The sequence below is a fragment of the Rattus norvegicus genome, chromosome 1 (genome assembly GCF_036323735.1).
Source record: "Rattus norvegicus strain BN/NHsdMcwi chromosome 1, GRCr8, whole genome shotgun sequence".
Lineage (NCBI taxonomy): Eukaryota > Metazoa > Chordata > Mammalia > Rodentia > Muridae > Rattus > Rattus norvegicus.
Genome location: NC_086019.1, coordinates 94282503 through 94394146, shown reverse-complemented (window position 1 = coordinate 94394146; position 111644 = coordinate 94282503). Strand labels below are relative to the sequence as shown.

Below are 111644 nucleotides of genomic sequence, written 5' to 3'. Positions count from 1 at the left end.
TAAAATGAGGGCATGATCGCTCCAAGATATGGTTGAGGAGGTTTTTATTGTAGATGCGAGGGAGAGCACAGCCAGAGGCATCTGGAAGAGTCCAGAGCAGAGAGAGAAAGTACACTGTGCATGGGCAGTAGACTGATCCGGGCCGTGAGAGGAGAGAAAAGAGAGGAGGTCAATCAGACCAAGAGAGAAGACCAAAATGGCCAAAATGTTGGGGTTCCATAAACCTGAGTGCACGGAGCCATATTGGATTTGGGCCTAGCCGCTTTATGACTGCATGGCTCAAAGTGACTAGGTGACTCTGGGCTGTTTGGCCACAGATACTCACCCCTAAGATGACTGCCTTAAGTCTTAAGATTGTTGGACAAAGCCTCTCCCATGAATTTACGGCACAGGAAGATAACATTCAAGTGATGCCTCAGCTCGAGCAGATACCGGTTATCTCCTCAGTCAACACCCAGTGTCTCTACCACCTGACCTCATCGCCTGACTTCTTTGCCTCCAGCTATCATTGCCTATACCCTCATCTCCCCCTCCTTCACGTTTCACAAAGGTCACTCCCCCTACCTGAAAGCCTTAAAAGCTGTAATGTTCATCCCAATAAAGGAGACCTTGACAACAGAATCTTGCTTGGTCTCCTTCTTCTCTTCACCCCCATTTTGGCCCACAGGTAGAAAGCCTCCTCGGGACCCTGAATAACTGGGTCCCCGCTGGCGGGGACACCTGAGAAGCTGGGAGGGGCAGCCCATGAGCTGAGATGTTTAGGGTAGGCTTCGGGTGAGTAGAGGAGTCAGGGTACAGCATGGACTTTGTAATAGACTTGCCATGCTGAGAGCCCAGAGGACAGCATGCACTTTGGTACGCCAATAGACACCACAGGCAGCCCAGTTTCTTTTGGACCTGACATCTCAGCCTCTTCTTGAAGATAAGGATGACATAATCTCTTCTGTATCTGCTTCCTGGCTGAAATGAGGGTGTCCTGTGAGGGCCCAGGGAGGCTGGTCACCCAGAGGCTGGGAAGGGAGAAAGGCATGCAGGCTGGGGACATGTGCTGTGTTCACTGCCCAGGTTTTATGGGACTGCCTGACACGCCTGAACTGCAGGCCGCTTTGACGCAGTCTGGGATGCAGGTTGTGAAGGAATTACCTGGGTCTGGTGAGTTCTCAGTAGTTCTGGAGCAGCTTGCAGTCTTGGATTGATTGGAAATCTGCTGGGACAGACGCAGATAGACTGAGGACAGAAGGTGGAGTTAAGGACCTCAGGGGAAATCTATCTTGAGTTTACACTTGAGACTTCCAGGCCTGTAGTTCTGGTGGTTGGGGGAGACCAGAGGAAGGAGAACTACCCTTATGGGGAAGCTAAGTTAGGGACAAGCAGTTGTTTGACTGGAGCACTTACCTGGAATCCCTTTGCAATGTGAGAGGTGGATCCAAGTCACAACTCCCTGAGGTTTATATGAACTTTTAAAAAAGATTATGTATTTATTTATTTATGTATTTATGTATTTATTTATTTATTTAATGTATGTGGGTACACTGTTTCAGACACACCAGAAGAGGGCATCAGATCTCATTACAGATGGTTGTGAGCCACCATGTGGTTGTTAGGAATTGAACTCAGGACCTCTGGAGGAGGAGTCAATGCTCTTAACCACTGAGCCATCTCTCCAGCTCTATACGAACTTTTTAAGTTTACAAAAGAGATAAAAGTTTAGATGTATTAGCATTGACATTGTTTCTTATGTGCACTGAAGTCCCCATCATGAGTGTCTATAACAGCAGGAGAAGCTCGCATCTTCAAGTCATAGTAAAAGCTAGTTTGGGGGTTTGAAGCATGAGCACTCTTTCCTCTGTCTGAAGGGCAGAGACTGGATGAGAAGCGTTTTATTTAAAGTCTTAGAGAACAACCAAAAGAAATTTGAAATGTTGAGCTGTGACTATGATGATAACAGGCAGTGCCTACCAGGGCTAGATTGCTGGCTTATTAGATCTCCACTGATTAATGTTAAAACTCTGAACTTGTGAAGTCTTAGTACAACAGTTGCACACCTTAAATCTCATCCTTTACAACTTGCATTTGCCCATCTTAACTTACTTTTGTAAGCCCTCACAACTTAGGTAAACTTTAAACCTTTGCTTTTCCTTCACTCACCATGAGACCCAAGTGGTTGGTTGGTAACTGAGAACAATCATCCCCAAAAAAGATCCTTTAAATGAAGGAATAGTCAAACGTTACATTGAAACAGACTTTATGAGTTCATCCCTTTCACTGTGAAGTTGGCCAGCAAGGTAACTACCTTTCTTGGCAGGAGACCTAGGAGGTCTAGAAAAGTGAGGTCAGGTTTTACTTGGAAATGAACTGACCAGGCAGCCGCAGCCTTGGGGAAGGAGCTTGCCACTCCCTGCTCTTCAACTGATAAAGCTCCAGTTAGCCCTCTACAGCATACGATGTCTGTCTGATAAGGATAAACTAGGGCAGGAAGCATATTTCAAGATTATTAATTAAAATGACAGACTTATCTGCCACCTGGATGGCTACCTGGCTGGGAGCTGGCATTTCTATCTACCATGGGAGGCTTTTTTAAATTAGGACTTTGAGGACCATGGATTAAGTATACCTGATTTCAAATGTTTTATTTTAGCGCATGCTTCAGGCTTAACCTTGAAAACATATACAGAAAACTAAAGTTTGCCCCTACAAATGAATTATATTTGTACTTAGCATGATTTGTTGGGTAGTTTTATGTTAATTTGATGCAAACTAAAGTCATCTGAGAGGAAGGAACCTCAATTAAGAAAATGTCTTCTTAAGAACAGGCTGTAGGGTCTGGAGAGATGGCTCAGTGGTTAGGAACACTGACTGCTCTTCCAGAGGTCCTGAGTTCAAATCCCAGCAACCACATGGTGGCTCACAACCATCTGTAATGGGATCTAATGCCCTCTTCTGGTGTATCTGAAGACAGCAACAGTGTACTTATTTATAATAAATAAATACATCTTTTTAAAAAAAAATCAGACTGTAGGTAAGGCTGTGGGTATTTTCTTAATTAGTGACTGATGAAGGAGGGCCCATCCCTGGGCTGGCAGTCTTGGTTCTACACGTAAGCCTAGCAAGCTGTGAGGAGCAAGTCAGTGAGCAGCGTCCATCCATGGTCTCTGCATCGGCTCCCGCCTCCAGGTTCCCGCTCTGAGTTCCTGTCCTGATTTCCTTCAATGCTGAAGCAATACAGAAGTGTGAGCCAAACTAAGCTTTCCCTCCCCAGTTGCCTTTGACCATCCTGTTTCATCACAGCAAGAATAATCCTGAGTAAGGCAGATGGCCATGCGCATGGTTCTTTACATATTAAAGAATTCGATCATTCATAATGGGACTGACCATTAACTTGTCAATTCACACTTGTCTTTCACACTTTACATGTCAGTAGCTTATATAAAGTTAGGGGTTTATAATTTTATCCCTGTTAGGGTTTAGCCTTCAAAATTTGAATAGAAAATCCTTTAGCATTAAAATCAAACTTTAAACGATAAATACAGTTGAAAAGGCAAAGAGGCTGGACATATATCTTCAATTTCTGCTAGTGTGAATAGATATGAGGCATTTATAAACTTTACTTATCAGAGATACTTGTGGTTAGACATTCTTCTCTGAGCCAGCTGTTATTAATCTGAGTAGGCCTTTATAATTTTAGGAATTTATAAATCTTATTTATTAACTATTTCTTATATAGCAAACATATGTTGCTTCCTATCTAAGATTTTTCCGAATCCTGGTTTTAAGTTCAGCTAGCAAAGACATAAGTGGACAGACGCACATCTCTAAGTCCGTTTTTATTAATCTGAGAAGATTGTTATAATTTTTTATAATTATACTAAAGTCAATCCTAATTAAAAACATCTGGATACCTACTGAAGCCTCCTTATTCTAAAAAAGAGATAACACTGATACTGTAGGATTTATTTAATTCTCTTTACAGCACCATAGCTGGGCAGTCTGGATCTATTCTAGTCCTCTGAGGTAAACTGGCTACCTCCCGGCCGAAATCCACGAGATACTTACATTTTAGTATTGGTCTGGGTCTCTGGACTTCAGGTGTGTTCTCTCGTGATGTCTCCAGACCCCACCCCCACCTCACCCCCACCCCACCCCCGACCTTCCAATCCCCCCCCCCCACCGGCTGGCAGAAATTCTGTCCTATTCACTTTTCTGCCCAGCCATCTGCTGATCAGTTTTCATTGACAAATCTGAGAATAAATGGGGAGCAAGGTTTACACAGACTTGGAATAAGCATTACGAGGCTGGGTCTGGACAGCAACAAGGCACGGGGCAGACAAAAGAGCACTTGAATAACACAAGGGTGACCTTTATACAAAGCACCACACCTGCGGAGACTTTTAAACCATCCACCTTTGTTAGACGTTCTAAGCTGACTTTTGTTATAGATTTTTTTTAAAGATTTATTTTATGTGAGGACACTGTCACTCTCTTCAGACACACCAGAAGAGGGCATCAGATCCCATTACAGATGGTTGTGAGCCACCATGTGGTTGCTGGGATTTGAACTCAAGACCTCTGGAAGAGCAGACAGTGCTCTTAACCGCTGAGCCATCTCTCCAGCCCTAATCTTAAAGATTTTTAAAATATATGAGCTGACAAAGTGAGCATGATTTTAGAGATTTTTAAATTATACCCAATAAACTTACGAATCCTGAAATAGTTAAACAATGGTGTTAAGAGATTTTGGTTTTGGGGTTGGGGATTTAGCTCAGTGGTAGAGCACTTGCCTAGCACACGCAAGGCCCTGAGTTCGGTCCCCAGCTCCGAAAAAAAAAAAAAAAGAAAAGAAAAGAGATTTTGGTTTTGAAAGCAGAGAGCAAAGAAATCACAGAGATGAAAGAATTAAAAGTGGAAAATAGAAGGAGCTTAGAGATAAGAGACTTTTGGGAATTACAGTAGAGAAAGTTTAGATATGAGACATGGGTGTCATTTGTTTGTGCAGTGGTAAAAATTGTTATTATATAAGAGAATGTGAAAATCGAGTGTGCCGACTGTCGGCCATGGATGGAGCTGTACTGAGGCCAATTCATTTGCAGTAGGTCAGGGAGGCTTTAGTGAAATCTGAGCTAAGGAGGACAGGAGTAAAGGTCACTAGAAATCTGCCAGAGGGAGAGCTCCAGTAAGCTCAACAGGGAGCTGAGAGACAGAGAACAGGGTGGCCAGGAAGGAAATGATCACTCTTGGGAAGTCCATGAGAGGGAGTGTTCAAGTATCCCAGGGAGAACTGAGGAAACTCCTGGTGTGTCGGGGACGGCTAGACTAGGCAAAGCTAGAGCCTCTTTGTCTAAGGAGGATATCTTGCAGTTTAATGATTCACCTTATGTCCTTGGGCACTTCCCAGTACCCCCCCCCCAAGCTTCAGTTCCTGCTTCAATTCCTGCTTCAGAGCTTTAAATGCTTACATTCCTCTCAATAAACAGACCTTGACAAGGACACTGCTTGGTCTCGCTCCTCTTTCTCGCCCGTTCTCCCGCAGATATGGGTCCCCCTCGACCCCCACGAATAACTGGGTCCCCGCTGGCGGGGGCACTGGTGGAGCTTAGAAACTGTGGGGAGGGAGGGGAGAATGGGGGAGGGAAGGGTAAGTGTCCTGGTAAAATGATTAGCAATCGGTTCATCCCTAAGAGGACTCAGAGACCGTCAGGGGCAAATGTCCCCAGTCACAGAGGAGAGGTATCCTTTTCCACATGATGACCCAGGAGGGCTGGAGCTTTCTGGCACACCAGTGTGGCTTTATAGAATTAGACAAAGCAGCTGCTCCAGGGTGACACCCAGGAGAGGAAGAGAGACATGGCTGAAGAGATGGGAGATGCTTTTGGGCAAAGGGAGAGTTCTGTTGGAGGGAGAGGGGTACGTGTCTTAGCAGAGAGGTGCCCACGTGACGGGCATAACAGACACCAGGGGCTAGAGAGACAGAGTAGGTGAGGTGGAGGGCAGGTCAGAGCAGGTAGAAGAAGCAGTTGAAGAGCGGGCCTATAGAATTTGTTGTCCAATATGGTGAGTGACAGAAGCCAAGGGAGACAAATAATCCATACATATCTTAGGAGCTCTGTCTTAGTCAGGGTCTCCACTGCTGTGACAGACACCATGACCAAGGCAACTCTTATAAAGGAAGCCATTTAATGGGGCTGCTCTACAGCTTCAGAGATTCAGTCTGTTTTCATCAAGGCAGAAAGCAAGGCAGGCATGAAGCCGGAGGAGCTAAGAGTTCTACATCTTGATGCAAAGACAGCCAGGAGAAGTCTTCCAGGAAGCTAGGAGGAAGGTCTCAAAGCCCACACCCACAGAGGTACACTTCCTTCAACAAGGCCACTGCCTGGGCTAAGGATATTCAACCACCACACACCATTCCCTGGCCCCATAGGCTTGTTCAAACACTTGAGTTGATGGGGGCCATACCTAGCCATAGCGTAATGCAAAATATATTTAGTCCAAGTTCAAAAGTCCCCTGTCTATCACAGTTCCCGCCATGTTTAAAAGTCCAAAGTGTCTTCTAAGATTTATGCAATCTCTAAACTGTGATTTCTAAAAAAATTAAAAAGCAGATCACAGACTTGCAACATATTATTTTTCTTATGTGAAGGCGTGTTCTGGCTATATGTCCACCACTTGCATGTCTGGTGCCCACAGAGGCCAGAGCTGAATGCTGTATCCCTGGGCCTGGAGTTATGGATGGATTCTGAACCACTCTGGGGGTGCTGGAATTGAACCCAAGTCCTTTGGAAGAACAGCCTTAACCAGTGAAGCTACCTCTCCAACCCCTCTTTCTACTCTTTTTTTTTTTTTTTCTTTTTTTCGGAGCTGGGGACCGAACCCAGGGCCTTGAGCTTGCTAGGCAAGCGCTCTACCACTGAGCCAAATCCCCAACCCCCTTTCCACTCTTAAAAAAAAATGACCTTTACTGAGTTACCCCATTCCTTTACCCTCTATCTATCTATCTATCTATCTATCTATCTATCTATCTATCTATCTATCTATCTATCTATCTATCTATCTATCTGCTGTTTCCCACCTGCCCACTCTTGTTGCTAAGGCTTTCCATTGGACCTTTAATTTGGCTTACCGTTTTTTTCATTTCCAGAACGATTTCAGTTTGCCTTTTTTTTTTTTTTAAACCTTATATGCATTGGTGTTTCGACTGCATGTATGTGAGGGCATCGGATCCCCTGGGACTGGAGTTACAGACGGTTGACAGCTGCCACGCAGATGCTGGGAATTGAACCCAGGTCCTCTGGAATAGGAACCAGTGCTCTTATCTACCAACCTCTCTTCTGCCCTAGGTTGGTTTATCTTAATTCTATTTTATTGAATTCTATTCTATTTCGGATTGATTTACTCATTTTCTTTATTTGCTCTTAGAGCACATATGTCTTCCTTAAGTTGCTTAAAAGAGTAATTTAGAATTGTCAAGTTCTTCCAAATCATTTTCACTGGGAACCTGTTGTGTGTAACAATGAAAAAACCAACCCACACTATTGCCATTTACTCACTGACCTCATCACTAACACCATGCAGCATATACCCAACTTCTCAGGGTTCACTTGCTCAGGAACCCCCTTACATTCCCAGTCATCTGCCCCCTGCGGCTAGCTGTCACAGATCCCTGTAATCCAGTGAAGTCAAAACTCTAGAGGCTTGTAATCTATCAGTCAGATTTATATCAGTAAATTCTCAACCCACAAAACTCCCACATAATGAACTCAGAGCCAACCGATATTGATACAAGCTGCCCGCCTAGACTGGACAAATTGTCCTGTGTTATTCTATCCCTTCTATGTTATTCATAGCTACCTGTGGCTATTTCAAGCCATGTTGATCTGATTCATCCTCTTCCTCCATCTTCTCTGTCCTTTTTTCTGTCTGTCCCCTGTCCTCTCTCTGAAACTCTTGGCCCCGCCTTCCTTTTTCATTGCCCAATCACCATCAGTATGGGCTTGGTAAGACATGTTAGCTTGTTTTCTGTTTCTGCTATGGGACTTATACATCTGGAGTTCCTTTTTTGGTTTTCCAGTGGAGTGTACAACATACGGACTTGAGTCATGGGGCTCAGGTGGTCTCCTCTGAGCAACTGGTATTTAGGGCCTAGTTTCCCCTGAGGTCTCATTTTTTTTTTAAGGTTTATTTATTTTATGCATACACTGTAGCTGTCTTCAGAAACACCAGAAGAAAGCATCAGATCTCATTAGAGATGGTTGTGAGCCACCATGTGGTTGCTGGGATTTGAACTCAGGACCTCTGGAAGAGCAGTCAGTGCTCTTAACCGCTGAGCCATCTCTCCAGCCCTGAGGTCACATTTCTGTCCTTGGTCATCTTTGGTCTTGTCTGTAGCCAGACAGACCCCACCATGACTTGTGCTGGGGCCATGGAACTCCCTCTGCCTGTGCAACTCACTCCAGGCCACCTCAGGCTTCCTTTCTGAATATGCAACTTCCATAGAAATTTTTGGAACACCCTGTAGGTTCTACTTGGGTCCTAACAGTCACCTTCTGTTGGGACTTCACTGGTTTTGGCAGACATGTGCCTCCTGAGGTGGCCCTGTGGGTCTCGAGGCTCTCACTTGTCAGCCTTGGTAATGACGGCAGTGTGGTACTTCCGACCATGCCGCAGTGCACCAGGCCTGTGGCTTTTAGACTAACTAGCTTGACCAGCTTGTAAGAGCAGCTCCTTGGTTCTGCTGACTGGTCTTTAAATGAAGTCTTTATTACATCCCTCGGTGCTGACATGTAGATGCTATCCCGCTTCTGTTGTTCTCTCATGAATCTAACAATTGCGTCTGTCCTTGGCAATCCCACACGTCTGAGAGAGTGAGCTGTAAGAGGATGCAAAGACTTTACATCGCCCACGTGTGATCTGAGTTTGGTTTTACAGACACCATTGTCCTCAGCTATGCTCTCCGTAGACAAGAAATGGCTTCACAAAGACTTCACCATACTTTTCTGAAATGATTTATTTTATTTTATAAAATCTCAACCCAAACCAAGCAAACACAAACCCACGCTTCAGAAATACTGGGCTAACATTACACATAGGCAACCCATTCTCTGCGGTTTTAGGCAGGAAGATTAAAGCCATAAAATATAAAAAACTATTTGAGGTAAAAGAGATTTCAAAAACAAAACTAATAATACAGATAAACACTACTTAAAACGGATGGGAAGGCACACCTTACAGGCTTGATGTGGCCAGTTTGTTTCTGTGAATGTTTTATTGATACACAGTGGTATCCAGTTCTCTCCTGACCAGAACATACTGACGTTTTGGAGTCTGACATCATTTGTTTTGGGGGCTGTGTAGTGCACCACAGGACACTGAAAAGGATCTCTGGCCTCTGCCCACTAGACATAAGCAGCAGTCATCTTTAAAGTGACAAAAATACCCCTGGACGTTGGTGAATGTCTCCTGGGGACGTGGGAGAAGTGGCTGAGAACCGTTGGCTTGTGCAGGATGCTCTACGTGGCAAAGGCTGCAGAAACACAGGCCCCGCCTGAAATACTCACTGTCTGGCCCTTCATAACAACGTCTGGTAACCATGACAGAAACAGGGCCAAATGACAGACACTAGACTAGACAACAAATTGCCCATGTGTGATATGATCTCTTAGGCCTGTTACAAAGTGAGACAGATAGCAATGTGCAATTCACAGAAACAAAGCTCAAATGACCTGCAGGCCAGGGAGACGCTCCACCTCCCCAGCCGGCAAGGAAGTGCAAACGGAAGGCACACTGGTTCCCCTGAGCTCCACACGGAAACAATAAGGCACCAAGCACATTTTAAGTCTGCTTCGCTAAGGCAGTTTAGCTGCTCTCTAGAGACAGAGGCAGCCACATGAGGTAAAGCGTGGCTTCTCTCACACTGCTGATGGCCAGGCTAATGTTTGCCAGGAAAGAACAGGCTGCATGCACAGGGCCTGTCTGTGCTATGAGATAGGTTGTGAGTAGTGACTAGAACCAACCCTTAGGACACCAGTGTGTGAGAAAAGGAGCCTGTATTCCTGTGTGCACAATCCCACTCTCTACACTCTTCCCCGCCCAGAACCTGCGATCAAGACAAGTCTAGGCTTGCGTGCGTCTCCACAGAGAATGGCAGTGTGGCACCCGCTATTAGCACTCAGGAAACAGTGCACGCATGCCGCTTTCTAAGTAACTCACTGCAGGATATTTTTTGTTTCAGGGGCATCATGATACATAAACTTGGGAGAGGACATTCAAGTCTTGGAAAAATACCGTATATAGGAGCAGAAAATTAAAAAGCTATCTTCCCAACTCTAAAATCAGTACTAAAAGCACCCTTTTAAAACTTTTATTAATTCAATTCCTATAAAATGTGCAAGTTCTCCTCTTAGAAGAAGTTAAAATTTTCAGATAGATCTATTAAGTTAATACACCAGTGCAGATTAACACTCAGTTATTTCTCCCTTTTAAAAATTACTTTATGGCTTGGGAGCTGGCTCAGTCAGTAAAGTGCTTGCTGCGTGCGCAAGCCTGAGGCCCTGACCTCCAAATCTCCCCAGAGCCCACGTGAAAAGGCCAGGCGATGTGTGCACCTGTGTTGCGTTCCAATGCTAGGGAGACAGAGCTGAGTGAGTGGACCCCTGGGGTTCACTGGTCAGTCAGCTGAGCCTAATGGGCAAGTCCCAGCTCCTCCTGAGACCCCGAATTAGAAAACCAAAGCAGACGGCTGAGGCAGGACCCTAGCCTGACCGCTGGCCTCACGCGTGTGCACCCATGCCCACATGCTGCCTCAACTGTCATGACTGCTCTGCAGAAGCTGTCAAGTCATTAGCAGCTTTCACTAACACAGGAGGTGATGCTCTGCAGGGAGACGGCAGACTGCTCTCTCCATGGCCGCTTACAGACCAGGAAGGACAAGGAGGGGACTTCACAGCTGACTGTACAGTCCTCACTTGCCCAAAGCACCTTGCTGCTCATTTCCTGGGCTGCTGGGTACCATACACTGATATGGGCTGGTAAATATCCGACTGGATTCCCAATGCTGCTGCCCTCCCCACATCTGGTGAGGTTTGCTGCCTTCCCACCTGAGCGCCTCACGTCCTGAAGAGGTAGAAGGTGTCTGAGCTGTCGGGTGACTGTTTTAGAGGAATGAGTGTAGCTCCTTAAGCAGCTTCTCCTTGGCTCTAACTTCAGTCAGGAAAACAATACTTTTCCAGGATTTAAGATATACTATAAAAAGCAGGATATAAAAACACACTATCAAATGCTCTAAGTAAATATACTACATCTTATTAAATTTAAGTTGAATATATATTTCAATAATATGGCTAAGAAAATACTTCGGAGAATAATGCTTCTTCATGTCAGATATACTATAAAAGGCTGGATATAAACGTCCTACGTTACTGAAACTGAGTATATCTGGGTAGAAATATTCTTACATGCTGCATTTCCAAGCATTATATATACGGTAAAGAGCTGAGTACTAATGTCAGTGTCTGCATTTCTATTCTGTAGGTCCAGGAAATGGAGAGCTCGTGGTTCCACAAGGCCACAAGGCCAATGACAACGTGTGTCCTATGGCAGTCTCAGCCCCAGACAACAGGCACCACCTGGTGGCATGATGTGCTCCCTGCAGCTGGGAAGACCATGTCCCTGATCTCTTTACTATGCCCATGGTGGTCTCCTGCCCAGTCAGCCACACCTGAGACCATGGCACAGCCAGGAGAGCAGGCAGGAGACCGGTTAACCTGTGTGGATGGGCAGAGCCTACACTGTCTGCTCATTTGAGCCGTATTTCATACGCGCTTCATGTCCTGCACAACACTGTGTTTGTCTCATCTACTCCAAGCTTTAGCTTTGCCAAGTTTAATGTTGTTAGTTTGTCAGCTGGAGTTTTTATTTGCTCTTCTGTTCCTTAGAATAGTTACTGAGAACTCCCGGGACGAGGAACTGTAACAGGTAATAATACAGAATCCTAGACCTTACAATTCCCATTTTTTTACACTATGATGGGAAATTCATTTTCCTCAGACAGTAGTTTCAGTCAGTGTACAAATTTCAATATATAGTGTAATTTATTCCTAACGGACCTTCAGATATAAATGTATTTATATCGGCATCTTTGACATTTCCTATGGAGGATTGAATCTTGGCTAAAGCTTTACTATTTTCCAGTCCTCTTGTGTATAGTTGACGGCCTGGCTTTTGTTTATGAAAGTTCTGAGACTTCAGGCTACCCACAGACTCACCAGTAGACCAGGATGGACCTGAATTCCTGTCCTGTTCCTAGCTCCCAAATGCCTGGATTACAGGACATAGGTAGCACCACAGGGAGGCCTTAGTAAATTATCCCAGTCCCTTCTCAGTGACCTCACCACATTCCAATTATGAGGCTTCTGACCAGCAGAAGGGTAAACTATAAAAGAAAGCTGTAAGTCTTTCTTCCTAAGAATTCTCTAACAGTCAAAGAGACAAGGCAAGATGTCCCTCCAGTTACTGGACATGTAAGGCATTCCTCTTATAAGACTGTTATATAAATTTCACAGTTATGATAATAACAAAGAAAGCAGCTATATTTGGCATAATTTTTTGTTTGTTTTTTCACTCTAGAGTCTCCAAGCTAGCCTCAAATTATCTTCCTACCTTCGGTTTCCAGGTGCGTACACTATCACAGGCATGTAACAGCATGGCCGGTGCATCATCACAGGCGTGTAGCAGCATGCCTGCTGCTCGTGGCACTCTTTAGACACTAGCTGGACGCTATTTCACAAACTGTACGCACCCTTAGAGCATAACTAGAAACACGGGGCTGACACTGCTACTTTACAGAAGAACTGAGTAGTCAGTAAATCATTTGCCCTGAAGACATGTAAAAAGTCAACATGGCCGAATCCTTCCCACACTCCAAAGTTCAAATTAACTGTATAAACTAGCAACCATTCCATGAACGTAGAGTGGGTGAACGGCAAGTGTACTGCATGGTAGCATTAGTGTGGCCTGAGGTGTGACAGAGGATTGCACTTGGATACTGAGTTCTCTCACGGAGGGCTGGCCCAGGGCGGGAGCGGAAAGGATCCAACCGCTAATCTCTCCGACATGCCCACTGCCCTCCTGAGGTCACAGATATCAATCCCCAGGCCTGTTTCTTTGGCTCTAGCTACGGAGAGGCATTCCTCCTCTCTGTACATTCGTGGAACTTTCCAGTTTTTCATCAACTAAAGCTTTATGATAAATTCTGAAGCAAGTCCCGATTTCTGTGATTATAAGGTTTCTTTCTGGTGACATGTGACCAATCACTTCTGGACATAACTGGTGTTTGAGTATGAATTCTAGTGCCGATGAGAAACCCTGAAACTTTGTCAGCCACCACAGGGTTTTTAAACTGTATGGATTTTCCGAAGGCAACTCACTCACTCCTCTGTCCCGTGTGAGTCCTCTGATGCTGGGTAAGGTGAGATCCTCGAATGAAGGCTTTCCCACACTGCTTACACTTGTAGGGCTTCTCCCCGGTGTGGATTTTCTGGTGTCGACTGAGCTCTGAGCCACGGCCGAAGGTCTTCCCACACTCCTTACACTCGTAGGGTTTCTCACCACTGTGGCTTCTTTCATGGTGGGTTAGCTCTGACCTGCGAATGAAGGCCTTCCCGCACTCCTTGCACTTGTGGGGTCTATCACCAGTGTGGACTTTCTGGTGTCTAAGGAGCTCGGTGGTACAAGTAAAGGACTTCCCGCATTCCTTGCACTTGTAGGGTTTATCACCAGAATGGGCTCTCTGATGTCGGGCAAGCTCTGAACCACGACGGAAGCCTTTGCCACATTCCTTACACTTATAGGGCTTCTCACCAGTGTGAACACTCTGATGGCGAAGAAGGTGTGAGTCGGAGATGAAGCCCTTCCCGCACTCCTTACACTTGTGGGGCTTCTCTCCGGTGTGTGTCATCTGGTGGAGGGCGAGCTGGGAGGCACAGCTGTACACCTTGTCACAGTCCTTGCACTCGAAGCGCCTGGCCCCAGCGTGAGTGAGCAGGTGGAGGCTGAGCTGCGTGTCGTAGCGGAAGGCCTTGCCACACTCCTTACACTTGTGAGGCTTCTCCCCGGTGTGGATGCGCTGGTGCCGGACCAGGTGCGAGGGGCGCATGAAGGCCTTCCCGCACTCCTTGCACTCAAAGCACTTCTCGTCAGTGTGAACTCTCTGGTGGAGACTGAGCTGGGCGTTCGAGGGGAAGGCCTTCCCACACTCCTTACACTTGAAGGGCTTCTCACCTACATGCAGCTTTTGATGGTGACTGAGCTGGGAGGGCGTCTGGAAGGCCTTCCCACACTCCTTACACTTGTGCGGCCTCTCACTGCCCTGAGCACCTGGAGGTTTCGGGGTGTCAGAACCACAAGGGATGGCGTTTTTCTTACTCTCACTGCCTTTTCGGCTTTCTTGAGGTCTTTGGTGCACTGCCATGTCTGACGTGCAGTTAAAGACCTTCCCACTTTGTGTGTACTCACTGCCCTTTTCCTTACTGTGACTTTGCTCACGTTCACTGGGAGGTGCCTTGCGCACGAGCATTTTCTGACATTTCTCACACCTGCAGGGTTTTCCTCCAGGGTGAGCCTCCCTATGGGCTGTGCACTGGATGGAACCAGGCCTCTCGACAGAGGGTACCACAGCTTGTCTCAAGTGTCGCTCCTCATGGACCTGCTGACTCTCCAACTCGCATGTGACCTCTCTGTTACCTCTGGCCCTGCTGTCCTCAAGGCTGGAGCGTGTACAGTTTTTTGCCATCTTTTGTTGTGATGTTTTAATTTTGGAACTGTCCTTTGGAAGGAAGTTCTTGGTTTCTGTCTTAGACTCCCAATCTGTAAGACAGTAAGAAGTGGAAGGTTATTTTCACACAAATAATACAATGATAATTTAAACAACTTGTAACCCATCATTGGAATTAGGAGGAGGGAGCTGAGAGATCGTGATGACAGCCCCTTTAGGGGACTGTGAAGTCTGGCATTCCTTTAGAATATTCTGGCAGATACCTTCCCTAAGATCTCAATATGGCTCACGGGGTTACTCTGCTCTGGCCCCTAATCCCAGCTACACATGACCCTTCACAGACTAGGGAGCTCGTCACTACCTGCTGTTGTTATAGAGCACATTTATTACACATCATCTCATATTTTCCAGTACTATGAACCATTTCAAACGTATACAGGAAAAGCAAACTTAATCCCATCACCCAGACTGTTCTGTGCACTGTGCTCCATTTGCCTTCCTCTGCATTCGGCATGACACTAGGTAACTTTCATGCTTGTTGGAAGCGGCTAAAGATGGCACTGACATCTAGTGGTTGTTTATGGTATTACAACCATTATAGCCGTGTCCCTGGCCTTCTTCTGGCATTTACAAGGCCAGAGTGATAAGCATGTTAATAAGGTATCTCACACTCCATCAATCCCCAGAGGACAAGTTTACAGCCACTGTCTGTTTTGTACTTAAGGCGAGTGCCTTTGTTCTCTGGGGTCCCCCGTATCAAGAATGAGGTGTTCCTGCAATAAAGGCTGTTGAGAAGAATCCAACGGTGTTGCGTCTTCCTTGCTGGTCGAGGTGGGCGCTTCACATGCTGTCCCATTTTTCGTGGTTTCTCCTCTTAAAAAAAAAATCTCTCCAATACACTTTTTTATTGCCACCCCACTGTAACTGGCTTTTATTGCCTTACGTAACTTTGATGTAGCCAAATTCCAATAGTTAATCCTCTCAGCTCCTCTCTTAGCTACCAGTTGCCCCCATGCCCACCAGATAGGGTTTCTCTGTGTAGCCCTGGCTGTTCTGGAACTCACTCTGTAGATCAGGCTAGCTCTGAACTCAAGAGATCCACCTGCCTCTGCCTCCTGAGTGCGGGGACTGAAGTTGTGAGCCAGCAATACCACATCTTTTATCTAATGCCAGTGTTCAAAGTAAAGAGTTTGTCATGGCATTTCCTCACAGGTGTGCTACTATGGTCTGTCCATCCCCTCCTTCCCCACCTGACCTCCTGTGTTAGTCCTTGTTTCACATCACATGCATCCAGTTCTCTGTCCCTTCCTTCTTAAGCTAAGGCTGCTCTCAGGGCTCTGTGAACCCCTCAGATTTTCCTCTGAGCAATCTACCCCCCCTGCCTGGCTCTCTGGCTCCATGCCCAGGGCTGAGTCTTGTAACATTTCCGCTTTCTCCTCTTAGAATGATACGAGATTTACAGCTTGGCAACAGTGATATAGACAAACACTACATTTCCCAGACAGCCTTGCAATTCAGCCTGACCACACCTGTGCTTGAACGGCAACCGAGTGGCAAACCCATACACCATCCATCCTCATGGCATAAGTGCTGGGGTAAAGCTGGGCTCTGCAGCTCTGCTACAAACTGCTGCGGGACAGAGGCATCAGTGACCTGTGCCTGTAGCACCTGATGGTCCTAGACCCTCCATTAGCTTCTTGCCGATACTCATTAAGCTCACATCCTCCACACACTGCTCTTACCTCCTTCAGACTCCCTCTCTCCTTTGGTCCGCTTTGCCCCACCCATGTCCTTCCTTAGACAACCATCCCAATATAATATAATATAATATAATATAATATAATATAATATAATATAATATATAATAGAGCTTATGACTCTCTGACTTAAAACACAACAACTTCAATATTTTATTGCCTCTTAAAGAGCACATATGCAATCATTTTCCTCCCACTAGAACATGCAGTCAATCTGACTGCATGGGCCTTCCCTTGTTCATTGTTCAGTCTGCACTAAGACAAGGCTGTAGAGCGCTCAGTCCAAGCCTAGTGCACATAAATAACAACAAATGTAAAAGGTTTTCCCGCTGTTAGGTCCAGAGAAAGTCAGACAAATGGTTAACTGAAGTGACTGACACATCAAACAGACGCTGGCAGCCAGGTTCTCCCAGTATGGCTGAGTTCTGCACGCACCTGTGACGGAGCCATCTTGGCTGGCATGTCCCCTACTCATGTCCTCTCCTCTAGTCCTCTCCAAGCGAGGCTTGCTGTCCTGCCCAGCTTCTCCTCTTCTATTCAGTCTAGCCATTTCTGCCCTCGGTCTCATGGCCTCTTCCTACGCTCCCCTCCCCCTTCTTCTCCCTGGCTCCCTCCTTTCATGGCCTGGGGTTCAGCGTGGTCTCTTCCAGCTGCTTCTCTCTGGCTGTGCTATCCTGAATATCCACAACACAAACCTCCTCACCCACACATAGAGCCCTTGTGTCCTCATTCGTCATTTGCCTATGAAAAGCTTAAACCTAAAAGGTTTCATTGTTGAAATCTACCACTGAAGACATTTAGCATAAATTCTTTTTCTGTGCGTGTGTTCATGCCTGTGTGCATGCATGCGTGCGTGCATGTGTGTGTGTGGGGGGCTATACCTGTGCATACAGAAGGCAGCTCATCCGTTACCCTGGGCTGGCTGACTAGTGAGCCGAGGGAGGCCTCCTGTCTGTCTCCTGAGACCAGGACTACGCCTGGCATAGATGTGAGCTCTGGACTGAACTCAGCTTCTCATGCTTGTGAGGAGTGTGCTCTACTGGCTGGAGCTATCTCTCAGCCTTTAACACAAATTCTTAAAAAAGAAAAAGTTCTCAAAAGTCAGAAAAAGGAGACTTTCCCAGCTAGTTCAGTATTACCCATAGTTCTCTTTGGATGTGTGCTTTTTTTTTTTTTTGGTTCTTTTTTTCGGAGCTGGGGACCGAACCCAGGGCCTTGCACTTCCTAGGTAAGCGCTCTACCACTGAGCTAAATCCCCAGCCCCTGGATGTGTGCTTTTACACAAGAATTCTAAAACCTTTTAATGACAATGATCCTAAGTGACAAAAGGGATAGCATCATGCCACTGTATCATCGTGAAAGTGAGCAATGTCCTGCCTGACATCACTAATGGGAAATGCTGCATCAGGGCAGGCACAGGCTCTACCAAGAATGGCTGCGATGGATACGCCAAGTCAACAAATACTAAAGCTATCCCGCCACGTACTTTACACGGATGAGTTTTATGATCCGTGAGGCATATCTCAATGAAGGTGTTTAAAAAAGCCAAGGGAGGGCTGGAGGTGGCTGGAGATGGGTTCAGGATGGCTTAGATGGTAATGACTGCTCTTCCAGAGGTCCTGAGTTCAATTCCCAGCAACCACATGGTGACTCAAAACCATCTGTAATGGGATCTGATGCCCTCTTCTGGTGTGTCTGAAGACAGTGATAGTGCACTCATATACATTAAATAAATAAATCTCAAAAAAATAAAAGCCACGAGAGCTGGACAGAGCGCACGACTTTGGTCCCAGCACTCAGGAGGCAGAGGAAGGCAGATCACTGTGAATTGGAGGTCAGCCTGGTCTACAGAGCAAGTTCTAGGGCAGCCAGGGATGCACAGCGAGACCTTGTCTCAAAAATTAAAAAGCCAAGAAAATTAGATTCAAAATACAGGTAAAATGCTCGTCATGGGTTCTTTCTGGGGGAATGGCAGGAAGTGTGAGGAATACCAGTGTGAGAGTGGGGAGTAAGAGTTCCTGGCCTTGTGCTAGGACACCCTTCCCCCGGCCTCAGTCAGGCCTTGCCTGCAGGGAGTTTTCCCAGAGTGCCTGGGTGACATCTGCCCTGCCCCCAGCCCCACAGCCCATCACTCACCAGCACACCACACTTTTGTCCCATTCCTCATAACCATCCAGGGCTCCTTCCCCTGCTCTAGAAGGGAGACCACACGTGGCTTCATATTGGCAAGACCTGTCCAAAGACAAAGGGGAGTTTATTGTGCACTCAGAGTGGCTGCAGTCCTAGTGTTAGCCTGCACTGCCATCACCTGCCTCAGATATAAGAGGACTTTGCCTCACCGGTTCTCTCTCTGGTCCCAGGTACAATTCCTGGCCAGTATCTCTCCCTCCCTTCCTCCCCGTCCTTCTCTGTGCCCCCACTCTCCCTTCTTTAAACTCATGGCTCTGCTCTGTTCTATTTGTCTGTATACATGTTCACTCCTCTGCCTCTATCCCTTCTCCATGTCCTTACTCCCCTCCCTTCCCCTAAATAAACCCCCTTATACCAGATATGCTGCATGGCAAAATTACTCAGGCATCCTGGCCTCGTTACATTTCATTACACCTAGCAATCTAGAGGCAGAGGCAGGTGGATCTCTGTGGGTTCAAGGCAAGCCTGGGCTACATAGTAGAAATTAAGTCCATGTTTACCAAGAGAGAAAAACAGGTCTCAGCCATGAGAGGGGAAGTGACCAGAAGCCCCACTCCTAACCGGAAGCTATTCTCTGGAACTGACAACTCCCACATGGGAAAAGTTAAATTTTCTCCAAAGGACTCTCACTGAGCATAGAAACCGCACTTCCTGACAGGCCCCATGCTCATCCCAAACCAACTCAAGGGTATAGCTGGAGGTTCTGCCTCTTGACCTTGTGTCTGAGCCTTTCCCCCCCTTTAAACATTAACAGATCTTTTGCTTATACATTATGGTTTCCAAAGGCCTTTTATGTGTGTAAATGTGTGTTCCCAGGCTCTTACCCCCGGCCCCGCCTCCATTTGTTCAGTCCTTTTGTGGTTTGTTTTCTAATGACAGAAAGACTGAATTTGGGGAGGGGGAATGTAATCAGCATATTGTATGTAAAAAGCTCTGTTCAACAAAAGACAGAGAGATAGGGGACAGTGTGTGTGTGTGTGTGTGTGTGTGTGTGTGTGTAGAGGTGGGAGGACAAAACTGGCCCAGTAGGATGGCTCAATGGGTAAAGGCCTGGCAAACTAAATTCTGTCCTTGGAACACATGTGAAGGTGCATGGCGAGGACTCATGCCACAGAGTTGTCCTCTGACCTCTATGTGCATGTCACCCCACACTCATAACAATAAAGAAAAATAAAATTTTAAGGATCAAAACAAAGGAACGGAGATCACATGCTTGCATGCACTTGTGTGTGTGCACAGATGTGTAACATCATTAATTTAATCCAGAGCTTAAAAAGTGTTCATGAAAAACTTGACAAAAGCTATTGGTGGTGGTGCATGCCTATTTCCCCAGCACCTATAAAGCTGAGGCAGGAGGACTGTCAGTTTAAGATTATCCTGGGCTACATGGCAGACTCTGTCTCAAACAAAACAAATCAATAGGAAGTGGAGAGGTGGCTCAGCAGTTAAGAGCACTTGCTGCTCCTGAAGAGGATTGGAGTTCAATTCTCAGCACCCACATGGTGACTCACACCTATCTGTAATTCAAATTCTAGGGGATCTAATGCCCTCTTCTGGTTTCCATGGGTATCAGGCACGCACAGATATAAATGTAGGCAAAACACCCACACACATAATAAAAAGAAAAAGCCAACATTCTCCATAAAGGACATGAAGATCACACATGGCACTTCTGAAGTCTGTGGGTGGGCGAGCTTACTCAGTGAAAGCAGGTTGCTGTAATTATCCAACATCACAGCACGGTACAGATTCCTGTGGGAATGGTGCAAGCACTCCCACTCTTCCAGAGAGAAGTAAATGACCACATCCTCGAACTTCAGGTCCTGAAACCACATACAGACATGCTGTTTGTACAATTAAGACAACAGACAGCAGAGAAGACAGTCCCTGGAATACCTGCTGCACCCTTCCACACGGGCAGGTCAGTGTGGGAACAAAGAACCCACCTGCTCCTTGGCACTGCAAATAAAGTCCATGTAACGTGGTGTTTCTCAACGGAATGGAATTGTACAATTGGACAGCACCCTCTAGTCACTGACTCCATGTTCTAAAGCGCACGCGCACACACACACAGTGCTCCATGTCTCTCTTCTCTGCACCTATAAAAATCTGTCCTACATTTTTACATCTAAATAGTCTCACTATGAGCTCTCACATCCATGACCAACCTGAATACCTCCTGTCTCATGCTGCACTTATTCGCTCCAAAAAAACCTATGTCACACCTCCAACCAGTGCCCCACACTCAGTCTCTATGTACAGAAACTCAAGAGTGTATAAAAGGGTCTTCTACAGTGAGCAACGATGTAACTGGAGATCAACTATTGGGCTGAGCACTCTGATCTGCCCTAATAACTGCAGGAAATGTATTTCCCACTGAGGACAACCTTTTTAAAAAAATAAAAAGATTTATTTATTATATATAAGTATACTGTAGTTGTCTTCAGACACACCAGAAGAGGGCATCAGATCCCATTACAGATGGTTGTGAGCCACCATGTGGTTGCTGGGATTTGAACTCAGGACCTCTGGGAGAGCAGCCAGTGCTCTAACCGCTGAGCCATCTCTCCAGCCCAGAAATCTTCTTTACTAATGTGCATACAGAACGCAATCAGGGTTTCCCATCTTGTGGGAAAATGAGTTGAAGAGGCCAGGCAGGCACCCTAGGCTGTTAGAACTTTTAACCAAGAATGTCGTCACTGCAGTGACAGCAAAGAGGCAGCATTCCTCAATTTTCAGCAGCATTTAGAAACCAAGAAGCTTTTCCATGAACAAAGTGGCAAACTCTGCTTACCTTGGCCATGTCCTTAGAGAGAAAACTCTTCATTCCTCCTCTTGCAGCTTCTTAGAAAGAGAAAGAGGTAGGAAATGGTTAGGATACTGTGCTCAGAGAGATCCTCCTGCACCTACCCCCACGAGGACAAAGAGGCCAGCCCTCACTGCCTTCTCCCACTTAATAGAGGTGACCTTATGACCGAGATTGGGATCCTGGGGCAGAGTCCCAAATAGAGATCTATTAAGAGAGAGCCGTCTGCAGCCACCATCTATAACAAGTTAGATCTCATCCACCGCTGACTTAGGTAAGCAGGGCTTGTCTGGTTAGTACGTGGATGAGTGAGAATCTTACTCCACGGTCTTCAGACCCAGCATTTTACAGTGAGCCCAAGTCTGGCTCTAAGACACTGCTGTCCGACAGTCAGTGGCAGCTAGGCTGAGCAAGCAGCATTCACAGCACCGAGATGTACCGGGAGGTGTGGAGAGTGGCGGTAGCTGTGGTCCTTGCTGTTGAGCACAAAACCATACCAGGAGTTCAAAGGTTTCCTACACAGTAGGAGCACATGCTAGTCCATCTCCAGCCAGTGTAGACCCAGCTCCCGAAGGCAAACGTCCACTGTGCTCACAGAAGGAAAAGACTGTGTGCCCTGGGGCATGGCTGGTACTGGGCATCACGGAGTGTCCCATATACTCATCTACTAATGTCCCTAAGATAGGAGCAAGGAAGAGGAAAATGCAGCAACCAGACCCAGGAGGAGCTCTCTTCCTTCGGTGTCCCTTTTGTGCCCTCTACTAAGTCTGACATCTGACCGGCTGTTAAGAGACCAATCACAGTTCATGCCACTTCAGTCAGGTCATCAACTGTAGTTGGCAGCCTTTCCTGACCGACGGCTCCTCAGTTCCTCTGGACCAGACGCACACTTAAGCGACTCTTTAGTCCTTCATAGCAATCTGCAGCTAAGCAAATGAGAAGATGCACAATCCTAGTAGCTGACTGTCAGCACTAACTGGCTAGTTAGTGGCTATATTGATCACTTTTCAAATTTAGGTGCATCACACAAAACAGTCTTTACCTAAATAGTAAGTTATGGCTGGCTGTGTGGTGCACGCCATTAGTCCCAACACTCCCGAGGCAAAGGCAGGTGGCCTGAGGTCAGCCTGGTCTACAGGGTGAGTTCCAGGACAGACAGAACAACATAAAAATAAAAAACATAGATAATATCTAAACACATGTAACAAGAGAAAACGGACAGTTACTAGCAGCCTTTACACTGCAATTGGGTACGTGTTATGCTTGAGGGCAGGAGCTTCCTTTTCAAGAATGCACTCTGTGCCACTGTCCTTGGACATTTTTGTGCCACTGTCCTTGGACATGCGTGTACAGGGCCGCTCGTGTCCAGAAGTCTTACAAGCAGGGCGGCCTAAGCCTTCACTCCTGAGGTCGGGCTCCTCAGTCACACCCCCCCACCCCCCACTGCTGCCATGCCCCAAGTCACACAGACAGAGCAGAGAGAGCCAGTACCTCCTGGGCTCTATCATCCCCACTGTCTCCTGCAGCCACAACCCAGTTTTTCATGAAATCAATCATTCCAACCAGTAAGGTGCATTTCTTCCTACTAATTCTCTTTCTTAATCTCCCCCCGCCTAGTGTGAGTCCTGCGAGCTACCTGACAAAGTTGCTGAGTCTGAGGAGCTATGTGACCTCAACACATAGCCCTCATAGCCAGTTGACCAAAAGTTAAAAATCACGGGAGCTTCTGAGTAGGGACAGTGTCAGAACTCACTTTTATTAGAGAACACCCAGATTAGTCTGCTGCACCAGGTGTATGGGCACAGACAAATGAGAAGTCACCTTTATTAGTGACAGCAGTCATCCCATAGGACATGCCTTACGGTTACTGTATCACCTCCTGTCAACCATCTCTCGGGTGGACTTCAAGTCTGTCATTTTAATATAAAGATCAGACAGGCTCAGGGCTCCTCATGGTACAGTTAACACGGTTTACTTCATCTTCAGTACTGGTTTCTTTCCTTCTCTTCCCCTCCTGCATCCCTCTGACCCCCTATCTCAGGTTTCCTGTCCTGGAACTCTTTCTGTAAACTAGGCTGGCCTGGAACTCAGAGACCCACCTCCCTCAGCCTCCTGAGTGCGGGGACTACACGTGTGTGCTGCCACAGCCCAGCCTTCTGGAAGGTAAGCTGAGAGTGGATTTTTCTGGAAAATCCCAGTACCGGGTAAGAGTGTCCTCCAGGCTTGGAGCAGAACCTACTGCCTTTCTAAGGACACCTATTCTTCCTTGGTTTATCATCTGTGACATCTGTCATGCTAGGAACGGGGTTAAAGATTCATGAAGATTGTTTCTTATCCCTCTCAAGTGGATAAAAATCTCATAATGGGTCTCAAACACTTTACACACTCAAGACACCTTCACATAGTTAAGACAGCAAAGGGACATGGTTCCTAGGTCACAGCCTTTTCTGCCTTGGAAGCTGCTGTCCTCTCTGCCATTGTTACAAAAGCCGGACCTGCAGTGTAGTGGTCTTGGGAGGCTGATCTCAGAGTTCCAGGACAGCCAGGGGTACACAGGGAAACCCCATCTTGAAAAACAAAATAAAACAAAAACCAAACAGGAAAAAAAAAGCCCCTCTTTCTAAAAAACCCCAAATCCCTCTACTGGGGATGGCCAATGGCTACAAGCCTTCTTCCCTTTGTGAAGCAAGCAGCCTTGCACAGCTTTTGTCCCTGCTCTGATCGGGGCCAGCTGCTCGGGTTAACACCCAGGTTCTCTGCTCACTTCCCAAGCTGGTGGGAGTGAATACTTGCTGTGCAGCCAGTGCCTGCCTCCAGAAAGAGACACTGAGGAACCTACCACCATGACCTGGTGTAAAAACCCCACCACACCTACACTTGCAGCTCCCTTGGCCAGACAAGTACCAAGTTCTCTCAATCCCTCAAAATGTCCACCCTCTCTTATACAGTCCTTGACAACCTAACTCCCTTCCCTCTGTCTGCATCTCCTTAGTTGCCCTGCAGTGCCCATTAGCAAGAGTGGAAAGCCCAAATGGGTCTATGTCTCATTTTTCAAAAAAGATTTATTTTTATGTATATAAGTACGCTGTAGCTGTCTTCAGACTCACCAGAAGAGGGCATCAGATCCCATTACAGATGGTTGTGAGCCACCATGTGGTTGCTGGGAATTGAACTCAGGACCTGTGGAAGAGCAGTCAGTGCTCTTAACCACTGGACCATCTCTCCAGCCCCCATATGTCCCATTTTTAGCTGGAAGTGACAGCTACTTCAGCAGCTGCTTTAGGAGTATAACTGACACCTGCGCCCATGTAACTGTCTAGGGTGACTCACTATCCATTGACACAATTCCTAAGACTTCCATGATAAGTCTTTATCCACCCATGCCCAGCAGAAAAGAACGACTCAATTCACAAGTGTCGCCCTTCATCTGTCTAATTAAAAAAAAAATAACAAAAACCAAAAACAACCAACCAACCAACCAACCAAACAAACAAAAAAACCAAAACCCTCAAGAATGTTAGCTAGAGGCACACCAGTGTCTGACTGTCCTCTACTAACTTGCTTTTCTGGATTCCCGCTCTTCCCCACTTCCAGGCAAAGCCTGCCTCCAGGTCATAGAAAGCCTCACTCAAGCTACTGGTTACCCATCCTTCAGACGTGTGTAGACATGAGTCCTAGAACCTCCCCCTTCTAGGACAGACAGAAGGGACAGACAGCCACTCTGAGGCACAGGGCTGCATTCCTGAGAGCCCCCATGTGTCTGTCTGTCTGTCCTCTGTGACGTTAATGACTTTTAATAAGCCTCATACATAAAAAGAAGAGAACAAGGCATTGAGAATCATGCGCAACAGATCTAAAATGGGGAACCAGTGAGCTTCTGCCAGGCTCACTAACAGACTATATATTAGGAATACCTGGTGAATGCAAATGGCTTTTTGTGTTGTTAAATTTAGTTGGAGCAGAAGCAGCGCCCGAGGTTAGTTACGAGGGACAAGCAGGAACAGGTGTCAGTCGGCTCCTGAGGCAGCTGCTAAAGTTTCCCACCCGCCCTCGGGCCTGTTTTGTGCAGCTGACACCCGTTTGTTACTCACTGGTGTCAAAATTACCACTGTGACCGAATTCCCATGGCTCGTTGAGCTAAGAAAACAAACTATGCGGATGGAATCCACAGCACTCAAGATGACGAGTTTTCATAAACACACGCCTCACGCTTCCCAGGCACCCTCACCTCACTGTTCATCTAGTCAGGAGAGACGAAATGCTTCTCTGTGTGACACCTCGTGCACACGCTATGGTTGCTTTTTCTGACAGCCCAAACTGTAAGCTGTTCAGCTGGTCACCGACAGGTGATTAAGTTAGTTGTAGGAACATTACTAATGGAGAGAAGCCACTGAGACATCAGTGTGGGAAAGCTCCCAGGATCTGAGCAAATAAATGAAGGCAGCTGACACTGATACCGACAGTGCAGGATTCCACGTACATGACGCCATAGAATGCGTGAACTAATCCACCAAGACGGAAGCTAGAATTGCTGGTTTTAGATTGGAGTCTTGGAGGGATGGGGCAGAGGACACTGTCGGAAAGTGGACTAAATATTCTATTTTTTCTTCTAGGAGTAGAAACATGTCTCTCTGGGTAAATTTATCAAGATGCAGACTCTTTTAAATGCTTCCACTTTTTTTTTTTTTTTTGGTTCTTTCTTTCGGAGCTGGGGACCAAACCCAGGGTCTTGCGCTTCCTAGGTAAGCGCTCTACCACTGAGCTAAATTAAATCCCCAGCCCCGCTTCCACTTTTTAAAAGGAAAAATTTTAGTCTTTAAAGAAGTAAATACAGTTTCTGGAGTCCAGGCTTGGTAAGGAACAGAGAGAAGGAATGACAGGTTACGCAGACTATTTTGGAGCAAAAGTAGGGAGCAGCTAATACGCTGGCTTCTCATTTTGAGTTTATGAAGCTTGGGAACCTTTTTTAAACTCTAACAAAACGATTTTAAAAACCGACATCTTCTTGGACCCACCTAAACACTGCAACCCAGGGGAAACTATTCCTCCCAGTTCTGAGACACAGGCAGATGTGAAACCACAGAAAACAAGTCATGGGGTAGAAACCCCACACTCCAGCTGATGGATTCCCAGCCGGCTTTACTGAGCAACTCTAAGTCCCAATCTCAGGAGAGCACCCAGACAGTTTGATGAGTTTCATAAAAATAAAGTGGATTTTATTTAAAACATAAGGGGGCAGTATCCATTTTGGTTAATCAAGTTGGCCTGTAGCATTCTAATAGGATTCTAATGCCATCACACAGATGTCAAGGGCACTTTGAATGCTAAATACAAGAGTGAAGAGACTGACTAGTTTGGGTGGCTGAAACATTACACCCACCCAGCAATTTCCCTCCCTTTTTCTACAAATCCTCAGGCAATGCCATACTTGATCTGGCAGCTCAAGTTTCAACATTTCAAAGCAGAAGGGTTGAGAAGCTGGCAAAATGAAAAAAAAAAAAAAGCAAGGAAGAAAGGAAGAGAGAGTAAACTGAGAAGTGTAACTGACAGAGGCAGCTGCCACTGTGGCAGACCAGAGACCAGTCTCAGGTCAGTTTTTTCTTCGCAGTTGCTCTGACATCTTCCCAAGCAGACTGTGCTCACTACGCTCTTAAGCAAATGTGCCCAAGACTCAGGACAGAGAAGCCTGGAGAGCAAGCAGACGGGGTATGCTTTGATCCTGCTCCTAAGGGGTCCAGGTGACCATGGAGAGCCACAAACTGGGGCAGGACTGAACCTCGAGCAGTGCGGTTTCCTTCTCCTGTCCCACACAGCCTCAGCAGCTACAGCACCTGTCACGCTCCCCGGCAATAAAGCCCAGCAAACACATGCCAAGCCCGGCTTCCATTGCTCCTCAGTGTGTCTGAGCTGCCCACTGTCTACTGAGCAGCATACGCAAGACAGAAATAGGTAGCACCAAGAAATAACTGTAGTTGTCAAGGGTCTGTTCTCTCTCTCCAAAATTTCTGCCCCACTCCTAGAGTTCCAACCTAAGCCTGTCTAGCATCGGGAATGGCGAGTGGTGGAAACAAGCACTCAGTCAGGCAGCAGGCCTTTCCTGGCGGGGAAGAGCCTCAGTCTGAACTCTAGCTGACTCACCAGGTTCTTAGTTGAGACCACAGAAACTCTCCACTGTGCCTCTGACAGGAGGGTGGGAAAGCCACCTTCTGAAAAGCACCCAGACTTTCTGTTCCTCACAAGGCCAGCCCTAGGAGCCTTACGCAAGAACCTAACCTTGTGGGGTTTCATTGACACTAGCCTGAAAAAGGGGGTTCACTGCGGCCACCCGCTTTACCTACAGGGTAAACCTGAAAAAGGGGGTTCACTGCGGCCACCCGCTTTACCTACAGGGTAAAGCTCAGAGGCACTGTAAAGGTCACAGTTTACTGGACAACGGAGATCAGCTAATCCCTTCACATCAGGTAAGAGAGCAGGGGCGACTCACTGGAAAGGGAAAAAGTGACTTCAGAATGGAGATGCTCACAAGATTCCGAGTTTCCTTCCTCTGCCCACACCTGACCACCATATCACTATAGGTCTGTTTCCTGGAGTTACTTTTGTCAAGAAAAGTCTAGTTTTCAATAAAAAACAAATTGCAAGGCACAGTAAAAACAAAACACCAGAGTTAGTACAAGAACCCAATTCAGGTATGACAAGACCATTGTAGTTGAGCAGATGGGATTTAAATAGAGGGGCATGCTAACGGCTTGCGGGGGGGGGGGGGGGTGCGTGGCAGATAAAAATTCCAAAAAACATAAAACAGAACCAATGCCACAGGTCAGAAATACTGCAAAAGAAACAAAGACTGCCTTTGTGGGCATACAGCTACAACTCACGTTTACAGAGAAAATCTCTGAGCTCCTGCATGTTTTGGTAGAAACTCAAAAGCTAATAATAAAACAGGGAAAGGGAGAGAATATCTAACTCCAGAAAAATTATAAAAGGGTTAAAATATGAGATACAGGGCTGGGGATTTAGCTCAGTGGCAGAGCGCTTGCCTAGGAAGCGCAAGGCCCTGGGTTCGGTCCCCAGCTCCGAAAAAAAAAAAAAAAAAGAAAAAAAAATATGAGATACAGACTCAATACACAAGTAACTTTGAAAACAGCAAAAGGTCCAGAAATGTTCACTGGTAAACTTTACCAGACAAGAAAGAAACCACATCAATTCTGAGGAATTGCTTCCTAACTCATCCTGGATAGGCCATTCCTAACAACAAAAAGACAGTTACTGTAAGACAACAACCAACGCAGACTAATACTTCTCTGAACGCAGACGCAAAAATCCTGAAAAAAACATCGATCAAAGTCCAACCAGATACAAACAGAACCACGTACGACAACCGAGAGCTGCAAGTGTTTAATACACGGAGGTCTGTCAACGTGACCCATCGCACCGATAGGCTTAAGAAGCAAATCACAAGGTCGTGTCAAAAGATACCCAGACAACCATGAGATTCAGTGCACGGGCACCATCTCTCTCTGAGTGTGGGATGCATGTGTGTGTGAGGCACACCTGTGTGTCACACATGGAGGGCCCAGGCTAATTCTGGGCATCTCCCCCCCCGCTCTCCTCCACCTCAGCTCTCAATCAGGAGCTTCCTCAGCCTGGGGCTCACCTCAGCCACACTGGCAGACTGAAGAGTCAAGAAACTTCCTGGTCAGGGGGGTTGGGGATTTAGCTCAGTGGTAGAGCACTTGCCTAGGAAGCTCAAGGCCCTGGGTTCGGTCCCCAGCTCTGAAAAAAAGAACCAAAAAAAAAAAAAAAAAAGAACCAAAAAAAAAAAGAAAAGAAACTTCCTGGTCTGCTCTCCGACAAGGGCTGGGGCTACAGGCACACGCCACCTCACACGGCTTTTGTATGTTAGGGCTTGGAATCTGAGCTCAGGTCTTCAGGCTTGCACATCAAACACTTTACCCATTCCATAAACACAGCAACACGACAACAAGAACCACCCCCAAACTCTCAAGGGGCCAGCAAGATGGCTTACTGGGTATAAGACACCTGCCACCAAGCCCAACAACATGAGTTCAACCCTGGGATGAGCTATCTCTCCAGTCCCCTTAATGAAGGTTTTGTTTTGTTTTGTTTTGGTGCCCAGACATCTTTCCAGTCACTTCACTGAGGCCTGATTCCCACTCGGGTCTTGGTGACTCAGTACTGCTCACATGGGAACCTAAGGGAGTTCATCTTTTCTTAGAAGACGCTCCCTCCAGTCACCCTGGAGGGACCCTGTCTTAGTTCCATGGCTCTGCTTTCTTGTCTGTGCTGCTTCTGTTCATTTCTGTGTTCAAACGCTGAAGCTCCCCAAAGCATCAGAACATCAGAACATAGCTCCCTCCTATCCAGTCTCACAGCTTGAAAAATCAGTCAAGAGGACCAGGAGTTCTAAGACCAGCCTTGGCTATATAGGAAGTTGGAGGCCAGCCTGGGCTACATGAGACCTTATCTTAACAACAACAACAGCAACAACAAGTTAAGAAAGGAAAACATCATTGGACATTGTTTCTTTAGATTCAAGACCTACATATACAATCTGGACAAATCTTTGGTGGGTGGAGGAATGGAATATGCATGGAGTTCAGAAAGCAACTTGTGAGATCAGCAACCTGTGATTCAGATCTCTCCTCCAACCATATGACCCCAGGGATAAAACGCTTGCTGGCCTGCTTGGCACAAGGGCCTTTACTGGCTGAGCCATCTCAAGTCTTTGAGAGAAGCTGACCCTTCCATACTTAGAGGACTCCAAAGTGGCCAGGGAAATTAACAGCTAGGGGACTAAAGAAGGGAAAAATCATTTCTGCTATCGCCTACTTTAGGAAAGACAGACTGGGTTTTATGTTTAGTCAAGTCCCGCTTTTGAGATCAAAAGTCAACATGCTTCCAACAAGTGTAACAAAATGGGGCATCTTTCTGTCTCCCTTCATAATAACCTCTGGGTCCTGGGAGTCCCCTCTCGAGCTCCTGACCCGCTCCACTGTGATCCCGACACTTTTCTGGTTTCTGAAGTCACCATGTCATATATCACACCTGAGGACTTGAAGCTAGAACTAAAGATGAGAGACAAAGTCTTTCTGGGTCTGGGTTACTTCTTTTGAAAGTCCATCCACTTACCTGAAAGCCCAGAATTTACACTGTTTACAGCTGAACAGTACTCAGTGTGTAAATGTAACCCGTTCTCATCATCCACTCATCTGCTGACGGACATTTGGATTGTCCCTGTTTCCTGGCTATAATAGATAGGGTGGCCACCGACACTGCTAGAGGAGGGGCAAGGGACCAATAATACCAAGCTGGTTGATAAAGCCTCAAGGAATAATCCTCCCTCCCTCCCTCCCTCCTTCCTTGCACTTTTAGCATGATAAAACAGATAGTTTCCATATTTAATCTGTTTGGCGTTCTTTCACACCTATTGGATCGGTGGTCTGCCATCTTTAATATTGGAAAGTCTTAGCCATTAGTTGTCAACATTTTTGTCCCTTTATCTTTTCCTTCTTCTGACAGTCTAGTGACAATTATGTCATCAGTTTGAAGAATTTCAGCTGATACATTTCCAGCGGAGTGTGTCTTTCTGTGGCTGTGCTCAGTAGGCTGAAGATTCTTTTGAGCCTCGGGGGTCTTCCCAATCCTTTGCTTACTACTCATCTGCTTGACACTTCCCACAGCAGCCCCGAACACTTCAATCACACTTACCTTAGTCTATGTCACAACCATGTCATTCCTGCAGTGTGTATCCTCCTGCTGCGGAGGGAGGGGAAGCACTCTAATTTTACACCTCAGCCTCACACTGGACTGCCATGAACATGTGGCCCTCCCTTTAGCCTCTTTAGCAAGACAAGACAAAGGGTGTTTAGTGGCCAGATGCGCTTTCCTGAAGTAGGTCAGGTCTGCAATATCCTTTGCCTAGGAGAGCAGAGCTCTGTGATAGGCAACGCTGCCCACTGTGTTCCAAATGAGTCGAGCCACACGCTCACCACACACCCCCACACGCTCACCATATACCCCCACACGCTCACCACACACCCCCACACGCTCACCACACACCCCCACACGCTCACCACACACCCCCACACGCTCACCACACACCCCCACACGCTCACCATATACCCCCACATGCTCACCACACACCCCCACACGCTTACCACACACCCCCACACGCTCACCATATACCCCCACATGCTCACCACACACCCCCACACGCTCACCACACACCCCCACACGCTCACCATAAAAGCGCAAGAGCTTAGTGTTCATGTTTAGCTCGTCTTTCACATGAGCAAATCCTGTTGAGTTCACGACTACTGCTGTCTCTCCAGTCCTACCATCTAAGGCAGGGGAAGGGGTGTGAGCACACGGAGGACTGATGGTTCCCTGGTGAACAGTTGTAATCTGCAAACACTCAGACTCCATGGTCAGTTGATAACCAGGCACTTCATCTCCCCGAGAGTTAGCCAGGCTTGCTGGGGACAGGGACGGCCCAAAGAGGACCCTAAGGAGACCCTTCCAATCTGCAGTGAAAAGTTAATTCTCTGTTGTCTTCAAAAACATGTTGAGGAACAGGATGCAGAGGCAGCATTTCATACACTTCACACGACTTTGTATGTTACATGAAGCACAGGCCCAAGGTAAAAAAAAAAACAGAGAAGAAGAAAAAACAGAGGAAAAAAAGACGGTCTAACCAAAACCCCAGAACCTCACATATTACAACTGAGAATATTTACATAAGGGTCTTATGTGGACAAAGCATGAAATTTGAAAATTATTTTTACATCTATAAATATTAAGTATGCTTATAAAACTAGACTTAGAATGAAGCCTGTCAGAGAACAAAGTATACAAAATGACAATTCTTTATTAGTACTTTGGTAAAACACTGTTTCCATTAAAATGATGCCTGCTATTTACGACAAGCTGCTGACCACCACCCTGAACTCCATATAACAGTCCAAACTGAAACAGTCATAGTCATACTGCATAATTTTTATCTGAAAGAGATTTACCTATGTAAAGTCAACTCAAACACATAAAACTAATGCTAAAAACCCCTCTGACCAACACCCTTAATTCTTGATTTTAAAGATACATTAGTGCCTTTTTGCTCATCAAATAATACTGTAAGGAAGACAACACTAACCATTATGTAAAGACTGGCTCGTGCATTGAGAGAATGAGGCCCTGTGGAGAACATTACTGCTCAGAATTTGGGACACTCACTGCTTCCAACCAAAACCAGATACTAACTCGACAGTCATGAAAGGATTAACATGGGCTGTAGGTTAAGACTGAACAATGAAATTGCATATAGCTACCAAAGGGAATAAAAAGGGCTTTTCATTCCAAAATGTATTAATTAATGTACTAATGTATTAATGAAATTAATTAATGTATTAATGAAATTAATGCCTATGTTAACCATATGCAAACATCACAGGGTAAAGAACAATAATATCATAATGTTAATTCCCTAGAACATCTTAATTCTGCATGATGCAAACACATTAGTCTAGTTGGCCAACAGCCTAACAAGTCTACTGTGGATGGCAGACACTAAACGAGTAGCGAAACAGGCAGAGACGACTTCCCTAAAGCAGTAAGGAGAACACATCTCCAGCTGGGCATAGCAGCAGTGCCTCGGATCAAAACACTTTTGGAAGCTGAGGAGGAAGCATCAGGAGTTCAATGCCAGCCTGGGCTACACATGGAGACCTGTCTCAGAAAACCAAAGGGGGGACACGCTGAAGTAGGAGAGTGCCTGACAGACATGTGCAAAGCCCTGGGTTCCATTCCTAGCACCACACACACCCAAAACCCAAAACCCACACACAAAGAACAAGAAGCATATGTCACGTTGTGCTAACTTCAGATAACTCGGACTGAGGATGAGGCTCAGTCACAGCCCTGGGTTTAAGAACCAACACTGGAAGTCAGGCAGAGCCGTCCAGTTCTCAGCATCGGAGGAGCAGCAGCTCAGGCTCATTCTCGGCTACACAGCAAGTTGAAAACACAGACAGAAACAAGACCTGGCCTAAGACGTCACTGCTTCAAAGATGATTTAAATTAAGGGGTTGGATATGTAAGCTCAGTGGTAGCGTAGCTGTCTAACGTAAGCAAGGCCCCGGCATTAACCCTCAGTACTTCATCAAACCTCCCACGAGAAAACAACTGCGGTACATCTGCTCATGTGAGCTCTGCTCATGTGAGCGCATACGTCCATCTTCATTCTGAAGTCACCTGAACTTCATACGTCATTAGTTGAAAGATGAGGCTAAATATCAAAGATATCACATGTGAAATAAACCATAGAAGAAAGCACACTGACTCTGTACCATTCCAAATACTGTATGGGCATGCGTGTTAATGTGGATTCATTGCGCATGCACGTGTGTGTGCAAGTCTGAAAGGTTTTAGAGAACACCTTGGGTATCCTCGGGAGCTATTCATGTTTGGGGGGGAAAGCAAGGAATTTCTAACTGGCCTAGGGCTGCAGAACAGGCTGGGCTAGTAACCCATATGGATGTCATACACAGTATGCTCCACTGCCATCGTGGTTTTAACTGCTACATGCTGTTATTCACTCATTAGCCCACTGCTAGGTCTCCAGGTTTTCAATGTGTGTGTGTGTGTGTGTGTGTGTGTTTTTCCTCTTCATTATTTATAAGTTTCTAGAGACTCTAATTGAAATGAAATATCTGAACCAGAACTGTAGGATCACTTTGCACTTTCGAAACTGATTTTTTTTTTCCTTTTCTTTTTTTCAGAGCTGGGGACCGAACCCAGGGCCTAGCAAGCGCTCTACCACTGAGCTAAATCCCCAACCCCGAAACTAATTCTTTTTAATTCTTCCAGTTAAATAATGTGCGTTCTCTCTCTCCTGTATTTTCTTAAGACAGGGTCTCATGTAGCCCAGGCTGGCCCTAAACTTTACTATGTAGTCAAAGCTGACCTTTAACTCCTTCTCGGCTCCCTGCTTTTATCTCCCAGGCACAAGGATTGTATGCAAGCACCATCAACCATTACCCAATGGTTTCAAGGTTTGAGTTTTTCATAATTCAATGCTCATGCCCTTTGGAATATTGTTTATTACGCTGTGGCACTGTTTATACCTAAATTTTCTTGAAGAGTCAGATATTCCAGAAACAAATGACCAGACCGTTGCTCTGCCAATTCACGGTTATCACATCTGACAAGCAGCAAGCTCCGGATCCACAGCTCTCTATCTGGGCTCTCTACAGCTTACTCATCCACCTAACTATGCTGTCAAATCCGTTTAAGTGGCTATAAATTTACATTATAAACAGTGCTACTTTAAGGACTAATTGGGTACTTAGAATATACTTATTAGAATATACTTAGGTTTTTTGTTTTGTTCTAAGAGAGGGTCGCACTAAGTAGCCCAGGCTGACCTCAAACTGTAGATCCTCTGGCCTGAACTCCAGCCGCAGGGATTACTCTAAGTATGATTGTACTATTCTTTTTCTAAAATTATTTGGGCAATCCTTGGCCTTTTTTATTTACTGAGACAGTCTCGCCATGTAGTCCAGGCTGGCCTCAATCTTGTGGTAGTCCTCCTACTTCCCACCCAATGCTGGGATTATAGGTAGGCATCCCGAGGCACAGTTTTCTCTTCTATTTCATGTGGATTTTACAATAATTTTATAAATACTATAGAAAAATTGTATGAGATTATTTGAAACTGTATTGTCTACAGATTTTCAGAACTGAAAATTTTACACTGGTGCATTTCTCTACATACACACTTTTCTGCACGTACTCAGGACCGCCAACTTTTCCAGAGCTCAGTTTGGCATCTCCACCAGATTTACTTCAAGTAAATCAGGCATAGGTAAATGAGAGGCACCCCTCGCTTAGCACATGGGGCGTTTCTCGCCTGTATGGCCTCTTTTATGTATAGAAAGAGATGCTCTTTGAGAAAATGCCTTCCCACACTCATTACATTCAAAGGGCTTCTCACCAGTGTGACTTCTCATGTGTATAACTAGTAATGAACACTGAGAGAAGGCTTTGTCACATTCGCTGCACTCATAAGGTTTCTCCCCATGAAGAGTAAGCGACGAGACTCGAGAAAAGGCTTTCTCACATTCATGGCATTTAAATGGTCTCTCTCCAATGTAGATTTTTTCATGTTCGAGGAGATTTTGCCTCTGACTAAGGGCTTTTTTCCACCCTGACTGCAATGATAAGGTTTCTCTCCAGTATGAACTTTCTTGTGCTCAGTCAGATTTGATTTCTGGCTGAAGGCCTTCCTACACACTGTACACGCATAGGGTTTCTCACTGGTATGAGTTCTCTGATGTCTGATGAGGTTTGACAACTGAATAAAGGCCTTCCCGCACTCAGTACACTCATAAGGTTTCTCTCCAGTATGTATTTTCTGATGGGTAATAAGGTTTTCTTTCCGGCTGAAGGTTTTCCCACACTCGTTACACTTATAGGGTTTCTTGGCCATGTGATTCCGCATATGCACAGTAAGGGAAGAACTCTGTGAGAGGGCTTTCCCACACTCGCTGCATACGTAAGGTTTCTCACCTGTGTGACTTCTCATATGTATGATAAACACTGAGCACTGAGAGAAAGCCTTTCCACACCTATAACATTTATAGGGCTTTCCCCCTATGTGGCTTCTCACATGCAGAGTGACAGATGACAATCGAGAGAAAGCTCTACCACACTCATCACATGCATAAGTTTTCTCCCCAGTGTGAATTTTCTCATGCTCAATAAGATTCTGCTTCTGGCTGAAAGATTTCCCACACTCCTTACATTCATAGGGTTTCTCTCCAGTGTGGACCCTCTCATGTTCAATGAGATTGGATTTTTGACTGAAAGCTTTCCAACAATCCTTTGCATACGGTTTCTCCCCAGTATGGATTCTTTGATGTCTAATGAGGTTAGACATTTGAATGAAAGCTCTCCCACATTCCTTACACAAATACGGCTTTTCCCCAGTGTGAATTTTTTGATGTGTAATGAGATTTTCCTTCCTGCTAAAGGATTTTCCACATTCTTTGCAGCCATAAGGTTTTCCCAGAGCATGATTTTTCTCCTGTGTGAGGTGGTCACATTTACGAGGGAAGCCTTGTCCACACTGATTACGTATAAAGGGTGAGCAACGGTCAGACAGTGTTCCACACTTATCACATTCAAAGTTCTCGCCTCCTACACAGGCTCTCTTATAACTAGGTATGTCTAAATTTCCGTCCAAACCCTTAGTAAGTGAATCGCAATCACAGAGGTTTTGTCTTAAAGGAACAACATCTAAGCTCAAAGGAGAGACTTTTGCAGCCCTTTTATAATCAGTGACACTTTCCTTAATCAGAGATTTCCTGGGTGTGGGTGTGCCTTTCCTCACCAGGGTTTCCTGTTGTTTCTCCATCTGTTCATCAACTTCCCAAACTTCTAAAACGGAGGACCAAAAATCATTACTTGTGAAATTCTCTATCACTATACTATTCAACAATTTAGAAATCTGAATCCTTATGGTGGGCCTTAGTCAGTCAATAAGAAACTAAAATGCAAATGCCCTCGTTCTTAAAGACTGAGAGGTTAACTCCTACCCGTAACATTATAGGGGGAAAGCCCAAAGCAACCCCAAAACCTGGCACTTGTAGGTCTAAGTAGCACTGACAGGGTTTTTTTAAAAACAGCATCCTTGATTATAAGAAAGAAATCAGCAAAGTGAATGGAATGAAAATGAGGGGTAAATGCTTAATAGACTAGGGTAAGGGGTAAAGTATCAGCAAGATAAAGTTTGTATTTGTGGTTAAGCATGGTGGGCCAGACTGAATGTGTATGCTTACTCCCTCCTTTTCCCAAAAGAATAAAGGGCCAAACGTTAAAGGCATAAGAAATACAAAGCAATATATAACAGACCAGATTTCAACAAGACAGTAGGAGATGAAGGACCGCTAGTGACAAGACAAGAATCCCAAAAACTCAGAGACAGCAGGCAGGTGCTCCTTTTGACCACTGCTTTCCTACATCACACCGAATGCTGGGCTAGTACATAAGAGAAGGAAACAGAAAAATGTACAGTTTGGAAAGGGGGGAACCACATTAATACCGTTTGCTCACAGACAGCAAGTTCATCTGTGCAGAAATATCTAAACAACAACAACAACAACAATGAAACCTGTTGGTGGCCATCATTGCAGGATGGCAGACACAGGGTGGCATGCAGGAATGAACTGCTCATCAGGGAGGAACAAGCAGGATTTGAAGTTCACACATGACTATTTTTATCAGTACTCCTCACAACAAAATAAATACAAATCTAATAACATATACAGAACCTGCAATGGGAAAAACATAAAAATCTTGACTTCTAAATTGAAGAATAAATGGATACTGTATGCTGATGGATAGGAAGACCCAAACTCCGAATGCTAGCTCTTAGACCATCGGACCTCAGACTTGTGAGTAAGCTCTAGCAGCCATACTGAGTGGAAGAGACGAAGGGAACAAGGAACAGAATAAAGACCCCAGAATCAGACTCAAATAACTACAGTCAGTTGGCCTTTGACAAAGGAGCATGGGTAACACAACAGGGCAGAGATGGTCTTCTCAACAACGTGTTGCAACAACTGGACATCTGCACCAAACCAACTGTGTCTAGACACAGACCTTACACTCGTCACAAAGCCAACAAACCACAGCACTAAGGATAAGCACAACGCTGTGAACAGGACAAGGCCAGGGCCATGGTGGGGGGGCTGGAGAGAGGGTGATAAGGGCAAGGGCCTGATCAATGAAAAAAAGCAAGCTGAGCGCCATTAGGACATCAAAACTTGAAGCTGGAGAGATGGCTCAGTGGTTAAGAGCACCCGACTGCTCTTCCAGAGGTCATGAGTTCAATTCCCAGCGACCACATGGTGGCTCACAACCATCTGTAATGAAGTCTGATGCCCTCTTCTAGTGTGTCTGAAGACAGCTACAGTGTACTTATATATAATAAATGAATAAATCTTTAAAAAAAAAAAAGACATCAAAACTTCTGCTCCGCAGAAGACTCAGGCGAGACGACAAGCACAGCCAGAGAGGACGCACAGCAGATACGGGAGAAGGATCATCATATGGCATACTCAAACAACACAGAAAACAAGCCAGGCAGTGGTGGCACACTCCCTTAATCCCAGCCCTTAGGAGGCAGAGGCAGGTGCACCTCTGAGTTCAAGCCAGCCTGGTCTATGGAGCTAATTCCAGGAAAGCCAGAGCAATGCAGAGAAACCCAGTCTTGAAAAAAATAAAGCAAAACAACCCCCAAACTCCAAACAAACAAACAAAAACCTTACGAGGGGAGGTGTGGCTGAACATGCCTGTGGTTCCAGGTGGCTCAGAACCATCTGTAAAGAGATCTGATGCCCTCTTCTGGTGTGTCTGAAGACAGCGACAGTGTACTCATATACATGAAATAAATAAATAAATCCTTAACAAAAACAAAGGATGAGACAGTTCAAACTATCCTTCCTAAACACAACCTCGTAAGTTGGCATGTGACTGGTGGAACTGCCCTCTGCCTGTCTGAGCATCAGACTCAGAACTAAAGAGGAACCATGCATGTTTCTTCGGAGACTAAAACAGGCAGCGAGCACCCACAGCTGGAAAGCATTTCTTGTTCAACCACAGGTACTTTCTTGATCATTTTTCGAGAAAGAACTCCCTCAAGAGCTCACTCCTTTAGGACTAACTTCTGGAAGCTTAAAAGGCAGAGTTTCTTTAGTCCTTCTCCGAATTTGATGAACCATTTACTTTCCTCACATAAACTCCTGACATAGCCGCTAGTCGCTTTCCTTGCTATAACTGGACCTTACTATACACCACTGTGTAAGAAAATGGCTGGGTCTCTAACCGAGGCAGGAGAAAGGTTTATTTCTGGAGAAAATGAACCAAAGAGGCTCTAGACTTAGAAGCAAGCAGATGCAGAAGGACTCAGGTTAACAAAAAGAGTAGGAGTGATTTAATGTTTATATACTGAATGCTGAGACCTCCAATCCTTTTCATTAGTGTCCTGCAGGGTGCTTGGCATGTGCCTCCAGGTACACGGAAGTTTAAAGAAAAGAACCCTAGGTGGTGGTATTTGGTTCTTTTAGGTTCTGATTTAACCAGTACAGTCAACTACTCAAAACAAACATGAAAATTTGTATTACCTTTTTTTGATCAATAGATAGATAGTTTTCCTAAAAGCAGGGAAGATAAAGTGAGATTAGCCACTGTAGGATCTGCAATTTCTGTTGATTCTGGAGAAAACTAAACATGCATAGAAAAACACAAAGAAATTGGGCTAAGGAGATGGCTCAGTTGGTAAAGTGCTAGTCTTGCAAGCAGGCGGACCCGAGTTCAATCCTCAACACTCATGAAGAAACAGAAGGTTTTCTCTCTCTCTCTCTCTCTCTCTCTCTCTCTCTCTCTCTCTCTTTTTTCTTTTTTTCAGAGCTGGGGACCGAACCCAGGGCTTTGCACTTGCTAGGCAAGCGCTCTACCACTGAGCTAAATCCCCAACCCCGAAGGATCTCTTTATAGCTCAAAGGTCAGCCAATTTAGCCCAACTGGTGAGTTTCTGGCAAAGAGAGGCTCAGCCTTAAAGGAAATAGGTGGCATTTCTGAGGATATTTGTCCTCTGTCCTCCACACACCATACAGAAATAAAAATAAACTGTACAAAAGGAAAACAACAGCTCCATGAGAGTAAGAGACACAAACCACAAGTTCTTTTTCCCCTCCATGAACTATCATAGAATCCTGGTAAATCTGTGCATTCTATATCAAAGCTCATTAATTTTCATAAGGTAATAATTATAAAAGCATTTGAAGATTAGATTGTCCCAATTAATTCCAATCCAAAACTGTTAGTAAGTATGGAGAGAATGTCAACTATCTAGTTATAACTTATTTTTATATATGCTTAATGAATGAGCCATATTTCCAATAAAAAGTATACAGTGACCCAGAGTCAAGCCCCCTCTAATGACTGTCATTCTCAGACAGCAAGTGCTGTCATCTTGTCCTGTGGGTTTCCACACCTGTGAGTGTCATCAACTGTGAGGCACAGACTACGTTACACTTGCTCCGTTAGGTCTCCCAGGGATCTTTGTAACTTTGCTGCCTCTACATACAAGCCAAACGACACACACAATGAAAGAAAGAACCTTTCAAAGTCCTGCAACCAACTCAGGAACCGATTAGGAAAACAAGACACAGGTTTCCTCTTGGAGGGGAGCGGGGCTTCACAGTTAAGTACTGGATACCAAAGTGTGAAAGCGGCTTCAGACTCCAATCCCTCTGGGGGAAGAAGAGTGGCAGGACAGGGACACTTACTGGGAACTGAGCTCAACATTAATTAATTGTTGAGCCCCCAGGTGAAAGGAAAAGATGCAAGAGAGTTCTACAGTTCTGGAGGCATTGAAGATAACATTCCAACACTGTTGTTTCTAGAGCTAAGCGTCAGATTAAGGAGATGAGCACAGATATATCAGGTAGGCACATAAAAGGAAAGTGTCCATATGTAACTTACAATGACCTGAACCTGAAGGAATGAGGGTTCTGAACTGCGAGGTGTCACGGGGGAGGGCCAGGGACGATAACATAAAGAAGACACAAAGTTGGAGTGAGGACTGTGAAAGCTATGGACCATGCCAGCATCGTTATTAGGCATCTTATACACTGCTTGCAGAGAAGCGGACAAAGCCAGCAGCAGACAGCTGTCACACAATGTGATGGAGTCAGCAGGAAGCTTCTCAAGGAATGTTGTACAGAGGAACACAGGCTATCTTGAGTGTGCACACAGAGTGTGCACAGTGTGGCCTTGGGAATGATAACCACAGCCCTTCCTGGGGAAAGAGTCTGTTTCCAGGAACTGAAATCTTGACTCCCTTGAGACCCTGGGCCCTACCTCAGCTCTTGTCAAGTTTACCCATGGGCAAGAACACAGATGTTACTGTTTCCTTGTCCTTCCAACAGAGTCTCTGAAGTTTTCAAGTAGCCTGGTTCCTAACAGTCCAAGGGAAGTTGAGAAAAGGAGTCATGCAAAACGCATTTTATAAAACAAGAAGAAATAAACAGTGAGTGAGACCTTAAGAAAAATCCAAGGAAAGAGAGAGGAGAGAGGAAAGAGGAAAGCTATTTCCAAGAAGGGTGCTTTATTAGATAAATAGAGCAGAGGTCTCCCTGATTCAGTATGGTGCATCAAACACATCTCACTCTATAGAAAGAAAGAACAGAATAGTACATCCTCATTGAAACTTTTAACTCCAGAATAGGGCTAGAGAGGTGGCTCAGTGGTTAAGAGCAGCTCTTCCAGAGGTCCTGAGTTCAATTTCCAGCAACCTTATGGTGGCTCACAACCATCTGTAATGAGATCTGATGCCCTCTTCTGGTGTGTCTGAAGACAGTGACAGTGTACCCACATACATAAAATAAATAAATCTAAAACAAAAACAAACTCCAGAATATAAGCAAAGAACAGAAAATGGGTTAAGGTAGAGAAGAAGTCCAGAGGTCAAGACTTACTTCTCTCAGATAAGATATCTAGGAAACTGAGTTCTGCCAAACATAGACATATTTTCCAACTCTGAGACCCAGGTGTGTTGACACAGTGGAAGGAGGCACCTAGCTGACTTCACATGGTCCTGACAAATGGCAGAGGAGGAACAACTGAGTAAGCAGACGCAAACAAACCTTACTCTGGAAAAACACGCTGTTGGCACAGGAGGGTGGGAGGGACCAGAAGATAAAGGAATCATAAAGATGATAGTCCCTTCTGCTTGGGACAATGGGTAACCCAACTTTGAACCTGATGGCATGGTCAGTGTGAAACACAAAGACTTTCTATCGGCTCAGAACATTTTTTTTTCTTTGTAGTAGATGCAGGAGAAAATACCCGGACAATGAGGCCCTGACAAACAATGAGAATCAGAAAACCACGCCATCAGATCTGTATAAGGACAGTACAGAAGCAAAACCCCAAAACAATCTCTGGGCTGACGGAGGTGGCTGCAGGTAGAACACTGGCGTAGAATCACATGTTGGGGAGAGTGTGTGTGATTCCTAGCACTGGAAACAACACTAACAAATGTGGGGAAGGAAGAAAAACAATCCACAAGTCTGAAGGACACTGAGCACACTTGGCTGCGTTTCTAAAGCCTTAAAGAAAGCACAACAAAGCAACTCCCCAGACATGAATCCCTGACTACTTGTGTGGATGATCAGGCCAAGTGATCTGAGGAGAAACGACTGGGCTTCTTTCCCAGCAACATTTAAAAGTAGAAAAACAACACAGAACTGACAAAGGCTCACAAGACACTACCCACAGTAATACATTGGGAAAGAAAATAAGGCTTAAGAATCTGTTACAGCCAACCTTGTCAAATGCAGTAATTCAGAAAGGTATTCTGCTGGAACTGGATTTACAGTGGTTACGAGCTGCCCATTGTGGTGCTGGGGACTAAACCCAGGTCCTCTGCAAGGCACACGCTGTTACCTGCTGAGCCATTCTTCTAGTACTCAAAGGTATTTTCCTACACACAAAATAAATTATAGGCTGGGATGTGGCTCAGTTGGCAGAGGATGTGCCCAGCATGTAAGGCCCTGGGTTTAATCTCCAGCGTCACATAAACCCAACACTTGAGGTAGAGAGGCAGAGGGATCAGAAGTTCAAGAGATTTCAAGGACATCATGGTCTCTCTAAAATCCAACAAGAAAGAAACGAAAGACCCATCCGAACACACACATGCTAACTTCTAAGATCCACACATAGACTTTGTTTTGTACGTTGTTAACAGGCCCAGCTTCAAACAGCATTTTATTTTCACTGCTATTACTATAAATGGACATTCTTTTTTTTATGTCCTCTTAGTTGTGAGGTATTCGTGAAAGGCATTAGTTTTTGTGTTACCTTCCTAGTACCTCACTGGATTCTTACACAACCTGACACACCTTCTCAATTGATCCTAGCATTTTCTAGGGATACAATCCCAACATCTGTAAATTCAAATGGTTTTATAATTTCATTTCTAGTTCTTTCAAAACTGTTTTTAAATTTTCATTTTGTATTATTTACTTCCCAAGGAGGCCAGAGAAGGTATCAGATCCCCTGAAAGTGGAGGTACAGACAGCTGTAAGCTGCCATGAGGGTGCTGGGAACCAAACTCAGGTCCTCTGAAGAACAGCCAGTGCTCTTAAGTGGTGGCCATATCTCCAGCCCCCTTTCAATTCTTAAAGAACTTGTGTTTTTTGTTTTTTTGTCTAATACAAAATAACAAAATAATAAATAACATACAGAATGTTAAAAAAGAGAACTTAGAAAGCTCCACTTCTCAAAGTAGACAGAAGACAGACAGATAGCTTGGCAAACTCATATATCCAGTATAGTCCTAAGAAAAAAATCAGCATGGTTTTTCCAAAGAAGACAGTTAAATCTAAAATACATATGGCAAAATAACCAGGAGAGCTCTGGAAACAAGGGAGTGAATGCGGCTGAGAGAGAGAGGACAAAGTGTAAAGGACGAAGGACACTGTAACGTGTATTTTTGGATGGTTTGCATTTTTTAAGCTAGTAGGCATTTGAGGAAGATGTGGATAAGTGGAAGGAGAAGCCACATTACTGTCTAAGGCAGGAACGTAACCTTCAAAACCATGGGACTAGTGAGGCCTGCGCAGTACAATGGAAGGCGCCACTCACTTCAGAACACAAGGTGAAGCCTTCCAGAGTGCAGTGAAGCCAAGGACTAAGACTGTGTAAGCAGATGAGCTGTGAACATGAAAGAGGTGGGGTGCAAGGATCACAGGAAGGTACAATGATCACAAGGTAAGCGGAGACACACTGGAAGGCGGGCACGCTGAACTCATAGGGATTCTGCCCTTCTGAAAGAACACAACTCCATAGGGCAGTCATCCCTAGAGTAGAAATGTCATACAATCTGACAAGTGGCATGTCACGCACACATCTCTCATTTAGAAGACTAGGGCTGTTCGGTCCCCAGCTCCGAAAAAAGGAAAAAAGAAAAAAAAAAAAGAAGACTAGGGCTGTTAGCGCAGTCTTGGGAAAGGGGAACGGGGCCCTCACTGAACTCTGTCACACGGCTTTGTCATTAAGAGCCATTCCTCACTCCCTCACCTGGAGAGCGTCTCCAAAACATCTCCTCCTCCAGCACCCACGGCTCATCTTCTTGCTCCAACTTGAAGATCACATCTGGTTTGGTGACATGACAACCTGGTACAGAAAACAGGAGAGAACTTGCATGTTAATGCTGGTGACATCTACAGATATGGGGCTGGATCCTGTGTTGAGGACTTAGGAAGGAGAATCAAGGAACTTGCACACTGACACAAGTATCTACCCTCAGGGCTGGAGCACACACAACCATGAGGGGAGGCTCCTCCAGCAACTCGGGAGGGAAAAGCAATGTCAGTGACTGGAAAGCTCTCCTTACCCACGGTCACTAGGTTGCTGTAGGTCTCCAGCATCACATCTCGGTACAAATCCCTCTGAGCAGGCTTCATTTGCTGCCATTCCTCCTGGGTAAGGTCCACAGCCACATCCTTGAATGTCACTGTTTTCTAGGAAAAAATTTCCCAATTAATCTGAAGCCATCAAAATTAGGGCTTGTGATCAAAGTAAGTAAGAATTCATTTGGCTGGTAACCAAGGGCCAGTCCTCATATCTGCCAAGCTTCACGTATACAGAGGGGCACTACATGGTAGTGAAATATCCTCTAAGGCCACTGAACCCGAGTCAGCAAGCATTCGCTCATGCTGTCACTAGCGACTGAGCTCTACTGTGAGAGGGACGAAATAGCAGAGCATGACTCACAAGGAAGGAGCGCAGACCTGACAGGCACTGAGATACTCCACTTAGCGGGAAGGGAACGGGGCAGAGCAACAGGGAAGAGAAAGAGGCAAGAAGAAAGGCATGAAGGGGGCTGGGGATTTAGCTCAGTGGTAGAGCACTTACCTAGGAAGCGCAAGGCCCTGGGTTCAGTCCCCAGCTCCGGAAAAAAAAAAAAAAGATTGTGCAAAAGAAGATAAACCCATGACAGTAGGCATGAATGGTTGACGAGAACATGTTTCTCAAACTTAGGGTCAAATATCTCAGTAGTTTTATGTTGACTGGCCTCTTTCCTTTACATTGATAATAGAAAGCATGCCCCATCACTAGCTGTAGATGTCAGTTTCTTCGTGTGAGAGAGAGAGGTTATGCAAGTACACTCCTTGATATGGGTATGGAGAACAGGACAACTCGAGGAGTCGGTTCTTCACCTCTCCTCTGTGTGTCTCAGGGACAGAACTCGGGCTGTCCGCCTTGCACACGCTAGGTGAGATGCCCTCACTGAGCTCCAAGCCCAGCTCAAGAACCACAGCCAGCATTTCTCCTGCTGAGCCACTGTGTCAGCCCTTTTAACTTACGAGTTTTCATTGGTGCTGTTGTGTTTAATGTATGGCCCACAGCCATTCTTGATTCACTGCAGCCTAGAGAAACCAAGAGGTTGGTCTAGGCAATGTTTTCCTGGACACAATATGGGCCCCGGGCATGCCCATATCCCTCTATCCACCCACCCCCACTCCCACACCCATAGTAAACTAAAGAATATCAAATTATAAAAAAAACAAACTAGGCCAAGGAGACAGCTCAGTGGATATGGGCACTTGCAACCAAGATTAACAACCTTGTTAAAAGCCCAGGACCCACAAGGTGGAAGGAAAGAACTGACTCCAGCCAGCTTCCCTCTGACTTCCATATCTAAGTCCTGGCACATGCCTTCTTCAAACACCAACTAGCACATGAAATGTTTTTGTTGTCTGGAGACTGGGTTCCACCACGTAACATAGTGGATCAAGCTGGGCTTGAACTCACAGAGAAGCGGGGGCCTCAGCCTCCTGAATACTGGGATTTAAAAGGGGACTAACACCTGCCCAGAAAGTAAATGCAATTAAAAGAAAAACCAAGGCCAGGGTGGAGGCACATGCCTTTAACCCCAGCACTTGAGGCTGAGGCAGGTGGTTCTCTGATTTCAAGGTCAGTCTGGTCTACAGAGCATGCTCCAGACAGCCAGGGCTGTAAAATAGAGAATTTGGTGTCTACAGAGCATGCTCCAGACATCCAGGGCTGTAAAATAGAGAATTTGGTGTCTACAGAGCATGCTCCAGACATCCAGGGCTGTAAAATAGAGAATTTGGTGTCTACAGAGCATGCTCCAGACAGCCAGGGTTGTAAAATAGAGAATTTGGTGCAACCCCCCCCCCCCCAACGACAAATCAATCTAAATGGGCAATGGCTCTCAATACATATTTCTTTGAAAACAGACACAATAAGCCACATGCAATGTTAAATATTGCCAGGTATTATACATATGCAAATCAAAATCACACTGGGGCAGACTTCATATACAGCAGGATGGCTACAGTCAAAAGAACAAATGACAGGGCTGATGAGGACACAGAGAAATTACATCCCTCATGTACTGCAGGGAGAGGTAAAATGATTCAAGTATTTTAATAATAGTTTTTAATATTAAAGGGGTGATTCCTTAAAAGTTTAAATTAAACATGAGACTCACCAATTCTGTACCTAGATGCACACACATGAGAAAACTGAAAATGTCATGGCTCAGTGGTTAAGAGCACTGGCTGTTCTTCAAGAGGACCCGAGTTCAATTCCCAACATCCACATGGCAGCTCAAAACTGTCTGTAACTCACCCTCATACACACACATGTGCAGGCAAGACACCAATGCACATGAAATAAAAATAATTTAAAAAACTTGTACTCGGGGATTGGGGATTTAGCTCAGTGGTAGAGCGCTTGCCTAGCAAACACAAGGCCCTGGGTTCGGTCCTCAGCTCCAAAAAAAAAACAAAACAAAAAAAAACTTGTACTCGAGTGTTCTAAGCAGGATTATGCATAATCGCCAAAATGTGAAAGCAGCCAAAAGTAGGCACGTGCCTACAATCCAGCACTTTTGAGGCTCAGCAGGAGAGGGCAGATAAATTCAGGCCAGTCTGGGCCACACAGGGAGAGCTCATCTCTAAAACAAAGATGGAAATGACTCAAATGTCTATTAGTCAACAGACTACATGTGGTATACACACAATAAAGTACTAGAAACTTTCATTAGGGATGAGGGTTTATGTGTGTGGTATATATACGTGCGTGCGTGTGTGCATGTGTGTGTGTATGTAGGCCAACAGTCAGTCATGTCTGCTGTCTTTGTCCTGAATACAGAGCTCACTGATTTCAGCTGGACCAGAGTTGGAATTACAGGCGGCCACCATTCCCATCTGGCTTTTACGTGACTGCTCCATCTACCCAGCTGTCTCCTACAACCTACTATTTAGAAGTTGAAAAAGAGTACTAAAGACCCAAAGATGACTCAGTTAGCAAGCATGGGGAACTGAATTTGGATCCCCAGCACCCATGGAAAAAATCCAAAGACAGCCTAAACCACTAATCCCAGATTTAGGGAAATGGATGAAGGAAGCCCCAGGCTTGCTGACCAGGCAGTCTAGTTGATTTGGACTTCCCGGGCGAATGAGGGAACCTGTCTCAAAAATAAGGTGGGGGGCTGGAGAGATGGCTCAGCAGTTAAGAGCACCCGACTGCTCTTCCAGAGGTCATGAGTTCAATTCCCAGCAACCACATGGTGGCTCACAACCATCTGTAAAGAGATCTGATGCCCTCTTCTGGTGTATCTGAAGACAGCTACAGTGTACTTATATATAATAAATAAAATAAATCTTTAAAAAAAAAAATAATAAGGTGGGACGCTTTAATCCCAGCACTTGAAAGAGGCAGGTGGGTCCTGTGAGTTTAAGGCCAGCCTGGCTTACACGGTGTTTCAGGCCAGCCACAAATATATGAGACACTGTCTAAAAAAGGGGGGGGAGGGGGGAGGGAGGGAGGGAGGGAGGGAGGGAGGGAGAGAGAGAGAGAGAGAGAGAGAGAGAGAGAGAAAGAGAATATAAAGAAAAATGGTGGAGAGCAACTGAGGAAGACTTCTGGTGTCCCCTCTGACCTCTGTAGATGCACACACGTGCAAGCACACCTCCATGACTACGTTTACACAGTGAAACCCAAGGTGAGTACGGATAGGAGCTGCAACACAAATGAACCCTGAGTTGTGTTAGATGACTCTATTTAAAGGAGAAGTTGTAACAGGCACACAGTTCGCACAAAGACTTATGCTGGCCAACTTTGGAGCCCTGGGAGGAACTTGGAAGTGAGAGTCAATAAACCCAGGGTTTCTTTTTAGGGTACTGAATATGTTCTAACAATATGACTGTGGCCATGAACTCAATTGAAAAACAGTGACTACCTGAGTTAACTTATGCCATGTAACTTACAGTTCAAAGTTCTTTTGAAGTTGTAAAGTTCCAGTCTCTACCATTAGGATGCTTTAAATCAGCATGAAACAGTCCCCCGAGCTGGGCTGCAGCTCAGTGGACAGCCCTTCCCAGCATGCACGACAACCTGAGCTGATTCTCAGGATTGCAAAAGCTAACTTCCTGTGCTACTGTGATGAACTGACCATTAAACATACTTCACACGCTGCTTGTTTCTCACGTGCCATCTGCTGAGGAATCTTAGTGCATGGGTGACAAATGCTCAGACACTCCTGCTCCTTAACCTCTGTACTCTAGCCATGTGACCCAGGGAGCTGCAGCCCTCACAAGCTCCAGGCAGAACAGAGCTGAGCTCCCTGCACAGCACGCATCAGCCCCAAAGCAGAGCTACCTGAGCAGTTACCTAAGGGGCCCCAGGAAGGACAATAAGCTCTGTTATGTTACTCAAAAAAAACAAAGCACGGCTGGAGAGGTGGCTCAGCGGTTAAGAGCACTGACTGCTCTTCCAGAGGTCCTGAGTTCAAGTCCCAGCAACCACATGGTGGCTCACAACCATCTGTAATGGGATCTGATGCCCTCTTCTGGTGTGTCTGAAGATAGCTACAGTGTACTTATATATAATAAGTCTTTAAAAAAAAACAAAAACAAAAACAAAGGACGTTAGGGTAACTGACACATTCTGGGCTGGAAACCCAGTTTCATGATAGGAAGATATTCAAATAAAGCTGGATTTAGATGTTCTCACTGGTAATGATGCCATGGATTCTGACAGGGAAAGCCCAAAGCCTGGCTACAAATTCACTGTGCAACCCTGACCAATACGAAAATTGAGCCTCCCAATGTTCTCTGTAAACCTCAATGAAGGTTCTAGAAATGGATCACCCCTGGAATATAAACTATAAAAAGTGCTAAACAGAGCCAAGCCACTCTTTCCCAGTCAATAAGTCCCATACAAAAACAAGATAAAAATTGCAACTGACAAAAAAGAAAAGTCAAACGACAGGAAAACATAAAACAAAAAACGGTCAGGTGGCCTCTGGCTTGCGCTACAGTCAACGATGGCCTTGAGTTCCTGCTCCTTCCTCCTGCCTCTGCTTTCCAGATGCTGGGAAACAAATGAATGCCTCCACACACATGCAGTTCACGCCGCACTGCTGGGTCCTGTGCATGCTAGGAGAGCACTCTGTCAACCCAGCCACACCCAGCCTCAGTACTGTACAGTTTAGTCCATATTCTTGATGTGGTAACCCTCTGTACATACTCACATTCACAGCAAGTAGCAGGAGTCTTAACTAATAAAGCACAGACCCATTAAAGCAAAAGTACAACCAACAGAGATAGGCCTTTGGCAAAAACGTGCATTTCTTTACTCTTGGGTACCCGATCAGAGTGGGAGCACTGGAGTAAAATGAGTCATTGGACAGACTCATAGCTAATTAAGTCATTAAGTTTTATTCTTCCTTCCTTTTAAGAAAACCAGACTCTGGCAATAAGTGTTAAGATCTCTAGAGTTCTCGGTGTTTCCACAGCGCCATCCTCTCCATTTGAATAACAGATCAAATCTCGAAAGATAACAAGGTTTATACTGCCAGCATAAAGGTGGTCAAGAGTCAGTCCTGTGGCATTATGATGGCTGACAGCATTTTATACAAGTTCTTTCATTAAAATCGCGTAAGTATTAAATCAAAGTCTTTAAAAAATCCACACATTAGTCCCCATTTCCAGCCATTCTGAATGTTTTGTTTTCAAAAATATTCTAGTCTTGGTTTGAGTACATATCTAAGAATAATACTTCTTTTTTTTTTTTTTTTTTGGTTCTTTTTTTCGGAGCTGGGGACCGAACCCAGGGCCTTGCACTTCCTAGGTAAGCGCTCTACCACTGAGCTAAATCCCCAGCCCCAGAATAATACTTCTTAATTGACAGAAATATCTGTAGATTATGGTTTTAAAAGTATTTGCATTGTCTTGGGTTCCAGAACTATTATATAATTTTTTTCTTCCACATCACACCAGGCCCAGCTGCTCCGCTTCCTGCAGGCTGGGATGAAGGCCGTGCCCAGCCTGCTCCGTGTCAGCTGAGTGTCCTGTCTCTGTACCCTCCCTCCAGTGTCCACCTTTGTCCTCCTTATTCATGTGCCTGGGTATCCAGAACTGAGAGCAAACAAATGCAGTAGCCTGAGCAGCCTGGCTGCGCCTCTGACCTCGGTGGGATGATCTGGTTTTCACCAATAGAGGAGGTATTGGCTTTTAGTTTATTGTGGATGAAAAGGTATGTATGTACATGTGTGAACAATTTCTTTTTCCTTTTCTGAGACAGGGTTTCTGTATAACAGCCCTTGCTGTTCTGGAACTCATTCTGTACACCAGGCTGGCCTTGAACTCACAGACACAGAGATCATCCTGCTTCTGCCTCCAAAATACTGGGATTAAAGGCCACCATGCTTGGCTGTGAACAGTTTCTTAACACTTGAAGGTCTAGGCATTCCTTTTTTTAAAGTTTTAATTAATTGATTAATTATTATTTATTTATACAGCGTGTGCCTGCAGGTCAGAAGACGGCATCAGATCCCATTACAGATGGTTGTGAGCCACCATGTGGTTGCTGGGAATTGAACTCAGGACCTCTGGAAGAGCAGTCAGTACACTAAACCACTGAGCCCAGGTCTTGGCATTCTTAACTTTTCTAACTTAAAGTAGTAAAGGACTGACAAGATGGACAAGCATCAGGCATGGTGGTGGTCACCATTGATCTCAGTGCCTGGGAGGCACAGGTAGGTGGACCTGTGCGAGCTTGAGGCCAGACTGAACTACACAGTAAGACCCTGCTTGAGACAAAAAAAAAAAAAAAAAAAGGACAAACAATGGGGAGAGGCCATTGGCAGAAATGATTGTTTCTTTACTCATGGTACACCATTAGGATGTAGACACTAGTGTTGGTTGGAATCCTAAGTTGACTACACACTGGTACTTGATTATATAAGCTTCTTAACCTCCATTTTCCACTTTCTTTAGCTGTAAAAATTAATGTAGGGGTTGGGGATTTAGCTCAGTGGTAGAGTGCTTGCCTAGCAAGCACAAGGCCCTGGGTTCGGTCCTCAGTTCCGAAAAAAAAAAAAAAGTAACGCCTATGGCACAGACTTCTGACAATGGTTATGTATTAACACACAGAGTTTATAGAAGAATAATTTGTCACAAAGCTATGTTACACAGCGCCACAGAGGGTTCTGAGTGGCATGTAATGTATTCATACACAGTTAAGAGCTGCCATGGGCAACATCTACATCCCAATTCTATAACAAGTTTAAAACTGGTCATTGCTCATTAATTGGAAATATACCTAAAAACTGTTAAGTGTCTTTTTTTTTTTTTTTCTCTTTTCTTTTTTTTGGAGCTGGGGACCGAACCCAGGGCCTTGTGCTTGCTAGGCAAGCGCTCTACCACTGAGCTAAATCCCCAACCCCTAAGTGTCTTTTTATAACATAATTTTAAGTATTTGTTGGCCATCTGTATTCTAACTCTTCGTATTCCTTATTCATTTTTTTATTTTGTTAATTATTGTTTTTGAGAACTACTAGTTTACCTGACATTTGTGTGTAATGTGTGTGCGTATATATAAAAACATTTAAAAAATACTCCTTGCTGCTTCTCATAGCAAGAGTGGGCTTTACTGAAGAAGTACATTTACTGAAGAAGCCAGGAAGTCTCCTCCTAACTTCTAGGCTACCCTGAAGCACTAGACAGCATCTGGGCATCCAGAGAGCAGCTCAGGAGGAGAGGCGACAGCTGAGGAGAGCACACGAGGCCAGCCAACTGTGGAGCACTCACTGGGTGCCCCTGGCGCCCTACATTCCTTTGGAAGTGACCCATGATAATCCCCATTTAGATGATAAAATTGAGGCACAAAGAAAGTGAGAGACTTCTCCTAACATGGTCGTGCACTTTAGTCACCAGACAAATGTGAACTGAAGTCTGTTAGGGCCAGAGAAACACTGACGGCAGCAGGGAAAAGTCTTATGACAAGAGCCTTTAGGTCAGGGGTTCTCAACCTGGGTCAGACCCCTCTGGGGGTTGCCCAAGACCATCAGAGAACAGATTTCACATTATGATCAGAACAGAAGCAAACTTAGTTATGAAAGAACAACGAAAATAACATTGTGGGAGGTGGGGTCACCACAAGGAACTGTATTAAATGTCACTGTCACAGCATTAGGGAGGTTGACAATCACTGACTTAGGTTATCTGGAAAAAAGAGCATGTCTACTCTGTGACAATAAGAGCTGAAGAAAAAAGCAGCCAAGAGAAAAATGCTCAAAATACAGGAATGAGCAACTTCAAACACAGAAACAGAAAGAATCAAGAGTGGAGGTAAACAGAGAACATTAAGACAAGAACACTGCACTGAGCCAGTGAGATGGTGGCTCAGTGGATAAAAGCACCTGCCACCAACCCTGATGACCTAAGTTTGATCCCTGGGACCCACAGGGTGGAAGGAGAGAAGCACCTCTAACAAGGTGTCCTCTGACCTCCACAGTTAGCACAGTGGCGTGCCTACTGCCAGCTCTACAAATAAATAGGAAGTGTAATAAAAATTGTTTAAAAAGAGAATACTGACAAGATATGGTGGCACATGCTTTTCATCCTAGCCCTGGAGGAGCTCTGTAAGTTCAAGGCCAGCCTGGTCTACAAAGCAAGGTCCAGATAAACCAAAGCTACATAGTGAGACCTTATCTCAAAAAACCAACAAACAAAAAATAAATAAATAAACAAACTAGACTGCATCTTCTAAGACAAAAAAAATGAATGAATGAATGACAGAAGGCCATAAATATCAGAACTACAAGGGTGCCACAGAATATTCATATAATGTAGTTCAACTTCCCATCAAAAGCTTAAACTGGAAAAAAAAAAAAAAGACCAAACAAGCAAACAGAAAACTGGAAGATTATTCCAAAGCAATATAAATATTCCACTTACTCCTCTATTTAATTTTTCTTTGGTCAAGACTGATTTGTAAAAATTGAGCTTAAAATAACAAAAATCAAACTATTTTAGAATTTCTTTTCTGGTTTCAGGAACAATGAAAAGCTTTTGCTTCCCTTAAATCGTGTTTTCCTTAGGAAGTACTGGCCACAGAAAGGACTTCAGCGCTGTCCGCTTGACTCTACTTCACACCGGACTTTGAGCCCACCCCACCCCACCCGAGAAGCTCTGCTCATACCTATTCCTTCCGGCTGTGCCCCCTCCCCTGCTCTCACGTTTATCTGCATTTTCTTCACTTAATTCCATTCATGTCCCTTCCCCCAGCTTAGTGACAGATTACAGCAGCCCACAGCAGCTGCACTGTGAACAAACCCTGCAGAGCGAAAATGGTGTTTAGAACGTACAGAAGGCCTGCTCATGTCCTCTTCTTCCTGGCCAAGTGCAGAGTCCTCGGAACACCAAGCTGAGGAAAGAGAAGCACAACAGATTTGCTCAGAGTTCCCGACAAAGGAATGTGGAGATCTTTCTGACCAGATGGTCTAAGATCCCCTAGAAACTTGATCCTCAATGGTTAAGTACCACATCAACCTCCAGAGACTCTGAAGTGCACGCTGTGTGATGAGACCCCTGGGAGGTTAAGAGCCTACTGGCTACACAGCAACACAGTATATTTCTTTAAGAAAGAGAAGAGCCCTGATGTGAATTATAGAAAGTAAAAACTTAATAAATCAAAACTTAGCGATATATAGGTGTTATTAAGAAAAGCAGTGATGAGCATCCAGATAAAAATGTTCTAAGTGGCTGAGAACAGAGGCAGGGATAAGGAGTGATGAAACAAGAGACATTACTTCTGGTTTATAACGCCACTTTTACAGTACACTGAAGTTTCTCTAGGAAAAGGATGGCACCAGCAAGACGGCTCAGCAGACGAAGGTGCTCACCTCCAAGCCTGACAACCTGAGTTCTATCCCTAGGAGAGCATCAACACCTGCATGTTGTCCTCTGACCTATACACACGCTCTGTGGTACGTGTGAGCCTACACACATGTGCATACACAGACACGGACACACAAAATAAGTAGATGCAAAATTCTGTCACATTAACGAAGTGAAACTGGTCTATCCCGTACACTCAGTAATGCCCTGTAAACTTCTGGGACAGGAGCACCAGGCCTCCTCGCTGCTCCCTGAATACAGCTCTCCCACAAGCCCATGAGTCCTTCCCTGCGCCACCTCACCTCTTCTTCCGGCCATCTGGGACAGGCGCTCCATGCCCCGCAGCTGTTGCTGGTATTTCAAGGTTGAGACGGTCATTTAGTGCTTGTCAAGACGCCTGCAGGTCCAGAGTCCACCCTTTCCCAGGACCCTGCAGCTTGTGCTGTGGGTCTCAGGTCAGAAGTTCTCCACCCATGACAGACATCTGTTCCCAGCCATCTTCAGGCTCACAGCACATATCAGCCTTAGAGTTGGGAGGCAGGACCTGTGGGTTTAGACCAGAGATAAAATCGGCCTCATGTGTACTCATAGGCTCTTTGTCATAATGAGCCTCAGAGACAGCCCCCAGCAGTCACTATCTTCTGGTATTTTGCGGTTGTCTAAAACATCACATTTTTGGACATTGTGATGCACACCAAGACATAATCAACACAGCCCCCAACACTTATTTCCTTGTTTGTTAACACTCTCTCTGCAGCCAGAGCTACTAGATGTAAAAACCGGTCAGGGTAAATGAAACACTCAACAGAGACACAGAGTCTAGAAACAAGATGGTGCTTGACCATCTCTGGAGTCATTAGTGTGGCCTCCATGCAGAGACAGATCCATGGCCACGTAACAAAACACACTGCTTCAGCTTGATGACCTGAGCCTACGCCTGGAACCCTCCACATTAACAGAGAACTGACTCTAAACTTGTCCTCTGACCTCCACCTGCATGCTGCGACTGACACGCGAGCACCTCACAAGCACACATGATAATAAAGGTTTTGGGAAATACTTAGACACAGAAATCCCCAGTTGAAGTAAATGGAGGTGCATCAAAAGGCCAGCTAGGGTGGGATTGGGAGGGAGGGATGGGGACCAGGAACAGTGTCTGGGATGTGGGGGAGGGGGAGCCAGATATTACAATAGTACTATTCCCTGTGGAAATAAAAAAAAGCCGGATATTACGATAGTACCATTCCCTACATGGCTGCCTTGGTAATGATTTCATTTGAAATAAAAATTATAACCATGTCACATGAGACTAGACATCAATAATAAGTAAAATGGTTATTAAAATACACTATTTACCACCTATGAGTCTTTATTGCTAGAGGAAGAGAAAAAAGTGAATTAATTTTGCTCTGCATGAAAAATTAGTAAAGCAGAAAGAACTATTTTAATAAATCTTGGTGTTATGCTTGATACATTCACGGTTACTTCTGTCTTTAAAATCAAGCGCTCTCTCTAATCCAGACTGGTCTTGAACTTGTTATCCTGCTTCTTCTGCCTCCTGGGTACCAGGATTATGCATGAGCCAAAGACCCACTCGTCTTTACTTTTTATTCCTCAATTCTCAAATTCTAAGCGGCATAATTTCTATTACAGTATCCATCCACCGCCTTCATGAAACCAGGAATTCTTTCTAATTCTGCCAATGATGGTTAAGTGTTCAGTGAATCAGATACACAGCCCTTATAGAGCAGTCAAAAAGCTAATAGAGTAACTAATAAAATCGAGCAGCTCTTCTCCTGGGGACATTACCCAAACTGACTGACAGCAGGGCTCAGACTCTGTGTCCTTTGTTTAGAGCAGTGCTCTGTGCAGGAGCCAAGTGGTAGCTCGCAACATACTGTTTAGGGTTTGAGAATTCTGCCACTATGAACCCAGGAGTTACAAAAGGACAGCTACACCGGACAGGTCCTCTTACATTAAATACTTAGAATTCTTAAATTCAGACCTAGAAAGCAGACTGGTAGTTGCAGGAACTGGGAGTGAGGAAGAAACAGGGAATCGTGTTTTGTTTTCTAGTATGAAAACAGGACTTACTATGGGTAGCAACAGAACATTTGTAAACGCACTGTCACTGAACCACATGATTAAATACTAGTATAGTGAATTGTATACTTGCCACCATTTTAAAAACATGCATATTCATGGAGAACGGATGGGATGCACCAGCTCATCTGGGATTGACTTCTCACCCCCACACCCTATTCTTTGTTTCTGTTTTTTCTTTCACTGTACCTTGGATTCGCCCCAAGCAGCCTTGAATGTGAACCCCTGCATTAGCATCCTGGATGCTAGGATTACATGCACGTGTCACCACACACAGCTTAAGAATTTTAAAGTATCTGAAAGTAATGTCATATATTACACAAGAGTAACAGAAAGAGATGGCTACCTAGTTTGGTGTACAAGCATGTGAATGTCTTGTTTAAGTTTGGGCTTTTGTTAAGTAAACACAGACACGAATAGAAACCAAGCCAGTGGGTGGGGGGGTTGGGGGGCTCAGGGACAGGGTAAATATAAACAATAAAACATTTTTTTTCAGTAATATGACAATATAGCAGAATTAAACTCACCTATTAATAGTAAGGCCAGTTGTTATGCTGCTCATGAGAAACCTGAAACATAAAAACAAAGGGTTTAGAATATAAAATCTGTGACAAATGCAATTTGAGAGATCTAGAGCTCGCAGGAGAGCAAACTGTCATCAAAGAACACTTGTAATAAATGGTAAACCCCCAGCATAAAAGTATTTCTGGGGGGCTGGAGAGATGGCTCAGCAGTTAAGAGCACTGGACTGCTCTTCCCAGAGTTCAAATCCCAGCAACCACATGGTGGCTTATAAACATCTATAATGGGTTCTGATGCCCTCTTCTGGTGTGTCTGAAGATAGCTACAGTGTACTTATATATAATAAATAATTTTTAAAAAAAAGTATTTCTGGGGCTTTCTTAATGTGGCAAACGGTTATTTTGGTAACAATGCCTTGTCTTCAAATGGAATAGATTACAAGCTCACCCACACAACGTTTCTTTGGCTAAATATGGACACATTCAGAAGCAGAAGTTTTTAAGAGTCTTTGCATGATCTCCCTTGTGCTCCTGTAATCCACCTTTAAAAGAAAATATCTTTGGAATCAGTTCTTTTTCACTTGAGCCCCAGAAAAAAACAAACGAGAGCAGATCCAAATTCATCCGATCGATTCAACCAAATGCAGACTGGATCTGCTAAATGCAATGAATCTGCTAACTACGTGAACTGGAGAATGAATTTGAGTTTCATTGAGTTTCAATGGTTTGCTACTGAGCTTGGGGATTTCTTTTTTAGCCATTATTAAACTAATTTCAGGGCTGGCAATGTAGTTCAATTGGCAGAGTTTTTGCCTGGCGTGATAGAAGCGTTAGGTTTAATCTCAACCGCGAAGATGAGAGGAGGGGGTGGGGGAGATTGATTTAAAAAATTAAATCAGAGGGTTGGGGATTTAGCTCAGTGGTAGAGCGCTTGCCTAGGAAGCGCAAGGCCCTGGGTTCGGTCCCCAGCTCCGAAAAAAAAGAACCAAAAAAAAAAAAAAAATTAAATCAGGGGTTGGGGATTTAGCTCAGTGGTAGAGCGCTTGCCTAGGAAGCGCAAGGCCCTGGGTTCGGTCCCCAGCTCCGAAAAAAAAAGAAAAAGAAAAAAAATTAAATCAGCTAAGCAAGTCATTAGGTAAGAATGAACTTAGAAAGTTATAAAAAAAGAACTGAAAAGTTAGAGAAGAGTGTTCGAAGAGGGTCAATGAGGGGAAAAAATCATTAGAAAGTACAGATTTCCCCCCCCCCCCGTAGTTACGAGTTACTCCAAGTGCTACAAACCTAAGAACTCCGCGACACACATGCTACGCCACCCCCACACTCACCACACCCTTACTCAATCACATACCACCGAACACGGCCACGACACGACACCCGCACCCACACAACCACACCCCCTCAAAATCTCCAGAGTTACACACAAACTCTTACCAGTTTTTTGGGTGCAGCTCCAAACAGTCGCGAGTACCGCCTTCTAGCGGAGAGCACTCCGCAAAGCTACTCCGAGCTACTCCGAGCCCCCCGAGAGCCCGCGCCCAGTCTGAAGCCCACGGCCGGAGCAAACCGGACCACTCGGGCCTCTCCCGCGGAGGGGTCCCGGCAGCGCCAGCAGCCAAAACCCCCCGAAACCCAATCTCAGAGACACTACATGCAGGCAACCCGCAGCCAAGTCCACAGACTCAGAGGGCAGCGCGTGCCCGTTATGTCCCAGAGCACAGGTGCTCCCAGAAGGACCCGCGGCCCGGCCCAACTTCCGGTCAGAGCTTGGCTTGAGTTTCCTGTGCTGGGGATAGGAGTGATAGCCCAAGGCGCCTAGGTGGCTGAGCCTATTAGCGCCGCGAGACAGTGACGCCGGCTGCGAAGCAGCGCTGGACGTGAGCAGCTGCAGGACCCGTCTTTTCGGGAATAGCCGGAGGAGGAGCTGGGAATGCGAGGTGGCTGTCCCTTTGTAAACTACATTTCCCAAAAAGCCTAGTGGCCTGTCCAGCCTCTCACAGGAATGCCAGCGTTTCCTTGGCGGGACCTTTAGGAGTGAAGGTAGAAATCCTAGAAAGTGCAATGCTGTTGCTCTTCGGGGCTACAGGTTCGGACCTGTAAATAAATAATTAAAGGGCTCCAAGTGAGGACACGAGAGACCCGTGGGAGCTGGCGCCTTGGGGCTGTGCGGACATAGTGCTCTTGAAAGGTTTGTGTGGGTTACTCGGAATACATTGTGATAGCTTTTCTGTGAGGACATGAAATGTCTGGTTGTCGTGGAGTTGTGGCTTAAGTGTAAGACCGTGCCTACGGGTTGGGGATTTAGCTCAGTGGTAGAGCGCTTGCCTGGGAATCGCAAGGCCCTGGGTTCGGTCCCCAGCTCCGAAAAAAAAGAACCAAAAAAAAAAAAAAAAAAAAAAGATGGAGATAAAATCACTGCCTGAGAATAGCCTTGAGCCTGTACCAACATCCTGCTACCTGCCACACCCTGGACTGGAGAACTAACCCTCAATTTACAAATTCCTTCTTTATTATCCCCGGAACTTCTGCTCCAGTGTTTATGCTTCAAAGACTGCTCACGCCCTTTCAAAGGTCAGAACTGTCAGCACCAGGAGTCTGACCCCTGACCTTAACCAGTTAGAAGTATTTTCCCACAGGGAATAAAGTTTGCTTTTGGTTTAATTCTGACTTTTGTGGTCCTTTCCTCATTATTGGCATACTCTGTGACCCCATCATCTGTATGCCTTGCTGGAAATACTTGCTTAATGACGTTTGTCATTTGAATGTAGGTTCCTATATTGTCTTCATTGGAGAAAAGAATAGCTGTAGCTACTGTTAAGTCAGAGGTATAGAGCTAGCCATGTTGCAAGTCTGATTGCAAAGTAGAATCATTGGCTTAGATTTAAACGGGAGCTGGGAGACGAATCAGGAGGCAGAGCAGGGAGATCTCTGTGAGTTTCAGGCTTGCCTGGTCTACAGAGTGAGCTCCAAGCCAGCCAGTGTTACAGTGCAAGATCCTGTCTCCAAAAACAAACAACAACAATTTGTGTACACTGATATCATTTGATGGTTTTCACGCATATGATCAACTTTACTAATTACAACTTCCAGTTCTATATAATCTTCTTCAGTCTTAAGACCTCTTTGATCTCAAGCTGGCTTCGTGTTTTAGAAACCAAAGTGTGTGCTGTGGAAGGAAGACGTTCAACATGGTTTCACTACCAACTTCTCTCCCTCCTACCCACTGAACCTTTTTCTCCACTGAAGACATAAGCCAGTTCAGCTGGATTAAAAGTGAAAAAGGAAAATTTGGAAATGGGCTCCTGGGTGAATGTACCTGTTACAGGGGACAAAACTGGAAGAAGTCACAGGCAGACTATGGTGTAGGAGCTTCTTATAAATTGGTGGGGGGCTGGGGGTCCTGGAGTAGGGGCTTGTAGGGGATACCTGCCAGGAATGTCAGGAATGTAGGACTGGGTGCATGCATGTGTGCTTGTGTGTGTGTGTGTGTGTGTGTGTGTGTGTGTGTGTGTGTGTGTGTGTGCCTGCGTGCATGTGTGTAGGAGTCAGTGGGTTCGGAGGGAGAGGGAGGAAGTGGGATTTGCTGGACTATGTCAGGGAGAGGGCAAGCCTGGGATGGGACTCCAGCTGAGCACCCAACCGGCAGTCTCTGTAGAGACTGTTCAATAAGAACACTGTTCGATTAGAGCAGCGATGGTGAGGAAGAGAGATCCTGATTTTCTTGAAAGATTTGTTGGTCTGCCTTTAAAGCCATTCAGCAACTCCCCCTCTCTGTGGGATGCTTTCACGAATTTCTCAGAGAAGTTCTCATTGGAATCCTCTTAGTGCAGGGAACAGCATGTCTCCTTGAAGTCATAGTTACTTACAATTCCTGGCATGCAGCTTGGCATTTTGTCAAACACTCTGTCCCATGATGGGTCCAAGAGATAGAATAGTACCCGTCTTTATGCCCTCTAAACTCTAGAGAATATAGGAAAAAAATTAAAGCTTCTTACAAAGTATTTCATATCCTATGATATAAATGGATTCCTCCTTTCCCACCTACGCTAAAGGAGAATTTCATTTCCCCTGTGAGCTGGGACTGTGTGCCCTCTTCAAAAACAATTCTTCATCACCATCTAAATATCCAACAGTTCAATCTTATCCTGAGTTACTGCAGACCCAGAGGTTAAGAACCTCTGTCCCAGAAGACTGCTCCAACTTCAGACAGCAGCCCTGTGTCTTGGGTCAGACAGCAAACACAGTTTGGTGTCTCCAAACTACTACACTTCTCAGCTGAAGGGCCCCAACTTGACAAGACAGACGCCATCTTGTAACCAGGCCTCCATTTTATACACTGGGCTCTGTCCTCAGGTTAAACTCTGATTACTGGAAAAACCACACACTATTCCAGGAAGGCACTACCCAGACACAGGCCACCAGCAGGAAAATACCTAACATTCCAGAGGCTGCAGTTAGATATAAATAGATTGCTTAAGCCAACTGAAATCCTTGTTAGCCAATCATGTAACTGCCAAGCTGATAAGCCCCTCACCCTGCTGAAACCACAAGAAAAAGGCTGAACCTTAAGTTCTCAGGGTCGGAGGAGCCTGAGGGTCTGCGCTTCCGCATATGATTTTAACATCTGGTGGTCTTTGGGGACCCTCGGATCTGGGCATAACACAGCCAGCCACAAACTGAAGGCTTCCCATCCCTAGATTCAGTAACTGACTAGAGCAACCCACATAGGAGCCCTAGGCGGTAGTGCACCACGTGACAGCGTTATGGCCAATGACTGACCTCAGGGACAAAGTTGGTCCCATAGAATTAACTCCCCCCACCCCCCCCACCCCCCCGCACCCCCCGGAGCTGGGGACCGAACCCAGGGCCTTGCGCTCACTAGGCAAGCGCTCTACCGCTGAGCTAAATCCCCAACCCCGTCCCATAGAATTAAAATGGAGCTGGAAATTCCGCCCGCCTCGTGTTTTTCCTGTATGGTTTCCACGTTTACCAACAGAGAGTATTGTGTTGAAGTTGCCTATAGTTTTCAGTATAGTAGCATACATTATACCGTTTGTAGTTTAGGGACAATAAGCTATACAGTACAGTGTACAATAGGTTTGTGGAAGCACGCTCAATGGTGGCGTATGAGGACCACCCAGAAACGTTTCTCAGAACACGTCCTTGGCTGGAGAGATGGCTCATGATTTTACGGTGGCAGAAATCCATACAATATCCACATTAATGACTAACCCATTCATTTTAGGCATTTTATTAGGCAGAATCGTCAATGACCTTTTCGGATACCCTTCCCCACTTCAGATACTTTGACTACTTCATCTCTTCCATTTTGCTGTCCTGTTGTCATAGCTGTCACAATAAAACCACAGTCTTCAGTAGAGTCACTCATTGTCTGGCAACAAGGATGTGGTTTTTTTTTTTTTTTAAAGATGTATTATATATGAGTACACTGTAGCTGTCTTCAGACTCACTAGAAGAAGGCATCAGATCGGGCTGGGGATTTGGCTCAGCGGTAGAGCGCTTACCTAGGAAGCGCAAGGCCCTGGGTTCGGTCCCCAGCTCCGAAAAAAGAGAACCAAAAAAAAAAAAAAAAAAAAAAAAAAAAAAAAAAAGAAGGCATCAGATCTCATTACAGATGGTTGTGAGCCACCATGTGGTTGCTGGGAATTGAACTCAGGACCTCTGGAAGAGCAGTCAATGTTCTTAACCCCTGAGCCATCTCTCCAGTCCATGGTAATGGTTCTAAAACAGTTGGCTATAGCATTATTTTCCACACCATTAAATATACCGAAAGACAGCGCTCATGTTTAGAGTAGAAACTTTAGTGGAAGGTATCCCAGGTGATAATATGGATTGGTAGTCTCCATTTATGCTCAACTCATATTTACAATTCTAAAACCAATTCTTAGAACATATTGCAATATCCTTGTAAATCTCTTCACATATTGTTGGTATTCTGTTGTCTGCTTACTTAATAAAATGTAAGGCTTTTATGTCAGTAAAACCATGTTTATATTCTACAGAGCATATTCTGTAATCCTTCCTCTTGAAATCTGTATCACAATGATGAGACTAGGAATTCCCTGCTACTGAAACCCTGTAAGTTCAGTAAACGTATGAGACGGGACTCTTGCTCAAGGCTCCCCCACAACGATTAGGTTCTCATACCCATAAGCATTCTTCCTAGCCTGGATTTTCCGATGTCTGCTGGGGTTTGCCTTCTGATAGAAGACTTTCCCGCACTCCATACGCCATAGAGTTTTTCTCCCGACAAGTCCTCCAGTCTGTCTTGAGACATGGCTTCTGGCTGAAGTGCTTTTCACATTCTCTGCAACGATAAGGTCTTTCTCGCACGTGCACCTGACTGTGTACATGAGGGTGTGACTTTTCACCAGTGCCTCCCACACTCACTGGACAGAAAGGGTCCTTGCCTTCTATGTCTTCACCTCAGGGAGATGAATAGGCTGGCTCCCCTGCAGGAAATCTATGCCGAAGAAAGAACGGAAACAAAACTGAGCTTTTAAGAATGATTTTTATCAGGGTTGGGGATTTAGCTCAGTGGTAGAGCGCTTGCCTAGGAAGCGCAAGGCCCTGGGTTCAGTCCCCAGCTCCGAAAAAAGAACCAAAAAAAAAAAAAAAAAAAGAATGATTTTTATCTTTTGTAAGTATGTGTCTGCGTCTCATGTGGGTAGGTGGATATGAGTATACACGCCCGTGGAAGCCCGGGGCATCACATTCCTCGAGAGCGGGGGTTGCAGGCAGGTTTGAACCATCCAGCATAAGTACGGAGGACAAAACTTGGCCTCTACAAATGTAGTATATGCTTTTAGCCCTAGAGTCATTTCTCCAGCCCCCAAAACTGTGATTTCAAAGGCCACAAGTTACTCAGTAACAGCAGGAGAGTAAGTATATAGAGGCTGTGAGCCATGGCATGACCCAGCAATGCACGGGTGAGGTGGTTGCAGGCAGACCTGTGTGCACCAAGGATGTTCTGGAAGATCTCGATGACAGTCCTTGTTTAAAGATTTTATTTTATGGATGAGACACAGCAGAAGAGGGCATCAGATCCCATTGCAGATGGTTGTGAACCATGTGGTTGCTGGGAATTGAACTCAGGACCTCTGGAAGAGCAGTCAGTGCTCTTAACCACTGAGCCACCTCTCCAGTCCCCTGTTGTTGTTGTTGTTGTTGTTTTAAGAAAAAAAGTTTAGGGGCCGGGGAGATGGCTCAGTGGTTAAGAGTTCAAATCCTAGCAGCCACATGGTAACTCACAACCATCTGTAAAGAGATCTGATGCCCTCTTCTGGTGTATCTGAAGACAGCTACAGTGTACTTATATATAATAAATAAATAAATAAATCTCTAAAAAACAGAAAAAAGTTTAGTACACTTTAAATAAATAGAGCAGCTGACACAGAGTAACAGAAGATCTCTCCATCTTGTGAATGACTTTTTTGCATCCTATATAAAGTGGAATGATGTAATTAATTCTAAGTAGACTGGAAAGAATTGAAGATATGTGGCTGCACCGATGAAGAGAATGACTCCCGGGATTAGTCAGGGTTCTCTAGAGTCATAGAACTCATGGAATGTCTCTCTGTATTGGGGGAATTATTGTGATGACTTACAGCCTGTTGCCCAACTAACCCACTAAGAGTCAGCTGCGAATGGGAAACCTGAGCATCCAGTAGCTGCTCACTCCCAGGAGGCTGGTTGTTTCCGCTGCTCTTCTGTAGAAGGAGGTTCTCACAGGGGCCATGGAAAGGGAACCTGGGCTCTCTGCAAGAGCCATGAGTGCTCTTACCGCGGAGACATTGCTCCAGTTCCTGGTTCAACTTTAATTTAAATGAAAAAAAAAAAAAAAACGTTTCTATGAGTTGCTTTCAGTTTTTCTATTTGCGCTCATTATGGTAATTGTTTTATTGGAACTTCAGAAGAAACGGATTCATGAAGGTCCAACTTGCCACATATTAAACACATAAGACAGAATGATTCCTTTTTTTTTTTTTTTTTTTTTCTCCTGGAGCTGGGGACTGAACCCAGGGCCTTGCGCTTCCTAGGCAAGTCCTCTACCACTGAGCTAAATCTCCTAACGCACTATAAAGCCCAGATGTAGTTTTTTTCCCCGCTTGATAATTTTTTTTTTACATAGGATAAGTATTTAAAAGTATTTTCCAAACTCGGTTTGCTCTTCCAAAATTTCAGTCTAGATCCTTACTCAGTAAACGTACTGGGTTGCAAGCACTGGCAACATCGTATGCGTCCTGGTTGCTATGGAATGACGACGCTCGGTGTTGGGATGCCGTCAGTGATTGGCAGGTCAGAGAACCTTAAAGGAAACATTAGAGAAATGCACTAAGTTCCCACCAAGGTATTGTAATGCTAAGTTCTGTCCCCCAAAACCTGGTTCTTCCAGAGATGAGAGAATCTGCATTTGACCCTATGCGACCTTCCTCAAAGTTATTTTTGATTGGTAAATAAAAATGCCAACAGCCAATAGCTGGGCAGAAGAGACATAAGCAGGGTTTAGGGTTTGGGGTGGGGGTTTGGGGTCAGAGTAGAATCACAAGGGAGAGAAAAAGAAGATGAACGGAGGAGAAAGTTACCATGGGTTAGGTGAGTCATACAATAATGGCCACATGGGTTGGCTTGTTGGAGTTAAGAGCAGCCCAGACAAAACATAGAAAATCATATAATGGGGTTATTGACTGGAAAATAAACATAATAGCATAGAGGGCAGATACCTGCCCAGCTCTGTGCTAATTGCGACTTATTATAAATATAAAGGTTGTATGTGTCTTTTATCCAGAACTAAAAGGTCAAAGGTGGGGTCAAAACCCCTGATTGGGATTAAACTATTCAACAACAAACCATGGTGACCCCTATAATATTTTTTAGTCACACATATGCAATCTCTGATATCTAGATGTTCTTTCAGTCACTGTCATGCTCATGTATCCACCGACCCATGGAGGATTACTGGCTGCCACTACAAAGCTCACTGATACAATTTGATTGTCAAATAGCCAGTGACACCCAATCACAACTTCACTTTAACCACCAGTTGGTACCCAGTGATGGACCAGCCTCGACCTGCACACTGATGCCTTATTCCTGTTCTGATGTCCAGAAGTTCAGTTAATACCCAAAGTCCTAGCGAAGGATCTGAAGGGAATGGACTCCTCAATTATTAGAGGCAATGCATGCAAAGATGTTATGCAATTATTAAACCCTGTTTACAAAGAAAGAGAATGTTTTGCTTAACATCACCAAGGAGGACAAAGACAAGTATGAATCTAAAAATATATGGGGACATTAGAGCTTTTTTTTTTTAAGATTTATTTTATTTATGAGTTCACTGAGCTGTGTTCAGACACACCAGAAGAGGGCATCAGACCTCATTAAGATGGTTGTGAGCCACCATGCAGTTGCTGGGAATTGAACTCAGGACCTCTGGAGAAAGAGCAATCAATAATCAGTGAGTGCTCTTAACCTCTGAGCCATCTCTCCAGCTCTTTCTTGGGTTTTGAGTTTTTTGAGACAAGGTTTCTCTGTATAGTCCTGGCTATCCTGGAACTCACTCTGTAGACCAGGCTAGCGTCAAACTCAGAGGCCTGTCTCTACCTCCCCAGTGCAGGAATTAAAGTCCCAGGCCCAGATCACCGTCACATATTCTTTTTTTTTTTTTTTTTTTTTTTTTTTTGGTTCTTTTTTTCGGAGCTGGGGACCGAACCCAGGGCCTTGTGCTTCCTAGGCAAGGGCTCTACCACTGAGCTAAATCCCCAAACCCCAACCGTCACATATTCTTGAGATGAGAATGTCTACTATATAAATCACCTGCTTCCTCAGTGTGTTAAGGGCCAGAGTGCTCTGGTGGCAGGATGTGTTTCTTTCTTGGAAGAGGGGCTTGACAATCGTTTTCATTATTGAAACCAAGCCTTGCACTGCTGGTCCTCTTGCTCCTCCTTCCAGCTGATGGCATCATAAGCATGTCCCACAACATCAGGCTGATTCACGCTGGAGAACACAGGGCGATCCTGCACACCAAGGGACCATTTTACCGGCTGAGTGCAACCCCCAGACAAATCACCACTGTCCGCAGATCGACCTTAGTGAACTACCAAGAAGCACCAATCACTGACTTTCCCATGCTGCCCAACTCCATGCCTTTGAAAAACCATACATGGTCCAGACCCATGAAGACCATTGTAACCAATTATCTTACACTGCCGGTTATGACATTTCACAGAGCCTGGTTTATTAATTCCCACATGTTGGGGAGACCTTTCTTAGGGAGACCTTTCTTCCTATTGTATGAATGTGTGTCTCTGAATTTTTTCAATTATTAATTCTATATCCACAGAGAGCTAAGTGCTGGCAGGATTTGGGTATTATCATTTCTTTTTTTTTCTTTTTTTTAAATTATTTTTATTGGGGTTGGGGATTTAGCTCAGTGGTAGAGCGCTTGCCTAGCAAGTGCAAGGCCCTGGGTTCGGTCCCCAGCTCTGAAAAAAAGAAAAAAAATTATTTTTATATTATGTGTATTAGTGTTTGAAGGCGTCTGATTCCCTGGAACTAGAGTTGCAGACAGTTGTGAGCCGCCATGTGGGTGCTGGGAATTGAACTCGGAACCTCTGAAAGAGCAACCAGTGCTCCCAACCACTAGGCCATCTCTCCAGTCCCAGGGAATTATCACTTCTATGCCCATCATTAGGTCTTCTATCTGTAAATGCTTGTCCTTCCACACCTGCCCAAAACATGAAGGTCAGACAGCTCTTAATGCGTTAGGCAACCAAAGAGAAGGCCCAGGTATTGTCTACTGCTGATTGGCTATAATACAGACAGCTGCAGCAGGAAATAAGAGTCAGATGCTCCAGGCAGGCAGAGGGACAGGAAGGTCATAAGGAGAGGCAGACCTGGGAGGGAACAGAAGAGAGACCGGACTGGAACAGAGAGGTAAAGAGCTGAGAAGTCAGGTTAAGTTAGTAGCTAGCTGAGAGACTGCCCCATCAAAAGGTCTAACGCTTTAAACTTTATAGAAGTCTCATTTCTGGGGTTGGGGATTTAGCTCAGTGGTAGAGCACTTGCCTAGCAAGCGCAAGGCCCTGGGTTCGGTCCCCAGCTCCGAAAAAAAAAAAAAAAAAAAGAAAAAAAAAGTCTCATTTCTTATTTATTCTGCAAGTGGAACTGAAAAAGGCCTCCTCTACCTACACACTCCCAGCTTACAGAGCATCTGCCACTAATCCATACAAATGTGTGCCCACCGAAATGGACCCTGCACCCAGATAAGACGCCCGCCCAGTCACACCATTGCTGCTCTCCCCAACACTGGCATTTTGTGTACCCATAACTGACCCATGTGGGCCACCATAGTCCTAGGTCAGCATTCAACACAGGTCCTAAGTTTTGACTGCTTCCATTCACTAAACATTCCTATTTACCCTGAATGGGCATCTTTAACCCCAAATCAATTGGCTTGAGGATCAGCTTCGCCCTGGTGTGTATGTTCTTCCCATCCTGAGGTCGGTATGCACACTCAGTCTCGACTTTGAGGTTGTCAGCCAGTACTCTGAAGCTTTCCAGTGGATGGGATTCTGGGCATTCCATGCTTCTTTTATTTTTATGCAGGCATGATGGCTGTGCCCGCTTGGTGGCCATTTGATGGGAGTTCAAAATTGTGATGTACAACAAATTCTTTGCTGGGCCAGGGAATTTGGCTATTGTAGGGCAAGAAAAGTAGTTACCCCTGAAACTCCAAGCACAGCTACTTTTAAATGTAGGAATCCAACTATTCTTTCTCCAGGAACAACACAGTGGTCCAGCAGCCAAGAGGGTGAGGTTGGCCATCATATGTTTTTAGTTGTTGTTGTTTAAAAAGATTTATTTATTATATATGAGTACACTATCGCTGTCTTCAGACACACCAGAAGAGGGCATCAGATCCCATTACAGATGGCTGTGAGCCACCATGTGGTTGCTGGGAATTGAACTCAGGACCTCTGGAAGAGCAGTCAGTGCTCCTAACCACTGAGCCATCGCTCCAGCCCAAATTGTTTGTTTGTTTTTTTTTTTTTTTTTTTTTTTGGTTCTTTTTTTCGGAGCTGGGGACCGAACCCAGGGCCTTGCGCTTCCTAGGTAAGCGCTCTAGTTTGTTTGTTTTAATGCATTTGTTTTTGTTCATTTTAGGCAGGATATAGTATAACCCAAGCTGGCCTCGAACCCTTGATCTCTATGCTTCCACTTCCAAAGAGCTAGGATTACAGGTGTATGCCCCCATATCTGTAATCCTAGTCCCAGTACATCAAGCTGGCACAATAGTTTTAACTGCAAACTACATGAGACTCAGTGAAACCACCCAGTTTAAGCCCCAGGAAGAGTGACTGACTGCACACATTAAGGATACCCACTGGATACATCATCTCAGAGGACTGGACACAGAAGCCAAGAAGTTACCATGTGCAAAGAAAGTGTGGAAACCTATCACCCCCATAGCTACTGTTGCTTAGCTATGAGGAAATGCAAAGAAGGGTAGCATCGATGGAACTGATCAAAAAGAGGTTCTTCCCTTCATAGGTTAAAAAATATCAAGGCGGGCAGGAGAGATGGCTCAGTGGTTAAGAGCACTGACTGCTCTCCCAGAGGTCCTGAGTTCAAATCCCAGCAACCACATGGTGGCTCATAACCATCTGCAATGGGGTCTGATGCCCTCTTCTGGTGTGTCTGAGGACAGAGACAGTGTACTTATATATAATAAATAAAACAAATCTTTAAAAAATAATATATCAAGGCAGATCAAGTTCATGAGTGACAAAGCCAGGGACAGTTAAGGCTGGAGACCGGCACGAGCACCCACTCCCAATTGCAACATCGATCCTGGACATTGTGCAAAGCTGGTGAACTTGGCCTGAGTGCACCAGGGTCAGCTCCCAAGACTGCCCTCGTGTTACTTCTTTCCTCCGTTGTTGTCCAGGTCTCCTGTCTGGTTAGATGGTGTCCCGAGGGGAAGCAGAGACGAGGATAATGAACACCCCATCCTTCTCTTTCTTTCCTTGAAGCGGAGGACCAGGCTTGCTATACAGCCCTGGCTCGCCTGCTAGGTCACCCAGACGACTCTCAAACTTGTGGCAATCCTTCTGCTTTAGCCTCTGAAGCGCAGGGATTACAGAGCTGAGCCAACCTTGAATATAGACTCTCGGAACACTCAAATACGAGAGAGTCGTCTTTTTTGTGGGGATCTGGTGGGAGCGGGCAGCGAGGGGTGAGATGTAGGGGCGGCTGTTACTCGGGCTTGGCTTATTTACAGCTGTCAACAGTGGTAGCCCCTGGAGGCAGCTGTCAACAGTGGTAGCCCCTGGAGGCTGGTGTGAGCCTCTTTTCTGAAGGACATGGTATGAGGAGAGCAACGACACAGCTGGAGCAAGGAAGCAAACACCACAGAGATACCGTTTTTTCTTTATTATGAACAGTTTAGATAGACGGAGAAGCACTGGCTATGTTTGCTTTTTTTGTTTTTTGTTTTTTGTTTTTTTTTTTTGGTTCTTTTTTTCGGAGCTGGGGACCGAACCCAGGGCCTTGCGCTTCCTAGGCAAGCGCTCTACCACTGAGCTAAATCCCCAACCCCATGTTTGCTTATTTTTAAATGCCCCCCCTTCCATCTGTTGGGGTGACCTTCCTCCAACTGTATAAAGGTGTGTCTCTCTGTATTTTTTTTAAAGATATTTATTATATATAAGTACACTGTAGCTGTCCTCAGACACACCAGAAGAGGGCATCAGACCTCATTACAGATGGTTGTGAGCCACCATGTGGTTGCTGGGAATTGAACTCAGGACCTCTGGAAGAGCAGTCGGTGCTCTTAACTGCTGAGCTATCTCTCCAGCTCCGTCTGTATTTTCAACTGTTAATTCTCTACCAGCAGAGAGCTAAGTGCTGGTGGGATTTTGGTATTTTCATTTCTATGGCCCAACACTGGGTTTTCTATTTTGTAAATGTGAGTCTGAGCCCAGCTTATACTACACAAGATCCCACTTCAAAGTAAAATAATGTTGTGCCTATTATAGGAAATAGATTTGAAGACAGTAATAATGGACACTAGAAAAGCCATGAAAACTGTACAGTAATAATTAACATTAAAGATGGAGAAAGGAACATAAATTCCAGAAATATCTAGGAGATGAGTTTACAGGACTTGGTGATTGCCTGGATTGGGTGGTAAGAGTTCCCCGATGTGAATTCTCTGGTGATGAGCGAGATGTGCATGTTGCCTGAAGGTTTTCTTGCATTCTTTACATTCGTAGGGTCTCTCTCCTGTGTGAATTCTCTGATGTTGGACAAGGGATCCACAGTAACTGAAGGCCTTCCCACAAACATTGCATTCATAGGGCTTCTCCCCAGCGTGAACCCTCTGGTGCTGAGTGAGGTAGGCAATCTGGCTGAAGGCCTTCCTACATTCCTGGCACTTATACGGTTTCTCTCCAGTATGAATTCTCTGATGTTGAGCAAGGTGGGAATTTTGGCTGAAGGTCTTCCCGCATTCCTTACATTCATAGGATCTCTCCTCTGTATGGATTCTCTGATGCACAGTAAGGTATGCACGAAGGCTAAATGCTTTCCCACAGACCCTGCACTCATAAGGTCTCTCTCCGCTTTGAACCTTCTGGTGTTGAGTAATGGATGACCTATTGCTAAAGGCCTTCCCATACTCCACACACTCTAGGGCTTCTCCCCGGTGTGAACTCTCTGATGCTGAGCCAGGTAGGCGAACTGGCTGAAGGCCTTCCTGCACACCTTACACCCATAAGGCTTTTCTCCAGTGTGAACTCGCAGGTGCTGAACTAGATGTGCGTTCTGGCTGAAGGCCTTCCCACATCCTGACACTCGTAGGGTTTCTCTCCCGTGTGAATCCTGTGGTGCTGGACAAGGTTGGATCTCTGGCTGAAGGCTTTCCCACATTCTATACACGATAGGGCTTCTCTCCAGTGTGGATTCTCTGATGGAGAGCAAGGGATGAGCTCTGGCTAAAAACCTTCTCACAACCGTTGCATTTAAGCTGTTTCTTCTCTGTGCAGATGCTCTTGGGCTTGAGAAACTTCGAGCCGTTTTTCAAGCTTTTCTGGAATGTGCCTTCATGTGCCGTGTTCTCTGCTGGGCTTGTCGGTCGTGTATGAAGCAATGTGTTCTGGTGGAAACTTCCCCAAGATCTCTTATTAATGAACGCTTCAACAGCAATGGTCTCTTCCTCGAGACAAACCTTTATTTTTTTTTTATTTTTTTAAAAAGATTTATTTATTTATCATATACAAGTACACTGTAGCTGTCTTCAGATACACCAGAAGAGGGCATCAGATCCCATTACGGATGGTTGTGAGCCACCATGTGGTTGCTGGGAATTGAACTCATGACCTCTGGAAGAGCAGTCGGTGCTCTTAACCGCTGAGCCATCTCTCCAGCCCCGAGACAAACCTTTAAATTCCCGTATTGCCTCTTGAAATGATGACCCTGGCTCCATTCTCCCACCAAACTGGGATACTCCAGGCCAAGACTTCTAAGTTCTTCTATTATCTTTCTGGATGACTCTTCTTCATAGAGTTCCTGCTTTGGGATTAACTCTTCAGTCTCATACACAGGCTCCCAGCCTAAAAGTAATAATAAAAAGTGTCTTCTTCATTATGTATCCAGAGAACATGGCCATGACAGTCTGTCTGCGAACTTAGTACCAAACAAAACCCAATGGAACATTGACTTTCAAAGCCCTGAAGAGTATAACAAACTGAATGTCGGTCATGAGGTCACGTGAGGAGTGATTAGAACTTTATGGAAACCAGTAAGGGGTGTCACCGGCGAGAGGAACTGTGGCTATGACCGGACTTGGCTGTGAGTATAACTGAATAGTCTGTATTCCCATAACCGCTTCATTCAAGAACATTCACTGAAAAATAACTATCTAATATCGGATGTTCTTGTGGATGCTTTTAGTATCAGGAGACAATGACCGCCTGCCTTCATTGATCTTATTTTCTTAGACGAGACAAAAGCGAGTAAGAAAGTGCTATTGCATGTCAGAAGGTACTAATGCTGTAGAAAAGGGAATGGACGGGCAGTCATGTATCTGAACACAGAGGTCCTCAAGGTCCTAACACAGCACTGGTGATTTATTTATTTATTTTACATTTTGTTTTGTTATAAATTGTATTTCTACAGAATGATCAAGAGATTTAAACTTCATATACTGAATGGAGAGATGGCTCAAGTGATTAAGAGAATTTACGGTTCTTTCAGAGAATCCAAGACTGGTTCCAAGTATCCAGGATTACTACTGGTCCACTTCCGGGGGATGCAGTATCTCTGACCTCCTCCAGCACTTGAACACATGTAACACACACACACACACACACACACACACACACACACACACACACACACTCCATTGTGGTGGTTTGGATGAGAAGGCTCCCACAGGCTCATTTATTTGAATGCTTGGTTCCTAGTTTGTGGAACTGTTTGGGAAGGATTAGGAGGTGTGGTCTTGTTTGAAGAGGTATATCACTAGGGGTGAACTTTAATGTTTCAAAAACCCATACTACTATCCCCAGTTAGTTCTCTCTCTCTCTCTCTCTCTCTCTCTCTCTCTCTCTCTCTCTCTCTCTCTCTCTCTCTCTCTCTCCTCTCTTTCTGTGCCCGTTTGTGGATCAGATGTAAGTTTTTAGATATTGCTCCAGCATCGATGCCTGTCTGTCTGCTGCCTTTATCCCTGTCAAAATGGTGATGGACTTCCCCTTTGAAACTGTAAGCCTCAATAAACTGTTTCTTCCCTCTATAAGTTGTCATGGTGTCTCTTCACAGCAATAGAAAAGTGACTAAGACACACACACACACACACACACACACACACACACACACACACACACACACAAAGTTCAAAAATAAAATAATTTCTTCCAAACTCCATATATGTGACAACGGTTGTTTACGTGAGTGATCTGTTTAATAGCAGCACACTAAGTTTAATTCAGCATCGTTTACTACAACAGTTGCCCATGAAAATTTCCTCTCAGAAAACTGAATGTGAACCTAACCCTGGCTAAGGCAGTTTGGGATATGGGGTTGGGAAAGGTATTTACAACAACAAAGCAGTCCTTCGTTCCTCCTCAGGGTTTCCGAGGTCACCACACCGGAAGCTTTACTCCTTTGTTCCTCCGTTGTTCGTTAGCTGCTCACCTTTGCTTTCCTTAAAAACCGTCCATCTTCCCACTACCCAGAATTCTGTCTGTTTCTGGGTTTCCAGCACGGCACACTTTCGCTTCATACATGCTGTCTGTAGCTGTCTCTGCTGCTAGCCTACCAACAGTGTGGTTTTCTGTACACACATGTAACACATGTATGGTACCTTGGGGTGAGGAGACAGGAAGGAGTGGTGTGGGAGGTGCTAGTTAGTAACGCTGGTATTGATTGGAGGAGCAGAAGAGGATGGACTGACTGACAGAAAGACCAGGCATTTGTGGATACACTGCCAACACTAACCGGAGCGAACAGCACTGAGTTCACAGCATACAAGGTTCAAGGTACTTCAGGAGAATTATTCTAGGTATGACAAAATGGAGATTAGGCAACTTTTCTAGGATTTCACTACATGAGTCAGGATTTGAGCCTGGATTCTGTTGACTCTCGGTGTGGGCCTGGAGTTCATCAAATCAGGGAAAGAGTATTTCCAAACTGGAAGGGAACTGCGGACCTGAGAAAGAGCAGGAGTCAGACAATGGTGAAGTGAGTTATGGGACCAACAGGCAGAGCATGGCGACAGAGGAGTCAGGTGATCGTGGGGATTGTGACCTCGAAGGCCCAGTTTCTTTCAGGCCCACGCATTTGGGAACACGCCACACAAAAGAACAGAGAGACATTGTCTTGAGTCAGGTTGAGCAGTCACATCAGAGGTGGCTGCCTGTCCATTTCCTCTGCACTCACCCGTGGACAAACTGCCCGTCAGCTCTGTCCGCACTCTCCATGGCTCTTTCTCTTGTTCCAACAGGAATATTACACTTGGCTTAGAAAAGCAAAGGCCGGGAGGGGGATGTTTGCCCGGAAACCGGGAAAGGGAATAACACTCGAAATGTATATAAGAAATACTCAAGTTAATAAAAAAAAAAAAAAAAAAGAAAAGCAAAGGCCTGTAAATGTGAAAAGAAATGACATAGTTACACTGAGGGCAGCCCACATCTTGCATCTGGTATCAACGACACAGCAGGGCAGGCCCCACACCCAGGGGTAGTTGACCAGCATGAAAAACATGAAATAATGCAATTTATACTACAAAATGTAGTTTTGTTTCATTTTGGTTTTTTTTTTTGTCTTATTGAGTTTTTTTTAAAGTATTATTTATTTATTTTATGTATGTGAGTATGCTGTAACAGTCTTCAGACACACCAGAAGAGGACATCAGATCCCATGACAGATGGTTGTGAGCCACCATGTGGTTGCTGGGATTTGAACTCAGGACCTCTGGGAGAGCAGTCCTTGCTCTTAACTGCTAAGCCATCTCTCCAGCCCATCTTATTGATCTTTTGGCTGTTTGGTTTGGTTTTTGTTTTTGTGACTCTTTTGTTGTTGTTCTTAGTTTCTTGATTTTTTTGTTTTTTGAAAGAGAGAAAAAGTATAAAGTTGATTGGGTATTGAAGAGGGAAGAGTCTGGTAGGAACTGAGGGAGAGGAAAACATGATCAAAATATATTATATGGAAAAAATAATAATAAAATAATATCTGGGGCTGAAGAAATGGCTCAGCCAGAAAGGCACCCATGCAAAAAGCTGTCATCACAGTTATGAGAGACAGAGACAAGCAGACCCTTGGAACTCACTGCCCAGCCAGCCTAGAAAACCAGTGAGGTCCAGGTTCAGTGAGACATCCTGTCTCAAAAAACACAGGACTGGGGCTGAAGAGATGGCACAGTGGTTAAGAGCACTGACTTCTCATCAGAGGTCCTGAGTTCAATTCCCAGCAACCACATGGTGGCTCACAATCATCTGTAATGAGATCTTATGCCCTCTTCTGGTGTGTCTGAAGACAGCTACAGTGTACTCACATACATGAAATAAATAAACCTTTTAAAAAACCTCAAAAAACAACAAAAAGGTAGGGCTGGTGAGATGGGCCACAAGATAGGCACTTGCTGACAAAGGAGGATGCTGAGTTTGATCACCAGGACACATGTGGTAGAGAGATCTGACTCTGAAGGACTGTCTTCTGACTGCCACAAGCCTCTGCCAACACACAGTAAATAAATGTGTAGAAACTGCTCCTATCCAAAACCAATGAAACACAACACCAGGGATTATGAAACATTTGGCCAAGGCCAACGATAGGCCCACTACCACCAACTCCATGATTTAGCATCACGGCAAACACTCACCCAAACTATGCCTATGCTACCAAAATATTCACAGTGACAGTCACAAAGTCCCTTATGAATAAAGTCCCACTTGGCAAGGGGAAGACATCTTCAGTCTTACTTGTGGATACTGTTGCTGTAAGGAAGCACCGTGACCCAAGCAACTTGGGGAGTGTGGTGGTTTGAATAAGAATGCCCCCCCCCCGGGCTGGAGAGATGGCTCAACGGTTAAGAGCACCCGACTGCTCTTCCAGAGGTCCTGAGTTCAATTCCCAGCAACCACATGGTGGCTCACAACCATCTGTAAAGAGATCTGATGCCTTCTTCTGGTGTATCTGAAGACAGCTACAGTGTACTTATATAATAAATGAATAAATCTTTAAAAAAAAAAAAGCTTATAAAAAAAAAAAAAAGAATGCCCCCCCCCCCCGGCTCATATATTGAATACTTGGTCATCTGGGAGTGGCACTTCTTGAGGGGGATTAGAAAGTGTGGCCTTGTAGGAGGAAGTGTATCACCTGGGGATGGGCTTTGGGGTTTCAAAAGCTCAAGCCAGGCCCAGTGTGTCTGTTCTTTCCTACCACCTATGGGTTCAGATATAGAACACTCGACTTCTCCAGCACCATGTCTGCCTGTGTGCCTTGTGATGGCAATGGACTGAATCTGTGGAACTGTAAGGCCAGGCCCAATTAAATGCTTTCCTTTATAAGTGTTCCAGGGGTCCTGGGGTCTCTTCACAGCAGTAGGATATTGGCTAAGACAGGGAGAAAAGGTGTTTTTTTTTTTGGCTTATGCTTCAACAGTGTCATCCATCCTGAAGGAAGTCAGGACAGGAGTTCAAACAGGGTGAGAACCTGGAGGCAGGAGCTGATGCAGAGGCCATGGACGGGTGCTGCTTACTGGCTTGCTCCCCATGGCTTCCTCAGTCTGCTTTCTTATAGAACCTAAAACCATCCATAATGGGCTGGGTCCTCCCCCATCAGTCAATAATTAAGAAAATACCCTATAGGCTTGCCTGCTGCCCAATCGTATTCTTCGTTGAGGTTCCCTCCTCTCAGATGACTTTAGCTTGCGTCCAGTTGACATAAAACTAGCCAGCATACTCACCCAGAGACACCAAGATTCTATAGCTCTCCAACATCACATGACTGTACAAATGCCTTTGAGAAGGATTCAGGCAATCCCGTTCCTCTTGGGAGAAGTCTATTGCCACATCTCTGAAGGTCACCATCTCCTGAAGTAAGAGAAAGGAAAGGAACTAACCTCCGCACCCACCATGTTCACCCCATCTACTCAGCACCAGGCACGAGATACTTCACTCCTCAAGCATCAGCCTTAACAATCATTCTTCTATCCTATTAGGAATATGAAGGCGCTCCCTGATACCACAGCCCCAAATAGGTCAGCCATTTTCCTTCTCATGGCCTCTGTATTTCTCAGATCATTCTGAATAGCACTCCTACCTCAATTCCCTACTGGTCTAGCTATCCTTGCTGTATGTATGCATGTATGTGTGCACGTATGTATGCACGTATGTATGTTCAAGTGCACTGAGTACCCAGTGATACAAAAGTACTGGCACTCATGAGGCATTCAGATACTCACTGGACAATCTGAATGAATGAATGAATGAATGAATGAATGAATGAATAAATGAATGAATGCACGAAGGGTTGAACATTTCAAGAAGGTCAAGGGGATGAAAATGGCCCATTTTCACTTGGCACAGCTCTGGAAATTGTGCTAAACTGGACAGAACCAATTGTCTTTGTGTACAGAAACGGAAGCTTCATTCCTAGGGGCAATTCATTTGTAGGGGGCAGGGCAGAGTTCTTAATGATCTGGAGCTAAGCTACGATTCAGTTGTGCTCCAGGAGCAAAAACCCAAAACAACAACAACAACAGCAACAACAACAACAACAACAACAACAACAACAACAACAACAACAACAGGCCATACATACTTTTCCATTCTTTTTTCGTGATTTATTTTTAACTGTGCCTGTGTGGACATGAGTGCAGGTTCCTGTGGAGGCCAGAAGGGGGTCCCAGAAATCCCCTAGAGCTGGAGTACTGGCAGTTGTGAGCGCCTGACATAGCAACGGGAAATCTCTGCAAGAGCAATCCCCTCTAGCCCTCACCCTCTCGTTAGTCTGTACGATCAACAGAAAATAACCACAAGGTTGGCTGCAGGCAGCTCGGTGGTGAGAGCGTTTGCCCCTCATGCCCAAGGCCCTGGGTTTGATTGCTAGTATTGTATTTCATTTTAAACGGCTTAAATCCCAAATTCACAGTCCATTTGTCCCCTAACACATGATGATAATGTGCTTAGCCTCTCCGGACGTAGAGTCAACCAACTGTGATGACATGGTTGGGGATGACATGGATGATGATGGTATAGGGCAGGAGAATTTAAGAAGCCTAACGCTGTCGGAGAGGGGATGAAGCAGGCTGAAAGCCAGGAGAATGGAAGCAGACAGCCAAGTCAGGAGACTATACCCACAATGCACATGGGAGATGACAGTTCAAAACCGAAAAGAGGGGGCTGGAGAGATGGCTCAGCAGTTAAGAGCACTGACTGCACTTCCAGAGGTCCTGAGTTCAAATCCCAGCAACCACATGGTGGCTCACAACCATCTGTAATGGGATCTGATGCCCTCTTCTGGTCTGTCTGAAGACAGCTACAGTGTACTTGTATATAATAAACAAATCTTTAAAACAACCCCACAAATGTATATGAGGTTGGGGAGGTGGGTCATAGTTGCTATGCTCTTGCAGAGAATCCAAATTCAGTTTCCAGTTTTCAGGTCAGGTGGCTCACAAGTGCCTGTAACTTCAGCACTGGAGGAACTGACCTGTGTGGGCAGTGGCACACAGGTGGCATACACTCACACAGATAAACACACATATACTTAAAAAAAAAAACCTTTTGATAAAGACAAAAATTTACAAATTGTATTTAAAAAAATTTAAGGTAGTGAGCTGACTGAATGACTTTCACACAGAGCAAGAGAACTTAAGATAAAGTCAATCGAGACAGCCAGGAATGTATGTAAACCATTGGATTATCCTGAGTGAATTAGGAATCCCAGCAGAGGGCTTTTGGAAGCCACATGCTGGATTCCCAAAATCATTTCAGCAGTAGGGAAGTTGATGTCAGCTCACTTTGAAAGGTGGGAAGGCAATTAAAGGAGAGAGAATACACCAGCTCACCTGGTACACGGTTTTTAAGAAGTCCGGCCGCCATTTTTCCTCTCAACTCTTCCTAAGTAAGGCAATCCCGGCTAACTGAGATGGGAAAAGAACACGACAAACTAGGCGTTCTCTCAGCATCCACATCACTTACCATTCTATGTTTCTTCCTCCGGCCCCAACCTTCCCTTCAGTAGACAGAGCAAGACGGAGACGTAGCGATTTGTTTGCACACGATATAATCCATGCCTAAGTTCATTTCCAATTTATTACTTGGGCAGCAAATTTACACAGCTTACAGATAAAGAGATGCGTGGTGTTTAGATAAAGATACACCTTGAATAAATAAGTCACTAAGATTAAATAAGCGTTAATCATCCTCTCCATCAGAAGAGTGATTCAGAAACTCGTAGCATACTGTCACCACTTAGCCTGAAAAGATACTGGGTGACAAGTTTCAGGACCCTCACAGTCTCAAACATATTGCCAGCCACTGTCGCACACGTGCCACAGTTAAAGGCCGTGGGTGTACACGGTATCAGATGTTTAGCCCTCTCCTATACCTCCAAGTCTCAGACGCTCTGGTGCCATAGGCTGGCATCCCTAACAACGGTCTCACATCTTGGTCACAAAGAGGCTCCACGACCGTAAACAAGTGGGAAAGAGAAAGGGACCAGGCATAGTTCACATCTGGTGACAGTCTCAAACTGTACCAACTACTCTCTTACTCCCAGGGACGCCCAGAGGACCTAAAGACCAGAGTCTCGGAGACACGCTGACCACTCCCTACAGGCAGAAGGAACTGCAGAAAGATCTCGCCTCTTCCCTGAAGCCTCTGGAATCTCCTCCACTCAGGCTGCCACACCCGCTGCCCTTAAATTGGAATCTAGCCTCGGGGTAGGAAGGGGTGGGGGCGGGAAAGAAGCTCCTCTGTTGCCAGGGTTCTCGGAGGACACAAAGGGGCGACGGCCCAGCTCTCGCTGGTGCCATTGGGAAATGTAGTCCAGACAGAAGGGACCATAATACCGTGGAGTTCAGCTGGACTGACAAGTCTCTGTCCCAAAGTCTCTTCTCACCTCCAAGCCACATATATGTAGATACACACACACGCACACCCGCACGCACGCACTCACGCGTGTGCGCAGAACACCCATACACATAAAATAAACTGAAAATATATTTATTTTTACTTTTGCCTGCATCTATGTATGTGTAGATAGCATGAGTATGCCTGATTACCAGGAAAGGCCAGAGGAGGTTCCCAGAGTGCTCTTAATTGCTGAGCTTTTTCTCTAGTCCCTCCATAGATCTTTATGCAGGATGGAACCCAGGTCATCAAGCGTGCCAGGCAATCACTCTGCCACCCAGCCAAGTCCTCCGTATCGTCTTCACCTGACTCTATACTTCATTCAAGCACATAGCATTTTTCTTCAGGAAAAATTTCTCGACTTGAGAATAATACTTAACTCTCTTTGTCTTTTGGTGTGTCTGTGAGTGTATCTGGAAAACGTGATGTGATGGGTTAGGCAAACATTTCTGGAGTCACGTGTGAGTGATTGTGTTTACAGTATGTATGATATTCATGATGTTTAAATGTGCTGTGGTAGGAACGGATTTGTGGAGAATTATTGAGTCGGACAGATGTTGAAAGATTAGGATAACGGATACGTGTTTGTGTATGGAATTCTTCTCTGTGGTGGCTGATTAGGAGCCAACACTGTATGGGAGAAGCTATCTGTGGTGCTGGGACAGACAGAAAATAAAAGTTAAGGTGGGATGGTGGTGTGTGCTGGACCTGTGGAACAGAAGCGGGCTGATTTCTCTGAGCTTGCGGCCGGTCTGGTCTACACGTCGATCGATGGCAAATTCAAGAAGTTTGTTTGACAGCAACAATACTAGGCAAGGAAAAGAGAAACTATTGCTTTCAGTTCTATATTCTATGTGAAATAAAATAATGTCGCTTAAATTCTATGATAAAGGAACTATGTGCACTATATTATCTAAAGCAGGGCCTGGAGAGATGGCTTAGGAGTCAGGAGTACTTGTTGCTCTTGAAGAGGACCTGTGTCTCTCAGGGAGTGGCTCGCAAGCACACATGCCACTCCAGTTTCGGGGAATCGGATGCTCTCTTCTGGTCTCCCTGTGTACTGTATGCAGGTACTGCAGGCAAAATACTCAAAATACATGAAGCAGAAATAAACCTTAAAAAAAAAAACCTTCTGGTAGAGCGCTTGCCTAGCAAGCGCAAGGCCCTGGGTTTGGTCCCCAGCTCCGGAAAAAAAAAACCAAAAAAACCCCCAAAAAACCTTCTTCGCTAAACAGTATTATCAAGAAAATAAAAAGACAGATTACTCCTACAGCATGTGTGGACACTATTCGTAAAATATATATCAAATAAAGTTCCCCTTCCCGGTGGTGATTAAGTTTTTCTTTCGTGGATCCTAGGTCTTATGCATACAAAGCAAGCACTCTGCTGCTACATTGGCTACATCCCCAATGCCCACTAAGGACTGAAATATATGAAAAACTCCAGCTAATAAGACAATCAAAAGCGAATTTAAAAAACGAGCCAAGATTTTGTATAGACGTTTCTCCAAAGACGTGCAATGTCTAGCAAGCAGCTGCAAAGTCTCCCAATATCATTTGTAATTAGATTATTAGATAATGAACGATGCGAGGAGCAAAGGGAAGGACGGAGGGAGAACGGCTAACTGGTACAAGGGTCTAGCTGACTAGTAAATGGTTCCGTTTCCTTGGGATCTAGTTAGTATGCAGACATTGCCCAGGAATCGTGTTTACAATCCTAGGTCATCAGTAACACCAACGGTCAGAACAAGGAGGCTACGAAGTACAGACAAAGGCATGTTTCTGACAAAACTGGATAGTAATGAAACGCTGTTGAGAACATATAGCCATGGTCACAAACGTGGTTGCAAATTCAGTCTTAAACGTCGCTGACTCTCGAGGTCTCTAAACTTCATAAACTCCACACCCTGACCCCATAGTCTCGTTCTCTTATACACATGTATTCGTGTTAACTCCTCTTTCTGTCTGCTACCAAGAGTTTGTGATTTCGGAGGACCATCCCCACCATAAATAGGTAAACAATCGCCTGGAACAGCCCCGATCCAAGGGAACTAAGCAAACTCAGCCATGCTTCCCTCCCATATCAGACTTCTTAACCCTGAGATTCTCAGAGCCAAGAGCCAGTTTTTCCTTAGGGCGAGCACAGGTCTCGGGCTGCGAAGGATTCTGGGAAATGTAGTCCAGAGCAAGAAAGCAGCGGATCCTTTCGGATTCTTCTCAGTTGCAAGTTGCACCCCTAGGCTGTGATTGCCAGGCCGCGGGGAAGCCGCTGCTACAGAACCCGCCCAAGCCCAAGCTGATCCCCGTGCCGCAGCGCCGCACCCCTACCCGAGCTGTGGCCACTCTCCCGGCTCGCACACAGAAGGCCAGACCTGCCCGGCGAGCCGCGGGGCCCTCTGGGAAGTGCTACCCTGCGTCTAACGGACCCAGGTTTGTGCAGCTTCTCCCCCAGCCTAGTAGTGCTGGGCGGTAGCCTGGGGGCTGTGCGCCTTGGGCGGCGTTGGGTTGTGGGATCGCGGCCGGTGGCCCGGCTCCGCGGTGAGTCCCCGGAAGCCGTGAGCCCGGAGGCCAGAACTCTTTGTGCTGGGTGGGAGCCCGGGCCCTGTAGAGCCAGCACGGGTGTGGATGGAGGACGGGATGCCGGGGCTTTGCAGCGGCCGTGATGCGACTGTAATTTGCTCGTCATCCTTTATGTCCCTTTACGAACATGGGTACACAAGTGATGACTGAGATAATGAATGGATGAATTAATGAAAAACTCTGTGAGTGGAAGTTAAGCGGGTAGGATTGTGCGTGGAGATATGTGAAGATCGCGTTTGAACGAGTGCTACTTTTAGCCGTTTATAATAATTGAAAATATTTTTATATGAAACATCAGTATCCCCAGCACTTGACTATTTTCGTATTGACAAGCTGTCTTGTGTACCTGACAGGCGAAGTTCCTTTGCCTTGCTGTCCCAATTCCTTTCCCCAAAAAGCAAGATACAGAAAAGCACAAAAACGAAAAATTATTCAGTTCTCCTGACAAATTTACTTCTTTACACTTGTTTGAGTGTGAACACATGCATTTATGTGCTCATATAAAGAACGTGGTTGCTTAAAAGAGCAGTAACATTTATTCTGTTCTGAAACTTACGGCTCCTATTTAACAATTGATATTAACATATCGACATTAATAATTGCATATACGTTCTAAACTGGCGCGCGTGCACACACACACACATGCACATATATATGTCTCCTGAATAATTTCTGTCTTCAACCTCTTGAAGCTGTAAACTAAGTACATGAAGAGCGATTTGACCCGGTTTCCCCCTCCCACCTTTCCTCGTTTCCCCACTCCCTGCAGGTAGGCTTTTAGAAGTGGAATTGATGTGGTAACAAGCATATCCCTATTAAAACCTCCCAAAATCTGAACTCTTGTTCCCCATGTGAAGTTCTAGCATCCTACAATATTACTGAAATAATCAATGCGTCTCCGTTAATATTTCAGTAATATTGGAATAGAGATACACCCTAGATAGCAAGGGATACTGTAACAGTAATCTTTACCTTCATAGTTATAAAATAAAATTTAAGTTTGCAGTGAGAGACCAAATCTTTTGGGTTCAGACTCCGTCTTAGAGAACCTGACCTGAGGTTGAACTTCAAGTTCACTAACAGGCCAGTACCTGGCACCAGTTTCCAGGTTACCCCCTAACAAGACCTAATTCTAGCACCAGTTTCCAGGTTGTTCCCCAACAAATCTGCACTCCCAGGTTACAAGCCTGCCCCTGACTTGTCACTTCTTATCAACCACCAGTTTGTTGGGGCCTGGAGAGATGGCTCAGTGCCACCTTAAGAGCCATAATCAGATGTGTACCAGGCTAGATACCCCCTTTTTGCCTCTATAAATGTTTGCCTGAAACTAGGCTCGGGGCTCCACCTTCCTGCTGTGTCAGGGGTGGCAGGGAACTCAAGCTGGTGACCCTAGTGTGATTGCATTGGATTCAGCTCCTTGGTGGTCTTTTGTGGGGGTTCACAAAGGTCTCATGGCACAACAGCAGTACTTGTTACCAAAATCAAGCATTTCAGTAAAGATCTCTTTGGTGATTTGTTTTCTAAGGGAGTGTTCTGTTTTCAGCTTTCGTTGTCAGAATTCTTCCTGCGCTGAGGAACCTTTTAGAAGCTCAATATTTACTGAAGGTTGGACATATATCAGTCAGTTGTTGGTGCGCTGGATCCTGCAGTGAACAGAGGAATCGGCCCCCTCTCCCTCGGCTAATCAGGATGCCGACGTTGCTGTGGAGTAGATAATAAAGTGAGTGAACATGAGCCATATCAAATGTTGAAAGATACTAAGACAAAAAGGCAAAAGAGGAGGCTGTTTAGAATTAGAGATGGGTGGGGCTGGGGATTTAGCTCAGTGGTAGAGCGCTTACCTAGGAAGCGCAAGGCCCTGGGTTCGGTCCCCAGCTCCGAAAAAAAGAACCAAAAAAAAAAAAAAAAAGAATTAGAGATGGGAAGTAGAGTCTGGACGGAGGTCCAGGGAAGACAGAAAAGGGTCAATAAGGTGACAGGAGGAACAGAGTGAGGGACGCATATGACCGAGGAAGGGTTATTCCATAGAGGAAGGATGCAGCTCTTAAGGTTCCGACGTCTTCATGCCTGCTCTGATGAGAACACTGGCAGTGACTAAAACAGCAAGGAAGGAAGGAAAGATCAGTAGAGGGGGAGAGCAGAGGAAGTGGGACTTTATAGACCACGGTACCTTGAATGAGAAGGGAGGTATTTTGAACATGTGAATAATAATATATCCGCTTAGTGGCAACTGGCAACTTTCGCTGCTCTCTGGTGACACCTGGAAAAGGAATGAAGAAGGGGCAGGGGCAGAATGAGGGAGGGAGCAGGAAGACCAATTAGGAGAGCCTTGGAATAGGGGAAACATGTTGGAGATCCAGACCAGCAGTAACGACTGACGGGTGGTACACTGGACACAGAGTAAAACAGAGCTGCGGTGGGTGACTGCAAGAACGGAGCCAGCACGGGACCGTGACAAGCTGGCACAGAGTTTGTTTATATACTGCACATTTGATTCTGTTTTGGTTGTTATTTGAGACAGGCTTTTCCTGTGTAGTCTTGGTTGTCCTGGAACTCGCTCTGTATACCAGGCTGGCCTCAAACTCAGAGATCTGCCTGCCTGGGATTAAAGGCATGCGACACCACTGCCTGGCTAAGAACTCAATTATTGAGAATGGAGGAGAATCTTCCTCGAGGAGAAAATGAGGTTCGGTTTGGGATCCAGTATGTGACATTCAGGAGACCTGGGGTGGGGAATTACCATCAAAAATGATACTGAAGGGTTGGGGATTTAGCTCAGTGGTAGAGCACTTGCCTAGCAAGCGCAAGACCCTGGATTCAGTCCTCAGCTCCAAAAAAAAAAAAAAAAAAAAAGATACTGAAAACCACAAGAATGAGTGAGTGAGATACTTAAGACAGAAAAGGTAGCAGTGAAAGACCCACTGGGGGTCACTCAAACATGATGTCTGGAGAATCAGTAAAATTGATCAACAGAGACTAGCTAGAACAGTCAGAGGAAACTAGGTCAATGTGTTACCCTTGACAGACACAAGGAATGAATCTATTTTAATGAAAACTGTGTCAACATACAGAGGGGGTACGGAAGACTGAGAAAGATGGTGCATTGAATTTAGTAACATAAAATTCACTGGTGTCTCGGAAGACAATTTCCTTGGTTTATGGAACCAAGGAGAATGAGAGAAGGAAGACGGAAGAGATCAAATGCAGACGTCTCTTTTTTAAAAATAATTATTTATTTATGTATATGAGTACACTGTAGCTGTCTTCGGACACACCAGAAGAGGGTGCCAAATCCCAATCTAGATGGTTGTGAGCCACCATGTGGCTTCCAGAGGTTGCTGGACCTCTGGAAAAACAGTCAGTGCTCCTAACCATTGAGCCATCTCTCCAGTCCTGCAGACAGCTCTTAATAAATCCACCCCCACAATACACATGCACAAAAAAAGGTAAATATGAGCAAAATATACTGGATGAAACTCGCAGAGAACTAAGCAGACATGAGAGAGATAAATGAATGTTCTTTTTTTTTTTTTTCTTTTCTTTTCTTTTTTTTTCGGAGCTGGGGACCGAACCCAGGGCCTTGCGCTTGCTAGGCAAGCACTCTACCACTGAGCCAATCCCCAACCCCTAAATGTATGTTCTTATGTAGTCAGAGTCTGTAGGATCAGGGGTCAGAGTGTCCTTAGCTTGGGAGATGATCATGTTAGTAGAGGGGAGGAGGAGGAGAAAGAAGAGGAGGAAGAGAGACAGGAGGAGGAAGAAGGAGAGGAGGGGAAGGGGAGGGGAGGAAGGAAAGAGGGGAAGGGGAGGGGGAGAAGGAGAAAGAGGAGGAGGAGAAACTAACAGGGCAAGAGACAAGCAGCAGAGCAGCTGTGCTGGTGAGAGCTTGTAATTCTGTCCACACTTCATAGTGACTAGAGTGAGGGAAGCCCCAGCCTGTCTCAGCCAAGAGACTGGTTAGAAAAACTGGGTCAAAGCCTTGTATTCATGAATGAGTTGTATAGGCACAATGCCCATCTTAGAGTAACAATATTAACTTCAAATTTTGTATCAATATAAGAAATTTATACCAATGAAAACCTTAAATTTGCATCAGTATATGAATTCTGTACCAATGTAAGAAATTATTACTTCAATTTTCACCAATTGCAAAGATTTCTACCAATGTAAAATTGTAGCTACACGGTGTTTTGTTCAAGAATAAAATTAGTAATCCATCCTATCACCCCTGTTCACAATTATGACCATTTCCAAATTATCCCTTAAAATGGCAACCTATCTATAATTTATACAATAACCATAACCAGACACCCAAACCCAAGGGATCAAGAGGATGACTTCACAACTTCTTCCTGCTGTATAGGGGTGACAAAAAAATTCTTTAAAGGGGTGGGGAGGTGTTGTTGTAAAAATATAAAAAATAAAATGCTGTCTTTTATCCCCCGCTAGGTCTGTCACCACAGTACCCCAAGGTATCTGCTGGATATCTTGCCAGAAGCACACATTCCAATTCCGTGGCGGCCCAGACTAGCCGCCCCACACTCCATTACACTTAAATCTGCACATGAGAGAACACACCACACAATAACCTTTGATCCAATTGATAAGATATAGTTGCCCACTTAAACATACAAAGCCCTGTACACATCCACCCCTTAAGAACATTCATAACAACCTGTAAATACACAGAGTGGAATCTTAACATCACCCGCCATGTTGTCCTGCCACAGCTTCTCTCTCTGTCCCTCCAGTCTCTTCCCCCTTTCCGTTCCAGTCTCCTCCTCTTCCTTCAAACTTCTCTCCCACCCATCCTTCCTTCTCATCCAGTGACAGGCCTCCTTCTATCCTGTACCTGCCTCACCTGTATTTTACAAATTCAATGGGGAGAAGGTTCTTGTGAAGTCACCTGAGTCCTGAGTATGCAGCCAGCCTTGGGGCAGTGGAATTAGCATCAAAATACAGAAAACTCCAGGGCAAATCACCTTAGGGAGGAGTAGGAAAATTAGAAAAATTGGTTAGACTTGAGAAAGCTAGCTTTAGCATCTGTTGTCCAGTCTCTGTCTGCTTAGAAAGCTCAGGGCTTGACTGAAGCTCTGACTGGATCTGTCTGAAAGGTTGCATGCACCAAGGTCATCAGGAATGGCCAGCTATTCCTGAAGCTGTTCTGGGAACAAGTCTCTGCAAACAGCTTCAGGAGGCAGGGAGCTGGAAGAGCAGGTCATTTCAGCCTCCCTGAGGATGAACCTTGTCAGCTGCACATTCTGCAACATAAGAGTCTTAACAAACAACATTTTAGTACTATTAAGATATTCGTGGGGCTGGGGATTTAGCTCAGTGGTAGAGCGCTTACCTAGGAAGCACAAGGCCCTGGGTTTGGTCCCCAGCTCCGAAAAAAAGAACCAAAAAAAAAAAAAAAAGATATTTGTATGGGGGACTGGAGAGATGGCTCAGTGGTTAAGAGCACTGACTGCTCTACCAGAGGTCCTGAGTTCAATTCCCAGCAACCACATGGTGGCTCACAGCCATCTGTAATGGGATCTGATGCCCTCTTCTGGTGTGTCTGAGACAGCTACAGTGTACTCATATACATAAAACAAATAAATACATCTTTAAAAAAAAAAGATATTCGTATGGATTGCGCAAGGTGCACAGATGAGTTTTATTTCTTGTTTGGGCAGGGGAAAGGCAACCATCCTTTTATCAATTGTTTATTTATCAATAAACAATTGTAATAACTCTTCATACCATGTGAAGGAAGGCACGATGAATCTTAAAGATTCCACATCCAACAAGATTTATGGTGTAATTTTAGCTGAAGTTTTGTCTAGAGTCTTTTTTTTTTTCTTTTCTTTTTTTTTTTTTTAAAGATTTATTTATTTATTATATATAAGTACACTGTAGCTGTCTTCAGATACACCAGAAGAGGGCATCAGATCTCATTCCAGATGGTTGTGAGCCACCATGTGGGTGCTGGGATTTGAACTCAGGACCTCTGGAAGAGCAGTCACCACTGAGCTATCTCTCCAGCCTGTCTAGAGACATTTTTATGTCTAAGCCAGTTACAGGGCTGATCCCACGTGGAGGAATCAAGGTACCTGTCCTGTTTAATTTTAGAATCTTTTGTTTCTGTAGCCAAGGTCTACAGGGGGTCTTCCCTTGTTATATCTGATCCATGTCACTCTGGAAGGGGTCCAAAGCTGCCTTTCCTTTCCTGTTAACACAGATACAGAGTCTCTTTCCCAAAATAGCACGTCCTTAGTCCAGTAACCAGAAATCACTAAGGGCATAGATTTAATTAATTCAGTAGCTTGTCCTCTCTCCCAGAGGAATTTTAGTATAGCTACTAAACTCACAACCATACACGTTTTGATAATTAAAACAATTCAAAGCAATTAAAACAATCTAAACAAGTATTATTATCTGTTGAGATAGTGCTCCTCCACCATCTCCTGCCCCGACCTACCTGAGATCAAGGCCTAAGTTAGTTATTCATTTATATACTCAAACTCTCCCTTCTATGGAGATTAACATCTCCATGGTACATATGTCTCTTTTCTCTTTATATAATTTGAATTAACATAAGCTTCTAGTATCTGAGGTACGTTTTTTCTTCTTACCCTCTATTCTTGACCTATAATTTAAGATCAAAATCCTTAAAATATTTATTCATCTATGCATTTAACTTTAATTAAATTCCCTTCTACTTACTGTAAAAGCCTGTTTCCAGGCTCTAAATTTGTCATACCAGGCTAAACGATCCCAGAAACCCCATGTACACCATATTCAGAGATCCTGAGAGCTACCCTGGCATAGACTTTTAATGCATTTTTCTCATCCATTCTCCCTTCTATCTCTGTGTGCCTTTGTTTCCTTACATTTGAGATCAAAGGCCTGGATCTCTTTGTTCCATGTATATTTAAAAAAAACATTTAAACAATTACCATTATACTCCCTTCTATCCTTGAAAAACAATTACATCAAATTTTCATCCATCTCTATTCTTCATTTATCTGGTTGTGAGAGGCAGGCAGCGTCTACCGTTTGTCTCCGCTGGACTTTGCAGCAGCCTGTCTCTTTGCACAGCAGGGGCTCCCAGCGCCTCTGAGCCCAAACTCTTTGTATAGTTCTGAACTGTGGGAAGAAATCCCCATGTTGCTCTGGAAAAATCTGTAGCCTGGTAAGAAGCCAGTTCTCCCCAACTCCTGATCTGACATCATGGCATGTGTGTATTACATCTGAGAATCTCTAAATAATGTTTAAATGTGGGTTCTTGCCTACCACATTGTGTGCCATGTATAGCAGTGAATTGTTAATCTGCTTTGAGCTCCTGGGAGGTTGCATATGCTGTGCACCCACCCAAGAGCTCTGGATTCACGAATGGAAGACACATGTTCAACTTTTATGTTTTGATATGCCTGGACTAGCTCAGTGGCTGGACAGTTCCTGAAGCTCCCCCAGGCTAGCACACACTCCCCTCCGGTATTCCTGAGCTAACACTTTTTAAATCTAGATTTCATCTCTGCTGCCCTGTTTCCTTCTGGGCAGCCCTCCCATGGGGCCACTTTCCCTTTGCATCTTCCTTTCAGTCGTCTCAACCTCCTCTCTTTCACAGCGTGGTCAGTTCTGCACCCTCTCGTGGCAGAATTCTTTCTTTCTCTCCCCTGTATATCTTGCCAAGGAATCCTAAAAGTCCTTCCTCTTTCACTCTGCCCAGCCATTGGCTGTTGCCTCTTTATTGATTAATCAAAAACCAGTTGGGGTCAGGGACCCCCAGCTCCTGGACATGCAGATTCTCGTGTGATTTTGGGGGCTGAATTAAGACAAAGCACTAGAACCAATCCCCAACACAGCAAAACATTGTGCCTGCGTTCCCCTGTCCGCACCCCAACGTTCTGTTCTCTGAACTTGTTAGAATTGTGACCAAGTCTGTCATCAGTCTGTAACATTCCTGTGCAGTTTTACATAAAACACTTCTCCTTTGGGCATTCCCTTTGTAAGCATAGTACTTGTGCGTCATGTGTTTGCTATTACCTCAGAGGTTGTTTTCCACTGTTTTGCATTTGTGTTTAGAAAGTGTCTATTGACACTTGGCTCACTGATGTTTCCTCTTGATTTGTGGATTCTACTGAGCAGCACAAAGACGGTCCCTGTTGCTGTTCAAATGGTTGTTGTTGTTGTTTACGGCACCCATTTCTTTCCTGGTTTCCATTTCTTTGTTTTCCCTAAGCCTCTAGTTTTCCATTAGAGATCTCAACATACTAATCATGGTGTTATAAAACTCATTTCACAAACTTTACTGTCCCCTTTCATGAGAATTACTGTGCTAGGTGATGAAACATCGAGTCCTACAGCAGTCCACTCCATAAATGCTTCTGCACTAGAAAGCCTGACACACCTACAGATAATACTGGTGCAGAGTGGTGAATGCCACAGTTTGGGAGTTTAAGGGATACAGGAGTGTAAGTACAGAGAGGAGCATCCCAGCCAAGAAATGAAGTAGTTTTAACTTAAAAACAGGTTTTGGTAAGGGAGAGGCAGGGTTAGTTGGAAATCAGGAGATGGCTTCTGGGCTTGGGAGCAGGATGTGTGGTGACTTTTTGGGGTAAGTGCTATATGGTTTTTTTTGTTTTTTTTTTTCTGTTTTTTTTTTTTCTTTTCTTTTTTTTTTTTTGGAGCTGGGGACCGAACCCAGGGCCTTGTGCTTGCTAGGCAAGCGCTCTACCACTGAGCTAAATCCCCAACCCCAGTGCTATATGTTTTAAGAAGGCATATCATTATGGGTGATGTTCAACTTCAGGAGTGAAAGACAAGGCCAGTGAGGCATTCAGAAATAAACCTATAGAATGAGCTACTGAACAAACAAGCAGCAGAGTGTTTTATAAATATAATTTAGAAGCATTTATACTATTTTATATGTATGTGTGCCGGCTTGTATGTATATATATGTCCCGTGTGTGTGACTGATGGCCTTGGAGGGTATTTCTAGCCCCTGGGGCTGGAGCTGCAGGCAATGATGAATGCCCAGTGTGGGTGTTGGGGGCTGAACCTGGGTCTTCTGCAAGAAAAGCGAGTGCTTTTAACCACTAAGCAATTTCTCCAGCCTCAGTATAAAATTCTTAATTAAATCATGGTTTTAAAAAATTAACTGGGGTTGGGGATTTAGCTCAGCTGTAGAGCGCTTGCCTAGCAAGCGCAAGGCCCTGGGTTCGGTCCCCAGCTCCGAAAAAAAAGAAAAAAGAAAAAGAAAAAATTAACTTTGAGAAGGGTATTGTTAAATTAGGGATGTTTGAATATACATATTTAAAAAATATGAGTATATGTATCTTAGTTGGGATTTCATTGCTGGAAAGAGACACCATGACCACAGAAACTCTTATACAGGAAAACATTTACTGGGGCTGGGTTACAGTTCAGAGGTTCAGTCCATTGTCATCATGGCAGAAAGCATGGCAGCGTCCAGGCAAGCATGGCGAGGGCAGGCCGGGTGCTGGAGTGGGCCAAGAGTTCTACATCTTCATCTGACAGCAGCAGAAGGAGACTGTCTGCTGTAGGCAGTCAGTAAGAGGTTCTGTGGATCCCACTGACCATGCATGATCATGTATATGAGACCTCAAAGCCGTGCTTCCGCGATGTCACCCTTCCTCCAATAAGGCCACACCTCCTAATGGTGCCGGTTCCCACGGGGCAAGCACATTCAGACCACACAGTGGGTATATGCATGTCATAGAGGCTGCTCACAGAGGTCAGAAGAGGGCATCAGATTCCTAGGAGCTGGAGTTACAGGCAGTTGTGAACCACCTGAGACAGAAGAGCAGCCAGTTCTCTTCACCACTGCGCCGTCTCTCCAGCCCCATGAACGTACAGATTTAATTACTGTACCAATGTTCAATGTTTTTGGTGTAATAGTGCCATTGTGTTCACAGAATTTCTTAGTTTTAACAGACACAAGCTAGGAATAAGAGCGAAGTTCACCTGGGCGATGGCTGTGCACGCTTTTAATCCCAGCACTCAGGAGGCAGACGCAGGCGACTCTCTAAGTTCGAGGCCAGCCTGGTCTGCAGAGCAAGTTTCAGGACAGCCAGGGCTACACAGAGAAAACCCATCTTGAAAAAGAAAAGTAAAAATGAGTACAAATTGAGGGGAATTTCAGTAAAATACATACAAGTTCCTAAGATATCCTAGAGGGAAGGAAGGAACTGGTAAGCTATTTTAGGAAACACATCCCTCCCTTTTAACATCCTCTGCAGAGGGATCATTGTCCAGTCTGGCTAATGTGTTCTCTTTCCTAATGCTCAGCAAATGTAGCTCTGAATAAAGACGGATTTATATTCATTATGAATGCTTAAGGCCTACACTCAGCCTTATTTCCTACTAGCTCTTATATCTTAAATTAGCCCGTGTATATTAATCTATATGGCTCATTCCTTACTTCTCCTTCAGTTCTTCCTTGTCTGACTGGTGAATCCTCTCACAATGGAGACTTTCCCAGAGTTCCTATCTCTGCCCGGAAGCCCCGCCTATTCTCTCCTCCTTTGCTACAGGCCATCAGCCTTTTATTAAACCAATAACAACACCAAAGTCCACTGCATTCAACTCTCTGAGGGCACAGAAATCAGCATTTGAATAATACAAAGACAACCTTTATACAGTGCACAAAGAATCACCCCTACTGATTGTCTTAGCTTTAACTGTGACCGGAACAAGCCCTCTCGTCCTTGAGTTGCTTTTGTTTTATCACAGTCATAGTTAAAATAGACAGTGTTAAAGTCTGGGGCTGAAGAGAATGGAGGTGGTGTGAAACCTGAACCGAGCATCGAAGAATGAAAAAAAAAAAGTATCTAATACATGTAATTGGAATCTCCGAGAAAAGGAGAATGCAGAAGAAAAAAAATGTTTGAAGACATAATGGTTGAGGTTTTTCCAAAATTAGTAAATCATAGATTGAAGCTCGGTGAACAGCAGGCAGTCTGTATACCCAGCATACATCATGAATATCATATCAAGACCTGCCAGAAACAGGCAAAGGGGAAAATCTTGGAGGCAACAAGAGAAGAAAACTTCCCTACTTCCAAACAAGGAAAAGAATTACATTAATAAGATCCTATGATCCCTGCACCAATGGCCCAGAGGCAGAGGTTGGAGGGCAGGGAGGTCACAGGGTCGGGGAGTAGACGAGGGAGGACTGGGAAGTGATGGTGGAGTACATGATGTGAAATTCCCAAATAATGAAAATATTATGTTGGAAAAAAAGACATTATGTAAACAAGATGAGAAGAAACCTTTCTAGGATCACAGAATGAAAAACAAAATTCAGTAGATAGCAAGCAAAACTCCCTCAAAAATGAAGGAGGACCTGGTGGGGATCCTGTCAGTGATTTGATCAACCCTCATCAGAGAAGCATCTTGCCGTTGATGGACGTTGCTACAGAGGCCAGCAACTGGACAGCGTGCACAGGGTGTGAGGCTCAGCCCCTACCGGGATGCCTTTCCCACTCCCTCCACTTAAGGGCTGGCCGACGAGAAGGCAGAAAGCCTGGAGGTGATGGAAAAGCACTTCCAGACACATCTGGGCTGATGCACACAGGAGCACACAGTGCGGGTGACAGCACGCAGAAGAGCTGCACAAAATGTTGTCAAGCCAGAAAAATCTCATCACGGAGAAGCAGAAGTGAACAGGGAGTCCCACCCTACCCAAGAAGCTGTTTGCAGTTGATACCTGCTGGGAGAGGGAAGATCAGTGTTGTGCAGTGGATGGCACCAGATGCATTAACCACACTTGAGGGCAGGCCTGATGCTCGCAAGGAGTTGAATGACAAAATGCACTGTGGGGTATTAGTTTCTGGTTTGGTTTGGTTTGGGTTTTTGTTTGTTTTTTAAAAGATTTATTTATTTATTTATTTATTTATTTATTTATTTATTTATTATAAGTACACTGTAGCTGTCTTCAGATACACTAGAAGAGGGCATTAGATCCCATTACAGACAGTTGTGAGCCACCATGGAGTTGCTGGGATTTGAACTTAGGACCTCTGGAAGAGCAGTTAGTGCTCTTAACCGCTGAGCCATCTCTCCAGCCCGGGTTTTTGTTTTTTAAGACAATAAGTGAAAATAAAGTTGGGTAGGTAAGCAGGGAGAATCTGAGGAGACTTGGGGAAGGGGGAAAATATGATCACAATGTATTATATGAAAAACATTTAATTTTTATATTTTATTTTTTGTGTTTTTTTTTTTTTTTTTAAACAAGGCCTCACTATGTAGCAACTCTGGATGACCTGGAACTCACTGTGTACACCAGGGTGGCCTTGAACTCACAGCGATCCACCTGTCTCTGCCTCCCAAGTGCTGGGTTCAAAGTTGTGTGTCAATACACCTGCTGATTTAAAAAAAAAATCACAAAAGTGAAAGAGGGGCCCAAGCATAGTGGCACGTGCCTTTAATTCTGGTACTTAGGAGGTAGAAGCAGTTGGATCCTAAGTTAGAGGCCAGCTTGGTCTACAGAGAATATTCCAGGCTAGTCAGGGATAGATACACAGTGAGATCCTATGTAACATTTAATACCATGATACATGTATGCAGGAATTTAATTTGGCAGCAGTTTTTCTTTTTTTCTTTTTTCTTTTTTCTTTTTTTTTTTTCCGGAGCTGGGGACCGAACCCAGGGCCTTGCGTGGCAACAGTTTTTCTTAAGCTTAGCTAATTCCCAAATAACGACACAGAGAGACTACTATTTGTTTACAAGTTAAAAGCATAATAACTAGGCACTATACCTCTACTCTAATACTGTAAGCTAATCTGGCTACCTCCCAGCCAAAATCCCCAAGATTTTGCAAGCATTTTAGTATTGGTCTTGTTTTGGGGGCTTCAAATGAGTTCTCCCAAGATGTCTTCTCTCACCTTCCTTGTGGCTGAATCCCTCTTACTCCTCTCCCTCCCCCTCCCCTGGCTGGCAGAAGTCCTGCCCTGTTCTCTCCTCTGCCCAGCCATTGGCTGATCAACTTTTATTGACAAGTCAGAGAATAAAAGAGGAACAACGTTTACACAAACTTGAAACAGGAGATTCTTAACATAAGCCTTACAATGCCATGTCTGGGATTGAAACCAGATAGTGGGATAGAGAAATAAGCATTTGAATAACAAAAGGATAATCTTTACACCGTGCACAAAATGTGCCTACAAGCCTGCCTTCAAAAAGAAAAAGGAGAAGGAGGAGGAAGAGGAAGAGGAGGAAAAAGACAGAGGAAGTGACACTGGGAAGATGGTAGAGTAGGAAACCTTCCAGCAAATTTATTTTATTTTTATTGGAAACAACTAGATAGCATACTGGTACCCAGATATTTCTTTCTTTATAAGGAATTCAAGGAGAAGTTTGACACACCAGCAAGAAGAAAGGGTTCAGTCAGGGACTGTGGGAGATTGGGAACAACCGCAGACAGAACTTCCAGGGTTCTGGAGCCCCTCAGAAAAGGAGGCACGCAAGGAAGTGCTGTAGCTGGAAGCCCCACCATGGGGATCGCCCAGAGGGGTTATCCACAGTCCACTGGAGGAGGAGAGCAAACAGTCTCTGAAGAGGGAGAAGCGGACCTGCTAGAAGGCTCCCCTGAATGTCTTATGGAGACAGAAGACCCAGAGGGGCAGATAAGGAAGTGTCCACCCTAGAGGATGAGAGGCCCCTCTGGCAGGTAGAGGGCAGCACACCCTGAGCCAGGCTCTGCCTGGAGCCTCCTACCTAAGGAAGGAGAGGCAGCCAAGGGTGAGCCAGAGAGGCTTTGATCCTGGTGCTCCTGGGGAAAGTACCCGTGGCCATTGCTTTTTCCACCGTCCCTTGGAGATTGGCCTGGCTCTCATCTCCCAGCTCCATTCATACCCCTTTGATCGGAGTCAGAGCAGAACCTGTGCTGTCTGGGATGAGATGACGCCATTGTGTCTTTCTGTTTACATCTTTAGGCTTCCGCTGGGGGCCTTGTCAAGGTTCTCCAGGAGAACAGAACTGTCCATGGGGTTTGTAGAGTAGCTTACAGGTTGTGGTCCAGCTGATCCAACAACGCGTGTCTGATAATGGAAAGTTCAGGAATCCAGTAGTTGCTCAGTCTGTGAAGCCGGATGTCTCTCTCGGCTGGTCTTCAGGACGCGTTGGGATCCTGAGGAAGGCAGCTCTGTGCCAGCGAAGGAGTGGACTTGCTAAGTAAGAGCAAGAGCAAGCAGGCAAGAAGTGGGAGCATCCACGTCCGGTCTGAAGGCCGCCAGAGAAGGTGTGGTCCAGATCAAAGATGGAGCTTCCCACATCAAAAGATCCAGATGAAAAGTGAGCCTGAGCTGCTGTTTCCACCTTCCGACAGCTCTCCCTGACAGCACTCTAGACTGTAGGTGGGGTTGGGGCGGGTGTGGACAGGATAGAGCTTAAACACCAGGGCGAGGACCTGGGACCTGGCAGGGGAATCCTTTTCTTGAAGGAGGAGAATGAGAGCACCATCTCTTGACCGCCTGTCCCCAGTCCCGTATCTATTTTTCTGTCTGCCTAGATTGAGAAAAAGTAAGTTTGTGAGAGACGTTCCCTTGCTCAAACCCCTGATCATCGACAGCACCTATTCTTTTTCTTTTCCCTACGTGTGTGAGCCTGTGTGAGTGTGTATGGACACGTGTGTGCAGGTACCCAGGTTTTCCCTATGTGTGTGAGCCTGTGTGAGTGTGTATGGACATGTGTGTGCCCAGGGAGGCCAGAAAAGGCCATTGGATCCCTGGCCTCGGAGTTGGAGTTACAGGCATTTGTGACCCGAGGGTTGTGGGTAATTAGTGTGGGTCTTCAGAGCAGGCTGGCACATCTTAGTTATTGAGCCAACTTTCAGCTCCTTACTCCACCTTTCTAATCATGTAATTAGACATATCTAATGCCTTTCTGTTTTAGATCTCTTTTTTAGCCTATGGAAAATAAAGACTTAATTCTCCTACCCACGGATACTTCTGGTACACAATACTTACTAACAAACATTCCAATTATGGTGACACATCGCCTTTCGTTAAATTCCCATTTAATGATCTCTTTTATAAATGTCTCTAAGACAATGCTCTAAGACAGCCTGAGTGCTTAGCAGTTTCCTAATTGTCCCAACCCCGTGCTCTCAGAGGTGTGGATAAAGTCCTGAGCACCCCCACCCCCACCCCGAGCCCTCACAACTCTTGTTCCGCACACCCCGCTCTCAGCTCCACGTTATCCTTTGTGATCCTGATGGCTCTTGGCTCCTCGGCAATGTGAATATTGTGTACTTTCTGTTAGAGTCAAGAACGAGTATTATAGGAGAACTTTCTCGGATCCTCCAGCAGCGTCAACCATGATTTAAAGCTTAGGCCCTGGCTCATCTAACTTAACCTGACTGTCTTGCCCATGACCCGCCTCTTGGCGAGCTCTATACCTTTCCGCTGTGCTCTGGTTCACCTGTTCCCCTACATCTCTGCTTTCAAATCTCTGGCTTCTGCTTTCTTCCCCTGATCCTTCTCTCTGCCTAGAAGTCCCGCCCCCTACTTCCTGCCCAGCTATTGGCCACCAGATCTTTACTACAACCAATCAGCAGTGAGACAACCTCTGATGCAGTTCTAGATTGCCTTTAGGCAGGTGAGGAAGGACGAATACTTCGAAAGTGGAAAACCTGGTGCTGAGTCAGGACAATACCAGAGTCCTGCCAGCATTTAGCTCTCTGCCGGTACAGTCAACGGTTGAAAACACAGAGATGCACCCTCACACGATGTCAAACACAGACTGTAGTTGTCAATACAATTCTCTGAAACCACAAAGACAACCGTGCTTTAATGACTTCTGTTCTTTTTGCCAGCTCAGCTTGCTCAGGACGTCCCTCCCTAAAAAGAAGAGGAAATGACCGAGTCTGAGGTAAATATTAAACGTTCTCTCATCCTCTGCTTCTTCTACATGCAGTTTAAGGACCCTACCGTAACCCAGGCAACACATTTAGAAGGTCTGTACACATCATTTTTTTTCCCCTCCAGAGCGAGTAGCATTAGCAGATTAAAGCTAAGGGAGAGTTTAATAAATGTGGCTGTTTTATGAAGTCCGGTCAGAGAGATTAAAGCTGGGTCTCAAGCAGTTCAGTGGTGGGGCCACGGACCTCCACATGGCTAGCACACTCTCCCCTCCCATATTCCTGAATTTTTTTCTTACTAAAACCTAATCCTGCCCGCCGCCCTGGCCTTCAGCCCTCCTAGGCCATGATCACTGGCTTTTACATGTTGGCTGGCTCTCTGTCCTGCACTTCTTATGCCCAATCTTTCTGTCTCCCCAGCAGAGGGTCTCCTACTTCCTCAATCCCCTTGCCCCCAAATCCTAAAGTCTCACCTCTGTCTCCCTGCCCAACCATTGGCAACTTTATTTGCCAGTCAGAACCAGCTGGGGGCAGGAACCCTCAGTGCCTCACATGCTAAATTCTTGTGCAATTTTGGGAACCCATGATGCAAGCTTTAAACCGAATCACAACACAGCTCAACCCTGCAGAGGTTTTAGAGGCCAGAACACGAGCTGTGTGCAAGCTGTGTGTGGCAGTGTATGGCTGTAATCTTTGGGTGGAGAAAAGAGAAGCAGTTTAATTCATCCTTAGCTACATAGCATGTTCAAGGCCAGCCTAGGTAACACAGGATCAGAGTAATGGTTACCTCTGGAAGATAGACGGTTACTTGAGTAACTGGGAGTATTGAAGACATCTTCATTTGACTTTTGTTTAGTGAGTAACCATGTCATAAGTTATAAAAATGTCAGTTATGAAGACCTCCCTCTGTTGACTTATTGAATATAACCCTCATTTCATGGCGTCTTTAACTCAGTTGAGGTAAACGCTGAAGGATGGTTTCCTTGACCGAGTTTCCACATCTGCCAGCTTTTTACACCTCTAAGTTCTGCCTCGGGCAGCTTTCAAAGTGAACTCACTGTGTAGCCAGTACAGGGTCAAGAAATAGAATTGCTGACCAGTGAAGTGACTCCAGGAGTAAAGGCCCTTGCCACCAGACTGAAGACTTCTATTCGATCTGGGCCCATGTGGTGGACAGAAGGAGGGAGGGAGTCCTATCATCCATGTGCTCCGCCTGTATCAGGCTTCATGTCCTTAATACCATGCTTACCAGATTCCTCCACGTTAAATTGTTACATTAATTGTAGCTCAGCTTCTCTCACTCACCTATCAAACGAACAAGCTTCTATTCACAGTTATTGTTGACGTGCACTTAATTGGCTTTATTTTTAGGAGATTATAAATATAAAAGATGTGTAATTTCTTATAAATGCCAGGCCGTGCATAAAGTCCATTGTTATGGAAAACCATTTTCTAGAGGGATTGTCCACAGTGGTCCTGTGTCTCACAGTGCCCAGGCACCCCAAATAACCTTTTCGAGTGTTGTTAGTGGCTTATTTTGCACCAATAGGGATTGAGCACAGAACCCTGCAGCGATAAATAGTAAATCAAACGTACCAGTGGACCACATGTTATCTGTGGGGTATTTTCCTCTCAACCAGCAAAGCATCTCAACCCGACTCGCTAAATTTCCAATCTCCATCCCACATCGCTACCAGCTACTCTCTGAGCCTTGTGGTGATCTCGCCTCCATGGCTATCCCTAGAAGTGACAGTCCTTCTAGTTCCCATGGTGAGGGTTGTCCCATTCAGCCATCCACCTGCTGTGGTTATAGTCACAATTCCCAGTAACCTGTTAAAACCAAAACTCACGAAGCTTGTAATTTATCAATCAGATTTATATCAGTAAATTCTCACTCCACAAAACACCCACACAATGAACTCAGAACCAATTGATATTGATATAAGCTGCCCACCCAGGCAAGACAAATCGTCCTATAAAAATCCATCTCTTATGAAATATAGCTACCTGTGGCCACTTAAAGCCACACGGATCTGGGTCTTCCTTCTCTGCCTCCATCTAGGTTCCTCTCCTCCTCCTTTCTCTCTCCCCTCCAAAACTCTGTGCTTGCCTCTCTTTTTCACTGTTCAATCACAGGCCTTGCCTTGTCTTGTGCACACAGACAACAATCCACAGGACCCCATGCATGAGCACTAGACTGCTGAGTTAGGAGCAGCCCCCATTTTTTTTAAAGGGATGTTATGTGTATGTGTGAGCCTGTTCCGGTGCCCTTGGAGTCCAGTGGTTCTCTGGAGCTGGAATGGCAGGTGGTCATGAGCTGCCTGACACGAATGATGGAACTGAACCTGGGCCCTCTGTAAAAGCAGCCAGTGCTCTTAATCACTGAGCCATCTCTCTAGCCCTATATTTAAAGCTTGCCTTTTGAACATAATATGGCCTTGTTTGTTGGCAAAGGAGAAGCTCAAAATTTGTGTACATAAAATCATATTCTTTTTTTTTTTTTTCGGAGCTGGGGACCGAACCCAGGGCCTTGTGCTTGCTAGGCAAGTGCTCTACCACTGAGCTAAATCCCCAACCTCAAAAATCATATTCTTGAGGAAAACAAAGATGGTGGCAGCGGCAGTCACCCACTGCTGAGGAGCTCTGTGGAGTGTGGGAGAGACCCATGGAGGCCCTGAAGGTGATGCGGTGGTGGAAAGGGAATATGCAGAGCCCGCAGTAGCTCTGGAACAACTATGGAGGAAAAGGCAAATGTAATGGGAAGATGCTTCTAAAAAGTGGACTCATGACATTGGAAAGATGATGGGGTTGGGGGTGGGGGAGCCTACCCCCCCCTCCCATCCGAACCACCACTCTCTGTCTCCTTAGAATACAAACAAGCTATCAGGGATTATAATAAAGTGTGATGTGATATAATAAAGCGAAAACTAACACATCAGAGTAGGACAAACCAGACAGGAGGAAAAGAGCCCCAGAAGAGGCACAGGAATAGATAGATGCAGAGCCCTGCTCGTTCACACACTCACGGATCTCACAGCAGGGCTAAATGGAAAACAGCCTATACCCGGAGGGAATAAAGGGCAAAAAGAGAGCAAATATATCAATAAAATAAAAATAAAATCAATCCCAGCAGGTGCGCAGGTGAGTTGATCCCCGAGTTCAAGGCTAGCCTGGTCCAGTAGGTAAGTCCCAGGAAAGCCAAGGCCAGGGCTACACAGAGAATCCGTGTCTCAAAACAAAAAATCTGTGGCACAACATGAGACACGGACCCTCCAAAGATGCTGCTGAGTCCGTTTTCTGTCGTCTGTGTACGGCTGGGCGTGCAGCCTACCGCTCAGAGAGAGCAGTTTGTTTCCACAGTGATGCTACGGGAGAATTTATTACTACATCGATACCACTGATTTTCTCAGCTTTTTAAATTTATTTCATGTCAGTTTAAGTTTGCATATGAAATTTCATCCCTGTTCTAAGAGTTTTCAACTGAATGATGGTGCCTCTAAGGGATGGATAGTGACTTTCTGAATCTTGTTTGTATCTGTTACTATGGCTCCCTTCCCATCCGTTCTGGTGGTGATTCTGTCCACAGAGGTCTGATGTGCTTTCCCTTTCTAGTGTCTCGGTTTGGCTTTTCTTCAGTGTTTCTGGATGCCACGACTGAATTCCTCTTTCATGCCCTATGTCTCTGTCCTTATAGCATTCAGCTCTCTCTCTCTCTCTCTCTCTCTCTCTCTCTCTCTCTCTCTCTCTCTCTCTGTGTGTGTGTCTGTGAGGGTGTGTGTATGTATGTATGTGTCCATGTGTGTGTATATAGGAGTGTGTGTGTGTGTGTGTGTGTGTGTGTGTGTGTGTGTATTTAGAGTCTGGGACAGTAGCATCCTAGGCACTGTGATTACTAGTATGTTGGGCTGGATTGAAGCTTCCCTTCCTGACATGTTGAATCCATCATGACAACAGGCAAGGCTGAAACCTCCCTAGCACACTGTGTTCACCAGGGTAACAGGCAAGGCTGGAGTCTCCCAGGTATGCTTGTTCATTGGGTGTAATTTTATAGCTGAACAAAACTCTACCATATATACACGCCACTGGCTCTGTTTTCCAGTAACTGAACATAAACTGACAATTCGCTAATTGGAATGACGTTTGCTTCATTTTGTTTAGAAAATGGGCAATGCTTTTTGTAACCTCACCTTTCTGAATTATATCTGGACAAGGCTTGTTATGTTTTCCCTACACCATTAAAATGGATAACCTGAGGTTGTGTATTGTTACAGGGACTAGTGACGTTCAAAGATGTGGCCATTGATTTCACCCCAGAAGAATGGAAGCAGCTGGATCCTACTCAGCGGAACCTATATCGGAATGTGATGCTCGAAAATTATAACAACTTAATCACAGTTGGTAAGACAATGGACTTTCTGTAAAACAGATGGAATTTTGAGTGTTGATAAGGATGCCTTGAGATGTTGCTGTCCCTGCTGCAGCTTTCAAAGGAAAACCTCTGGTGGTATTTGAGGGACGACATCCTCAGAAGTTAGTGCGCCTGGCTTTCCCAGGCCCACAGAATCCTGGGTTGTTTTTGTTACTGCTGTGTATACCCACACCAATGTCATTTCCCCCTCAACAGGCCCGCCACTCTCCAAACCCGATGTGATTTTCAAGTTGGAACAAGAGGAAGAGCCATGTGTAGTGGAGAAAGAAGTGTTAAGGAGACGCCGTCCAGGTTAGTGGGAGGGAACCAGACAGGTGAAGCGAGAGGACCAATAAAGGATTGGTTTGAGATGTTTCACAAGGTAGATTCCCAAAGCACGCAGTAACAGTTGAGTGTTGCGAACTCTTTGAAACCAAGATGTTACTTCTTTTTTAAAAATTGTTGGGGTTGGGGATTTAGCTCAGTGGTAGAGCGCTTGCCTAGCAAGCGCAAGGCCCTGAGTTCGGTCCCCAGCTCCGAAAAAAAGAAAAGAAAAAAATTGTTTAAGCACGTTTTTTATTTATGTACACACACATGTGGGTGCATGTGTGCTATGTTCACGTGTGGAAGTCAGAGGATAAGTTGTACAATCAGATTTGGGACATCAGGCTTGATGGCAAGTGCCTTTACTGCCTGATCCAAGGTGTTATTTTTTCAATACTATAGTATGTGCGTGCGTGCGTGCATGCGTGTGTGTGTGTGTGTGTACGAGTGCGCGTGTATATGCATGTGTGTATGTGTGTGCAGATATGCATGTGGAGGCCAGAGGACAACCATATTCTGAGGTTTTGAGAGTTAGAATTGCTATCTTTATGGCAGCACACAATTGACCTTGTAACATTTTTCTTTTCACTGTTGTCCATGTTGTATTGAGACAGGGTCTTACATAGCCCAAGTAAGCCTTGAACTTACAAATTCATATTTAATTTGAAATTACAAATTAATATTAACTTTCTTTTATGTAAAACAAAGGTAATTAAATTTCTAAATACCTATTTTATTACCAAAGTAAATATTTTTAAGATTACATTAAAATAGGAGATATGCATTTGAATTTGTTTACTTGTGGGAACATGATTTTCAAGTATCCTTGGTATTTCGATATTGGAAGAGAAACCACCAGTGATGTTTATTTGCTGTCTATTTTAGGAGAGATTTTGGGCATTGATGAACACCAGAAAAACCAGAACAGGCTCTTGAGACAAGTTCTCAAGGGGACGGTGGTGACTCACGAAGCCGATGAACGCCCTAAGAAGTTCGCAAATACATTCTCTCCAAACTCAGACTCCGTTCCTTCCGGACACAATCTCTGTGACCCTGACAGTGTTGGAAAGCGTGCAGAACCGGATTCTGGCGATCCCGGTAATGCAAAGCAGCCGTCGCCAGAGGAGCGTTTCCAGGAAGATGATGCGGAGCAACCATTTCACAACAGCTCGCCCCATTTTGTGCTGACGCCCTTCAAGTGCAATCACTGTGGAAAAGGCTTTAGTCAGACCCTGGACCTGATTCGACACCTGAGAGTTCACACTGGGGGGAAACTGTATGAGTGCCATCAGTGTGGAAAAGGCTTTAGCCACAAGGAGAAACTTATTAATCACCATAAACTTCACAGTAGGGATCAGTGCTATGAGTGTAACGAATGTGGGAAGACTTTCATTAAGATGTCAAATCTCATGAGACATCAACGAATTCACACCGGAGAGAAACCATATGTGTGCCAGGAGTGTGGGAAATCCTTCAGCCAGAAATCTAATCTCATTGACCACGAAAAGATTCACACTGGCGAGAAGCCTTATGAATGCAGGGAGTGTGGGAAATCCTTCAGCCAGAAACAAAGCCTTGTCGCACACCAAAAAGTTCACACTGGGGAGAAGCCTTACGCGTGCAATGAGTGTGGGAAGGCCTTTCCTCGGATCGCTTCCCTTGCTCTTCATATGCGCAGTCACACGGGAGAAAAACCATATAAGTGTGATAAGTGTGGAAAAGCCTTCTCTCAGTTTTCCATGCTCATCATACACGTGAGAATCCACACTGGTGAGAAGCCGTACGAGTGCAGCGAGTGTGGAAAAGCCTTCTCTCAGAGCTCAGCACTAACTGTGCATATTAGAAGCCACACGGGTGAGAAACCCTATGAATGCAAGGAATGCAGAAAATCCTTCAGTCATAAGAAAAACTTCATCACCCATCAGAAGATTCATACTCGGGAGAAGCCGTATGGATGCAATGAGTGTGGCAAAGCCTTTATCCAGATGTCAAACCTTGTCCGGCACCAGAGGATCCACACGGGAGAAAAGCCTTATCTATGTAAGGAATGTGGCAAAGCCTTCAGCCAGAAGTCAAATCTCATTGCTCATGAAAAAATTCACTCTGGAGAGAAGCCCTACGAATGTAACGAGTGTGGGAAAGCCTTCAGCCAGAAGCAAAACTTCATTACCCATCAGAAAGTTCACACGGGAGAGAAACCTTATGATTGTAACAAGTGTGGGAAGGCCTTTTCTCAGATCGCTTCCCTTACCCTTCATTTGCGAAGTCACACGGGAGAAAGGCCTTATGAGTGTGACAAGTGCGGGAAAGCCTTCTCCCAGTGCTCACTACTCAATTTACACATGCGAAGTCACACAGGCGAGAAGCCATACATATGCAACGAATGTGGAAAAGCCTTCTCTCAAAGAACATCCCTCATTGTGCACATGAGAGGCCACACTGGCGAGAAGCCCTATGAATGTAACAAGTGTGGGAAAGCCTTCTCCCAGAGCTCATCCCTCACCATACACATCCGGGGTCACACGGGCGAGAAACCCTTCGACTGCAGCAAGTGTGGAAAAGCCTTCTCTCAGATATCTTCCCTTACACTTCATATGAGGAAACACACAGGGGAGAAGCCCTATAACTGTATCGAGTGTGGCAAAGCTTTCAGCCAAAAGTCGCACCTTGTCAGACACCAGAGAATCCACACTCACTAGAGACTAGTGAACACTGTGAACATGAGGACTGCCTTCCAATGAAATGAACACCTCACAGCACACTACATGATCAGTTCTAGTACTGACTGTTGGAAAGCTTTGTGAAGAAGCCATGCGTTTGTTAGAGAATTCTCCCTGCGATGACCAATTGTATGAGAAAACTGAGAAACTTTGAACAAACACCATTGACATCAGTATTCTCATTCAAATCCGAAAGAAAATATCTGCTGTGAAACAACGCATTGGAGCTCCTTGCCAGTGTACTAAGCAAGAGACAGAGATTGGAAAAAGCAGGCAATATGGGACCATGGGAAGTAGGTGCTGTATGATAATGTGTCAGGAAGAAAGGCTGAGGGAAGTAGGTGACATGTGCACAAGTTAAAAACGTGCCGACAAATGCAAGAGATCACCTGAAAAAGCAAGTCAGGAAATTATGAGTTTAAGTACCCTTCCAATTCTCTTTCTTTCCTTCCATGAAGAATTTACATGTCAGTTGCTAAGAATTTCCTGATCTGATTTCAGAGTAATATGGCAAGGGAAAGGACCATGAATAGCAAAAACAAAAAATACAACACAACCCTACAAAAACAAACAAAACAACAACAAAAAAAAACATTTTTTTTTGACAAAACAGCTAGGGAAGATGTTCACTCAGTTCTAGATACTAAATTATTTAACGTTTTTTCTTTTCTTTTTTTTTTTTTTACTTAAATTCTTTTGAGTGAATAAACTAGTGGAAACAAATTGAAATCCAAGACTCGGCAATTTTCTGTATGCGTGGTGCTACTGAAATCATTGGAATAAATCCAGCCTGTTCAATATGTGTACAAGTCATGTGACCCAAACATGTTACTTCTTAAACATGGATACACAGAATCCTTCAGGCTGGTGAGACGGCCCCGCTGATACGCTGATACGGTGATGGCTGCCAAGCCTGATACTCCCTACAATGATCCCCGGAATCCAGATGGTGGATGGAAAGAACTGACTCCCACAGTTGCCCTCTGACCTCCAATGGCACGCCATGGCATGCATGTACACACACACACACACACACACACACACACACACACACACACACTCCAGATAGGAAAGGTAAAATCATAAAACCATGCTGGAAATAAAGTAGAATATGTTGCTTTAAAGAGCATTAACAAAGCCCTACAAACACGGAGCAGGCTATTTCCTGCTAGTGTAGTGGACTCAGGAGTGTCCACGCATGTCAGCAGAGATTTACCTCTAAGTGCGTGTGGATTCATGGCTTGGTTTGCTCTAAACGATAAGTAATATTGCCATCAATGCAGTGATAGATCAACATGTTTATTTCTATGATAGGACACTATACTTTATTTAAAAATATACCAAATTTACATGTAGTTACTTGGATAGATCACAGTATGTTGAGAGGAAGAACCAAAATACTCAATTAAACATGGTAAAATAATTGTAAGTTGATTAAAACAGTTCAAAGAACAGCATTGTCTATTGCTCATGGTCCATTTATAATGCTAATTGCCTTTGAGGATGTAGAAGGTTTTATGGGAGTTGTTACATTGATCTGTAATACTTCAATAAAAGAATAAAAGCAAATATAGTGTTAACCAGTCTGGTCATCAAACTAGTTCTGAGGCTTTAAAGGGTCTTGTGTTCAGTTGCCGATGATCACTTGCCTAAGTCAAACGGGTGTTGGAATCACGGGCTTATGGGATCCATTTTTAAATAGCGCGTGTTATTTTACACCTAATCCTCTTTACACGAGCCTGACTTTAAGATGTTTTTACTCTGTAACGGTTGGATCGGGGATGTTTGCCCCAAAGACTCGTATGTTGAAAACTTGGTCCCCAAAACAACAGTGTTGAGAGGTGATTTAGTCCTGAGGCTTCTGACCTCTTCAAAGTTGAATCCACCTACAGATTCCTAGCTGATGCCCAATGGCGGGAGCTGTAGGAGGTGATGCCGACTCAGAGGAAGTGGGGCCACCTGAGGCATGCCTTCAGAGGAAGACGTTTCTTCCTCGTCTCCGTTGATTTTTCATAGACATTCTTGCCATAGCAACAGGAAGCTGGCTGACTCATCGGAACCTTCATCAGGATAAGGCCAACCACCAGGATAAAACGCTTGAGGCTAGTTTAAAAAAGTTGGGAGAATTTATCTTCAGTATAGCTCCTTTCCCAGCTGAAAGCGATAGAAAGACAAAGACATTACTCATTGCAATAATCGACTCTCAGATTTAAAAAGTGAGGTCCCATTGCATCTGGGCTGCAGTTCAAATGAAAGAAGGAAAGGAACTGTGCAAGCCTCTCAAGCCAGGCCAGAGGCCAGTGCCAGCACCAGGCAGGAGCAAAGCTCAGCAGATCTCAGCCAAGCTGCTCTGAGTGCCTAGATTCCTTGTTTGTTTTCCTTTTAAACTATTTTTTTTTCTGGGTGGTGGTTTGGTGGGTGGTGTTGAAACACTTTCTGTAGCCCAGGTTAACCTTGAACTCACGGTAATTCTACTGCTTCTCCCTCCTGAATGTTGGGTTTGGAGGCATGAGCTGCCCCAGTGCCATGTGGTTTCTGGATTCTTTTTTTTTTTTTTTTTTTGGAGCTGGGGACCGAACCCAGGGCCTTGCGCTTCCTAGGCAAGCGCTCTACCACTGAGCTAAATCCCCAACCCGGTTTCTGGATTAGGCGTATGTTGGAGGTTCCTGTGTGCTGGGCGAAGGCCAGGTGAGGTAAAAGCTCACTCCTGGCTGTTGGGTAAGTTTCACACTGTTCCTGTTGGAAGGAGGCTGGCCATTCAAATCTGCCCTATCATTCAGACACTGCAGGATTAAGACTCTGCCTTTGGCTGTCATGTATTTCATCTCTGTAACTCTTAGTTTCTCAGAGCAGACACAGAAATGCCCGTGGCATTAGCGCTGTGTTTAGCTAACAATCTGAAGCCCTAAGGTCATGCTTTTCTCTCCTGCTTTGTCCAGCACAGAGCGGAATTATCGGTCACTCTCACGGGATTCTACTCCAGGTTTAACCAGAACGCGCTGAGATGTTAGATATGTGCTCACCCAGAAACCTGCCTGAAAAACAAGTCAACACAGCCTTAGTTAGGAATATCCATGGCGATGCTTGTGTGACACATCATTCTATGGACCACCCATGTCCTCTGTGTCACTGGAAATAGTCATAATGACTTTAAATCACACCACACCAGAGACTTAATTAAGAAGGCTTTTCAGATGTCCTCTAGACCATTCTTGTTCCCAGAATATCAGTCAGCATTCTTCAACAGGACCTTCATCCATATGTATGTATGTATGTATAGTACATGTCATATATTAAATGTATGTGTAATATATATTTAGCAAGAACAAAGGGAGCCTTTTTTATGAGTTGAGTATATACTTTTAAGCATTTCATGGATCTGGCTCACGCAGTTGCAGGGCAGGCAAGTCTGAAATCAAGGTATATTGTGATACAGGAAACTCAGTCAGAAGCTAATGCTTAAGGGCCAGCCAGAGGGCCCAGCAGGTAAAGGATGACCAGAGTTCATTCCCTAGAACCCCCACTGTGGAAAGAGAGAACCAGTTGCTGCAAACTATCCTCCGACCGTGTGTGTTGTGGCATGCACATGTGAAAGCTTGCCCTAGCGGTATGGGAACGGGAATTTGGAGGGCTGACCAGCTCTGACCAGCTCCAGTGTCACCGAGGCCCAGATCAAGGTCTTGAGTTGGCCCACCCCAACATCTACCCCATCTATGAACTGTTGTAGCAAGTGAAGGGCCCTGTCCTGCAGATCCAAAGCTGCAGGATCTCCATGACACAGAACAACAACAGGATGTCTGAGAGAAGAGTCCCCATGAAGATCTAGTATTGATGGTGTAGCAGAAGCCAGAGGCCTTGAACCAGACCAGTGACTCACTGCAATGAACATCTGCAAGTGACGTTGTGTGGGCAAAAGGGTGTCACTGTGTGACACATAGTGACACACCAGCTTCCACAGCAAATTTTCAGGGGTTTGGGGGAGGTGTATTAGGGTTTTCTAGAGTCACAGAACTAATGGAATGTGTGTGTGTGTGTGTGTGTGTGTGTGTGTGTGTGTGTGTGTGTGTAACTTTCTTAGGTGGAGTTTCATTGCTTAGAAGAGACACCGTGACCAAAGCAACTCTCTCTTATAAGGACAACATTTAACTGGGGCTGGCTTACAGCTTCCGAGGTTCAGTCCATCATCATCATGGTAGGAAGCACGGCAGCCTCCAGGCAGACACAAAGCTGGAGAAGGAGCCAAGAGTTCTATATTTTGATCTGAAGGCAGCCAGAAGGCAGATAGGAGGGTTCCAAAGCCCATCCCCACAGTGACTCACTTCCTCCAACAAGGCCACACTTCCTAATAGTGCCACTCCTTCAGCCAAGCATATTCAAATACATGAGTCTATGAGGACCAAACCTATTCAAACTACTATATCCCACTCTGACGCCCATAGGCTTGTTCAAACCTATATATGGGGGCCATACCTAGCCAGAGTGCAAAACACATTTATTTCAATTTCAAAAATCCCCATTGTCTACCACGGTCTCAGCAATGCTAAAAGTTTGAAGTTGAAAGTCTCTTCTGAGATTATCTAATCACTTAACTGTGATCCTGTATAAGATCAAAAAGCAGATCACATATACCTCCAACATCACAAGATAT

General features: G+C 45.0%; 2 protein-coding genes, 1 long non-coding RNA gene and 1 pseudogene across 11 annotated transcripts; 1 reads left to right on the top strand and 3 right to left on the bottom strand.

Annotated features, from left to right (window-relative positions):
- Positions 1–8980: 8980 nt before the first annotated feature.
- On the bottom strand, positions 8981–60136 carry Zfp568 (zinc finger protein 568). 2 transcript variants are annotated; one of them, XM_039093718.2, is made up of 10 exons: positions 58872–60136; positions 57447–57488; positions 55119–55360; positions 54285–54343; positions 44994–45120; positions 44678–44773; positions 21503–21549; positions 20408–20531; positions 18655–18750; positions 8981–14853 (listed from the first exon to the last, which is right to left on the bottom strand). In XM_039093718.2, the coding sequence occupies exons 3-10, from the start codon at positions 55192–55194 to the stop codon at positions 13412–13414; spliced, it is 2067 nt and encodes a 688-aa protein (XP_038949646.1). In that variant the 5' UTR covers positions 55195–55360; positions 57447–57488; positions 58872–60136; the 3' UTR covers positions 8981–13411. The 2 variants fall into 2 exon arrangements, with proteins under 2 accessions (XP_038949646.1, NP_001406910.1); NM_001419981.1 differs by having other exon boundaries at positions 21503–21552; positions 58872–59165.
- Znf568l-ps1 (zinc finger protein 568 like, pseudogene 1) lies at positions 35547–36944 on the bottom strand (annotated as a pseudogene).
- Positions 60137–70193: 10057 nt separating the features above from the next.
- Positions 70194–83158, bottom strand: LOC103691076 (uncharacterized). 5 transcript variants are annotated; one of them, XR_010059960.1, is made up of 4 exons: positions 80165–83158; positions 77926–78052; positions 75399–75601; positions 70228–73072 (listed from the first exon to the last, which is right to left on the bottom strand). It is a non-coding gene; the product is annotated as an uncharacterized LOC103691076 (long non-coding RNA). The 5 variants fall into 5 exon arrangements; XR_010059964.1 differs by lacking the exon at positions 70228–73072 and adding an exon at positions 74403–75168; XR_010059965.1 differs by lacking the exon at positions 70228–73072 and adding an exon at positions 74403–75168 and having other exon boundaries at positions 80032–80170.
- A 92-nt stretch (positions 83159–83250) lies between these two features.
- On the top strand, positions 83251–108576 carry Zfp74 (zinc finger protein 74). 4 transcript variants are annotated; one of them, XM_006228711.5, is made up of 6 exons: positions 83251–83526; positions 85220–85396; positions 99500–99555; positions 103816–103942; positions 104169–104264; positions 105162–108576. In XM_006228711.5, the coding sequence occupies exons 3-6, from the start codon at positions 99541–99543 to the stop codon at positions 106973–106975; spliced, it is 2052 nt and encodes a 683-aa protein (XP_006228773.1). In that variant the 5' UTR covers positions 83251–83526; positions 85220–85396; positions 99500–99540; the 3' UTR covers positions 106976–108576. The 4 variants fall into 4 exon arrangements, with proteins under 4 accessions (XP_006228773.1, XP_063125179.1, NP_001258268.1 ...); XM_063269109.1 differs by having other exon boundaries at positions 83300–83526; positions 99505–99555; XM_063269106.1 differs by having other exon boundaries at positions 83524–83634.
- Positions 108577–111644: the final 3068 nt, after the last annotated feature.

Excerpts from the sequence above, each read along its gene's own strand:
- Zfp568 (NM_001419981.1), bottom strand. The coding sequence starts at position 55,194 with ATGACCGTCTCAACCTTGAAATACCAGCAACAGCTGCGGGGCATGGAG. Across the intron at positions 45,121-54,284 it reads AGGACATGAGCAGGCCTTCT|AAAACAGTGACATTCAAGGA; the intron begins GTACGTTCTAAA and ends ATTTTTTCCTAG. Across the intron at positions 21,553-44,677 it reads GTTTTGGAGACGCTCTCCAG|AAGCTGCAAGAGGAGGAATG; the intron begins GTGAGGGAGTGA and ends TCTCTTTCTAAG.
- Zfp74 (XM_006228711.5), top strand. Across the intron at positions 103,943-104,168 it reads TAACAACTTAATCACAGTTG|GCCCGCCACTCTCCAAACCC; the intron begins GTAAGACAATGG and ends CCCCCTCAACAG. Across the intron at positions 104,265-105,161 it reads GTTAAGGAGACGCCGTCCAG|GAGAGATTTTGGGCATTGAT; the intron begins GTTAGTGGGAGG and ends TGTCTATTTTAG.